Below are 144,179 nucleotides of genomic sequence, written 5' to 3'. Positions count from 1 at the left end.
AGTGTGTGTGTGAAAGTGAGAGAGAGAGAGAGAGAGAGAGAGAGAGAGAGAGAGAGAGAGAGAGAGAGAGAGAGAGAGAGAGAGAGAGAGAGAGAGAGAGAGAGAGAGAGAGAGAGAGAGAGAGCCAAGCAATGAACTGTATATAGTGAATAATAATCCAGTTTGAAACTGGTTGCATTACCATGGCTTCTTGCATTAGGAATTGTAGTTTTGTGAAGGGGCTGAAGATTTGTCATGATGAAGCCTATGCTACAGATTTAAATTGCTTTGAAACTACTGCTAAATAGGAATACTTCCCCCTTCCCAGTTGTGTGAAAATCCTGAGCTTTCCGTGGTTCTTTAATTTCAATTTCAATACAGAGGCAAATTTCCCAGAGTGCAGCCAGCATGAAAGTGGACATGCCTAAAATATGATGCAGTCAGGCCTATTTCAGTAAGTCTGTAGTGCAAATTACGGGGGGGGGGGGAGGTTTCCCTCCCCCAAACATGGAATCCATTTTTGATAGTAGACATTTTTTCCACTAATCAAACTTAACATAGTGCCAAACATTTGCTGCTGTGCTGCTTTTGGGTTAGAAAAGGGAAGAAACTAAAGGACTGCTTTTCAAACTCTGTTACTGTTTTATTTTATTTTTTTAATCGAGGCTATAAATGGAAGAGAGATCCTAATGGGTTTCAGATAGTAGTATTTTAAAGAATTAAAACAGATATTTCTGAACAAAAAGTGCCAAAATACACTTTGTTTTGTTTTGTTTCATGTTTACCAGAATGCCTGTTAACAAAGAAAGAAAACATAGTTTTATGTTTAGTGAAGAAGGAGTGCAGTGTTAGAGGCAAAGATTTTAGAAAGTGATTTTTAAGGCACCTGAGAAAAGACATAATCTGCTAGGCTAGTTTTAGGCAGAGGTTGTTTTTCCAATTGATGGATTCACATGCTTGTTCATTGCTGTAGATCAGCTTTTTCCAACTGTGGATCCATTGCAAATTCCCAACTAGTATGGTATATGGCCATAGCAGTGAGAAATTTTGGGAATTGTAGTACAACATATCTGGAAGAGACCAGGTTAGGTGCGGCTGCTGTGTAAAATAAGCTGATTGGTTGCGGTAGGATAATCGTCAGGAATACAGGTGGAATGGTATAGAAAATAGTTTGGATGTAGAAACTGAGGGGACAGTTCTGTAGACTTGAGTATTTTGGAAGTCTATAAACTATGAACTCATGCAGGAATCTGGGCTAGGGTGGGTGGGTGGGTGGGTGGGTGGAGAAGTAAGAAAAATAAGTTGTTCCTCAAAATCAGGGTGCTATTGTAGATTAAGGAAGCTTTAGTCCAGGGCTGTTCAGTCTTAAAAACTTGAAGACTTGGTACAGTTCAACTTCCAGAATTCCTTAGCCAGCCATGCTGCTGTGGAATTCTAGGAATTGAAGTCCACAGATCTTCAAGTTGCCAAGATTGGACAACCCTGCTTGAGTCCATGTGTGTCTGGAGAGCACCACGTTAAGGAAATCTGGTCAAAATACGTAACAAATTTGAAGTGTTTATTTATTCCTTTGCTGAATATAGAAAACAGAGGTTATCTGATTATTAAAATATATTATTTTGGATAGACATGTGACTTATAACTTGCTGTGGCTGGTACCCATGTAAAATTCTGGTGTTAATGACCATATACATTTTTTTCTTCTATTTTCCCCCTTTGGAAAAGAGAGCTTATTTTCCATGAACACTGTGTGTAGGTACATTGCTAGTTCGAGCATGTTTTTTGTATCTTGTGTAATGAACAGAGGCTTCAGAAACATGATAGAAGCCATCATCCCTTCCTCTTAAATCCTGTATTGAGTGCAGGTAGAAAACACAGATTAAAAAAAACAAACCTCAACTATCCAAAATAAAATTAAATGTATTTATAAAAAAAAATAGTTGCATGCTGAAGGCCATGGAAGTCAAATGTTTAGTATTTTTTTAAAAAGTGGCAGTGCCTTTCGTTTTTGTATTTACCATTTATTGCTCAATGCAACTGTTTTATAATAAGCAATTATATGATAGTTTCAGAAAATGCAAACTATTTCATTACATAGAAATGTGTGTTCTATTTTTTTCCTTGTTCTCATTACAAGAGTGTGTAAGCTGGATACCTCTGCCTGCTCTGCCAGAGATAACTTTTACTATGCGGTTATCATGTATGAAATTTATATTGGTGCTTCTCTTTCTAGTGATTTATGACCATTGTTGAATGGGGAAAAACAAATTTATGTAACATAATTTAGGGTGTGAGGGTAAGGGGATGAATTCTAGTTTTTATGCTGCTTTGAAATTTATTTGAAGGATACTAGTTGACGAGGAAAAATCTGGTAATGCAGTGGGTGAAGCATTTTCCTACTTACTCTCTGCACTGTGATAACTTTCTGTACTGCAACCCAAAGCAATTCAGCATTATGAAGGGTCTTGGCTATGATTCACAACAGAGAAATATACTGTAGGCCAGAAGTCTTCAAACTTGGCAACTTTAAGACTTGTGGACTTCAACTCCCAGAATTCTCTAGCTGGAGAATTCTGTCTGGAGAATTCTGGGAGTTGAAGTCCACAAATCTTAAAGTTGCCAAATATGGGGACTCCTGCTGTAGGCCTTAGTACTTGTCCTACGGCTAATTATTACATTTAGAAAAGAGCCTGATAATATGCTGATTGTTGCTTTGTCAACAATCAGCATGTACTCATTCTCATGATCATTGTTAAATTCCCAATTATTGAAGCCCCATGTGAATTAGCCAGGATAACATTTTAGGCCTTTCCAACTCAGCACCCAAAATATCTAGTCACTCATTATTATTTAATGAGATTTAAAGATCAGTCATCAACATTCAATTTTGGCTGTTTGGATAAACACACTTTATTGAGGCTAGTAGCTTGGTTTAAAAAGGAATGTATTTCTGTTTTGTAGCATGTAATTCCAAATGTTATCTCTAATTTAGTGTTTCTCAACCTTGGCAACTTAAAGATGTGCTGACTTCAACTCTGTTAGCTATGCTGGGAGTTGAAGTCCAAACATCTTCAAGTTGCCATGGTTGAGAAACATTGATGTAATCTAATGGCTCTTTAAAGCACACAAAGGCTTTGGAGCCTCACACAAGAAGAGATTTGTGGGCGTCCACATAGAGCTCCATAAACAAACAGCTGATTGAGACCATCATGTTTGTGCTGGAATCCTATAGAGAGTAGGATTAATTGGAGGAGTTAGCATTCAGTAAGGCAAATGTCCCATCCATAGATAACAAGACCCTGTGTTCATTTTGTGTGGTAGACTCAGAGGCATCTGCAAGTGTCTGTCACCAGGGGATGGGTAATATAAGCAACATTGTCCCAATGGAAGCTCCACTTCTTTGGGAGATGCCTTGTGAAGTTGCAAGCATGTAAGAAAGGGGTAGAGCTTACCTTGAGCTGCTGCTTTTGTCCCGCTGATTTTTAATCTTGCAAATTACTCTGGACAAGCTTGGGTATTCAGACTCAAGAAAATTACAACCCCCCTGCCATTAGGCAGCCTCTTTATATTCTCTCTAGACACTGAGCTTTGGCAGTGCCTTTTCCTCTTGTCTAAGATGAGGCGAAGAAATAAAAATATCAAAGAAAAGCAAATCTTTCTTTGTGCCGTTTGCTGCTCCTTTTGGGCAACTGGAACCTTTTCCAGTTTGAAACCAAGATTCAACCCTATTTTCCTTGTCTTTTCTTGGGAGCAGGCAGAAGAATGTTTCTTGCTGACCAGCTCTATTCCCTGAACAAAGAAATGTTTTGATGGGAGACATACAACTTTGTAGGTGTTTCCTTGTCTGTGGCTGCAGAATTATGCTCTGATTTAGCCCTAGAACCCAGGGCCCACCCAGGGTCAGGTTTCTTCTCCTGGGTTTCAGCCAGCTAAACTAGAAGTTCTGAATGTTCTTGTTTCCCCTTCCTCATCTCACTTGGGAACACACAAAATGGGACCTAAGGACACGTATCCTGTCTCATTAGGTGTTGGTTTCAGGGGTGTTGCATCCTCTGTTTTCACGAAACGAGATGGGGGAGAGAAACAAAGAGATGTTCAGAAGAGTAGCAGGTCCACCTTTCTTGTAGCATGTAGTGAATACAGTTCCCTTCCTGCCCCTCCCATCAAGGGTTTTCTGGATGTGCCTGATTCTAAAAAGTAGAAAGAGTAGATCTTGTAGAAAGTATAATTTGCACACAGCTATGATAACACTAAAGTTGATTTTATACAAGTCATCAAAGTTTGCAAAGTGAGTTTTATTTTTTGTATTCCTTTAATCTTTACTTAAAAGGTGAATGTGTATTCCTCTGGGAGGAATTGCAAGAAAACAGGAATGTTAATAAATGTTTAAAAATAAAACAGAATACTTCCTCCCTTATTAATATATAACCCTTATGTATTTATGCCTACTGTAAGCAAATGAAACAGCTTGGATTTCCATTTTGTTGCATGCCTGCTATCGGCAAAAATGAAAAAAAGAGCCTTCTATTGTACATGCATGCATTTTAGTCTTGATCTCTTTCTTTCTGTTTTATTTTATTTTATTTTGGTTAGGGGGAAGCGTGTATTTCCCCTGCATAAAGTTAGTGCACAAAGAAATATTTTTGCCTAGTTAATGTTGCCAAGCAATGCATATTTTTAAAAGAAATTTGTCATATATGGAAATAGCATGTTTGTTTACATGTATCAGCTTCCTGATTAATCAGAAGAAGAAGGAGGGGCAGGGAAAAAGTCTAATGTTTGGGGAATGCTGTAATTTCTTTGCAAGTGTACAGTTTTCAATTTGTTGTTATTACTGGTGAAACACCCTTGTGATTTCAACTTGCTACAATATATATTTATTACTCGTTCTCCTTCCATGTAACTAGGAATCATGCCTATGTTTCATATCAACGTTATATTGAAAGTGAAGGGAGATGATTAATACAAGATTTTGTAACATTGGGGAGTGTTGCCTCTTTATTTGGTGTGTTTGGATCAAGGAGAACTCTTTTTCCTCTGAAAGGAGAGAAAAACAGGCCATCTTAACTGTGAATTAATTTCAGCAATGACTAATTCAGCATTCTGCAATGTTGCAGAGCAGGATTGAATTGACGGAGTAAATATTTAAAAAAAATATTTGCTCAAGACCTCCTTTACCAACCTACCCCCAGCATTCTGTATAAAACAAGAGTTTACGAGGGCATTTCTGGACCTTATTTCAGTTTCTTGGGCAGCTAATGGCACACAGGCATGTGTGGCTCCATTCACACATTGCCTTGTTTCTCAATCTCAGCAACTTTAAGATATTCTGACATCAGAGGGGGTATTCAGCAGGTTCTGACCAGTTCTGGAGACCCGATAGCAGAAATTTTGAGTAGTTCAGAGAGCTGGTAAATACCACCTCTGACTGGCCCCGTCTCCATCTATTCTCTGCTTCGCAAGTCCCAGCTGATCAGGAGGAAATTGGGATTTTGCAGTATCCTTCCCCTGCCATGCCCATAGAACCGGTAGTAAAAAAAATTGAATCCCACCACTGGTGTGGACTTCCGCTGAGGCGAATTTTGAAGTTGAAGGCCGCACATCTTGAAGTGGCTGAGGTTGAGAAAAGCTGCCTTGAAGGCACGGATAGTTCTTCAGAGTAGGCCCGGTTCATGTATCTTCCGTTCATATCCTTTGTAAGGACAAACAACTTACAAAAGAGGACATGTGGCTGGTCTGATCTGGATTTAGCACAATACAGCATAGGAATCCAGTTTTTGAAAATTCATAAAGCCATGATTTCTTGCATTGGGCCACAACTTCCAGCATTTTGAGGTCCTCACCAGGTTGGCGAGGCATGTTAAAGGCCACATTTTAAAAAAAACACAACGCATTGTATTCTCTCAAGTCTCCTTCACTTAGTTGGCCCAAGCAGACTCTGTGAGTTGAAAAAATTAGATGCTTATGAAGATGGTTTTTTGTACTCTTTTATACATGTAATATTGTTGAGCTGCTGGGGGTTTGCAGGGGTTCAGAAGAAACACTAGCTAAGATTCTGTGCAGTTTGGAGAACCCCCAAATCCCACTCCTGGCTGGCCCCTCCCACCTCTCCCAGGAGTCCCCACGTGGCCTGTTTTAAATGCAGGTAAGTGCAGGGTGCGTGTGGAAGCCCAAGGAGGCCAAAAAACGGGCCTACCGGAAGTTCAGGAATGCAAAAAATGGGCCCATTTCCGGTCTCCAGAGGACCTCCGGAGCCTGGGGAGGACAAAAATTCCCCCCCACACACACACCATGGTGCGGGAGGCCAACTAGGCCATGCCCATCATGATCATGCCCACCCAGCAACCGGGCAGAGAACTCGTTGCTAAAATGTTCGAAGCCCATCCCTGTACAAGTTGATCCAGTTGTAGCTACAGTTTTCGTTAAGTTGATGATGATTTAGTTTATGGTTTACTCATCTGCACATAATGCAGACCAAATGAAGAGGGAGTCAGACTATTTTCCAAGGGGTTCCACCACAAAACCACGCTCGACTAAACCGTGTCTGACTAAACTGCATAGCTGACGTCATCAACAGGGCGACAACAGCGTGGGGACAGAAGCACGCTGTAAACCCTAAACCTAAAATTAACACCTAAACCTAACCCCCCTAATCCTAAACCTAACCCTTAACCTAACCCTAAACCTAATCCTAACCCTTAACCTAACCCTAAACCTAACGCTAACCCTTAACCTAACCCTAACCCTTAACCTAACCCTAAACCTAACCCTTACCTTAAGTTGAATCGGCTTGCTTTCAAAGCGCTATTTAAAGCGCCCTTCTTTCTCCGCGCTGGCTGTTGTCGCCCTGTTGATGACATCAGCGACGCGGTTTAATCGGGCGCGGCTTAGTCGAGCGCGGTTTTGACAGGTCACGTTTCCAAGGCACCTGAGGGTAGAACAAGAAGCAATGGGTGGAAACCCATTCTCAAGGAGAGAAGCAACTTGGAACTGAGGAGAAATTTCCTGACAGTTAGAATAATTAATCAGTGGAACAGCTTGCCTCCAGAAGTTGTGAATGCCCCAACACTGGAAGTCTTTAAGAAGATGTTGGATATCCATTTGTCTGGAACGGTATAGGGTTTCCTGCCTAGGCAGGGGGTTGGACTAGAAGACCTCCAAGGTCCCTTCCAACTCTGCTATTGCATTGTAAATGTACTGGGGACATGGACCACAGACACTTTTTAAATAACCCAGTTATGAAAATTGTCTGCAAACTCAGACTCCAGATTCCAAATCCATATTTTCATTGAATCAGAATAATGACTCTTAGGTATGCTGACACCCTATATTTATGTATTTATATATTCCGCAGATTTAGATAGCCATAAATACAAATGATTCATTTACACATTTAAATATGTGGATGAATCATTTATCTGGAAATAAAAATGGAGCAAATTATTCCAAACTTGATGAAAGAGCTTGCCATAGTCAGAACCGCCTTAATAATTAATTCGATAAATTAAAATATTGGAGAGGCACAATCATTTTCATATCAAGTTGCTCTCCCTTTCTATATTTCATGTATGTTCTTGTACAACATGGTTCTGGATATATTTAGTTAAGCAATTCCATAATGTTTACATTTGCACTTTTCCAGTTACATCAGAGGCATTGCTATTGTGCCACTAAAAGGGAGATGCAAAGACCACCTTTAGAAAGTACGGATGTCGTGGTAAACGTTATTTAGTAAATCTGCCCACATAAATTATGTAAACTGAATATATAAGATGAAGACCCTCCCCTGATTTAATCAAGGAACACAGTCAGAATCAAAATCCAGCATATCCTACAGCAGTGTTTCTCAACCTTGACAACTTGAAGATGTCCGGACTTCAACTCCCAGAATTCCCCAGCCAGCAAATGCTGGCTGGGGAATTCTGGGAGTTGAAGTCCGGACATCTTCAAGTTGCCAAGGTTGAGAAACACTGTCCTATAGACAACTTTGTGCCTGTTTGTTTTTTTCTCCTTTGCTGCTCTTCTCACCAAGACACAACTCTGGTTGGCTTGTAAACATTAAAAGCCAATAAAACCTTGAAGCAATAAATAATCATAATTGTAAAACTTAACAATTAAAAGTTGGGGAGGAAAGGAACAGAATGCATCTTAATCCATCAATCTGTCCCCTCCAGCATAATGCACCCCCGTTGGAACCCCAAGCCAACTGGCAGAACCAAGTCTTCAGGCCCTTATAGAAGGTGAGAAGGAAGGATGCGGATCTCACCTCAAGGGGGCACAATGTTCCAAAGGGCAGGAACCACAGTAGAAAAGGCTCTTCTCTTGGACCCTGCCAACCCAAATTTCTTGACCGACAGGGTCCACAGCATACCCATCTGCCAGCACGGGTTGGGGGAGGGGCAATCCTATTGGGGTGAGACAGTTCCTCAGATTGTATGGGTCCATGCCATGAAGGCTTTAAAGGTGATAACAAACATCTTAAGTTGTACCCAGAAACAAATGGGCAATCAGTGCAGCTCAAGGGAACAGTGTTGTAATATGGGCCATCCTAAGGGCCCCAAGAACTTCGCACGCTGCCACATTCAGGATTTCTTCTTAATACTTTTTAAGGGTAACTATGTAGAATGCATTGCAGAAGTCCAAGCATGACATGATCATGGCTTGAGTGATTGAGCTCAGGGACTCAAGAAAGATACCCACACAAGGCTATGCAAAGGCTCTGCCAGCCAATTTAACTGGATTTCTCTTTAAAAACATTGCTAATGCTGAGAAATTTCTGTTAGAAGTTGTCCTTTTCTCAACATGCTATGAGAAGAAGGCCTTGCAAATTTGTTCTGTTACACCGTATACCTAGACAAGATGCATAACATCTTTAAGCGTTCTCACATCCAATGAGTTGTTTCAACACATTAGCACTTAGATATACCAAAAGATACCACTCCAGCTTTGGTGGGTCTTCAGGTGCAAAACTCAACTACATCAACAACACACCTGACACATCTGGTTTAGAGGAAGCTGCTCTACAGATGGAGAGAAGTCACAGTCATTATGGACAAAGACCACAGTTTCTACTGGATTGCACCTGAAGCAAGAGGTGGGAATTGGGAATCTATTCCTTCTTCAAAATTTCATAGCAGAGGTAAGCAAAGATGCTGAGCCATGATTAGTTCAAGGTATTTCACCACTATTAACTTATATGACCTACATAGCACCACTCAACCATATTTGAGGTGTCCCAAAGATGCTTTTTTCAAGAGGCATCGGGACTTTCTGGTTTTTCTTTGAAGATGTTTTGCTTCCCATCCAAGAAGCTTCTTCAGCTCTGACTGGATGGTGGGGAATAAATGATTTATACTCCTTACCCAAGAAGTAAGGAGTATACTCCTGAGTAGAAGTATAAATCCTTCCATTCCCCACCTGTCAGAGCTGAAGAAGCTTCTTGGATGAGAAGTGAAACATCTTCAAAGAAAAACCAGAAAGTCCCGTTGCCTCTTTGGAATTTGGAATTTAATAAAATTTGTATGCCGCCCACTCCCATTGGGACTCTGGGCGGCTCACAACAAGACAAAGAAACATTTAAAATTTAAAATTAGAAAATACAACATTAAAATGCCACATCATCCATTCCATCTAAGCGGGGCTGGATATCAATCAACAGCCCCAGGCCTGCCGGAACAGCCAGGTCTTGACGGCTTTACGGAAGGCCGGGAGAGTGGTAAGGGTCCGGATCTCTGCAGGTAGATCATTCCATAGGGCTGGCGCAGAAACAGAGAAGGCCCTTCCCCGGGGAGTCGCCAGCCGGCATTGTCCGGTTGACGGCACCCGGAGGAGGCCCAACCTGTGCGATCTTGTTGGTTGTTGGGAGGTAAGTGGCAGGAGGCGGTCTCTCAGGTAGCCAGGTCCTAAACCATGTAGGGCTTTAAAAGTAACGACTAGCACCTTGAAACGTGTCCGGAGACCAATGGGGAGCCAATGCAACTCGCGGAGGATAGGTGTAACATGGGTGTATCTAGATACACCCCATATCGCTCACGCGGCTGCGTTCTGGACCCACTGTAGTCTTCGAACACTCTTCAGGGGCAGCCCCATGTAGAGCGCGTTACAGTAATGGAAAAAAAGCACCTTTAGGATAACCATGACTTGGATGACTGAGAATCTCCATAGACATACTTGAAGTGATAGATACATACTCTGCCTTCATTATGATATTTTGGAGGAATTACTAGAAAATACTTAAGTTTATAATAGGAAAATGTTTTGTATGTTGCACATGAGGATAGATATAATTATAGTTTTACCTATCCTGTTTTATTTTTGTCAATGTATGACTCTTCTATGTGTAACGAATTTGACACCTTGGTTCTTCGCATAGGTCCCAATTATGTATCTTAAAAAACTTGCTACATGATAAACAAAATGCAAACACAAGCTTTGTTAAATAACAGCCAGTTGGGTATGAAGCCTGAGCATAATGAAAAATTTAGACCATGTTTAATTTTATGATTGGTAGCTGCTTCATTTGTTCATTTGGGTGGTGGTTTATGTAATTTGATTTATAGCTAAACATGACAGCATCTTCTGTTTCTTAAAAGGACATTTATTTAGTGGCTTCTTCCTTACTAAACTCAACCAGGCCTCCAATCATATCACAACAGGACACATATCTAAACTCCCACTGAATCCAGCAATATCTTTATTAAAATCTTTTTTGCTCTTCTGACTTGCCCCGGTATCTTTCCGAGGGGTCTAGCAAATATATTAATTTGTATCTGAGCAGGTGTGCTTGGAAGGTGCATCTCTTTGACTTTTAGTATGATAACAAATATTAATTATACCTGCTCCTTGGGATTATACCATATCTCTATTCTGCAGACTTTTCCCCCGTGCAACTCTTCTTCAGATTATTAGACCATTTGAGTATTAAAGATTTTGGCATGTCTGTGCTTCTGCAAATGCCACATTAGAAAATGAAGTTGCACAGTTTATAAACAACATGCTAAACTATAATCCTTTTATTCTAACTGAGCTATTCCAGGTTCAGATGATGATTTAATCATATTAAAATCAACAATCCTAGTTAATTCCCCTTGTTATTTGAAAACAGTGAACTGGTGTATATTCTCACAGCTTAATCGTCTCTTGGAAACTTCCTCTTTAGATAGAATCACCAAAGGCATTGTGAATACTTCAGAAAAATAATTAATGAGGAGCAGGACACTTATTTGCTACATTCTAGGCAGGCCAGACAAGAACCGAAAACCATGAATTCTATTGCTACCTTTATGTAAGGTTGCAGTAATAGAATTTGCAAGTCAAAGCACTTCCTCCCTTCTCTGCCTTTATTTTCTAGAGAACTGGAGAAGGTTCTTTTTGAGTTGCTTTCTCCACTCCCATTCCCCCATTCCCATTTCATTTATTTCCTTATGCTTTTTGCTGTATTTATTTATTTTTCTTTCCCTTTCCCTTCTCTGCTTACTACATATTAATTTGTGTTAGTTTTTACCAACTTGTTTAAATGTTTTTATAAAAATCATTTTTTTAATAAAAGGAAGTTGCATTTAATTAATCAAACAAGCTAAGTTTATTACAGTAGTCAATACATGCCTCACAATCTACCCGTCACATTCAGCATAACTCTGGAAGAAATTTTGGAAGACACCCCGCCCCCCACCCCCCAAGGAGGCCTAACTAAGATTGAGAAGGGATTGTCTGACATACAGAAAAATTACACATTTACAAGAAACAGATAATGTGTATGGTGATGTAGGAGAAGAAGTGACAGAATCTGGGGGCGGTGTTAAAAGAGGAATTGGCCTAGAATCTCTTTGTAGCTACAAGCAGACAATGTCCAACCCTCCTTGAATTCTGTTCATTCTTACAGGTAGTCCTCAACTTACAGCAATTCATTTAGTAACCATTCAAAGTTACAAGGGACCATTTTTCATGACCATTGCAGCATGGTCATATGATCAGAATTTGAACTCTTGGCAACCAGATCATATTTATGACGATTGCAATATCTCAGGGTGGTGTGATCACCTTTTCTGACCTTCTGACAAGCAAAGTCAATGGGGAAGCCAGATTCATTTAACAACGGTGTTACTAACCGTAGTTACTCACTTAACTATGGCAAGCAAAGTCGTAAAAACTCTTTTTTTAAAATGAGCTAACCTTTATTGTTATTTTGATGACTCGCTTAAGAACTGTCTTGCTTAACAACAGAAATGTGGGGATTGTGGTCGCAGGTTGAGGACTACCTGCATTTAACTCAACAGAGAGAAGATGCTAACTACTAGTTGAGAAGGTTCCTGTGTATAGGCACAAATACCAATAAATCAATTGAATTGGATCTTCCTGTGTGGACCTGATCTTTTACACCCAACAGTGATATCATAATTGAAAGGACCTGTGTGAAAAAATTAAGGGATTACCCTCTTCCTCTGAGTTTCTGCTTAAAATCCTCCTTTGGGTAAATCTCCCCTGAGGTCAAAGAATGTTGTGGTGCATCTTTTTTCAGAATCGAATGGATAAACATTATGCACCTTTGAGAAAATCCAGCCCATCTAAAAGAGATAGCCATGATTGTATGTCCCCGTGATGCCTCTTAACACTCCCCCTTTTCCGGGAAGCATCTGAAATGAAAGCTAAATGGGGGATAACTGAAACATTTGCTCCTCTTTGAGTCCTTTGTTTGGGGGAGAGGGAAGAGGCTCCCTTTATTTGCTTGCTTCCTGGGAAGGTGTTTTAGCTACCGAATTTTTCAGACTATAAGACGCACTTGTGTATAAGACACACCAAGATTTCGAAGAGGTAGGTAAGAAAAAAAAGTTTTTGTCTTCCCTCAGCCCCCAGCAGCACTCTGCAGGCTTCAGCAGGGCTGGAGGAAGGCAAAAACGCCCCCGTTTTTCACCAAAACGAGGCCATTTTTCCCTTCCCCTGGCCTTGTTGAAGCCTGCAGAGTACTGCTGGGGGGTAGGGGAAGGCAAAAACACCCCCGTTTTGGTGAAAAACAGCCCGGTTTTCACCCATTTTTCACAAAAATGGAATCCAGGGGCAGAGCTTCAGGAGGCCAAAAATGGCTTTATTCTGTGCATAAGACGCACCAACATTTCCAGGCTCTTTTAGGGGGGAGAAATGTGCATCTTATACTCTGAAAAATACGGTATATTTATGTCCTACCTGTCAATGACTACTTCAGCTTCAATCCCAATAATACAAGAGCAAACAATAGATGCAAACTCAAGGTAAACCACTCCAAACTCGATTGCAGAAAATACGACTTCAGCGACAGCGTGGTCAATGCCTGGAATGCGCTACCTGACTCTGTTGTTACATCCCTGAACCCCCTTAATTTTAACCTAAGACTGTCTACCGTTGACCTCACTCCTTTCCTAAGAGGTCTCCGTGTATAAGCGCACCAGCGTGCCTACCGTCCCTGTCCTTCTGTCTCCATTTATCCATACCCATTTACTGTGTTCATATTTATGTTTATACTTATACCTGTTATCCTTTACATGTTTGACAAACTGACTAACTAAAATAAATAAATAAAATGTGTGCGGGTGGTGTCAATATTCAGCCAGCAGAGGGCAGTCCAGTCAAGTAGCCCGGCTGAGCGTGACTAAGGGCTTGGATGGTACTTGCAGAAGGAAAAAGAAGGGACTGGCCCATGATGTTTTCCCACCAAGGCAGCTTGCCAGGATAATAAAGGGAACCATTCATAAGCAGCCTTTAGACAAGCCATCATTGTTCTGTACTGAGAACGATGGGTGGCTGCCGGAATAACTGAGGCGGAGACGGAATAAAGGCTAACAAGTTTATTCCTTATAGCGGTAACAAGCTAACAGGACAACCTGCTCGGAGACAGGCAACAGGTGAGGCAGTGGTGGGTTTCAAAAAATTTTGGAACCTCTTCTGTAGGTGTGGCTTGCTTTCCGGGTCCACTGGTGGAACCTCTTCTAACCGGTTCGGTAGATTTGACGAACCGGTTCTACCGAATAGGTGCGAACTGGTAGGAACCCACCTCTGAGGTGAGGCTTCCATCTGACGGCTCCCTTTTATACTCCGAGCTGTCAGATGGCTAGCCAATCAGCTGTCGGCTTTCTCCCGCCAATACACGAACGTGGTGAGCATGCTCAGAACGGGACAATCACGATTTTCTATTAGGTTGCTTGAAAAACAGAATACATTCCAAGAACCCTGGTTCAATAATGCCTTCCTTTGAGACTAATCAAAACAGTTTGAAAAGTGTGTAAGGACATTCAGAATATTTTATAAGGTAAGATGGTCCATAAAAAGGAGAAGATGTAAAAATAGACTGGGCTTGCAGAGATCGATGCAGTTCGGGGGGGGGGGGGAGGCACGGCAGGACCCAAACCCCCTTTTGAAAGCAGGCAATGCAGAGATCCTGCTGAGGGTGAAGGCCCAGATCTCGGACTTGTCAGAGAATCAGATAAAGAGAATGATGACAGACGTTCTGTCAACAAAGTTTGTATTTGAATATTCTGTATGATGATCACTGACCCAAATTGCAAACAACGATAAGTGAGGGCAAGCTGGCTGTGACATGTGTCACCCCCATTGATCACCAGGGTTAAGTCAGCTGATCTGGCTGGCGATGTGGGTGTTTCCCTTCCTCCCTCCCTACTCCGCGGATGTCCCTCCCAAAGCAGTGCGCTCGATGGAAGAGGACGACCATTCCAGAAAAATGGAGTGTAGTGATCTTCAATCAAGGATATAGGATAGCTGCAAAGTTAGCAACTTTGGGTGATCTCTACATTAAACAAAAATACAATTTTTATAGGTAGTCCTTGGCTTACAACTATAATGGAGCCTGAAATTTATGTTGTAAGGGTGGCTCAGTGGCTAAGAAGCTGAGCTTGTCAATCAGAAAGATCAGCAGTTAGGCAGTTTGAATCCCTAGTGCCATGTAACGGAGTGAGCTCCCGTTCCTTGTCCCAGCTTCTGCCAACCTAGCAGTTCGAAAGCATATAAAAATGCAAGTAGAAAAATAGGTGGGAAGGTAACAGTGTTCTGTGCACCTTTGGTGTTTAGTCATGCCGGCCACATGACCACGGAGACGTCTTCGGACAGTGCTGGCTCTTCAGCTTTGAAACAGAGATGAACACCGCCCCCTAGAGTCGGGAATGTCAAACACATATGTGCGAACGGAACCTTTACCTTTATGGTCATAAGTCAAGGCACCCACATAACCGGACCCAATTTTATGCCATTCTTAAACAAATCAATGTATTCTTATGGGCATTTTTGATCATCATAAATCATGGTCACATGACCAGGGAATGGTGCAACTGGCTGTGAAGTTGAACCAATTGTCAATTATCCCAAATTCAGTCAGGTGACTATGGGTGTGTGTGCACTTATCCAAAGTTTAGAATCAGGTTGCAAGTAGATTTGGGGGTGGGGGTGGGGTGTCTGTCATAATTTCAAATGGACACTAATTGACCAGTCATTGAGCGAGGACTACCTGTATTATACATATTACCATACATAATATACACGTAGTCCTCAACTTACAACAGTTCTCTTAATGACCATTCAAAGTTACAACAGCACTGAAAAAAGTGAACTATGACCATTTTTCACAGTTACGACATTTCCACCATCCCCATGGTCATGTGATCAAAATTCAGATGCTTGGCAACTGGTTCATATTTATGACTGTTGCTATGCCCCAAGATCATATCATTAACTTTTGCAACTTTCTGACAAGCAAAGTCAGTGGGGAAGTCAGATTCACTTAACAACCAGATTGCTCATTTATCAACTGCAGTGATTCACTTACCAACTGAGGCAAGAAAGGTCGTAAAATGGGGGGGGGAGAATTAACAAATATCTCACTTTACGACAGAAAATGAGGGCTCAATTGTGGTCGTAAGTTGAGGACTATCTGTAGTTTATTATATCACTGGGATGGAATCCTCACATTTTCCTACCAATTGAGATTTGAAGAACAAGATTAAATGTGAGGCATCCTTGACTTCGTAATGGCCCCCACATAGTGCCACTGCTGGAAGAGAGTATCCATGGCCCAGATTTGGGAGACAGCTAATTTCAGAAACACTGTCAAAGTAAATTGTGACCATGACTGATAAAACTGAACTGGCTGGGTTTGTATAACAAGTTAAATCACAAATCATGTTTTGCAAACCTCAGTAATAGGCTTTTTACACTCTGATAAGCCACCCATTTTTCAACTACTGGGGTTTTTTTTAGTGGACACAATAGGGGAACCCAGCCTCTGTTTCAGCTACAGAGATCTCTTTGAAGCTCAGCCCTGGAAAGGAAATGCATATTTTCAGTAAACATAATCATCTATTTTTAAAGCCACTGAGATATCTATACACTCAGAGGCTTGAATTTTATATCCTTTTGTTAATAGCAGATTGCAATTATTCCAATTGTTGGTTCAGATGTTAAGATTTCATTGGGAGGGAGATCAGAATGACAGCATCTCTTCTCAGTTATAATTATACTTCCAAAATCAAAAGCTACTTTAAAAAGCTGACGTTTCCTAAGTTATTTCAGTGTTATTTCCTTTTCCCAATGTTGTCCCAGATTTGAGAAGTTAATGTTAAACCTTCACTTGAGTTGCAAAACTGAGATAAAGAGAAACCTGGAAAATTTGACCTAAAATCAATGAAAGGTTACGCTTCCCCAGGAGCAGCCTCCTTCCCTGTCACGCTAAGGGTGTGTTTTGCAGCTTTGCACAATTACCATTTTTTTTGCACTATTAAGACGCACCTGGCCATAAGACTAGGTTTAGAGGAGGAAAACAAGGCAAAAATATGAATATGGAGCATCGTCTCACTGTGAATATGAAGCGCTGAATATGGAACAGCAGTGTAGGGAGGGCAGGAGGCGGAGCCTGAGAGGACCACAGATAGGTGTCCTCTCATGTGCCAGCTCTGCCTATTGACTCCTGCACTGCAGAAAAGAGACAGAAGAGGCGGGCAATGACAAAGACAGAAGAGTAGTTTTCAGCACTGTAAAAGGACCCCACCGCTATGGCCCGGCTGCTATTCACCAAAGGACTGGCACTGGTCCAGTGGTGGTATGCTACTGGTTCACACCAGTTTGGGTGAACCGGTAGTGGCAGTGGCATGAGGCTCCGCCCACCCACCCTGACATCATCAAGGATTTTCTGCGCATGCATGCGCCCTCCTGTTACCAAACCAGTAGTGAAGAAAGTAGCATACCATCTGTGCACCCGTCCACCATTGGGGAGGTAATACACTTCACAGTGTGTGACACCATGTTCACTCCATAAGATGAATAGAAGTCTCTACCCACTTTTCGGGGGAGGAGAAAGTGCATCTTATGGAGCGAAAAATACAGTAACTTGGCATGAGAAGACTTTTTGGCTGAACAATTTTTGTTAAGGCAAGACATGTCCACCTTTGAAAGACACCAATAATTACTGGATGGGATCCACCCAGAGTTTGTTGGCTACATAAGTATTTTAAATAAATAAATATTGATATCTTTCAGACAGAGAGGCTGTGGTAGGTGCAAACTGATCATTGCCTAAGCATTTGTGGAAATGGTCAGGGGTTCATGTCCATCGGATAAATGGTGCTCTTGGGTTTGCTGCAAAAAAACTAGCAGAGAACTATCCTTCTGGAAATTATCCACGGTGGAAGATTAGGTGCTGTACTTTGTGCCTCAATGCTCTACTTTGCTGGAAAGGTAGGCAGCATATAAGCCATTCTCCTTGCCAGTTTGGGCAGCTATTGGGGTCCTTTTGAGGTCAGTTCCTGCCTGAAACATTGATTTGTCTCTCTAGACCACTCAAATTGCAGTCAGATGTTCATCAGATCCTCAGCTGGTGAGATCAGAAGGTTTGTGACGCTGGAGCCAGGAGCTTTCCAAGTAACAGTTTGCTGGGTAGGCAAAAGCGTCAGTGCGCTTACGAAAGAGCAAAGGGGGTGGGGTGTATCTGGCGAATACACACCCAGCAAAAAGATCAAGGGAACCTCTTGAGTGGTTGAGAAAACCAAGCTGACCCTTGTTCCACTTCTAAACTAGCTTCTCTTCCAGACAGGCTGATGTAACTCTTCCTAAACTCCAGAGCTGACATAAAGAAATAAAAGAGCAAAAGCTCATGAGTATACAGTAATTAACCTTTTCACAGCAAGCTAATGCTATAGAATAAAACAGAAAGAAAAAGGGCCCTGGGCTAAACATCAATTTGATAGCCTAAATTAGATGTGTCAAACTCTATTTCATTGAGGGCCGCATCAGGGTTGTGCTTGACCTGGGTGGGGTGGGGTGGATAGGAGGGCGTGGATAGCTCAACGTCCATTTTTGGCTGCAAGAGACCCTCCTGAGCTCCATTTATTTCTAAGCCGGCCTCGAGGGCCAGATCTAAGCACCCCATGGGCTGGATCCGGCCCGCAGGCCTTGAGTTTGATACAGAGGTGGTATTCAGCAGGTTCTGACCAGTTCTGGAGAACCAGTAGTGGAACTGTTGAGTAGTTTGGATAACCAGAAAATACCACCTCTGACTGGCCCCACCCCGTCTCTGCCTCCCGAGTCCCAGCTGATCAGGAGGAAATGGGGATTTTGCAGTAACCTTCCCCTGCCACACCCACCAAGCCATGCCACGCCCACCAAGGCAGCCCACAGAACCAGTAGTAAAAAAAATTGAATCCCACCACTGGTTTGAAACCCCGACCTAAATATTCTTAGCCCCTAACTGAAGATAGCATGGGCTCTTCAGACTTCCACAGATGGAGAACATATCTCAGATCCAAATATCAGCAACATGAGAATTTCTGCTTCCACAATACATACCGAAGTGAATACTTCATATATCAAATCATAGCACTGAAAATAATTTAGGCGAGAGAGTTCGACCCCACCCCACCCCCATTCAGTGCAGGAATTCAAATTCAAGCATCTCAAACAGAAGAACTGTGTAACTTGTCCTTCAACACATCCTATGACATTAATCATCTCTCGCTGGTGGTTCCATTAGCAGAAGCAGAAGCTTTTCTCTTTGTCAGGAAAATACTCCAAGGATATTTCTTGGAGTATATAGATACCTGTTCTGACCCCCTCCTCCGTCCAGTAACGAAAGCCGAGACAAGCTTAACTGGAATGTACTTTCATAGCAAGAAACCAAAACCTCGGTGGCTGAAAGCCAAGCATAACAAACAGATAAGGACCTTGCCAGCAACTCAGACAAACCTTGGCAGCAATCCAGCCTGCCAAGTTAATTACAACAGTTCTCTTTAGTCAATGCGTTGACTTCTGCAAGAGGAGTGTGTGCACAAGCAGTCTTTTTTATAGTCTGGAGAGGAGCCTAATGACCACCAGCTGAGCGCAATTACTTCCTGTACTTGCATAACTGTTCCTGACACCTATTAGCTCTTCGATTCTGGGCATCCAGGAACAACTCACTGCTGGCTTCTGGATCACTCTCTCTTGTCTCCTCCCCACTGATCCAAGGCTCAGGCGCCACCTGGTGGCCAACCAGTCTCTCTGCGCCCTGCTCGGAGTCGGAACCCTGTCCAGGGTCCTCCACATCCTCCAGAGCCGACTCATAGGGCCCCTCGCTGTCGGAGTCTGGTGTCAGCTCCAACGGCTCCTGCTGGGCCACAACAGATACCCAAATGGCTAGCATGGCTATTATGAGAAGCATGTAGAAGATTAGAGTAATCCAGAGTGAAAGTCCATAGTCAACCATGAAAGCTCATTGGGTGAACCTCAATCCAATCAAAACAGGATCATTACGGTGGGGAAACATTGGAAGGGCAATCCTCTGAAATCCTGGAAGAATGGCAGAACATAAATCTAGTGAAAAATATTATTTGCTCCATACTGAATTATGGATGACAACGTGCTTTATGGTTGCAGATCAGCAAATGAGAGGCACAGGGCTGCTTTCATCCTGAAATCTGCTTGAATGCAAAATCTCACATTCACCAGATAACCCAAAAGAGGAGGCAGGTTGCATTTCCAGCCTTTGCAGACATTCATAATGAGGTCCTGAAGCAACTCAGATTAAAATTTATGAACTAGTTATGACATGTCATTGATGTTCCTCTTCCCTTTTTAAGCTCTAATAAGAGTGTCAGAGAAGGAACATCTGCAGAAAATTAAGAGCTGCTGTGCTGGAAATGGAGCTAATGCATTTATCAAGGTCAGTTTCTACTTTAAATTCATCCTTTTTCGAAAGCTGTTTGCCCTGGTGAAAAAAGTATTTGGAGGAACCAATTGGGTAATATGCTATATAGCAGCAGCCCCCCAACCAGGGACCGGTTCTGTGGTGGCGAGTTTTTATGTGGACTGGCGGGGGGGGGGGAAACAGGGACAGGTTTTGTGTGCTGCCTACATCCTGCACATGCCCAGATGCAGTTTAGCTTGCTTACGTGGCCTGGTTCCTGGCAGGTTGTGGACCAGTACCAGTCTGCAGACCAGGGATTGGGGAGTCCTGCTATAAAATTTGGCGTGTTCCCCCCTCCAAGCATAGAAAGATTAATGATAATGGAGCAATTTCAATGACTAAAATGGCACCGAAGATAAAGAGTTAATCTCACCTTACATCAGTGTTCCATTTCCACACACCCTATACAAACACACACCTCCCCACTCCCTCCCCATGGCTGATTCTTTGGTTATACAGGTGGTCCTTGATTTACAACCACAACTGAGCCCAAAATTTCTGTGGCCAAGCCTGACAGTTTTTGAGTTTTGCCCGGTTTTACAAACTTTCTTGCCACAGTTGTTAAGTGAATCTCTGCACTTGTTAGATTAGCAACCTGGTTGTTAAGTGAATCCGGCTTCCCCATTGACTTTGCTTGTTAGAAGATCGCAAAAGATGATCACATGACACCAGGACACTGCAACCGTCATAAATACATGCCAGTTGCCAAGCATCTAAAATTTTAATCACATGACCACGGGATATGCTGTAATGGTCAAAAGTGTGAAAAATAATCAGCAGTCACTTTTTTTCAATGCCGTCGTAACTTTGAGCGGTCACAAAATGAATGGCTGTAACTCAAGGATTGCCTGTATTGAGGTTTTTTTCCCTGCCAGGAGTCACCGAGTGTGAGTTGGGTGGTCATATATATTTTCTTAAATGAAAAAATAAACAAACCATAAGACTGTTACAATGCTCAAGGCAGGGAGATCCTAAGCATCATTCGGATACCAATGGCTGGAATCATCTGCTACAAAAACATGGGCTCCTGCCAGAATTAAAGGTCAACATTTGAGTTCATGTCTGGATTCAATAAAGCTGAACAAAGAAGGTGAGAGGTGTAATTTCAAGAGTATTAGGTAGCTCAGCAAAGCCAGGCTGTCTTGTTTGAGGAGATTAATATTGACACTGCTTTGGAGTTTTTAAAGTGCAGCATTTTGCTGCTTTTGAAAACTGGGAAGCAGTCCTCCCAAACAAACGAAAAGAAAGGGAGAACGTGAATTTGCTCACTTCAAGTAAAATGGAAAAGTAACAGGGACAGAGTTGGAAGGGACCTTGGAGGTCATCTAATCTCGTGATGGCTAACCTTTGGCACGCGTGCTAGAGGTAGCACGCAGAGTCCTCTCTGTGGGCATGTGCACCATTGCCAGCTGCTCTTCTCGTTTCCTGCCAGCTGTTCTTCAGCTGCCTGGAAAAGGACCCAAAATCCAGCCAAAAAACAGGGCATTTGGGGGCTGTTTTCACAGTGTTTTTCGAGCCATTTTTACATGCTGGCCAACTGGTCTTTATGGGCACCAGAGTTCTGGAAAATGGCCAAAAAATCCAGGCTGTTTCTGGGCTGTTTTTTTGGGCCAGAAAATGGCTGAAAACAGCCTGAAAAAAAGTCTGAAACCCCACCCCAAATGGCCTGAAAATGGTCCAAAAACTGCAAAAAACAGCCAAAAAATAGGCATGCATCCATCAGCCAGCTGGTCTTCGGGCTTTTGGTGCTCCAGTGACACAAATGCTCGTGTGTTCCAGTTGGGGCACTTGGTGCTCAAAAGGTTCGCCATCACTGATCTAGTGATCAGGTTGACTCAGCCTTCCATCCTTCCGAGGTAGGTAAAATGAGGACCCAGATTGTGGGGGCAATATGCCCACTCTGTAAACCGCTTAGAGAGGGCTGAAAGCCCTATGAAGTGGTATATAAGTCTAATTGCTATTGCTATTGCTATCTAGTCCAACCCCCTGCTCACCTAGGAAATCTGTACTAGGGATTTGAACCACCAAACTGCTGACCTTTGTGATTGACAAGCTCAGTGTCTTAGCCACTGAGCCACAAGACCATTCTGTTTTGAAAATACAAGTGCTGTGCCCCGCTCCTGCAAATCCATTGCATTAGGAGAACTCAGGCATTGCATTTTGAGGGAAAAGATCTTTTGTGGAATGGATTTACATTGACCCAAGAAGCAAGGTGGAGAAATCCTAAAAGCCCAACCTCATCATATGATCTGGGAATAAACTTGTGATAATCTCTTTATTCACCTAATTCCCACCAGTGTGTGGCAGAGAATTTCCTGCTGTTGTAAAGTGGAAGATTTCTTCTAACTTGTACCTGCACGTCAGAGTAGGGTTCAGCTGCCTCCAAAGCTGAATCGAGGGATATAAAAGCAATTTTCAAATAGTTTGAATTATGTTGTTATTTATTTGTCACAGTATGACTGTGGGTTCTTTTCAGTGGTGGGTTTCAAAAATTTTTAGAACCTCTTCTGTAGATGTGTCCTGCTTTGTGGGAGTGGCTTGCTGGCCATGTGACTGGGTGGGAGTGACTTGCCGGCTGTGTGACCAGGTGGGAATGGCTAACTTGTAAAATGTGGTGAAATTCACTTAACAACGCTCTTGCTTAGCAACCAAAATGTTGGCTCAGAAACTCTGGCATTTGAAGCACGCAAGTCTTAAAGCTATTAAGTTACAAGACCCTCGCACCCCTAACCCTTTAGAAAAAAAACCCAGGGGTGTTCAAACTTGACAGCTTTAAGACTTGTGGACTTCAACTCCCAGAATTCCTCCTCTCGATCTTCATCTTGATGATGTGCAGATGGGCGGGGGGAGGGAGCTGGAACCAGTTCTAAATGGCACTGTAGATTTGTGGAACCTCTTCTATACAATAGGTTAGAACTGGCAGGAACCCACCCCTTGTTCTTTTACAACTCTATGCATGCACCATTAAATAGGACAATGGTTTCACAGACAATGTGTCAACTCGCAAAGCTTCCCTTGCTTGCTTGCGAGTTGCCATAGGAAAGGGGGGATGGGAAATCGATTAAACGGCACTGCAGCAAAGGACAGATGCACATTCCAGACTTATCTGTCTCAAGGCTCTATCCCAGGGTTAACTGAAGCAGCTGGAGGGAATGATCTCTACAACCTGAGAAATTGCCCCATTGTCAAATGTGATTGATGATACACTCTGGGGGGGAGGGGGAAACAGGGTCATGATTGGAGCTGTAAATTACATGGGGTCAGAGCTGGCTTTACTTGGGAACGTGTAGACATGAAGTTCCTAATAAATAACTGGATTTCTTTTGAAGCTTGGCTTGAGGCTGATGATTTCATTAGGGCATCAGTAGGAACCCTGACACAATGGTTTGACAGAGATAGAGGAGTCTTTTTTGGTGGGAGGGGTTGTTTCCTTTACTACATTCATCTATATTTTCAAAACCATGTCCAGCAGTGTCCAAGCTTTCCATCTTTTACTCTTCTGTAGCTCTTTCTCTCTCTACATGGTTCTTCCTAGCAAAGCTGCCCCCATTTCTTCTTTTCCTTCTCTCTCTGTGAGAGGGAGGGAGGAGGGGAACTGGCTGAGTCCAGTGTGGCTTCAGGCCTTTGGCACTTGTCTCTCTGCTAGGATCTTGTGTGGAGCACCTCCCTCTTGGCCTTCCCCAAATGCTCCAGGTATCTGATTGCAGGCCTCTCTCCACCCCTATCTGTCCTGGGTTTGGGGTGAAGCATGCCTGGGTCTTCACTGCCGAAGGAAGCCTCAAGCTGATGTCTTCACCCTCTGAGAGTGGGAATCTCCACTAAACCCTCAGCATAGAGCCGGCAGTCTGTCGCTTTGGTTTCTCCAAAGGGACTTTTTACCTGCATGCCTCAAAAGTAGCACAGGCTCAAACACGTCTCTCTATACCTGGGGTCTCCTGTTAAGTCCTTGACTTATATCCGAGCGGCTAGCAACAGCCAAGCAGCGTCCTGATTGGCTAAGACACGGCTTGGCTTTGCGCGGGCCGCTAGGGGTGCTCCTATTGGCCTCCCTGCTTGACAACTCCATATAAATAGCTGTCAATCTAGGTCAAGAAGCGAGAGTTTGCTTAGTCTGAGGAGATCATAATTTTTTTCTCTCTCTCCCTTCTCGCTCCCTCTCACGCCTCACAAACAGCACTATGGCATCTCTGTCTCCCTTTGCTCCGTTCGGAACCGCCGGCAAATCATGGGCTGGGTTCCTGGAATGGTTTGAATGTTTTCTTATTGCTTCAAAAAACCATAATTTGCCACCAGACCAAAAATGCAGCTTCTTTTTGAGCTGCTGCAGCCCGGCAATATTCGCCTCAGCCAGAGCCCTGCCTCTCCATTGCTGGTGTACAAGCTTAGTTGGGAGACTCTGATGACCAAGTTCCGGAACCACTATGCTCCAACACCCTCTCTGATCGCCCGCCACTACGCATTCAGACAATGCGTCCAAAAAGACTCCGAGACTGTAAGTCAATTTTTTCAGTCTCTCCGGATGGCAGCGATCCAGTGTGAGTTCATCGATCTCGATGACTCACTTGTGGAACAATTTGTTTGCGGTGTCAAAGACCCCCACCTGAAATGCCGGTTGTTGGCATGGGCGGAGATCACCTTGCAGCAAGCTGTGGATGAGGCCAGAACCGCAGAGCTCTCTGAACAGTCCACGGCTGACATGCAGCGGCTCCAACTGCCTTCGCCAACCACCCGCGCCTGCCTCATTGACAAACTCATCCCCCTTGTCGAACCGGAGAAGGACCATATTGACCAGTTGAGGGCCCAGCCCAGGCGCCTGCCGCCTGAGCCGAACAGCTCTGCTACCTCTGTCTGCCTGGGCTGTGGGGGCAAACACGCTCAGTCTGTTTGCCCATTCAAGGCCACGGTCTGCCGGAGATGTGGGAAAAAGGGCCACCTGGCACAAGTCTGCCGCGCCACATTACCAGCACCCTTTCAGCAGTCACCTGCCCAGCAACTACCAGTTGGCCCCCCGGCACAGCCGCACCACCAATAAGACCGAACTTAACATCTCCAATCTTGGCAACTTTAAGCCTGGAGGACTTCAACTCCCAGAATTCCCCAGGATTCCCCAGGAATTGAAGTTGAAGTCTGCCAAGCTTAAAGTTGCCAAGGTTAGAGACCCCTGCTCTATACTACTTCTTCCTTGCTCTCCTTTGGGGCTCAAACCAGCAACCTCCCCCAGCAATTGAGGAGGACAGCCCTGGCTAGCAGCTAAGTCAACCCATCAGCCCTTGGGAAAGGACATATCCCAAAGGGGAGTTCCCACTCCCATGTTACCAATAAAGGAGAATATTTGTAGCTCAGGGTTCAAATGGTGCTCTCTGAGCTTGCAGACATTTCATTACCCAAACAAGGTAAAATTGTCCGTGCTAGTAAGGAGTGGAGTTTGCTCTTAGTTTATATCCTAGTGCCTTGTCCAGTCAGTGTTAATCAAAGAACCTCTAAGACCATCCTTACCAACACTGACAGGACAAGTCACTAGAATATAAACTGTGAGCAAAACCTATTTCTTACTAGTACTGATGATGTTACCTAGTTTGGGTACTCAAAACATCTGCAAATAAACCAGCAAACCCAGCAAGCACCAAGGACCAGAGGTGGTATTTAGCAGGTTCTGACCAGTTCTGGAGAACCGGTAGCAGAAATTTTAAGTAGTTTGGAGAACCGGTAAATACCACCTCTGGCTTGCCCCACCCCAATCTATTCTCTGTCTCCCGAGTCCCAGCTGATCGGGAGGGAATGGAGATTTTGCAGTAACCTTCCACACTGCAGTAACCTTCAGTAACCTTTCCCTGCCACGCCCACCAAGCCATGCCATGCCCACCAAGCCATGCCACGCCCACCAAGCCATGCCATGCCCACCAAGCCATGTCACGCCCACGAAACCACGCCCATAGAACAGGTAGTAAAAAAAATGAATCCCACCACTGCCAAGGACCCTTCACTCCCCATGTTGCCTTCTCTGCTTCTGCTGACCCACACTACCACAGGGCACCACCACACCAGCCTGGCCATAAAACCATGTGCCACGGTATTTAGCAAGTAAAAAAGAGCACTGCATTCACAAATCACACAGGGGACTATCTCCAAAAGTGATCAACGCTGCATTTTAATACTATAAATAGGCCAGAATTTGGAGGGAGAGACAACAGCAAATTGCATATGATTTACATACATGTACCTATACATATTTGGATAAACACGTACTTATGAACATACATAGGTGTAATAGTAAAGGCAGTAAGGACCAGAGAGAAAGAGTTCACAAAAATTATAAATAGGATTCACTGAGCCAAAGGATCTCAATACATTAAGGCCACAAAGAGAACAAGCCACTTGGAATTTCCTTTCTTCCAGGGAAAGGAATGGAAATTGACTTCTTTGCATCCCTCATGCACTTCCAAACTAGGCAAGAGAGGAAGCAGTGCTATTAAGGATGCATCCAGGTACCAGTTAAAAGGTATGTCGGAAGGATTGCATTGTAAGAAACGAGAGAGAACGAGGGAGAGAGAGAGAGAGAGAGAGGCTGGATGTAGCTATTTCCTCTTCCTGTTTTAAGCACAGATGCAACGACTTGCTTCTCCTGCAACTTCACAGTGCAATTTTACCTTTGAGACATTACAGTGCAATTTGTAAAATAACCTAGAGGGACGTAGTGTACAAATCAGAGACGTTTAGGCTCAAAACTTTACTTAAGCCAGGAAGTTGCTTTGAATCTCCCAAACAATAAAATTGTTGGGGGGATCCAGATGTGCTTCTTGAAGGAAAGACAAGACCTGGCAAACGAAGAACATTTTTGCAAATCTCTACATGTTTCTGTGACTGAGCCATAAGAAAATTAAACAGAGCCTTTGTTGGACGAATCCAAAGCATCTGCCTAGTCCAAGGGTGGGCAACCTTTTTTTTAAAAAAAAAAGCCTGGAAATTATGCTGTAGTGTCCTTCTGTCACTGGGGACCACAGGGAATTTGGTTGATGGTGTTGTGGCCTCACCAGTATCTATAGTGGTGGATTTTCTTTTCACGATTTGGAGGAATTGGCAATTTAAAAAGGAAATCCTTACAGCATCCATTTTGGCTTGTAAAGATCTCTCCAAAACAGGGACATTGGCTGGATCAGCAGAATTTGAAAGGATGCAAGAGGTACTTTAAACCTGTGCATTTGCCTCAAAAAACCCCAACAGCCAATTCTGTCCCCACCACCCAAAAAACCCTTAAATATTGGCTCTGCCAATGCTGCAAAATTCTGTCCATGACCTCAGCAGTATCCACAGTTTGGGGGGTGACAAAATCTGCAAGATCCTTGCCATTTTGTATGTGAATGCACCAATCCATATACAAAAGTGACAATATTTGGGTTGTGATACTACATCTGCCATGGTGCGGTTTTTGACCTACACCGCCTCCATCCTTGCTTCCCAATGTTGCTAATCAAAAGAGCCCATCAAGCAAAATGGGAAGCAGGCAACGCCTCACTCTTGTTTCAACCAGGTCCTGCTAACAAGGCAGCTTTGCCCAGTGGATAAAGTGAAATGAGCATCTCCCATAAAGGAGTGGGCCTGATCCCATCTTTCTCTAATTAGAGTGGTTATAAAACTTCCTTCAATGTGTTTTCAATTCAGAAGGCAATTATTGAGATCAGTTCCAGTAAGCGGCTTTTTGTGACATTCCAGTTACACAAGAGGGGAAAAAGGAGCTTGACCTACTTTGGGCCCCACAAAACGTATTTGTAGAAACCAGGGTTGCTGTGCTCCCATGTGAACCTTCCCCAAGCTCTCATCTGCTGAGGACTTTACGGTGAAGGAAGGAAATGACCAAAACCAGAATTACTTATTTATTTCAGAAATGGGCAACTTTTGCTGGCCAATATTACCGTATATTTAAGACTGTGATGGGGCTTAGGAGCAAAAAACGAGTGTGGTTATATATCATGGAAGAGTATGGAGATGGGGGTGGTGTTACAGCAATATGCCTATTTTAGGGCTTGTATAGCAGTTTTTATGTATCCTGTATCAAATTGCAAGAGATTTTGTCTTCATGTTTAACCAACATGGCCAGGGAGCTCTAAGTCATAAACAAGAAATCAGGTGCCTGCAACTGTAGGTTGCCGATCCTGGGTTTAGGAAGAAGCCTAAAACTGAAATGTGGAAATGAAATAATGCCCACTTCCCTAGAAGGCATTTGTTAGAAAGGCATCATTGGCTGTAGTTTCTGCATGCTATAAATATGCTTGCAAAACTGGGAATCCTGCCATGGATCCAACAGAAACCCATTTAAGAATTGCATGTTGAAGTCTGTTCCAGGACCATTTGAATTAATGCAGCAAAGAAATACTTGCAAACTAAACAATGGATGATGACATCCCCCCAAAACCCAAAGGGGAGCCTGAACAAAACATCTGGAAACAAGGAACTCTGTGCCATACACACCTCCTTTTCTCCTACTATAACTGAGCAAATTATTACATTGTCTAAGAACATGGAATTCTGGATGTTGATTTCGTAAGCCTGAATTCGGCTGAGCATTTTGGCATTTTCATGGGCTGAATTGAGGCAGACCCTTCAAAGTCCTTCACACAAACAACCAGAACCCACCGGAGCTGCGCAGACTGTCCGCTTCATGATCTAAATGTCTGATTTACCCTCCCGATGATGGGAACTTGCCAAGGGCCACAGGATGAGAGAGAGCAGTTGCCAACTCTGCCAAGGAAATAGACTCTATCATATTACCTAGTACCCAGGAGGGGATCAGGAAGGCAAAACTCTGGATTTTTCCAGAGATCCTTGGGTTGTTTTTTTCTCCACATAATTTTAACTTACAAAATCACTTCTGAACAGCAAAAAGACAAATAGAAAAACTCAAGACAAATAAGGAATTGGCTGCTAAAGCCTCCCAATATCCTTTATTCTTTATAAGCCTCCCAATATCCTTTATTCCATATTTGTCGGAAAACGGATTCTGTTCAAAATGTTCCTGTCCAGGCCCGTTTTAGCAAAGATGCAGAATCCCAGGCAGTGGAGGTGGTCTGAAATTGGCCAAGTTGTTTTAAACAATGTAAGGCTGACATCCAAGAAGTAACTTAAATCGTTCTTACTTGAATGCAAGTCCTGAAAATAGTGCAGTATAGAATATGCGGTAGTGTCCATAGTATAGTCACAACCAGAGGTGGGTTCCTACCAGTTCGCACCTATTCGGTAGAACCGGTTCGTCAAATCTACCGAACCGGTTAGAAGAAGTTCCACCAGTGGACCCGGAAAGCAGGCCACACCTACAGAAGAGGTTCCAAAAATTTTTGAAACCCACTCACTGGTCCTTGGATATGATTATTCTACACTATCATGCTCATATTTATAAAACTCAGTGCCTCTGTGAAAGGTAAGGATGACTACTGCATTTGTGGTGCAATCAGAACATTGCGTGTGTTGAAGTTGTCTTAACGCAAACCAAAGATGCCTTTTAAAAAACAAGTTTACGTCATATTCTTATGCATGCCAGTGCTGTGTGAGAGGTAATTTAAGGTGGTTCTGACAAGTGTCGTCGGCATCTTCATATCCGGTCACATGGGCGGCAAGCCACTCCCATCCGGTCACATGGGCGGCAAGCCACTCCCATCCGGTCACATGGGTGGCAAGCCACTCCCACAAAGGCGGCCACACCCGCAGAGTAGGTTCGAACAATTTTTGAAACCTACCACTGGGACTCTCAACCTATATTGAACATAAATTATGTGGCAAACGTTTACTATAGTTTACTAAAATAGAACATCCCAATCAATTTCATATAAGGGAAAAATACGTTTCAATCCTATAAAAATGTGATCAGTCCTGGATTCCTGAGGGCAGCTCATCCTCCAAATGAGTTGAATGGCTTCCAAATGAGTTGAAACTACAATTCCCAGAATTCCTGGGAACATAGACCCAGTTTATGCAGGAGGGCTGGGTTTGTACATTGTTCAGCTCCCATCACCTCAAAAGGAATTCCGTTTTTTATCTGGTCCCATTAGTGAAATGAATGCCAGGCAAACTATGACTTATTTTTTCTCTTCAGTGTCAGAGTTTTTGCCAAATCTAAGCAACTCCTGTCCAGGAAAAGCAGTTGATATCCAGTTTCCTGCATTATGATGAGATTAATACAAGTAGCTCAAGATTTTAGACCCCGCGTCTTTCAGAACAAAAGTTATAAAAAAAATTATATTAGCATTATAACTATTATATATAAGTATTAGATCAATGATGAACACAAAGAAGGGCCATAATTTCCATTTCATCAATGGAAATTGATAGAAGGAATTTGACTTCTACTTGCCTGGGATTGGAGAGCAAAGTCATCCACCTGAGGAAAATGTGGCCACTTTCATTTGCAAGAAGAAAAGAGATTGTGAAAGTGAAGAATTGGGCTAGCTGCAACTGAAATACAAAATGGAGGGCCGAGGAAGTGGTGGTACAAGTTGCTCTGAAAGAGGGATCTCCAACCTTGGCAGCTTTAAGCCTGGAGGACTTCAACTCTCAGAATTCCCCAGCCAGCTTTGCTGGCTGGGGAATTCTGAGAGTTGAAGTCCTCCAGGCTTAAAGTTGCCAAGGTTGGAGATCCCTGCTCTGAAACAAGGAACAGGAATGAACGACTGAACAAATGAATGAATGCCTAATCATATGGGAAGGAAGTAACACCCTCTCTTTAACATCTAGAATATGAAAAAGCCTCTAATTCCTGTCTTTCTTGGCCTTGGAAAAAAGGATGGAAAAATTTGCTGGACATTAGGGCAAAGGGTTTCTCTGTCTCAGTGAGGATAAGTCCTTCAAGCACTTCAGATGACTTTGACAAGAACAACCTGACTTAAGCCCACACAAAAACACACAGCCACTGCATGACATTGGCCTTAAAACAGTCACATAACATAGATTGAGAAAATATTTCCAGGACCTTTATGCTCCAATCACACAAGGAACCGTATGAACAAAGAAACTACATGTTGGAACTTGCCACCAACACAGTAAAACTTCAGAAATGTTAAAGTGACTGTTACTTTTCCAAAAGGAGAAGGAGCATCACAAACAGCAGAAGATTCAACATCAATGCTAGAGAAGACAGTCCAGGAAGGAAAATCGATGGCATGTTTTTAGCTACGGATGAGTGCCAAAAATTCTTCACGCGTCTTTGGGTCTTCTCTGAATACTCCAAGCATGGTGCTGGTTACAGTCTTACTGTTCATTTTCTGAACCCCTCGCATCACCATACACATGTGCCTGCAGAAGGGAAAGACAGAGAAAAAAAGTCCAGTGGAAATATTTTTGCTGGGGGAAAAAACAGCCTGTCTCTTTCTGCTCCAAAAAACAGCAGAAGTAGAATAGAAAGCTTTAGCTGTAGAATTGAAATCCAACCTGATCTTGATTTCAGTATAATAGCTTGCGAATTAGTTTTTTAAAAGATCAAATCTTCAATATTTTCACTCTCATGTACGCTTTTATTCATGATTAAGCCATGGCATTCACTGAGGTGATGAAACTATATATTCTCCATTAGGGGAGATGATATAGATCGGGGGTGTCAAACTCAAGGCCCAAGGGCCAGATCCAGCCTGCAGGGTCCTTAGATGTGGCCCATGGGGCTGCCCTGGAAACAGCAAAGGACCAGCCTGCGGTGCCTCTGCCAGCAAAAAACCCCAAAGCTCTGTTTTCACTGCAGAGGGCTGCAGGAGGCTGTTGCAGCCAAAAATGGGGCCGGAGGAGGCTGCATGCACCCCACTCCCCAGAGCTCCATTTTCATTGGCAGAAGGCCAGCAAAACAAGCTAAAAGTAAAATGAAAGGAAAGGTGAAATGTTTCCCCTTTTGCATTTGAGCATCTGAGAAGGGACAGAAAAGGAGAAAGGGAAAGAGGAAGACAAAGACAAAGAAGGGAAGAGAGCAAGGAAGGAAAAATAAGGAAGGAAGGGAAGGAAGAAGAAAGGAGAATGAAGAGGGAAGGAAAAAGAAGAAAAGAAATGAATGAATGAATGAAGGAAGGAAGGAAGGAAGGAAGGAAGGAAGGAAGGAAGGAAGGAAGATTATAATGAGAGAGAGGGAAGGTCTGAGGGAAGTCCTGCCTCAGCACTTGGCCACCACAGTGACCCTCGACAGGAGTGACATCGAGCTGGCCACGTCCACTTGCCCACACCCACCCTGGCCCCCTGAGGTCAAACACCTAATGCAGCCCTCAATGAAATCGAGTTTGACACCCCTGAGATAGATAGATGATAGATAGATAATAGGTAGATAGGTGGATAGGTGGATAGATACGTAATTATATGCAGTTCTCCATTTATGCCAACAATTGAGACCAACATTTCAGTTGCTAAGCAAGACAATTGTGAGGTTTGCCCCTTTTTACAAGCTTTCTTGTCATAATTGTTAATTGAATCAATGTAGCTGTAAAGTTAGTGACACATCTGTTAAGTGAATCGGGCTCCCCATTGACTTTGCTTGTCAGAAGTTTACAATAGGTGATCACATGACCCCCCAGGACATCACAACTGTCATAAATACATGCCAGTTGCCAAGCTTCTAAATTTTGATCACATGACTGGAGGGGATGCTGCAACAGTCATTAAACAAATGGTTGCTAAGTCGAGGACCACCTGTATGGAAACTGAACACAGAAAACCCACCCTCTCCCTCTCTCTATTCCTTCTTCCCCCTCTCTCTCCCCTCCCTCTCTCCCTCTCTCTATTCCTCCCCCTCCCTCCCTCCCCCTCCCTCTCTCTCCATTCCTCCCCCTCTCTCCCCCTCCCATCTCCCTCTCTCTATTCCTCCCCCCTCTCTCCCTCCCTCTCTCCCCCCTCTCTCTCCCCCCTCTCTCCCTCCCTCTCTTCCCCCTCTCTCTCCCTTCCTCTCTCCCCTCCCTCTCTCTCCATTCCTCCCCCTCTCTCCCCCTCCCATCTCCCTCTCTCTATTCCTCCCTCATCCTCTCTCCCCCCTCTCTCCCCCCTCTCCCCCTCCCTCTCTCTCCCTCCCTCCCTCTCTCTCCCTCTCCCATCTCCCTCTCTCTATTCCTCCTTTCCCCTCTCCCTCCCTCTCTCCCCCTCTCTCTCCCTTCCTCCCTCCCTCTCCCTCCTCCTTCCCTCTCTCCCTCTCTCTATTCTTTCCTCCCCCTCTCTCCCTTCCTCTTTCTCCCTCCCTCTCTCCATCCCTCCCCCTCCCATCTCCCCCTCTCTCTATTCCTCCCTCACCCTCTCTCCCTCCCTCTCTCCCACCTCTTTCTCCCTTCCTCTCTCCCCCTCTCTCCCTCTCCCATCTCCCTCTCTCTATTCTGCCCTCCCCCCTCTCCCTCCCTCTCTCCCTTCCTCTCTCCCCCTCCCTCCCCCTTCCCTCTCTCCCTCTCTCTATTCCTCCCTCCTCCTCTCTCTTCCTTCCTCTCTCCCCCTCCCTCTCTCGCCCTCCCATCTACCTCTCTCTATTCCTCCCTCCCCCTCTCTCCCTCCCTCCCCCTCTCTCTCCCTTCCTCTCTCCCCCTCCCTCTCTCCCTCCCTCCCCCTCTCTCTTCCCCTCCCGCTCGTTTCTTACCATACAGTCCTTCTCTCCCTCCCCTCCCTTCAATTCCCTGACTCTTTGGACACAGTACAAATTTTGCGTCAACTTACGTTGCCTCAATCACCACCCCAACTCCAGCAGGCTGCAAGGCTTCTGTGATGGCAACAGCAATTTGTTTTGTAAGGCGCTCCTGAACTGCAATGAAAAGGGGGGGGGGAGAGAGAAAAATGAATATCCTGTTCAGGAGAGAATTTCTTAAAGCCACAACTCATTAAAAATTAAAAATCGTCAGTTTTAATCATATTTTCATGGGCCACAAAGTCAACTGGTGAAGAAAGTGCTGGAAGTCTGCTTAATGGAAGGAAGCCTGTCAAGAGTCCAGAGAAGAATCAACTCTTTCCCACTTACTCCTTTTAAAAGCAGGTGCTGACCTCGGTATACGGAATACCACAGCCCAGATGGTCCTCGACTTACAACTGGAACAGGATTTGCAATCATAGACCATCGTTGTCAGGTGACCATGGGACACTGCAACCAGTTATAAAGATGAACCAGTTGCCAAGCAACCGAAATGTGGTCACGTGATTGGGTGGATGGTGGTGGCACATCTTACAACAGCCAGGGAGTGCTTTACCAGCCATAAAGCATCTGTTCCAGGTCTGTCATAACGTCAAACAGTTGTTAAGCAACTACCTACATCTGGAGACAGCCCCCTCCCCCCCCCCAAAGTAAAGCAGAAAAAATCCTGGTGGATGCAACACCACCTTGTGGTGAAAGGTTGGGCAACAGATTTGTCAAATCCATTCAGGTCTCTCCATCAATATTTACTCTGCTTGTATAATTATACATTATACATTAATTATACATTATATATTATGAAATGAGGGGAATATATTTATTGGCTGGCCGTATTATCAAGTCAAAATATATATTTCTGTAGATAATGTATATTTATAAATTGTTCCATGTAGAAATTTAGCTTATTTAGAAGCTAGGATAGAATGCTTCTCACTGATGAACATGCAGATATCCTGCATGGCTCTTATTCTCTTTGGTATTGTTTGCTGTCCAAAGTAACTTCCTGAGATGAGTAGCTGAATGAATGAATGAACGAATGAATGAACAAATTCCATGACTACGGAACTTCCTGTGTAGTGGGATATACTGTACCGGTAATAAATTGTTGACAGCACAAATCAATGCCTTCTTTTTTTAATTGCCACAGCTGATTAATAGCCCTTTGATATTGCATGGCAAATTCTATTAGAATGGCAAAACATACATTTCATTAGGTGAGGAACAAAAGATTGTCACTTGCCTTGTAATCGTCTACTGTATATTTCCACAATCCTAGAAGGAAAAAAAATAAATTCTATTAAGATTACTCTGGAAACAAATTAATGATAAGCCTAGGACAGTACTTCCAAATATTTTCCTTTATTACCCAAAACCACATTTAGTGAACTTTGAGGACCAGTTGTAGATCCTTTCTTTCAGCACTGTTGGAACTTCAAATGGATACCGTACGAATGGTTGTGATTAGATGACATTCTGTATTATAAAAACAGTATCACTGGGTGATCTTTATGTCATTTGTACAAATTACTATTGGCAATTTCATCAATTTTCTTAATAGAAATATCTGGGAAGTTTTTTGAATATATTTTAGCATTCACAGCAATCTTTAAGTCAATTTAAAAGTGTCTCTTGTGATGGGTATGGATTTGTGTATCATTACCCAAAGGGGAAAGAAACACATTTATACTCAATTTTAGGTAACTTATCAACATTTTGAGTTAGCGAATGCCTGGTCTTCAACAGTGCATTTTAACACAGAGATGTAATCCTCCACTTTTCTAACATCTTTTTTCATTGCTGTATCACTTCCTGGGATTTGCAGGGTTTAGCAACACAGGATGAGCCCCCCTACTCTGCTCTATTATACTGTTCAGTAGATGTTCTGGCCCTGTAGTTTTGAAATGTACTTCTTAAGATGGAAATCTCTGAAAGGCCACCAATTCAGCCTCTTTGATCCGCCAGAATCCAGCCTGCATTTGCCTGTTGGCAACCAGGCACAGAAAGATCCTGGGGTCACCCAAAAAACAGGAGGATATGAAAATAAACAATACTTTTCATTGTTACAGTTTAAACAAATGGAACGGGCAAGATGCTGTTGTTTTATGTTGATGTTCACTCTTCTTTTCAAGACCTGCAAACTACACTATCGTTGTCATGAGAAATTTTAGCACTAGTAATAAAGTATCCTGAGATAGAACGGCAGAACTGGCCATATAAGTCTCAACGCAGGGTGTGACACTCCCAGACATAAGCCTGATTCTTGTAATAGAAGAATTAAAGTCATGCTTCAGGTCACCTGTGAAATACAGTAGATGCAATTGGCTTTCTTGATCTGGGAGATTATGTTTGGCCAACAGCCATAATAAGAAGTGCTCCTTAGTGGGTTAGCCAAGTTTGCTTCCAGAGCAATCTCTTCTAGCTTACTTGCCCATCTAGCAAAACAAGGCTATCAAAGTACAGTTCTTAACAACTAAGTGTGGGGAAACAACTGCTTTGCTCTAGGTTTCCAGTAGGCTTCAGTTGCTTGGTGGTAGAAACTTCTCAGAATAATTCTGCCCTGCTTTCTACAGCTCTTTAGATGTTAGTAAGATACCTATTATGGATATCATGGCTCCCTCCAATCTTCCCTTCTCTTGAGCTAACTATACTCGACGCTTCCAAAAATTCCCATAAGCTTTTCTTATAAGCTTTTCTTATCATCTTAGTTGCTGTCCTCTGGACACATTGGTTTATCAATATCCTTTCTAAAATACAGTGTCCAGAACTGAATACAATATTCTAGAGGCAAACTTACCAATACCGAATAGATAAAAATAATAATTTCTCTTCTCTTCATCTTGATATTATTTGTGTTGACGTAGCCTAGTGTTGCTTCTGCTTCTTTCGCAGCTGGGTCATGCTATTAGCTGGTGTAATGCTTATGATCTGCGAAGTTACTCAGATGCCTTTCACATGTATGTCAGCTCAATAAAATCCCTACCCATTTATTTTATGCCCTGGATTAATGAAGCGCTTAACTTTTGTTCCTGTTGAAATACTACAGGACCTCAATACCTACAGTATGTGCACTTCCTTCACACGCAGTGTCACTTTCTGGTCTATTCTTATTCTATAACTTATACTCTTCAACTCTTGTATTTCATTCTTGAGTTTCATCTCCGCAAGAAAAAGCACATTCTTCCAAAAAGCTGTTGATGCATAATCATTAATAACAATTAACGAAATCTGAAAAGTGACAAAATCGGGGTGGCCCTCTGTCTAACTTTATACAAGACAGTCCTCAATATATAAGAAAAGTTAACAAAAATGCCTATCAATGGGTCACAACCCCTAGCCTGAAGACTGAGCACAAGGTGCAAAATTATTTCAATACTGTTTTTCTCAGTTTGGTTAGATATATTGCTAATGAAATCAAAGCAAAGGTTTCTAAATGCAAATTGTACACAAATCTTATCTTCTCTGTCTAGAGATAAAGTTTCTACCTTTTTGGCAATAGAATAAGTACAAACTTTCTTTATATGCAAACGTCTAGCCTCCTCCACTGATACAAGATAAGAAGCAGCTCCTCACAGAGATTCAACTTGCTTTACCATTAACTTCAGTAATGCATTGATTTGTAAGCAGGGAAAGGAAACAATGCTTGCCGTGATTCACAGACAGAAAGAAAATCATCGGATGTGAATGACAAATCAACATGGAACTCCTTACTCGGCTGCTACAATTTAGAGGTAATTTGGGGGGCACCCTAGCAATACTAATCCATTGATTTGTCCTGCCAAAGCTATCCAAAACAAAAGGCTGGTAACAGATTTCAAATAAATCTCCCCAGATGAAAAACAAATTAAGATGGATGAGGCACCATGTAATATTTTCAACATTTACTAATGCAGGCAGATAAAGGACGCCAATTATTACACAAGCAGCCCTTGTGTAAGTCAATAGATGTGAGGCAAGCGAGTCACAAATGTCAGAGTGCCAGAAGGTTTCCATTGATGCAAGAAGCAGCAGATCTTCAACAGATCCCATGGTCAACATTCAGGTGGTTGGCCACAAGCAGGTATTTACAATGGTTGCAACATTCTGGGGTCACATGATCGCCACTTCCAACCCTCCCAGGGGCTACCAACAAGCAAAGCCCATGGGATTAGCTGGATTTGTTTAACAACTGTGTGATTTGCTTAACAGTGGCAAAATAAAACAGTTGTAAAATCAGGTGCCACTCACTTAAAACCTTATTGCTTAATGAGGCAGCCTGGCTGGATCAGCCAATATAGTCCAAGTTCATCTTAACAATATGGTGATAAATGTAGCTCATTCTTTCTATACTATATCATGGTCATACGTTGAGGACGTATTCATTTAGGTTTAGGTTTAGGTTTTATTCAACTTGTATGCCGCCCTATTCCCGAGGGACTCAGGGCGGCTAACAAAACCAAAGGGAAGGGGGACAATACAAAAGGGAAGGCAGGCATTTAGGGAAGACATTTAGTGAAGCGGCAGTAAGTGCTTGCTTTTTGCAGCATCTATTATGTCCAGAACTTGTTATTCGAGAGTCAAAAACTGTCACCCTCAAGGAATCTGTCTTGAACATTAAATCAGGGTTCAAAATAGATGGGATGATGAGATGGTCATGGGGAGATATCTGTTTTTCTTATTAATGAAAAATGTGTGTGTGTGTGTACAAGGATAGGGGAAAATAAGATCGATTAGCCTCTTTTAGAATGGCTAAAAGAGTCCAGGGAGAAAAAGGAATCTGAGATTGTCCTTAAATCTGCCGCTTTTTCTTCTTTCTTATAAGAGGAGATGGAAGATGCACAACCAGCAAAAAGGAACTGCAATATCCCTTGCCAGGTTTCTTGCAATTGTACGGTAGCAAATGGGTGGATCATCCCTGGATCACCCACCTAGGTATACAAACTGCTCACTCCACAATGGTGGATCTGCAACTTGTCTCTAAGACACGCACCCAGTTGGAGTTGTGATTAAGAAGTTGGACTACGAGCAAAGAGACCAAATTGTAGTTTACTTTCAGCCACAAAACCTCACTGTGTGACCTTGAACCAATCACTCCATCTCAACCCAACTATCATAGTTATGGAAAGAAAATAGGTCTTGTAGTTAAGTACATTAGGAAAGTTAATTTTCCAATAAAATGGCCATTCTTCCGATTAAAATGTAGTTTTTGCCTCCAAGCTACTGGGTATGTGATATTTATGAGACAGATAAATACTTCCAAAAAACTGAATCATAACTGCTTATGCTTGCATAGTTCTTGATCCCTGCAGGATACCATGAAGCACATATGGTCAAATTTAACTGAGATGATTAAAACAGAAGGTCATTGTAGAGAGGAAACAAATTTCATCAGACTAAACTGTGAATGGAGGATTTAGTATTTAAAAAATGCCTTCCATGCTTATCATCTGGATGCTAAGAAACATGATCTTGTACTCTTCTGTAAGAATTATCTTATTTTTACTCTCATGCTAAACCTGACCACCTACTTTTATAAACAATTTCTCTGTCTAAACAGAGAAGCTAAAATCATCTCTGAAATGCCCAAGAATTTCTGTAATTCAGTGTTATCAGCATTGGACTAGGTAGTATGAATTGGCATAAAGTAGTTTCTTATTTTTATAAACTGATAAACAACCACGGAGAATGTTTTTAATTAGAACTTTTCCTGCTTGAGTTAATCATGGCATATTTAGCAAGGAGGTGAAGAAGTCATGGTTAGTTTATTTTAGATATCTGGACCAATTCAGCTGGGCTGTGGGGTCCTTAGTGCTCTCTGAGCTTGGTGGCTTCCTTGCAGATGTTTCATTACCAAACTAGCCAAAGCTAGAGCTGATTTACCCCAGACAAAGTTAAACATCAGAGCTTGGATTGACAGGCTAAAGCTCTATTTCTACCATTTCCAAGGCTTTAAACAAGTCACTCTCCGAATAATTTTCATAAAGCTCTGGTACCTCAAATGTGAACCCCCTCTGATATGAAATCATTGTAATTGGTCCAAAATCACTCAGTTGATTGTATGTATAAGGCGAACTCACAGCCTCAACTTTCTAGCCTGAGGTCTTCAACCACTGCATCAAACTGACTCTTTAATGGTTATTACTTAGATAATTTCTATTTACTGGCTGGGCTATGACCAGGGGTGTCAAACTCAAGGCCCAGGGGCCAGATCTGGCTCACAGGGTGCTTAGCTCTGGCCCGTGGAGCCGCCCTGAAACAGCAAAGGACCGGCCCGCGGTGAAAATGTAGCTCAGAAGGATTGCAGGTGGCCTTCTCTAGCTCCGTTTTTCCTGGCAGAGATTTGCAGGAGGCCGTTGCATCCAAAGATGGAGCTCGGGAGCCTGTTTTCGCTGGCAGAGCACTTGGGCCACCACAGGCGCCCTCGACACAAGTGATGTTGAGCTGGCCACGCCCACCTTTCCCCACCAAACACCCCCCCCCCGAGGTCAAACACAACCCTGATGTGGCCCTCAATGAAATCAGGTTTGACACCCCTGATCTAGACAGATATTGTATATAGATAGATTCCCATTGGCCTGAAGACACATCAGTATCACGTAGCATATTGGAGGCATTTTGTAAAATTAAATGGAACCAAGGCCCATTTTGGCAAGGAGTTTAAGAATGAAATTATTCTTATTTACCTCTCTTCACCTCCCACCCCTCCCCAGGCTTCTTCCTCAACTAGGTGCTAATCAAGGATTTTCTGCCTCTCCTCCTAAAGCTTCTCTCCGTGGTGAGGAGATTCCTCCTCTCCAGGATAAAACAGCAATGGACCCACCTGCAGTTTATTTCCAATCTTGGGAATCAAACATGAGGCTTGGGTTTTCCCACGTGAGGCCTTAAAAGATACTGGCCCTCGATTCACAATTCTAATAGAGCTGAAATCTAAAATCCCCAAAATTACATCTCTTTACCCAAAACCCAATTTGATTTGGGGTTTTTTTAACATCTGTGTCGATCATCTTCAGCCATTGATGGTCCAAAACACCAAACCTCCTCACTCTCTTTTAGATTATAACCCTTCCCCCTCTCTTCTGGTGAGACCACCTTACTGGAACCTAAAGAACAACCGAGTTAAATTGCTCAACATTTTGCATATAGTTGAATCTGGGAATCATTTCCCTTATCTCTACTCTTTATCTCTACCTCTGTCTCTGTATCTTTATCTCCTTCAAGTCAGTTTAGACTCCTGGTGACTATATGAGCAAAATCATACCCTTTTCCTGGCAACATCATTGGAATTGAATTGTTGTTGTCATTACCTTTATCATTGGGTTAAAAAAAATGGCTCTCCCAAAATCACCCAGCTGGCTTTGTGCCTAAGGCAAGATTAGAACTCACCACCTCCTGCTGCTCTAACCTAGTGCTTTTAACCATGCCAACCATGCCCGGTGCTTTTAACCATGCCATGCTAGTTTTACTTTGGTTACCTGCAGTTAAATAACTCACATTTTTTAAGCATTTGTTTCTCTTACCTTGCAAGCTTGCTGAGCCCAAGGACTTGTTTGTTGGGAAGGTAACCTATATGCACCTAGACAGAAGGAGAAACAAGTCATTAAACAAAGCTCAGGGCTTACTGACCTGGGAGATTCATGCATGTGCACCCATGCCATGTCACGCATGACCCAGAAAGTGACTTTATCAAAATTGGTGAGTGAGTGGAGCAAACATGCATGCCGTTGCATAAGTTTTAAAAGGTCAAGGATAAAGAGAAATCCAACATGCTTGTGAACTCACTTCCCACTTTTTCCTTTCTTTCCTGTAAAGAATAGAAGATGAAATCAGAAATCTTTTACAGTTTAGTATTTATTAAGCTTATTGAAAAAAACCAAGAATGGCTACGTAAGTCTGAGAAAGTATGGAAAGATTTCCTAACTTGATATCAATTTGTTGAAAATCTGTTAAATCAGAAATAAGTGGGACACATTACTATTCACTTCCTATCAAATGAGGCACATCTGAGCTTGTAGCCCAGGAAAAGATGTTTTCTTTAGTAGTTCAGTATATTTATGGACATGTTAGCAAATCTGATAAAGACAGGATGCAAAGATGGGCAATGCAGAAGGCAAACAATCTCAGAAACAGCAAATGAAGCAAAGAGATGGCTCAAGGCAGAATTGGGCAGCTTCTGACCTTAAAGCTACCTGCAACTTTTGGCCTCTGTTTAGACTTCTAACAAGAACAATCTGTTCCACTGTTCAGCAACCAAGGGGAAAAAAGATGACTTAAATAAGAGAGAAAGAAGAGTATGCCCAAAAGAGGAAAATGGGTGGCCTTATCCATTTTTGGTTGTGGCCCTAATATTTGTTCTGATCTAGGCTTTCCCAAAAAACATGAGGCAGAGTCTTGGTCTCGACAAAACCTCTTTTATTAAACGAATGTGAATTCCTCTCATTCACATTCAGCAAGGCCTGGCAAACAGTCTTTCAAAGAAATATTTCTGACTACGGACCTTATCTATCTTGGAAAGCTGCCATGAAAATATTTTTCAAATGAGGTGCTGTGCAAGGAAAGACTAGGGACAGAGTCTCTGAGATTCACGGACAGATCTTCACACTCCTGAAATGAATCTAACAACCAAATGAATGGATTATTTCCTGCAAAAGCCCATTCCCCTTTCGCTCCTCTTTTATTTCCTGCGGGGGGGGCAATCACCTTCCACCTGTGACTTTATTCCCAAGTCTACCCTGATTTCTGAGTTGTTCTTTTCTTCTGGGAACTCTGCACACGCACCCACTGGGAACAGGCTCTAGCTGTTCCTCTGCCTCACCGCTGTCTAGTTCCGTAGGCACCTGATCACTGCCAGACAGCCTTGGCCCCGTCTCTGCATCTGGCGCAGAGCTCTTGTCCGAGCTTTCCCCAACCTCCAGGATTGGTCCATGCTCTTCCCCAACCTCCTCACTGTCCTGACTCTGCTGCCAGCTCTGCTGGCTGCTGGTGGGGCACAACAATACTATTGCTTTTGCCCTATCTGCTATATGATGTGGCCCTTTGATTCTGCAGCCCTGGATAACAAATGATGCTCGCTAATAGCTTAGGGCCAAGGCTGATGATTCCCTCCACCTGGCTACAAAGGATTTCAGTTTGCTCAAAACACTGGTCATATATAAGAATAAAGATTCATGGATATCTACAGCTACAATTAACTGTCCAGGAATTAGGGAGCAACAGAGCAATTTTGGCTGGTTTTAAGTCAGGGGCAAAAGGTCATATTGCTCCAATTTTCCCATATCTAATACCCTGCAAGTTTGAGAGACTAACTCCCATTTTCTAGGTTTCTCATGGCTAATAGGAAATCTTAGGGCTAAAAAACTGAAGACATTTGGGCTTGGTATATGTTTTCCATTCTACCCAGTGAAGAGTATAACAATTTTGATCTATTTAACACAAGAATAAAACTAGAATCCTGATTAAACTTATTTCTATAGCTTCTTTGCAGGCTGGGTCTGGGAAAAATGATGTTGAAAGGGTTAATCTCAGACCATGATACACTTCTCTAATCCATGGCTCTTCATGTCCAGGGTCTGAACTCCCCAAATTACTAAGGAATTTGGGAATTGAAGCCCCAATTAAAGAGCACCAGTATAAAATCACTGTGTAGACTCCATAGAAATTACTAGTTGGTTTAGCAAAAACAAGGGCAAAGGCTCTCTAATTAGCTGGTAAGTATTAAAAATTAAACATCAACATTATACATACATACATACATACATACATACACAGTAAAAATATTGGGCTTTCTGTCTGGATGGTCTCTTGTGACGAGCCGATGGACAGAGAATGGAAGCAGTTAGCTTCCTCCCATAATTGGGGCATACCAGGGGTTGTGACACTATATATATATATATATATATATATATATATATATATATATATATATATATATATATATATATATATATATATATATATATATATATATATATATGTGTGTGTGTGTGTGTGTGTGTGTGTGTGTGTGTGTGTGTGTGTGTGTGTGTGTGTGTTTGTGTGTTTTTTATTTGTGGTGATAAATAAATAAAGGGAGACTAGTATAGATCTATTTCAAACTATTTAGCTCTCATCAGCTAGCCATACCCTGACTGGGATTTGAAAATCTAATATATATATATATATATATATATATATATATATATATATATATATATATATATATATATATATATATATATATATATATATATATATATATATATATATATATATATAGCGCTCATATATATATGAGATATATATATATATATGAGAGCCATATCGTATTTAGAATGTAGAAAAGTAGATATTGTTACATTTCATCTAATGAGGGAGGGAAAGTGAAGAGAAAGTGTTTCAGAATTCAGTTTTGTGGCCATTCAATTTAAAGAATGTAAGAAACACAGCCAAGTTTTTTTTTCATAGATTCTATAATTTTTCCTGCATGATAACCAACATGCAACCCAAGGACACCATGAATCATTTTTCTAAGCAACTTTGAGCAACTCAAATTCAAAATTCCTCTAAATTTTTGGGACATCAAAAAGAATTTTGGAAAAGGGCCTTTAGGCTAGGAAAGAATTTTCTTCCCAGACCTCAAAATTTACTGGCTGGTTTAGCAGATCAGAGGAAGCAGCTGTTTAATGAGTATAGTAAAGAATGGATCCTAAAGAGGAGAAAAGCATGAAAGCAAGTTCCAACACAAACACAGAGAATGACCTTCTCAACCCAAATATGCCAGAAGATACAATGTTGAGCCATTGCGCCAAGTCATACTAGCCCAAGGAAAACCATTGATTAGAAATCTGGCCTATAAATCATGTGTATTTCTTTTAAGTTGACTACCAGTGAGACTGCCTTTGTGAACCTAAAAAAGAGAAATAAGATGCTGAGAAATCAGTTACTTGAGGAGTTGGCATAGAAGGTTGGCATTGTCTGTCTCATAAGAATTATTTGGAACAATACCAGGAATATCTGATTTTCTGGAAAGAACAGACTATGTGAAAATAATATGTGAACAATAAATTTTAAGTCTAACACTAAAAGTCTAGGATTTTAAGACCGATATCTCACTCAGAAGACTAAGAGTAACATAGCATAACTTATTCCATTTGAAAGAAAAGGAAACAAATCATCACACAATAAGATAATTAAGAAGTAATTATATATATATATACACACACACACACATACACACAAATATACACACACAGACACACACAAACACACACATACAGTAGGAGCATGATGGTTCAACAGTTAAGAAGCTTGTCGGCTGGAAAGCTGTCAGCTCAGATTCAAGACACAAGGTAACAAGGTGAGCTCCCATTACTCCTGCCCACCTAGCAGTTCAAAAGCATGCAAATGCGAGTAGATAAATAGGTACCACTTCGGTGGGAAGATAACAGTGTTCCATGACCATGGAAGCGTCTTCAAACAACATTGGCTGCCTTGGATAAGAAATGAAGATGAGCACCATTCCCTAGAATCAGACATGACTGGACAGAAGAAACCTTTACCTTAATATACTGGTACATTAGTATCCACAGATACTAGTCGTTTTGAAGATCTTTAAATTCAGAATCTGAATTTTAAGTGTATTGCCACTTTTTCTCTCTCAGGGCAAGCCTATGGAATATCTGCCTGTTAATGGCACAATATACAATGACTCATCTGCGCTTTCTATATTATATGCTTCATTTAATGTGTTCACAAATGTTTCTCATTGTTTTTATTTAAGAAGGGAAAAATGCCATTCACAGAATTTAATTTTCTCTACAGAGGAAAACTGGGAGAGAGCAATATATGCTAAAGATCTTATGAAATACAATGCAACAGAGAAAGGGAAACATCAGTTCAAGTCATTGATGAATGTCTTGTGATCTAGGACTATGTGGCCTTCAAAAGTCCCTTTGCAACCAGCCTTCAAAGTTTTCTAACTCTTAACTTTTCAGCTTGACTCCTGATACCTAAATGGACACATGGAACTCCCCAGTAATCTCCCTTCGAAATATCAATCAGTTCCAACCCTGTTTAGCTTTGCTGGAGCAAAGTCAGTACAGGAGTTACTCTTTGTTGAAATCCTTTCTGATTATAATTATAAAGAACTGAAACATGGTTTCCTGACATTTATAAGGTTGGAAATCCATCAAAACTATAGAGGAAGCTGTAAGATAAGCCAAGCATAATTTTTAAAATCGAAGACAATCTCCAACACCCTCTTCCAAAAAGCCTGACCCATCATTCTTCCACCCAAGGTGGCCTTTGCCCATTTAACAACTAGCTTCTCCTGGCTTAAAGCTACATATTTTTAAACAGTATTTTTAGTAATAAGTAGGGAAGGGACTCTGAGTCAATTCGATCAGACAGTATCAGCATTCAGAATTCTGCATAGCTAGGCTACGTGGATATGAAAAGGTTCCCCTGTGAAAGGAATGGAGAGGAGAAATAGGGAAAGTAAAGGTAAGTAGCAAAATTGTTCTTACTGTGCTACGATTAGGCCAAGGGCATTTTCAAATGGGTCTCTTGTGACCCAGAAGAAGTCAAAGCTTATGTCTGTGATGATAAAAATTTAATGTACAGATCTCTGCCCGCAAGGTGTGCCCGCCAGGGGTATTACACGAAGGGCTTTGAAATGAAATGTCAAAAACTATTAGGAGAGAAATCCTGGCTGGTGCAGGGTGATCGAAGCAAGAAGAAAACTGACAGCGCTCTTGCTAAAGAAAGGTGAACATTGTGCTTGGAGGGTTTTCTGTGGAGGTTAGATGGCCTTGACCCCAGCGCTCATTCACTAAAAGCCTGTAGAGTCCAACAAGCAAGTTGGAGTCTGACTTCAATCCATCCTTGCTTCTCTTTTGTCAACTTCCTGAAACTTCAGGTCTTCATAAACACCTGAACCTGTAAACCTTTTTAAACCTGAATTAAATTAAAATGAACACATCATTATATCCAAAACGCATAAAAGCAATACATTCAGAGGTGGTATTCAGCCGGTTCTCTCCGGTTCGGGCGAACCAGTAGCGGCGGCTGCAGGAGGATCCTCCCACCTGCTCCGACGTAATGTGCGAGCACTGCACATGTGCAGAAGGTGGTGTGCTTGTGCAGACGAGGCCCATGAGCTCACATTTGTGAACCGATAGGGAAGGTAAGTGATACCACCTCTGAATACGTTTACTGTTATTTCTTCTTTTCAGGAAATTTTAGGACAGCCCCTAGCACAGTATAACGTAATGTAACATGACATAATATAACATGACATAATATAACAATAACATGACATCTCTTATATAACTTAATATATAACATAACATAGCACATAACATTATTCTGCACCAGATAAGATTCAGTTTGCATGTTTGAAAGGGCTCCCTTCTAATAATATACTCAGGTACAGACTTGAGTCTGACATCGATTACATTTTTCTTTCCCCCTTCCTTTTATTCCAGCTTCTCTAACAAAGATTAATTCTAAAGCTTTCATTCCACAACATTTCCTGTGTACATAAATACATACTGTTAGGAATATAATCTAACGGTTGGGTTGGCAATATATAAATCATGTAACAATGCTATATCTGTTTCTTTAAATCATGCTGTAAAATGTGATTGGTTGCTGTTTTCCTCAATCAGCCATAAGAGAGAGCCAGAAAGACTGTTAGCTCTCTGTTCCTTAAATGCTGGGCTGATTTGGAAGCTGGCTGTTAGAAAGTGCCGTGAGCTATTGTAAGTTTTGCAACTGCTAGCAAACTTTGAGTACTGAACTGATTATGATACTGGATTATGTTATTTGGATTACCCCTTAACTGAAAGACATTGATGACTGACTGTCTTATCCGTGTATGACTTGGACTATTTGATGGACTCTGATACCTCTATTTCCATGAAAGTAAAAGCCTATTTAAACTACAGTGTCTCTGTATGCTGGTTTGTGTGTTCTCCAACACAACTCCCACAATGCTTCTCTGAACACACTCGCTCTCCCAATGGGGAGCTTACCTAACACATACTGATCTAATAATTTTAGTAGTAAACAACATTATGCAAAATACAGGGGGGAAAACCAAGAAGTTGTAAGAAAAAGAAGCTAAAGCAAGAAGAAAAGAGGAAAGGAAATCTAATTTATATCAGATCATTCACCACACCTCTAGCCTCATATTTCCAGACTTACAAAACATCCTTGTTTCCATCACACTCCATACCCATAGATAGTAATCCTCATTCAGCAACCATTTGAAGTTATGCCAGTGCTGAACAAGGAGATTTATGACTGCTCCTTGTAGTTGTGGCTATTGTAACATCCCTGCGTTCATGTGCTTATGATTCAGGCACTTGACAACCAATTCACAATTATGATGGTCTCAAGTCATCTGATCGATTTCTGTGACCTTCACTGCAGGCTTAACAAGCAAAATCAACAGGGAAGACAACAGAAGGTACAAATTGTGATCATGTAAACTCAGTGACTGCATGGGATTCACCTAATCCCCAAATTTACCCAAAGCATAACTGCAGTTGTAAGTCAGTGTGGACACATGACACTGCGCTTAACAACCTTGTCACTTAGTGTGGAGTTGCTGGTCCTAATTACTATTGTTAAGCAAGGACTATCCATATTTCCTTTTGTTCTTTATAATTCTCACTTTGCTCTTATTCAGGTTCTCATCAGATCCATCCAACTACACTCTTTTCTATCCTCTCAGCAAATACACACACACACACACACACCTCTGTTTTGTGATCAAATTCATTCAATGTGTTTTTGTATTTGTATTCAATCCATATTCATTCAGCACTCATTTATTTATTGCACTATCACTTCTTATTTTGTTATACAAACACACCTCTTAACTAAGTCTCTCCCACATCACTGGACTTACTTTTCAAGAATTGCTGGCCAGTGTTGATGGTGACCAATCACAAGAATTTTTGCCTGCTCTGGATAGGGTTGCAATCTCCCTGAAAGTCCAGGCACACAATTGGGCTGCTTGTCAACCCTATATTTCCTCTGAGTTCTCAGATAAGTGTGGTGGTGAGAGGCATTTAATTTACCAGCTTTGCCTCCGCTTTAATAGGCCTCTATAATCCAAGCTGGTTACCTCCTGAATAGTTTACATTACCATAATGCACCTTTGTGTGAAATATACTTCAGAAGGATACTTGGAAGTTAGGCAGTGCCATCGTAAGTATCAAGATGGGTGGGAAGAAGGAGCAAATGACAATAGATGCATAATGATTCCAAGGAAATGCTGCAAATTATCTAATCAACAAAAGAGAATATTTGTAGCTCAGCTTTGAACTGTAGGGTCCTTGGTCCTCTCTGAGACTGGCTGTTCTCATGCAGGTGCTTTATTACCATACTAGGCAATCAGTGTTAGAAGGAAGCGGGGGGTTTGCTTTGCTCTCATTTTATATACTAGAGCAGAGGTCACCAACCTTTCGGACCTCAGGGACCACTAAATTCATAATTTTAAATCCCACAGACCACTAATATGAATTAGTGACGGGATGGGGTCCTTCAAGCACTTAGCTTGGCCACCTGTTAGCAGAGAGAAGCACCCAGGGTCAACCCAAGCTTTGCTGTCCATTACAGCTAGGAATCTCAAATACAGCCAAGAATGAACATTTGTCTTGTAGACAGCCTGGGCGCTAGATTGGCCCCCTGCAAACTCTGTCTCTCGAGGAGCCTGGCTGAAGTTTGGTGCGCTGCTCACTGAAGTGCCTGGACTCCCAGGGAGGGAGGGAAGGACTGGAGCTATTAAACAGGAAGCCAAGCTAAATGCCTGAAAGACCCCATCCTGTCAGCGAGCAGGATTAATTGCTCAGGCGGGCTGTATCCAATCCAGGGACCGTAATTTGAGGATTCCTGATTTAGTGCAATATAAAAAATGAAAAAATGCAAAGATTTTTCTGTGGACTACCAAAATTTTCTCACGGACCACCAGTGGTGACCACTGTACTAGAGCAGCTACTAGTATATAAAATAAGAGCAAATCACACTCTCTACTAGCACTGATGATGCTACCTAGTTTGTTAATGAAACATCTGCAAAAAAAAAAAACCAACCAAGTTCAGAGAGCACCAAGGACCCCGCTTATGTAATCAAATAAATAATGGTCACAAATATATCAGGTCAGCATTTGCACAATGGCATCATTGAACACATTTCAGCAGCAGCAGCAGCATGCCTGATGGCCTGGTTTCTATGGAGTGTCTCTTCCTGGAAGAAAATAAAATCATCCTGGCTCAATTTCAAAATACTTCTTTTAACATTTCCCATGTCACTAACTGGGAGTTGTACTCATCCACTAAGGGTGAGCTGGAATCATCTAACACTAAGACCTGAGTTGTACCAGATTCAATGCCCAATGAATTATCACCCCATTGTTTAGTCTTTCATAACCTCTGATGTCTGTGAAATACAACCTGAAAACTCACTTTCATAAGCTGGTATTTACTTGCTTAAGCACACATTACACCATGTACTAAAAGCTGCTTTAATATCATGATGTAAAGTTTTACTGTAACATTCATTTTGCTACATGATTCATATGTTTGCTTATTTTAACTAAAAGTATTACAGGCAAATTGAAATTGTAAATGATTATAGGCTCATTTTGCTAGGAACATGCAAGCCAAAATTTGAAAAAATAAAAAAATCATTCATCCATTTTAAGTTATTCCTACCATATGCAGCTCCCATTCCCATTTTAATCAGCTCAATAAAAGTAATGTTCTATCAGTTTGGAATTATTTTTTATGGCCAATGTACTTTTCTTTATTAAGAAAATAAATATGATTAGAATTGGCACTATTTTAGTGCCACAACACAATGTGATTCTTCCAGATTCAATTCTACTTTATTTTATTTTTACTTGTTGAAAGAACACAAGAAACCCAGCATTGTAAATCTTCCCACTTCCACTGAATAGACAGGCAGACAGTTAAGTGAGAAGTTGAATGAGAAGAGCAGATATTGAGATAAAGCAAAGATGAGTGTAGCTATTAGCACTGAGTAATGATCTATAAAATGACTGTTCCAGAGGAGCAAACAAAGTGACATCAATTTTTTTAACTAATTCATTCAGCCTTTGTTCTCAACAGCTGTGCTTCCCCCTTCTTTGAGTCACAGGATACAATCAAAATAACCAAAACACTCAATCTGCACTTATGACACAAAAACCCAGACACAATAAATGGACATATCTATTACATATCCATTCGTGGCTGTAAGCGGACTCTCTATTTATTAAACTGGGTAGCATACATGCTTAAAACATTTTGCTGCCTGAATGGAGTAGTAAATAATCCTTTGACGTCACCTCAGTCAAGGTACAGAGCTTTGACAACTGATTAGGGTATTTGGAGAGATGATGCACTAAATGCCAAGAACACCTGCTCCTTTATGAAATAAGGTTATTTATTTCATGTAAGTATAAATGAAACATATTTAAAAATTGAAGAGCAGCAAATAAATTATGGACTGGGTTGCCTATTCACAACTCCTCAAAAGCTGCACTTTGAAACTCTATCTTGTGATGTTAACAGTTGGGCTTCTTTTGCACACGTATGCAACATGTATTTCCTTTAAACACATTTTTGATGATTTTCAAAAGTTTGTCCCACATAGTTTTGCAAATCAAGCATTTAACAATGATTGGCTTATTGATTCTACTGGTACTTTATAGCAGAGAAAAGGAAATTAAAAGTTTACCTTTCCGATAAATGGAACCAGGTGATGTTCACACATTGAAAACATATCAATATCCTTCACAATCACCATCTCATCATGATCTTCATCAAATATGGCATCATTGAGTACATCTGAAATCAAGACAGGCATATGCAACTATTACTTGTCATTTTCCTTCTACATTATTTTATTTGAATGTGTAGGCTATACCATTATCCAAACATGGATTTCAAAGAGGTGTACATTCAATATGGGAAATGAACAAAATTAAAAACATAAAGTGCAAATTCATCATCCAAATTACAATGTTACATTACTGAGAACCAACATTCTCAGGGCAGTTTTGAAGTGTTACTTAAACATTCTTACCCCCAACAATAATTTAAAGCTGCTTTGAAGCTCCTTCCTTCACAGTGACACTTGAACAACAGTGACACAATATCTTGCACCGTTTAATTGTTCTTCCATTTTTTTCTTTTTGTTATTAAAAAACCTAATACCAGTGATACAAGATGGTTTGTTCTTTTACACATAGAATACCTAGACATTGTCTTAACCATAAATTTAACTATGTTTCATTCATTTCCACTTCCTTGGACCATTCTTTAAAATTCTACCACCTCCAAATTGTGATAGGACATACACAAATATACACAGTTTTACAGTCTTGCTTAAATTTGTAAACCTTTTTGAATATTCAACATTTCTGCATCAATATGACCACAAATATGTAGCTTTGGATCTTTTTCCTTAATAAATAAATGAACAAACGTTATGTTTAATGACTCATTGGCTTACATGGTTCTGTTTATCCAGTTTCAAGACTTTTGTGGAGAACAGGTCATAGGTATAAAGAAACACTGGAAATCGAAAAGGCACGAATGTTTAAGAAACACCGTATGTATCCAATAGAATAAATTTCCCATTTTATATTTCCATTTGTTTTTAAGGGCAAAACTTTATGATGATACATATCCTATGAATTCTGTAGCAGAAATATTTCTCAAACTGGCACAGGATTTACTCTTTGAACTTGCAGCTTTTGTTCCCAAATTCTGAAATGTCTAGACTTAATTTATAGAAGCCAAACTGGCCCTGGAGTTAGTCAAACCATGTGCAAAGAAAACCAATTAACCACAATTTAAGGTTAAGTTATAACGAAGGAGTTCATATGAAATTCATCCAAACCAGAGGTGGGTTCCGGCAGGCACTACTGCTGGTTCGCTCGTGGGTACGTTGCATGCACATGCACAGTGCAATGAAAATTGTTCTGTGCATGCGCAGAAGTGAAAAGTAAGATGATGACACCTATGGTGCTGCCCGGAGAACCAGTTCGGAGGCATGGCAGGCCTGGGGCACTGCCAGTTCCAGCGGCCCAGGCTGCCAAACCACTACCAGATCAGCTGAACCGGTCCAAACTGGTAGGAATCCACCACTGGTCCAAACTAATAACTTCATGGCTTAGTATGTGAACCCAGACATAAGACATGGATTGTCAAGTTTGGAACTCAACTTTGCAAGGATCTTGTTGACTATAATGTAAAGATTTCTCTGTATCCATTCTTCTCTATTAAAAATTTGAACAATCATAGCCTATCTCACAAGTATATTATGGAAACTGACACAACAGCAATCTGGAAACCTAGTTAATATGGTAGTCATAACATAAAATGTTTCCTATAATTTGTTATATTACCAGTTTATTCATCCAAAGCAGTTGGGATAAAAAAGAAAAAGGAATAGAAAGGAAGACTATAAATAAAAATGTAACTTGATCTCATGTTGCCTTTTTTTTTCACACTTCTCGATATTTTTAAGAATTGATCTGAATAAAGACAAGGGATTTGATGCCATGAAAAGTTTCCTTCTCATCTTCAGGTGACCAAAAAGCTAATATATAAACAAAATCAACATCCATGCCAGCCACTTTTCCTTTTCTGGCTTCTGCTGAGATATATCCCTTCCAGTTATGAACACAAACACATATACCAATGAACTGCCCTTTAGGCCAGGCGAGATATGCTATCAGGGGTGGTTTTAATTTCCTGTGTGCTGCCAGATAGACGCAGGTATCCCTGACAACCAGAGTTTAGAGGCATACAACTGTTTTGTTACGTACTGTCCATCATTGGCAAGGTCTTAAGGAAGCCAGGCATGTAAACAGGGGACGAGGGCAGGGGGGAGAGGAAAGATAAAATATTATTCCAACAAAGAGGCTCAAAAGAGCAGCTGTGACTCAGTTGGCTTTTCAGCACTTCCCTTCCCATAAGTCATTTGCCTCCAGCAAAACCTCTGTGTATTAACAAGTTCTCCTCCAAAGTTCAGCCCAGGCAACAGATTGTGAGGCAACCACTAATCTCAGGAGAGATGCCAATCCAAGTCATGGGTTGCATGCAACCTAGCAATAATCTGGTTTTTCGGGATAAAAAATAATCTAGTTCAGGATATGCATCTATTATTCCAATAACACGTGCATGGAGGAATTATCTAGATTAGCTCACTCAACACCCCCCCCAAGCAGCTCTACTAATTTTTAGATTTGCTTCCCAGAATAATGCAATCTGTATTCACCTATTTATTCCCATTGCAATGGCTTGTTTCTAGGTTTTTGTAAATGCCTTTTTCAACTATGAGGAAAGGACAACATTGTCAATGCAATGGACTCTTTAGGCATGCCAAAGGCTTTGTTTCAAGAATGAGGCTGCTATGGAACAGTTTCATAGATTTTAGGTAATAAAACATTTTGCCCCTAAATATTTAGGGGCAAAATGTTTTATTACCTAACACGTATGAAACTTTTCAGGTTTGACTCCTGGTTGATTACATCCAGGCAGTTTTCTTGTCTATGCTGGCTGGATGATTATGGAAACTGACATTCACCACATATGCAGGTAGGGGGAAGGCTGATATAGAGGATCACATATGCTACAACTATACAACACTTTCCTGACCGTTAATCCCACTGAATTCAATTAGCTTTACACTTGTGAGTAGAAGTCAACAGAACCAGTTCCACTAACCATTGCTATGAGTCTCTGTACCAAATTTTAAAAGGAACTGACATTCATCTACTGTATATTGTAAAAAAAAGGCAGTAAAAATATTTCAAATCACCCAGAATATTTGATCTGTTGATCTAAATGTCAGCATTTGCCACTTCAAAAAATGATATCGGATCCTGCTTGTGTGGCATAGGTAGTTAAGATATTCATAATGAGCTTTTTCTAAGGCAGGGGTGTCAAACTCGCAGTGTCACAGTGGTGTCACATGACATATAATGACTTTTCCCCCTTCACTAAACCGTGCGTGGGCGTGGCCAGCAAGTGACGCATCTGGCCTGTGAGCCATGAGTTTGACAAACCTGTTTTAAGGAGATCCATATCAACTCACTACTTACTTGCAAACTTCTCTATCTTTGAGCTAGTCATTCTATCTCCAACCTCAAAACAACATTGAATCAAAGAATTAAAACTCCAGATGAATCAGACTTCCATGAATTTATCTATCCTCATTTCAAAGCCCTCCAAACTAGCAACCATCTCCACATCTTTTGGTAATAAATTCCATAGTAATGAGTTTGAGAGTTAGAGAGCCCCAAAGAACCCTTGGTCCTTTGATTTAAGGGAAGAAGAAAAATTTCTCTCCATTGTCATTTTCCAAGCTAAAGAATTACAGACATTCCACCTTTTTTTACAAGGTGTTTCAATCCTTTGAGGTGCTCTTCTTCACTTGTTCCATGTTCTTTTTCAAATCTGTAAACAGAATTGTACGTGGGACTCCAAATGCACCTTCTCAAACTTATAAAAGGACATTACAATGTTGGCATTTTTATTTTCAATTCCTTTCCTAATAATCCTCAGCACAAAAATGCCCTTTCACAACTGTTGTAACTACATCATCACCTTCCTAGTATTATGAACAATAATTCCTAGCTTACTGCTTATCCCTAAATCAAGATCATGTATGAACAAATTAAAAAGCAGTGGTCCAAGCACACAGCTTTCAGGCAATTCACTACATATTTCCCACAAAATTGCCCATTTATGCATTGCTTTCTATTTTAATGAGATTGCAATCCACAGAAAGACAAATACTCTCTCATCCCACAACTATTTTATATATTCAAGATCCTTGAGGAAGAACTTAATGAACAGAAAATCCAAGTTTATATGATCAATGGGATCTCCTCCATCCAGGTGCCAGCTGACACACTCTCTCTCTCTCAAAAAAAGAAATTATTTCGCAGAATCAAGCTGACTTTCCTTCAGGAAGATTTGTGTCTCTATATGATTACTTAATTTTTGTTTGCCATTTCTACCAATATTATATGAACAGATGTTGGTCTAAGAAGATGGCCACTTTGTATATTGTTGCTACTGTCATTAAAGAAATTTGGCTTCATCTTACATAAATTTAAGATTGACCAAATTATCACAGATTCAGTTTTTTGCCTTTAATTGCTACATTTACAATTTATTTTACAATCCAAATTTATAATTTATTTCGCAGGAGATTTATTTATGCCTATGTCTAAGTCTGATAGATAAGGAGAAGAATTTGCCTATCTGACAAAATAGGTGTCACATCTAGGCCAATGGGTTACTCCCAAACCACAAAAATAAAACTTTTTTCAAGAGTCGCAAGTCCTTGCCTGAGTGTTTAATCCACATTTAAATCTTTGTAGGGACACAATCTCTTTTAACCCATAACTAAAGGGATGTGGAATCTCCACACCCAATAATCATATCAGGTGTCTGTCCTTTTGAGTTGAAAGGTTCTGAAGTTGCTGGTGGTGGAACATGGTTGCTTGTAGTCAAGGGAAGTGATGCTGGATAAAAGCAAGAAGCACAGCAAGCAAGAAAGAGAGAAAAGATAAAACCTAAATGAAGGGAAACACAGACTGCGTCAGAGATAAGAGAGCCTGTTGCTATAGAAACTATTTGCATGGCTTTAATGTCACTTGGGCAACCTCTCAAAAGCACCGCCAATTTGATACTCAAAAGGCAGGTCAACAAAATAGAGAAGATATATTTAATGGTCTCTGAGCAACTGAGAATTTACTTCATTCCTAGAATAAACAGAATCATGAGCCTTTTAAAGCACAGAGAAGCCTGAAGTATATTAAAGGCTAACAAATTTATTTCAATGCTCAGGAACTAAAGCATTAAAGTGCCACAAAACTCTTGACTGTCAGAATCAGCCACACAATTAACAGGCTAAGATGATCACTTTAGGCACCAAATGCTGGGCAGTTGACAACAGCTCAAGTCTTTCTTTCTTATCATTGGATAAGGCATCATCTGTAGCTACCAATACTTTTTACTGGAGGAGAACAGAGGAAGGATTGCCTGATATCTTACTGTCCATCTTTTGTCTTTATTTCTGTCTGTGATATATACATAGGGCCTAAGGTTAAAGCTGTAATAGGCATTCACTTGTACCTGCTTTGTTGTCACCATTAGTACACCTTTTTAAGAGGGCTATACTGTTTAACAATGCATCATTATTATTATTATGCAATTGTATCACAGCGGCCAGTTGTTTCGCCAGATTTGGCATTGGTTACTAGTCGGGCCCGACCCAGGGGCCTAGGACGTCGTAACGTATTTTCTTAATATGCGTGCAGATCCAAGCAGTGCGGCTTTTTGCATTTGACTGATGGTGATTTTGTCAATTTTTAACTGTTTTAAATGTAATTCCAGTGCTTTTGGAATAGCACCCAGTGTGCCAATTACCACTGGAATTACTACTGCTGGTTTGGGCCATAGTCGTTGAATTTCGATTTTTAAGTCCTGGTATTTTGCTATTTTTTCATGTTCCTTCTCGGCGACCCTGCTATCACCTGGTATTGCGATGTCTATGATTGTGACCTTATTTTTCTTAACCAGTGTGATGTCTGGTGTATTATGCGCCAGTATTTTGTCGGTTTCTATACGGAAATCCCACAAGATCTTGACCATCTGATTTTCGGTGACTTTTTCAGGCTGATGTTCCCACCAGTTTGTTGCTGTTTTAATATTATAATTTTTGCACAAATTCCAATGGATCATTTGTGCTACTGAATTGTGCCGCAATTTATAATCAGTCTGTGCAATTTTTTTACAGCAGCTGAGTATGCGATCAACAGTTTCATCAGCTTCTTTGCAAAGTCTGCATTTGGCATCATCAGAGGATTTTCCGATTTTGGCCTTAATGGCATTTGTGCGGATAGCTTGTTCTTGCGCAGCCAGGATTAGTGACTCTGTTTTTTTCTTTAATGTACCTGTTGTTAACCGTAACCAAGTTTGTTCACTGTCCACTTTATCTTTTATTTTTTCCAGAAATTGGCCATGCAGTGCTTTGTTCTGCCAACTCTCCATTCTTGATTTTATCACATCTTTTCTGTATTCTTGTTTCGTCTGTTGGGCCTTCAGTAGTTTTTTGTTCTTTACTTCGATTAATAGATGTTCTATTATTATCTAATATTATCCATTATATATTATTTATTACTACTACTACTACTACTACTACTACTACTACTACTACTACTGCATGGTTAATCTTTGGTGAGATTCACAGCCTTTGGGTTAGGGTTAGGGTTAGGACCTAGGAACTGTTAAGGTAACGTCGAAGGATATAAGCTGTTCCAAGTAGGGTGGTTTTTTGTAGAATCAGAATGTTCAAGTCTGATAAATTTAAATTTTCCAAATAGCGAGGTAGCCCTTTAGGTACTGCTCCAAGGGCTCCAATTACAATTGGGACAACACACGATTTCTTTTTCCACAGTCGCTCAATCTCAATTTGCAAGTTCAGGTATTTTGTGATTTTTTCTTGCTGTTTATCTTCAATTCATGTATCTCCAGGTATTGCAATGTCAATGAACCATACTTTTTTCTTTTCAACTATTGTTATGTCAGGTGTGTTGACCTTATGGCCAAGTGCCTGTCAGTCTGAATTCTTCAGTAAAACTTCGATGAGTTCTGAGCGGCTGTTTGCAGCGATCAGAATGTCATCAAAGTAGGGGACAACGCCAGGGAGCCCATTGAGCAAGCGCTCCATGAGACTCTGGAAGATCCCTGGGGCAACAGAGACACTGAATTGGAGGCAGCGACAACAAAAAGCCCCACGGTGGGTGACAATAGTCTGGGCCGCTACCGCAGCGTCATCCACCGGGAGCTGCTGATAGGCCTGTGCCATATCCAGTTTGGCAAAGATGCAGCCCCGCCCCAAAGAATGGAGCAGATGCTGCACCACAGGGACTGGATAGGGGTTTGCCTGGTGGCCGAGGTTGATGGTGGATTTGTAGTTGGCGCAATCCTAATGGACCCATCGGCCTTGACGGGGACCACTATGGGGGTCTTCCATCTAGAGTGGTCGACGGGCTCCAGGATGCCCTGCGCCAACAATTTATCCAGCTCTGCATCTACCTTCGGCCTCAAGGCAAAAGGCACCCTGCGAGCCTTAAGCCTAATAGAAGCAACCTGGGGGTCTAGATTAAGGGAAATGAGGGTTCCCTTGTATTCCCCCAGCTTACCATTGAAGACGTCTGCATATTCGGTGATGACGTCTCCAATGCATTAGACACTAGATGCACCCCCTCAACAGATAACCCCAGGGCAGGGAACCAGTCCAACCCCCATAAAGCAGGCAGAGGCTTTTCAACAATCAGAACAGGGAGGGGCTCATGAAAGGTCCCATAGTCCACCCAGATGGAATAGCAGCCCAGGGTGGGAATTAGAGTCCCCTGGCTGGGCACAGCTGTGCGAAGGAGGACCACGACAGCAGGGAGTGGGACGATCCGGAGTCGACCTCTATCAGGCAGGGCTTTCTTTCTAAGAGCAGGGACACGGAAATCTTCCTGGAATCAGCCATCACTTTGCTGACTGATTCCGAGGAGCCCTCTGGAAGGGACAAAGTGAAGTAATCTTTGCCCCGCCGCTGTGGTCGGCGGTCCTGCTGGCGGCATGGCTGCGCCGGTGGGCCCACTAGTGGGTACTGGGCAGGTGGCTGCTGGAAGGGTGCTGGCAAGGTGGCACGGCAGACCTGCGCTAGGTGGCCCTTTTTCCCGCATCTGCGGCAGACCGAAGCCTTGAATGGGCAAACGGACCTGGCATGTTTGCCCCCACAGCCCAGGCAGATAGAGGTGGCAGAGCTGGCTGGCAGAGGTGGCAGGCCCTGGGCTGGGCCCTCAAAAGGTCAATGTGGTCATCCTCTGGCTCGTCCAAAGGGACAAGTTCGTCTGAGGCAGGCACGGGCAGGAGGAGGAGGCATTTGGAGCTGCTGTATGTCAGCCGTGGACTGTTCGGAGAGCTCTGCGGCTCTGGCCTCGTCCACGGCTTTCTGCAAGGTAATCTCCGCCAGTGCTAGCAAACGGCGCTTCAGGCGAGGGTCTTTTATGCCGCAGACAAATTGCTCCACCAGTGTGTTACACTGGATCGCCGCCGTACAAAGAGACTGGAGGAATTGACTCACAGTCTCAGATTCTTTTTGAACACATTATCTGAATGCGTATCGGCGAGCGATCCATGAGGGCGTTGGAGCGTAGTGGTTGCGAAGCTTGGTCATCAAGGTCCCCCAATTGAGCTGGTACACTGGCAATGGAGAGGCCAGGACTCTGGCTGAGGCGAACATCGCCGGGCCGCAACAGCTCAAGAAAAAACTGCATTTCTCTTCAGGCGGCAAGTTGTGATTCTTGGAAGCAATAAGGTAACATTTGAACCATTCCAGGAATCCGGCCCATGATTCGCCGGCGGTTCCAAACGGAGCAAAGGGAGGCAGAGATGCCATAATGCTGTTTTGTGAGGCGAGAGAGGCAGCGAGAAGGGAGGGAAAAAATATTCGTTCTTCTGCGATCTCCTCGGCTAAACAGTCTCTTGCTTTAACCTAGATGGCTGTTCAGCTAGACCGCCGAAATCCCATCCTTGTCGCCAGTTTAGAAGTCCGGACGAAGGACAAGGCAGGAGGCAGTCTGAGGTAACAACAGCTCTTTATTCTAGGTAACAGCTCGGTAAAACTATGTACATAGGCAGTTCAGCACCTTCCCTGCTTGACAGCTATTTATACGGAGCTGTCAAGCAGGGAAACCAATAGGCGCACCCCTAGCGGCCCACGCTTAGCCAAGCCACGTCTTAACCAATCAGGACGTGGCTTGGCTGTTGCTAGCCACTAGGTCGTAAGTCGAGGACTTAACAAATATTCAACAAACATCTTGCATTTTCCACAGTATTCTAACATCCAGAAGAGTGCTTACTATTTATATCAACAATAAGGAATGCGGTTTCAAAAAGAAGCAATTTTTGAAATACAAAATTTTCAGAGATAACATAGGATCCATAAGTGACTTGGTATCAAAATTATTTCTTCATTGCAATTGAATAAACATGGAAACTAAATAAAACAAAATACTATGTGACAACAAGTCCAAGTTGCCACACCTGTGAAAACAGTATTTCTAAGAGTGACAAATAAAGAGCAACAAAATTTGGCTCTGTAATCACAATCTTTAATTGTCAGATACATCCCTGCCATTTTTAATGATGCAGAATGGAGGAAGGATCACCTGGTATCCTACTTTCCATCTCTATTGTGTTATTGATATGTACATAAAATGGTTAAGGCTGGAAAAACCTAAAGCCACTCCCTTTGAGTTTTTCCCTGCTAATTGCAGTCTTACTAGAAAGTTCTGTGCATTTTGGTAGAGGTGAAAATGTACATTATTGTCCATTTTTCATGTCTGTCTGCCTTTGCCTGCTTTTCATCCCATTTTGCCAATTAACTGGGGATTTTTTAAATGTTTATTGCTGTTTAATAAATACAAACCAACCAATATATTTGCTGATTGAATGGAATGGCTCTGCTTCTTTGCTCTAATCCGGATGCATGGTATGAATGGGAATGTGCTGGGTGGAAACTAAATAGGAAATTACCCACAGTAATTTTCCAACACTAACAAGGTCTGCAAACGCATATTGTCTCTTCTCGCCCAAGTGGAATCAATTGTTTGGAAAATATCTAGTAATTTCGTCACCAACAGCAATGAAAAAAAAGGGGTATAATTTAACGCATACTATGTTACTGAGGAAAATTCAGACTGAAAGCAGGGGAGGGGTGGAACCTTAGCTTAATTTTTCCACTTTTAAAATGGATTCAGACCAAGCAGTTTTAAAACTATGCAAAACATTTAACACAAGAACAGCCATTAAACAAGAGAGAATGGCAGCCTTGCAAAGTTTATAAACCAATGTACTGTACTGAAAACAGCCTGCCCCTCATATAATGACTGCAGCCCGTAGATTCTTTAGATCAGAGGTGTCAAACTCAATTTCATTAAGGGTCGCATCAGGGTTGTGTTTGACCTTGGGGGGGGCAGGGGGTGTGTGGCAGGGTGGGCATGGCCAGCTCGAAGTCACTCGTGTTGGGGGTGCCTATGGTGGCCCGAGCGCTCTGCCAGCGAAAACAGGCTCCCAAGCTCCGTTTTTGGTTGCAACAGCCTTCTGCAACCCTCTACCAGCAAAAACTGAGCTCGGGGTAGAGAGATATGTACATGGCCCTCACGTGCTCCATTTTCACTGGTAGAGGAACCGTGGGCAGGTCCATCACTGTTTCCAGGGTGGCCCCATGGGCCAGATCTAAGTACCACGCGGGCCGGATGCACTGCATGGGCCTTGAGTTTAACACCCCTGCTTTAGATTTAGAAAGTTCTGAAGGTAGGAGATACAGAGGGCAAAGATCAATGACATATCAAAGAATGAGTGGGAGGCCAGGCAGAGTTGCTCAGCTTAATAGGTCACTAGTAATTTTTCTGAAGAGACAACAGCTCAATGGAGGAGATAGGCAGAGCTTTGAAAAGTCCCCATTATAAGAGATTAGTTGGATGCTCATGGGAGAAAATTGCTGGATAAGATCCAAATTTAATATAATAAACCAACTCTCAACATGAACTTTAAAAAAAAACTTAAAAGAAAAGGTTCCTTCTAGACCAGAGCACGGTAAACTGGTAAGCCCCAGTCTCCACTTCTCTGAATTTGCAATCTGAAGATGGACAATCCTTGCAAATGCATCTCTCTTGCTCTCCTCTTGAGTTTCAAGAACAAATATGATCTCTTTACACTCTTGTACTGCTACAAGGCCCACTTTGGATTTAATAATCGTCTCTTCACAAATAGACATGGGACCCAGGGAAGAAGGTTGTTGTCACAACTGATGGAGTTAAGTGAAAGGATAACACAAAGGTTTGTACTGAGGTTGATGACATTTTATATGTTCAGAAAAGATTTGGAGTTAATAAAGCTTAACCGTTGTATAGTGCTTTTCCATGTTCAAAGTATTTCCCTTGTTGGGCAGTTATAATATTGCAATAACACTACAAGGTAAGTTAATACAATTGATACCGACTGAGATTGAAATAGCATGCCAGGAAGGAGACTTGCCTGAAGCTGTTTAGCTGCTAGATTCACACCACTAGACTCAGCTAATGTGAACTTATTGTTCACTATGTTAACTTGTGTAGTGTGTTATGTGAACTCAGCCAGCAAACTCTGTCCAGCTGCCTTTTCCCTAAACCTCATCTCCATCCAGGTTCATTAAATACTTTATCATCTCTACCAGAGGACATCTACTCTTTCTCCATAGCCTAAGATTTTTTCTCAATGGAAAATGTGTGTGTGTGTTTAAAAAAATGCTTGGTGTATTAATAGAGAGGAGCTGAATTACTTCTATGAATGAGATACTTTATTATACAAGTAATTATTATGAAACAATTATAATTGCATTCATTCAGTTCAAATAATTTTTGTTTCCTAGTTCTATCATTTTGGAGGGGATGAGAGAAATACATACACATAACATTCATGCACATACATATATGAAATGCAAGTATGTCATACATTCTTCCCAAAATTACTGAATAATATATGTATACAGTTCAAGTATATTTTGATCATATATTTTTAATGCAATGAATTAGAAGTATGCAAAGAGCTGGAACATCCTATTTTAGCAAAACAATGTAGAAAGGTTTTTAAAATGTTAGATATGTGTCTCTGGTCTTAAAATTCATTTAACACAACAAAATATTGGGTTTTTAAAATTCTGTTGAACACCTCAAAGGATTTTTAAAGACTGACTGACAACTTCAGTATGTTGGAAATGTAAATGGTGGAGGAGATATTGATACATATTTTGGAAATAGTTGTCCTGTTTTGGAGTAATACATGGAAATAAGTTAATATGAACTTGGAAAAAGAAATAAGGATGAAAGATGTTAATGTCATGTTAACATATAATTATCAAAAATGTGGGATTTAATTATGTATAAAGAACTCTGGCTTTATTGTATATGGACTGTCACTCAAAAAGTGGCTTTACCTTCAACCCAAAATCATGGAATTCTTCATCTGGTTTCTTAAAATTTTCCTGACTTTAGCAAATCTTTCCCAAGTTGGTATCCACCAGATTGTAATTCCTATTTTCCTTATTCTGGCTGGGATGACAGTTTATTAAACACACATGAAGGTATCACATGGGAATATTGCAGTGATGGGTTACAAATTTTTTTAGAACCTCTTCTGTAGGTGTGGCCTGCTTTGTGGGAGTGGCTTGCTGGCCATGTGACTGGATGGGAGTGGCTTGCTGGCCATGTGACCGGGTGGGAGTGGCTTGCTGGCCATGTGACTGGGTGGGTGTGGCCAACTTGTAAAATGTGGTGAAACTCACTTAACAATGCTCTTGCTTAGCAACCAAAATGTTGGCTCAGAAACTCTGGCATTTAAAGCATACAAGTCTTAAAGCTGTCAAGTTACAAGACCCTTGCACCCCTAGCCCTTTAGAAAAAAAAACCCAGGGGTGTTCAAACTTGACAGCTTTAAGACTTGTGGACTTCAACTCCCAGAATTCTTCCTCTCGCTCTTCATCTTGATTATGTGTGGATGGGCAGGGGGAGAGAGCTGGAACCGCTTCTAAACAGCACTGTAGATTTGTGGAACCTCTTCTATAGAAGAGGTTAGAATTGGCAGGAACCCACCCCTGGAATATTGGCTCTAAGGAAGTGATGCCCATAGTCACTTCATTCTGCCTCAGGATCGCCAATTTATTTATTTATTTTATTAAATTTATGATGGTCAGCCACTCCAATAGATTCCCATATTTAACTTCATATTATTGCTATAGTGCTGGGGTGTCAAACTCGATTTCATTGAGGGCCACATCAGGGTTGACCTTGGGGAGCCATGTGGGCATGGCCAAATTCACATCACTCATGTTGGCGGTGCCTGTGGTGGCCCAGGCGGGGCTGGGGGGATCCATTGTTTCCAGCGGAGGAAGGCGAGACCAGGGAGAGCACCAAACTCTTGTCCTCCAGAGGAGCTTCACCATCCCTCTCAGGCCATACGGTGACCCCTGGACGGTTACCCACTGCCCTAGAAAGTAGAGGGCAAGCAAGTTTGTTTTGCTAGTACTCTGCCAGCGAAAATGGAGCTTGGGAGGAAATTGGAAATTGCCCCTCATGAGCTCCGTTTTCGGTTCCGACAGCCTCCTGCAGTACTCTTCCAACGAAAACAGCTGCCACTTGGTTGTAACCCAAGCACCTGGTCAGCATGGGCTGGGCTGAGACACCGCAGGTCAGTCCTTTGCTGTTTCCAGAATGGCCCTGCAGGCCAGATTTAAGCACCGGATTCGCCCCCCCTTTACATTTGGTACCCCTGCTATAGTGCTTGAATAAAAACTTAAGTCATCCTAAATGCTGAAAAAAAATGCAGTGCTACATAAGACACACTACTGTAGCAGCTACTGCATATGAACTTTAAAGAAAATGGAATGGAGACCATCCTTCCAGGCCTGTTGAACTGCAACTCCCACAATTCCTGTGAACCAAATCTCAATGGCTGAATGTGATGGAGGCTGTAGTCCAGTGACCCTGGACTGCAGAAAGGGAAAAGCTATCTTCACATTGTTCCTACAAAGCAAAGCTAGAAGTCGGCTACATAAAGATGCAATGGGGAAAGTTTCATCTAAATGATTTCAACCTAGTAAACCTGCACAGCTTTGCATAAACATCTTGCTCATTTTATGTCTGCAACAGCTTCTGATCACAGGAACTGCTGGACAGAAACTGGCCACCCCATTCTTGTTTTATTGAGATGCCAATTACATGGGAGTTAAAAATATTCAGACATGCTTTTCTATGGAAAAACACCATACACCAATAATAATCAGTGGCATAAAGTCCATGTTTAATCTAGGACAATCAATCTTGAAATGGATACATCGATTGCAATCTTTTACGTAGAGTTAATGTTATGTTATTTCCCACAAAGATTGTGAACATGACTAAGACAGAGATAAAGCCAAGGAAAAGTCTTTGACTTTGTGATTTTCCAGCCCTTCTTATCACTATGCACTGCAATTAATCAGTGGTGAAATACTGCAGGTTGTGAACTTTCCTTTAGCGTTTCTGCCTCAAAACTGTTGGTTAAGTGAGAGGGAGCCTGATCTTGTCAACCTAATAGAATAAATCAATGTTAAATCAACTTTAAGATGTGTAGACTTCAACTCCCAGAATTCCCCAGCATACTGGCTAGGGAATTCTGAGAGTTGAAGTCTACACATCATAAAGTTGCTAAAGCTGAGAAAAACTAGAATAGATGACAAGTAGATTCCTTTTCCTAGGCCTGGATATATTGTAACTATTAGACTGATGGAAATTTTAGCTCAGAACATAAATGTCTTGCCTCTGGTCACATAGAAAAGAGTTTGAGACCTAGTGTCTGTTCATTAAATATGTAAAGTCTTATTTGCTAAAGTAGGAGGACTATTGTTTCATTCTCAAGAAGGCAGTTTGGTGGAGTGATTAAACTATTAGCCTAAGACCAAAGTGATGCAGATTCAGGTTGACCCCCACTCATGGAAACTCACTGGCTGGCTGAGTTGAGTAAGAATTGGCCCAACCTACCTTAATCAGGTTTCTGTTGTGCAGAAAAAATAGGAATACATCAGACATTGACATCCCTACAGGAAAGACAGCATCTAAATCTAGACTGAAATTTAAATCCAAGTGATGTGAGAGAAAGGGAAATAATTAGGGTACTGGTAATTGGAGATGCTAATGGATGCTTTTCTACAGCTGACATTCCTTCTGTTGTACTGGATTATGACTTCTATCATCTCACTATATTTGAAAGCATTAATGCTATTTTTGTAAAGTATCCAGTATTATGAATGCTTTGGCTATGTTCGTACTAGGCAGTAAGCTATGTTTTTTGTTTAAACATGTTTAATGTTTATTAGGCAAAGCATTGTTTATTTATAGGAACGCGGTGGCTCAGTGACTAAGACGCTGAACTTGTCAATCAGAAAGATGGGCAGTTTGAAACCCTAGTGCTGCGTAACAGATGAAGCTCCCGTTATTTGTCCCAGTGTCTGTCAACCTAGCAGTTCGAAAGCACATAAAGAATGCAAGTAGAAAAATAGGAACCACCTTTGGTGGGAAGATAACAGCATTCCGTGCACCTTCGGCATTTAGTCATGCCGGCCACATGACCACGGAGACGTCTTTGGATATCGGTGGCTCTTTGGCTTTGAAACAGAGATGAGCACCGCCCCCTAGAGTCGGGAACGACTAGCACATATGTGCAAGGGAAACCTTTACCGTTTATCTTTACCTAGTTTATTTATTAGATTTTTATCCCACCTTTATTGCTTCATAAGTAACTCAAGGTGGCAAACATATATAATATTGCTTCCCCCTATGCAACATGCTAACCACTGAACAATGCTTTGCACATCACAGGGACTCAGATCATTCAGTACTAAGTCATAAACAAGCAAATGACACTTGGGACTAAGGCAAAGGTGCAACCCAGCCCTTCAGTACTGCTGTATTGGTCAGGATTATGAAAAGCAGAGGCAGCCGTATTATTTATGATGCAACTGAGGGAAAGGATCCTGCTGGTACTCCACCCTTGTTGTTGGTAAGAGTTAATATTAACATCTAGTGACTACATGGGCAGATCCATGCAGTTTTCTTGGCAAGATTTTCAGAAAGGATTTGCCATGCGAAAGTCCCGATATTTCTTAATTTCCCAGTCTAGGGCTCAGAGCAAGTAACCAGCCCAAAATCACTCAGCTGGCTTCTCAGAAGATGAGAACTCTAGCTTGTCTGCCAGCTCTTAATCCACCACCTTTGACTATCATTTATGAAGCAATTGGGCGAAAGCATTCTGCTGGCATGGCCCCACCTCTTTCAGCTTTGAAAAAAGACTACAAAAAAGTTAACATCTAGATTGAAAGGAATACTTTTTCTTTTAAGTCAGGTGATTTCACTGGCAGGAAGCTGGGTGCACCAGCCTCCAACAAGCCTTTGTCTACCCCAAACTTTGATTCTCACTTCTCTCACATCCATTATGTCCCATAGACAAGTGTAGGCATTAGCTAGCTGCCTTGCAAGTAAAGTTGTTAAACTTCTTAACACTCTGTATACCTTAAATGTAAGCAGGGCTCCAGAAACTGTGATCATTGATTTGAACCCCACTGTAACCACCAGCTCATCCTGAGTATCTGCAATAACTGGCCTACCTCACAGGACTGTTGTGAAGATTCCCTATTTCACTTATAAAACCACGGATCGCGTCCCACCTGTAATGGTCTCCTGATAGCCTTTGGTGAAGTACTGCATGGCCGTGGCCGCCCTCCAGGGCGTCTTGAGCAGCCCCTGGCGCTGCGGGTCCTCGCCCAAGGCCCGCAGGATGGTGGTGTAAGCGGCGGCCAAGCCGGGCAAGTTCATTTCGTTGTCCTCTTCGCTGCGGGTCCGCTCTTCCTTCCAGCTCTCTAAGGGATGCCCGCCAGCCGCGCTCTTCCAGCTACGGGACGGCGCTTCTCCCGAGCGACTCCGCTGAAGGGCCGGCTGCTTCTCGGCCAGCGCGTACCCATTGCAGCTGGCGGTTCGCAGGGGCTGATCCAGCGCGGCCGGCGGCTTCTTTTTCTCCATCTGGTCAAGGCGTGCGCCCAGCCCTGGAGAGCCGGTGCTGCTCGAGAGATTCCCGGGCTAAGCTGGAAAGGGAGCAGAGGCCAGATGCGGACAGGAGTTGAAAGGGGGGGTCGGGCACTCACTCCCAAGAAACTATTCGAGCAATAGGGAGGCGTGAGAGAGGTTGGTGTGGGAAGGGGCGTTTCCTGGCAGCACGTGCGCCCAGCCTGGAGCCAAAGGAAACGTCTGGCGGCCTCACTCGCGCGGGTCCCTGGCCGAAGTGGGAACCGATAAGACAAGTTTTTTTTAGAAAAAACACGTATCTAAATGCACCGACCTCCGTGTCTGCCGCGCTGTCCGCGGCCAAAAGGCTTCCTGCCACCTCTGACAAGCAGGGAAATGGGGAGGAAAAGGCCGCCGGCGCCGCACCGAGACCCTCGCGATGCGCTCTGGCTCCTTCTTTGCAGGCGGCGCGCCTCACTTTATACATCGCCTGGTTTCGGTCCCGGGCACGGCGCGCCTCTTCCATTGGGCACCTCTGTCCGTGCGTCACCCCGCCCGGCAGCCTCTCAGAGGCTCGTGCGCCGGAAGCCGCAGGCGGCGGAAAGCTGGACGAGGAGCGCTTCTCTCTGTGGCGAGAACTCGCCGGTGGCCGGGAGAAGGAGACGCCCAGTTCTCACAGCCGCCGCTGCCGCCGGCCGAAGAGGGGGGGGGGGCTGTGGCAGACGGTTGTCAGAGCTGCTTTAAATTGGCCGGGTTATAGGAAAGCGTGACCGTCGAGCACTTTCCCTTCTGGGAAAGTACTTAAATGATTACTCAACCCTTGGGACCGTGTTGTGATGTGACAACACTGGCCCCGACCATTTTGTGAAGAGAAGAACAAGGGGAGACATAGCAATAGCAGTAGACTTATATACCGCTTCATAGGGCTTTCAGCCCTCTCTAAGCGGTTTACAGAGAGTCAGCATATTGCCCCCAACAATCTGGGTCCTCATTTTACCCACCTCGGAAGGATGGAAGGCTGAGTCAACCCTGAGCCGGTGGGATTTGAACCGCTGAACTGCTGATCTAGCAGTAGCCTGCAGTGCTGCATTTAACCACTGAGCCACCTTGGCTCTTTATGGTAGCAGTGTTTCAATAGTTGAGGGGCTGCCACAGAGACGAGGGGGGTCAAGATATTTCCCAAAGCACCTGTAAGCCAGACAAGGAATAATGGATGGAAACTGAACAAGGAGAGATTCAACCTGGAAATAAGGAGAGTTTTTCTGACAGTGACAACAATCAATCAATGGAACAGAAGTTGCCTTTGGAAATTGTGGGAACTTCATCACTGGAAGCTTTTCAAGAAGAGATTGGACTGCCATTTGTTGGCAATGATGTAGGGTCTCCTGCTTGGGCAGGGGGGTTGGACTAGATGACCTACAAGGTCCCTTCCAACTCTGTTAATCTGTAATTGTGGTTGTGGTTTAGCAGGGTGGGTAAATGGAAGCATTAGTTATGCCACCTCATACACTGGCATAATTTTGTCTTTACTCTTTTGGTTGCTGCCACAGGTCGCTTGAGGATTCCTTCATCCTATCTTATCGTTTTTCTCCTATGCGGCTGTAAAGATGTCACACATTGTATACCTATAATGTATATTGCAAACACTATATGCTGGTATCATTCTATTTATTCATTTTTGGGCCCTTCTGACCATTAATCCTGTTCTTAACCTTAGCTTCTCTCTACTCAAGTTTGGAGCCAACTGCGGATTGAATGAGCATCCCTCTGTATATATAATTTTTAAATAAGTTACAACAGAAAAGAACTTCATAGAACCCTCAATTGTTCTCCCAGTTGACAAAGAGAGAGGAGAGAGGAAGAGAGAGGGAGGGGGGAGGGAGAGAGAGTTTCCAAAATCTTACCACGAAAACTGCAGGGATTTGTCTACGTAGTTGTCAGGAGTCAAAATTGAATGGAAGGGACCCAACATTTGGTTTTTTTTTAAAGTGCCTTAGCTGAACCTTAACCTGACAATTGCCGCTTAATTGCATTTTTTTTGTAAGAAGTTGCATTTACACTTTCAGTTGAGGTGTCCCTTCAGTCTAATTACAGATAGAAAGAAATGCATGTGTAATGTGTACCTGAGATATATTTATTTACCTATATTAGAATAATGAACATACTTTTAAAAATTATTTTATTTGTAAAATAGCTCTAGGTAAATACATAAATACTTATGAATTTATTTTTGGGGGGAGAAAAGTTCTCTCAGCTAAGGATAGTATGTCAATTACTATTCTACTTTTATCACATACTCTTTCCTGATGTTTCAGGCCTGAAATGCGCACCCAAATTTCATTCTGTGAGAATGCAGGTAGTCCTTGACTTATGACTGGATGCTTAGCAACCATTTGAAATTACAACAGACTCCCCAAAATGGACTTACAACCTGATTCAATGTTCCAATGTCCTTTCTCCCCTCTATCATCACATGACTGCATTTTGGGTCCTTAGGGTTCAATTTGCACAGCCTTGTGCAGTGTGACTGCAATTTGTGAAATTTTTGCTGGAAACTGGCATTTACTTCCAATTTTATTTGCTTAACAATTGCTGCAAAAAGGTCATAAAATCAGCGTGGTCACCTGGTAACCTGCTTTACGACTGTCACGACTTACAACCAAAATTGTGGGCTCAAATATGGTCATGTCAAGGACGATCTGTATATATGCCTTGACTAAAAACTTGGAATAGAATGGAATGTGAATTCCACCTGAATGGAAATGTGACTACTCACACTAAAGTTCATTATAAGCCAAGCAAATCCTACTAAATCCTAATCTCTTACATCAATATTTCTCAATTTTAGCAACTTTAAGATACTGGCTGGGGAATCCTGAGAATTGAAATCCTTTAAATTGCTGGTGCTTGGGAACACTAATGTACATATCCTATGTTCTGTGAAGACCATTGGAAAAATACCATTGCAAATTATCATCATAATCATCAATAATTAACTTGCCTTAGAAGTATGTTAGCTTCATCTGAATGAAATCTAATAATGTTTACTACCTGTTGACATCCTTGGAACTCAAGTTACTTCTCCATTGGTCATTTCAATTTTGATGGAATTTAAAGACCTTTATTTCTTCTGCTTCTGAGATGACTTAGTTTTTTGCATACAGAATAACAGAGTTGGAAGTGACCTTGGATATCTACTCCAGCCCCCTGCTGGAGATCCTATATTATTCCAGACAAATCATTGTCCAATTTCTTCTTAAAATCCTCCAGTGTTTGAACACCCACAACTTCTGAAGGGAAGCCATTCCACTGATTAATTATTCTCACTGACAAGGAAATTTCTTTTTAAATCTTGGTTGTATTTCTCTTTGATAAATTTCAATCTGTTACTTCTTGTCTTCACCTCAGATGCTTAGTCTCCCTCTTTGTGACAGCTTCTCAAATATGTCACAAATCATGCCACCTCTAGTTCTCCTCTTTGTCCATTCTTCAGTACTGGCTTTTCACCAGTTAGTGCCAATATGGTGTATCTAAATAAATTTCTACTTTGAGAGAACAGAATGCCTTGGAGTTCAATTTGTGATGGATGCATTATTTGGAACCTGCTACATTGTATCTGATCACATTATCAGAATTATAATCATCATATCTCTCAGAAACAATAATCACCAATTCAGATAGCTGTTAAAATAGCAAAAAGTTCATAGAGAGCATAAGACAATGAGTGGGAAATATTCAAAATGATACTAACTTCTATGATCAAAGGAACAAGAACAACTCCGCACAATTGGGCTTATATCCTATTTGTGGGCTTGCCATAAATGTCTAATTGGCCATCGTAGCAAATAGGAGTCATTGGATCATCTGTGGATAATAGTTTAATCCAATGTAGAACACTTTCTGTGGCATTGGGGGGCGGGATGGATGGTGGGTGGGAAGGTTCAAAAAAGTTGAATTGGTGATTATGGCTGGAAGATCAATGCCTCACCACTTTGGAACATGCATATACAAAAATACTGAACTTCAATCACACTGCCGCAATCCCTATCTTGCCTTTTTTTAAATTTCCCCTACAAATGCCACTAAATACTTTCTCACTACTTAATTTTGAAATCTTTTTTTCAGTGTTATGTGTAACAGAACATCGCAACTGAATCTTCATTTTGATGCATGACTGGATTGTTTTTCACAGAAGCATCATACAAACCTAAAAGAAATAATGACACCTTGAAAAGCAACAGTAGAGGATCCTTCTCTCTCTAGCTCCTGCCCATCAATCATGGTCAGCATTATGGGCTGCCACATGGAAGAGCTGAAATTGTAGGCTGTCAAAAAGGCAGAGTCAATGAAATGTCACAAATGCATATGAGTGCCCAAGGCTGGTGAGGAAATGAGTCACTAATAGAATTTAAAAAGAAAAAAGAAAATAGCAGCAACTGGCCAGCTTGAGATTCAGGGAAGTTTGTAATCATTCTGCAGCTGAAGTTAATGGTGCTGCAAAGGAATAACAGCTAAGAGAGAAAAAAGAATAAAATAATAAGAGCTAGGAATTAAATTGTACATAGAGCTAAGAATCAGACTGTGCATAGTCAAGTTAACAGTCAGAATACCATTGGCTGGCTAAATTATTTATGCAGGGAAGAAACAATAGTAATAATGATAACAATGATCACAGTAACAAGCTGTTTGATGTCCTACTACCAATGCTCTAAGCCAGAGAGAAACTATATATTTATCTGCTGCCAGCCCTCCATCCCCAACCCCCAAACTCCCCATTTAAAACTCAGTACTGCTGCTATCATATTTTTTCCTAGGGGAAAAAAGCAAAGTAGACTTTAAAAACAACAACATAGTTGGCATGTTCTAGATGTAAGGGCAAGGATATCAGAGATAGTAGTCCTCGACTTATAATTAGGCCCCAAATTTCCATTATTAAGCAAGCCAATTGTTAATTGAGTTTTGCCCCCTTCGCTTACCTTTCTTGCCACAGTTGTTAAGTGAACCACTGCAGTTGTTACGCTAGTAACATGGTTGTTAAGTGAATCTGAGTTCCCCATTGACTTTGCTGGTCAGAAGGTAGCAAAAGGTGATCACATGACTCCAGGATACCACAACATAACCAATCAATCATGATATTGCCTGTTTCATTCTCCAATCCATGAATGAGTCAGGCTGAAATCCCCTTCAGTTGTATTGCTATTAAAGTACTGCTCCTTCTCCTTAATCTCACACCAGTGGTGGGTTTCAAAATTTTTTAGAACCTCTTCTGTAGGTATGGCCTGCTTTGTGGGAGTGGCTTGCCGGCCATGTGACCGTGTGGGGGTGGCTTGCCAGCTATGTGACTGGGTGGGCGTGGCCAACTTGTAAAATGTGGTGAAACTCACTTAACAACGCTCTTGCTTAGCAACCAAAATGTTGGCTCAGAAACTCTGGCATTTGAAGCACGCAAGTCTTAAAGCTGTGAAGTTACAAGACCCTTGCACCCCTAACCCTTTAGAAAAAAAAACTCCAGGGGTGTTCAAACTTGACAGCTTTAAGACTTGTGGACTTCAACTCCCAGAATTCCTCCTCTCGCTCTTCATCTTGATGATGTGCAGATGGGCAGGGGGAGGAAGCTGGAACCAGTTCTAAACGGCACTGTAGATTTGTGGAACCTCTTCTATAGAAGAGGGTAGAACTGGCAGAACCCACCCCGTCTCACACTATACTAAAATAGCTTCAAGACTGGCAAGCCTTGTCATCTAGAGAAGTCAAGTGACTGAAAATGATTAGAAATAGGATGCAGGGGTGGGATTCTACTGGTTCAGACCGGTTCTGGTGAATCAGTAGCTCCGAAGGTCAGCTGGGAGCAAACCGGTTCGCTCCCATGAGTAAATGGGCCAGCCCGCCCGCCCCTGTGCTTTACCTACCTTTATCTTCTCAGCTGAGTCGCACGGCAGACTGGATTGCTGCGCCTCAGCTGCTTTCCTTCCCAAGCAGCAATCCAGAAGGTAAGTCTTCTCTGCACGGGCTTAGCGAACCAGTTGTTATACCGGTAGGATCCCATCCCTGAATAGGAGGCAATAGAAGCAGATTAGGAAATGTCAATGTGGACAACAATTTTCATGCCAGTAGAGTTTTCTACTAACTCAGGGATGTCAGGATGTCCCACATTAATATGTGAACTACAAAGCTTTCAGCCAGAGATTCAAAGGGACATCTCTGATAAGCAACTTTTAATGCAGATACTAGGGAAGTCCTTAATCATGAAGAAAAGCAGCCACATTGATTTCTGGAATTCAAGGCCTCCATAGAGCAGTCCCCAAGTTAAAATTTTGCATTACTTTCTTCTGCCTTCCTGTCATGAGAGATTGACAGGTTCATTTGTCAGTGGGAGAAGGGGTTGTCACCTGGGCATTGTTATTGTAAGGGACTGGTCTGTTCTCTAGTCCTCTGTTTCTAACTTTGCCAGCACTTGCTCAATAATGGGAAAGTCAATAAGAATTGCAGCTAGATTTCCTCTGAGAAGTATATGTATAGGATTCTAAATTACCTCATTTTTAAAATTAAGCATGTTCTCTTTCTGTCCTCCTCTCACAATGCAGAGAAAGAATGTTCTACAGCAGGAACTGTTGTAGAAATAATTAATATTGTCCTCGCCCATGATTCTTGTTAGTGATAACATACAATAGCAAAATCCAGTCTGTTCTTCGAAGTTAAAAGGTGTTTGATTACTTTTACCCTTTTTATTTCCATCTTCCCCAAATCAAAACTGACTTCTCTCAGCTGTTTTCCTGTTTTCATAATTGTATTTTCTGTAGTCACAGCTAGTAGTATACTAGCTACAAATTTAGAAACAAATTTGATAGGGGCCCTAGTAAATCTTCCAGCCAAATATCAGTACCTCTATGACTAATTCAGTAAATATGCAGCATTTATTATTCCCGGGTCATTTACTGAGGTATGGGTTCGCTAAGAATTTTGATATCAATCCTAGATATGTATTTAATTCATTTGTTTATTAGTTTTATCCTACATTTATTGTTTTGTAAGTCAAGGCAGCAAATATACTTAACACTTCTTTGTTCACGTATTTTCCTCACAATAACAACCCTGTGAGGTGCATTGGGCTGGGAGAGAGTGGCCCCAAATCACCCAGCAGACCTTCATGCCTCTGGAAATCATAATCTCCTGGTTTCTAGGCCAGCATCTTAACCACCATATCAACCCAGTGTACTACACTGCACCACACTTTTCCTTTTAACTATGTCATTTCAAATTGTGACTTTGACTGCATTATACATTTCTTTATTGATTTATGGGAAACTTGGCATATTGTGATGTAATAGATTTTTGACCTTGGGTTCTGAGTAGTGGCTGCTTTAAGGTCAAATATTGCTGAACCTTGTTTAATCAATAGACAGAAGGCTCCAGTCCCCAAATATTGAACTTTTCCAAACATTGAGCTTTGCTTTATTTTGAACTTTCCCTCTCCCTCATGTCCTGCCCTCCCCATTCCGGGAATCGTAAGGGCTACAACTGCTTCTAGCATTCTCAGCCAGCATTGGTCAATAATATCTTTCTCCATGGCCAAATTTCTTCTATAATGTTTATCCAAGGAAAAGGTCATTATCTAAAGTTAAAGACTTTTGTTTCTAGATCCAGTGTATCTTATTGCTTCAAGGAAGGAAAATTCTTGATGATCAAATGCTATTCAGAGGGAGTCCATCACGACAGAAACCCAATATTTTTACTGTTGCCTTTGTTATATTTGTGTTTTTTATTTGTGCTGATAAATAAATAAAGGGAGACTAGTATAGATCTATTTCAAGCTATTTAGCTCTCATCAGCTAGCCATACCCTTACTGGGATTCGAACCTGTGCTGTATTGTGACGAGCCGATTGACAGATGATGGAAGCAGTTAGCTTCCTCCCATAATTGGGGCTTACCAGGGGTTGTGACACTAAATATATACCTTCTTCCCTGGCTTCAGCCATTAAGGAGGAGACCTGTGGCATAATGGCTAAGATGTTTGCCTAAGATGCAATACAGCACAGGTTCGAATCCCAGTAAGGGTATGGCTAGCTGATGAGAGCTAAATAGCTTGAAATAGATCTATACTAGTCTCCCTTTATTTATTTATCAGCACAAATAACACACACACACACACACACACACATATATATATACACACACACACACACACATACATACATACAGATACACACACACACACATATATGCATGCCTGCTTTTCCATTTATGGATCAATGCAGCTATGTTCATGCATTTCCTTATTTGTTTATATTTGGACATATTATTTTGGTATTGATGAAGTGATTTATACTTCAATACAGTTTATAACAAATGCCTAGATTACTTCAGTCCAGCAAAAATTGCTGTTAGATATTATTGATTAGGTGAAAGTGATGTTCCACAAGATTGGAACCTTTCAGTATTAAAAAATATGACTAAGGTGTTAAGTCAGGAAGAAAAAGGGATGTTAATTTCCATCTACCTTTAAAGCCTATCTAGATTGGCAGAACTACTAATTAAGGCTCAGACAGAAATCCATATTCCCACTTATGCTAAAGGTAGTATCTTACACCAGCGTGATGTAGTGGTTTAGATGTTGGCCTAGAAACCAGCAGACTGTCTATTCTAGTTCTTCTTTAGGCACGAAAACTGGCTGGGTGACATTGGGCCAATCACCAGACAATTGTGAGTTCTAGTCCTCCCTCAGGCATAAAAGCTGGCTGGCTGGGTGATTTTGGGCCAGTCACTCTCTCTCAGCCTAAGCCACCTCAAAGAGTTGTTTTTGTGGGGAGAAAGGAGAATATGTATATTCATGACCTTGAGTTACTTATAAAGTAACAAAAGCAGGATAATATAATAAATCTTTTTACATGTATACTACTCATTATTCATTTGCCCCAATATGCATCTCCCATTTTAATGATGCAAAGTATAAACAAAATATTCCCAAACTACTTCTTAAAAGGAACTCATAAAGCTATATTGGTTGCGGTTCATGTGTCAGTTGAAAACTGCCTTCTGTTGAGTTGAAGCACTGATTAATACATGTACTCCACCTTGACTTGGTTGTGGCTGTCCAATACTTAAGGGAATCTTTCCAGTTCCTGCTTGAGAAATCCAAAAATGCTTTTCTCATACATGAAGATATGTTGCTGAACTCTTTTACTGCAGGCTATTCGCTCTGTATTTCTATTTGGTTAAATTCAAGCCTTCCCAATTAATTTTATTTAAAAGATTTATATGTCCACCTAACCTTAAGAAGCCCTGGGAAGTTTACAACCATATAACCAATAAATAAAACAAGAAAATAAACAAAACCCTGTACCATAATTGTGGTTCATATGAAACTCTTGATTTGAGAGCATTGCACATTCCCATGTGACATTTTCACTCTTTCAAGCACACGGACTACTGAATTCCCATGTTTTCCACTCTGTGCAGCCCATCTGATGTTTTTTCCAGTCAGTTCTAGCATAGCTGAAATTATAAAAATGGATGCTCTACAGGCTTGGTGACCAACTATTTCCACATCAGTGGTGGGTTTCAAAAATTGTTCAAACCTACTCTGTGGGTGTGGCCTCCTTTGTGGGAGTGGCTTGCCACCCATGTGACTGGATGGGAGTGGCTTGCCGCCCATGTGACCAGATATGAAGATGCCGACGACATTTGTCAGAACCATCTTAAATTACCTCACACACAGCACTGGCATGCATAAGAATATGATGTAAACTTGTTTTTTAAAAGGCATCTTTGGTTTGCATTAAAACAACTTCAACACACGCAATGTTCTGATTGCACCACAAATGCAATAGTCATCCTTACCTTTCTCAGAGGCACTGAGTTTTATAAATATGAGCATGATAGTGTAGAATAATCATGTCCAATCCACATTGATAAACTTTTTTGCCTCATTCTATCTTGTTGCTTGAACTTGTAGATTTCAGACAATCTTATTTAAGATTTAGATGGCCCAAATCTTAAACAATGAGATTCACAATCTTGTCATTAAATCCCATGTTAACCCTTCGTCATTTTCTATACCTATACCTATTCATATTTCTTTTTTTAAAACTTGCCAAGAATGAGGGTTGTTATGTGTTTAAGTAGTGAGTAAGTACTGAAATCTTGCCTGGGCCCAGTCACTGAACTGTTTTTATACTATTCTTTGGGTCAGGTGGAGGGAACAGCTGGCATTCTCAATGTATTCTCAGCATTCTCAGGTGGCTAGAAGTAAAGGCAATTATATGGCTGGTTTAAAAGGTTTTAGAGGAATTTGGGGATTTCAAAGTTTTTGCAACTGTTTTCTCAGTGTGAGAAGGGATACCACCTGAGTACTTTTTCAGTGACAATTATTCTGGGGAAAAATGACTACCTTGTTCCTGACCTCAAAAATGACTATGGTACAATTACTTCTAGCAATGTAGGAAAAAGAAATAAATTACATAAACTAGCATCTTAGTTTTCTGGAGCAGTTGCAATGCAAGTAGTCCTTGTTCACCAACTGCCTTAATGACCATTTGAAGTTGGAACAGTATAAAAAAAATTGCATGCAATCCCTTACATTTATGCCAGTGTCCCTGTTGCATGGTTGCCATTTGGACACTTCACAATTTGCACACATTTACAACCGGCAGTGTCCCCACAGACACGTGACTGCCATTTTTGTTCTTCCCAACTGGCTTGTGACAAGCAGAGTTAATGAATATAGAAATACAATCGTAACTTGTCATCATGGGATGTTTTCCTTAATGACTGCGCTCACCTACCTAACAACTAAATGGAAAGTGATATTTTAAGTCCATTGCAGCCACTGCACTTATTGAAAAGTGATTTTCAACAAAAAAGCTTCTTGCTTTATTTAAAATCACCAGTAACATAAAAATAAAACATTGTAAGATGTGGAGAACAATGGCATAATAGTCTGAGCCTGGGATTTTTTGTCTTACTACACAGAACTAAAGGATACCTTTTAATGCCCAGGGACTAGGATCCTCCCCTGAACTGGGCTTTGATTTAGCTTCTAGAAAACAATGCTGGTTGGGAGTGAAATGTGAATTATAAGGCAGATATCAGTCTGGCAGAAGTCTGAACCAAGGTAACTAAAATCCATTCTTTATGGATTTTTCTAGAATGGAAGTTGAATGACACAAACCATTGGTGGTTTTAACTTGAATGGCAAGGAAATAATGAGCTGGCTCCATTATTAAGTTCAGTTGACAACGAGGCAGAAAAAATATCAGTCCTTGTTGTATGCTGGGCACGGAGAAAAGAAATTGGAACTGGAAGTTAGGACACATTTCAACTCCCGAGTCGCATGTCTCCTCCTCTCCATAGTCCATTCTGCCTTCTCTTGCTTTAGTATCCGATAAAGCACTACCCACACGTGGTGTCTGAAGGAGCAATTTAGAGAATACCTGGCTTTAGATCACAAACATACATCAGTTGGAACCCATTCTACAGTCACAACGGTAACACCTTGAGACCTATAAAGGCAAATTAGGTTACTATCTATCCTACACAATGTAGATAAGCTACAACTTCAGCCATATGGCCATCAGGGATGTGCTTGCACAGGAACAGAATGTTTCAACTTGCTCGAGTATTGCTGAACCTCCATTCCTAAATCCACGTATTCTGCATATCTTCACAGCCATGTTTCCACAAATGTCCTTTTCTTGAATGTTCAAAACAGAAGTACATTTCCTTAGGGGAACAGTCTTCATCCATCTGTTGGAAAAGTTTTAATACTACAGGCTAATGTCAGCAAGTAAAGTATTTGTTTAACTCCGCTTATATGCAAACGCTGACAGTTTTGCGAAGGTAGACTGGTCAAATGCTTTAGATTTTTTAGCAGAGCCCACATCCTCTTCTGAGTTTTGCTCTTGGCCTTCTTGCTCTTTATTGTTAGTGTTCTCTGGGCGCTTTCGCTTTTTCCCTTCAGATGGATCACTGGTTTCTCTACCTTTCGCTTTCTCCGTCCAAGCCTTATGTTAATGGAAACAAAAGCAGAACAGTAAAACTTCTACGATCGCTATTAAATAATAATATTGTCATTAATTAATGTAACTTCCCCATAAATATTAAGCTCCTATATACACTATATTGCCAAAAGTATTCGCTCACCTGCCTTTACTCACATATGAACTTACTGTAAGTGACATCCCATTCCTAATCCATAGGGTTCAATATGACGTTAATCCACCCTTTGCAGCTATAACAGCTTCAACTCTTCTGGGAAGGCTGTCCACAAGATTCAGGAGTGTGTTTATGGGAATTTTTGACCATTCTTCCAGAAGCGCATTTGTGAGATCACACAGATGTTGGATGAGTTTACGTGGCCTACCACTTCGTGGCTGAGTTGCTGTAGTTCCCAAACACTTCCACATTCTTATAAATACAGCTGATAGTTGACTGTGGAATATTTAGGAGCGAGGAAATTTCACGACTGGATTTGTTGCACAGGTGGCATCCTATCACAGCTCCATGCTGGATTTCACTGAGCTCCTGAGAGCGACCCATTCTTTCACAAATGTTTGTAAAAACAGTCTGCATGCCTAGGTACTTGATTTTATACACCTGTGGCATGGAAGTGATTGAAACACCTGATTCTGATTATTTGGATGGGTGAGCGAATACTTTTGGCAATATAGTGTATGTGCATAGTGGAGACTATAATTTTGAAGGTCCTTCATGGATCACTGCCTTGTTGTGGCAAAGGGCTTGAGCAGCTCAAAGATGTTATGAGCTAAGCTGTGCACAGGGCCACCTAAGATAGACAAGTCATAGTGGAGGCGTCTGACAATATGTGGTCCACTGGCAAACTATTTCAGTATCCTTGGCAAGAAAACCACATGGATAGTATCAGAAGGTGAGTGGAAGATAGGATAGCTGGCGTATTATGATCCATAAGATCGCAAAGAGTCGGACAAGACTTAGTGATTGAACAAAAATAATAATTTTGAAGACGCTAGCAATGAAACTATACTGGAATTTGTCAGTTTTGAATCTTCACAAGGGTGACAAAATTATAATTTCTCAGAAATCAGGTATAGAAAGAATAAGACCATGCGGCTGAATGATCTGGCACTAAACAATGGCACAAAACGCACATTTTCATTGCAACATGTTTAAGTACTTCAGCTGAGTGTGATTTCAAAGTTAGTACTAAAGTAATGTCCTGTTTCCCTGAAAATAAGACCCTACTGGAAAATAAGCTCTAGCATGATTTTTCAGGATGCTTGTAATATAATCCCTACCCTAAAAATAAGCTCCAGTTAAGGTTGTCAGCCAGACAGATGCATTTAGTACCATATCCCCCCCAAATAAGACCTAACTGGAAAATAAGCCCTAATGTGTCTTTTGGAGGAAAAATTAACATAAGACCTGGTCTTATTTTCAGGGAAACATGGGTATTAGAAATAATCAGATCCAATCTTCATTCAGCTATAAATCTCAATGAATTATTTTGGCCAATCACTTTCTTTGCTGAATTTCTACATAGGATCATTGCATTATTGCAATGGGCAAGAAGAAAATTTTTTTGGGAGAAAAGGCAAGATAATGTATGAAATGGATTATTAGTCAAACATGCATCCAGAGGAGGAACTCCACACATTATCTCTGCAAAAAAAGAAAAGGAAAAAAAAAGGACTACATTCTACTTCTTGCTTTTTAATTGTAAAATTGGGTGACTTCCAGAAAAGTGAAAAAAAATAATTCACGCAGTCTTCAACTTACAACCACAATTGGGACCAGAATTTCTGTTCATAAGCAAGGTAATAAATACGTCGTGCCTGATTTTATGATTTTTTTTTTGCCACAATTGTTAAGCCAATAACTGCAGTTTTCAAATGAAGCATGCAGTCATTAAATGAATCTGACTTCCTCACTGACTTTGCTTGTTGGAAGCTGGCTGGGAAAGTCGCAAAGAGAAATTGTGTGAACCCGGGATCATGCAACTATCATAAATACATGCTAGCTGCCAACACCCGAATTCTGATCATGTGTCTGTGAGGATGCTACAACAGTTGTTAAGTGTGAGGAGCAGTCATAAGTCACTTCTTCCAGTAATATCGTAACTTTGAACAGTTGTTAAATGAATGGTTGTAAGTTGAGGACTACCTGTATGTTTTTATATGGTAAGCAAAGGCATAATCCTCCAAAAGAAGATTCCATTACCGTCCTTTCCTCAGCAGATAGACCTCTGTATCGGACCATTCCTTCTTTTATTATTTCTGTTTCTTCAAAATGAGGATTATCTGATAAAATACTGCTTCTGTTCTCTTCTAGCCACATCTGGAACCCAGTCTTTGGCCTAAATACGGTATAGATGAGAACAAGATTTTGAAATAAAACCTTTATGTTACCTGTGAACACTTTTATTCCCAAAAGGCAGAGTCATCTCACAATAGCAACATGAGACTCTTTGGCACACTGACCTTTTATTATCTTTGTTCTCAGTCACAGTTTGAAGTTCAGATGATACAGTGTCATTTTTGTCCTCTCTATCTTCTCTGGCTTTCTTTTCAGTAGTAAGTGCTCGGGGTTGGAAAAATGCAGTTGCTGCAGGCTGAGCAAAGAAATATATATGCTTCACTAATTCATTGTAAAATGGCTGCTTTATATATATCACATTTCATACTTAGAGAAGCTCTAATTTTGGTAAGCATCCACTTAACTCCTAAGGGAAAATATTTTTGCAATAATTCTTTACTCAATAGTTTTGGAAGCAGTAATATTAATTACAATGGCAGGAGATAGTGAGATAAAGAAATACATAAAGATTTAAGCAGTGCAGCTAACTATGATTTAAATGGAAAGTAAGCATGTTAACTGAATTCTAATTTAATTTAAAATAAAGCAAATGTAATTTTTGCTCTGTGTCCACCCATTTTTTTGATTGCCAACTGTTTAGAGTGCAGCTTCTGTAAAGCGTCTAGGACTAAAAAAAAATAGATGAAGTTTACTTCTCAATAGCCTTCAGATGAGAAATGTAGTAGTTTTTTATCTGTTGTATACCACCTTTATTATTTTACATATAACTCAAGGTGGCAAACACATCCAACACAACTTCCTCTTCCTATTGTTCCCTGTGAGGTGGATCGGGCTGAGAGTATGACTGGCCCAAAGTCACCCAGTTGACTATGGTGGGACAAGAATTCAGTCTCTCGCTTTCTAGCCTGGTGCCCCCCCCCCCCCACATTAGACCAAACTGGCTCTAGTAAATATAAACAGTATATAAGCAGTAGTCGAAAAGCAAAAAATGTATGCTATTAAAAATGTTTACATCAGTGGTGAGTTCCAGATCCCGTCGCAACCGGTACGCTGCGCTGGGCATCCACCTCGGACACGTGCGTTGCGCATGCAGGTGCACCTACCACCCTGCGATGCTCCAGCTGCTCCGCAGAGATCACACAGGCGCCATACACTGTGCGTGAGTGTGAAAATGGACCAGTTGGCTTAAAAGCAGGTAAGTGGGCCCACCAAAACACCGTTCCGGTACGGTGGCCGCAGCTCCCAGAACCCACCACTGGTTTGCATATACTTAGAGTAATCCAAGTATGTAATATAAGGTATATCACTAGTATTCTTTTATGTGCTCTAAACAAAGTTAAAATTATTAAACATCATGTCTGAGCCATTTCCAGCTGTACTATACAAATCGTCTATTTCACTCTCTTGACAACTTTTCTTATTCAGCCACTGTATGACAGGAAAAGAAAGGGGAGGGGGGGGGGACACCTTGGCCATCTTATAAACATTTCCTGAGTGGCCATCAAGAGGAAATTTCCTTTTACTGCTTAAATACTACGACCATCTATTTTCAACTTGATAAGAGAAACAAAAAGGGAGGCCTCAATTTGATACCAGCCCCACCTTTTCCAATCTTTTTTCCTGCCAATCAGTCTTTGGATAGTCCTTCTGTTTTCATTACATTCCTAAGATCTGCTACACTCAATAACAATACCTTTGCCAAACTGTGTTTCCACAAAATAAGATAAAGGTCCAATCCATCACCTGCTTTGACTTGGGTTTGGGAATCAATGGTTTGATGATTTGACTCTTCTTGTTTGGAGCTCCTTGACCATTCACTGTGGGATTTTTCTTAGGCAGCCTTGTCAGGTTGTCCAGAATGTTAGGCGAGTGAACAAATGCATCTTTTTGGCTACTGGATACCTATAGCAGCAAGAGATTTAAGAACACATTTTTCCTCTGCAGGACTTCAACAATATCTTACTTAAAAAGTAAAGTAAATTAAAGCCACCAGTTCTCACCTTAAAAGGATTTACTCGTATTGAATTGCTAGATGCAGTGACAGCTTTCATTAATGAAAGGGGGAGGAAAGGGGGGGGGGGAGACAAGAGAAAAAGAATATCAGTACAAATCTTTCCAAACACTTAAAATGCTGCATGTGTATTAAGAAATTATACTGAACAATTTTTATTTTGTAAGAATTAAGCAGGACTGTTCATATAGCCCTTCCTCTAATCTTTAAGACATGAACAGAAACTTTTCTCTAGATGTTAATTTAGCATTCTGACAATTTCAGCTTAAGAAAAGATATTTCCAGATAAAATCTAGCATCGGTTCTTCTGTCTCCCTTCACAATTGCTGCTTCTCCAGTAGATCGTGGTGCTCAGGTCTTTTCCATGGTTCCCATCTAATCAAAGTGCTTCCTTTTGAATGGTTGTGAGTTAGAGTCCATGGATGTTCCCAAGTGAGTTGATATCATATCCTCATACAGAAGATGTTTGAATTATGCCCAGGCATTAACATTTATGCTTTATGATTGCTTAGTTTATTTTATTTCCCTTTTTTAATTGTGTTGTAAATCTTGATACATTACTTCATATCAAATGATATAAGTACATTTTTTTTACATTCTATTAATCAGATAACTTGAAAATTGGAAATTAAAGGGAAAAAGTAGATATATAAAGATAAAGCTAAAATTTAAGCTAACAATGTTATGAGCATTAAAATTATTTGGCTTTTTCATTTAAATATATTGGAAAGGAAAAAATAAAAAATGAACACACTGTGACTTGCATTAAGCTATTTGTTAGTGGTAGTACTCGTTTTACAACCATTCATTCGAAGCTACAGCACTGAAGAAAATGACTTACGACTGTTTTTTTACATTGACAACTACTGCAGCATCCCCATGGTCACATGATCAAAATCTGAGTACTTTGCAACTGGCAGGTATTCAAGACAGTTGCATTGTTCCCAGGGTCATGTGATCACTGCTTGCAATCTTCCCAGTTGGCTTCTGACAAGCAAAGTCAGTGGGGAAAGCCAGAGTTGCTTAATGACCACGCGATTCACTTAACAACAGTAATGATTTGCTTAACAACTGTGGCAAAAAGGTGGTAAAATGAGGTGCAATTGGGTTAATAACTGCCTTAGCAATGGAAATGTTAGGCTCAATTATGGTCGTAAGGCAAGGACTACCTATAAAGGTTTTAATCTTAACTTAAATTACTTAATATGTCTCTGTTGCCCTGGTGTGTGTGTGTATGTGTGTGTGTGTGTGTGTGTGTGAGAGAGAGAGAGAGAGAGAGAATATGTGATACACATAACACACAATAAAAGGAAAAAATGAACAAAGAATTTTTAAAAAAAGAACTATGACTTTTTCCTTTTTATACAATCTGCTGATTTGTAATATTTGTACAATTTACTTTACTTTTTGTATCACTAAATACTATGGTCTCTCAACAATTTACATAATCTTATTACAATGTTACAAGGATAAACTTGGTTCTAATGAGGGGCATAAGATTATGCTAAAAGCCACCAAACTAGCATTCTTTTGCATGATAAAAAGTGTTCTGGATAAAAAGTCCCTGGGAGAGGGCAGCCCTTGATTTGTGAAACTGAACTGATGCATCACAGTTCAACAGTAAACTATACAACAGCAACATTGGAAGTAATAGAGCTCTCTATTAATTAGGCAGCAAGATTTCAATGGAGGAACTATTGAAGAAAAATGTGAATGGTGTATAAACGTTTCCAATTTGTTTCACCAGCTTAAAAGATGTTCATGAGAAGGAAAGCATTTAACAAACTGTGTAGGAGTATGGTTGCATAGCTGAAATCTAATATTTGGACAAATGTTTAACAATTAAGGGGTTTTTCCTTGCTTAAAATAAATTCAGTTTGACTCACCAGACTTCGAAGCAGATGCATTTCCATGTAGCGTGGGAGAGCCTTCAGAAGAATTAAAGTAGAGGAAATATTAATATTCCAGTGGAAATACTTAAAACATTCTCCATTTTAATGGAGTATGACTATATGTGGTAAATATTGAAGCAGAAAGGATGTACAATAGGGCTACAAATGCACTAGCATTTTTGAACTTCTCACTCCACTCTTACCCACTCCTCCTCCTAGCATTTTTACTACAGGTGCAGGGTCTGCTTTTTGGATCAACAAGCACCATCTTGTGTGATCAAACCCAGCATCCAGATCTAAGTGGGCATTTTTCATGTCTGCATTTATTGTATCTTGATTCAGCCTTCCATGTGGGGGCTTCCCTACTCCCCATAACTAGTCATAAACATTTTCACTCTCCTCTTCCAGTGTCATCACTGTGCTTCCTAAGGGGCCCTCCTTTAGCTTGGGAGCCTGAGAAGCTCCCAACTTCTCACAAATTTCCCATCTCTGTTCCATAGGGTGATCCTTCTCTCAAGGGACTACCCAGTCTTTAGAGTCTGAATGTATAGCCATGTAGCCTTCTGCTTTAATATTCATGGATGCTTGCTGAGCTTACTAGATTTTGCCTCCTGAAGGACATTCACTTTTTCCTCATCCTCGTCATGGGTCTCCTTATTTTGCTGGCGTTGAATGTTTTTTTCTCGAACATGACTCCATTCGGTGGGGCTGTTACTGTACCTGCATAGAGAGAAACCAAGCCAGCCAATGACTTCTATTCCTTTGCTTAAACTATCAAGAAAAGGGCAACTGCCAAACTGCCATGCATCCCCTACAACAGGGATGGCTAACCTTTTTCTCCTCACGTGCCGAAATCGCATGCATGTGCACAACAGAATGCTTGCCCACACCTATGATGCAATACATCCCACTCCCCTGCGCATGTGCGCATGTCCCCCCCGCCCCTGCCCTCCGTGCATGCATGTGACCCCCTGTGCCCCATTTTGAAGGCCTCCCTGAAGCCTCCTAGAACCAAAAAATGGGGTGTGGAGGGATCACACTCCCAACGCCCCCCCCACGTATGCACGACCACCTCCCCCTGTGCATGCACACACATCTCCTGCATGCACAGCAGACCTACAAATCAGCTGGCCGGCGGGAGGTGCATGCGCATGCACGGGGGAGCTGAGCTGGGCAAGGTCTTGTGTGCCTGCAGAGAGAGCTCTGTGTGCCATAGATTCACCATTATACAGACTATCCTGGTCCTCATGGAATCAATTTTTTACTTTTCGGAAAACTGAAAATGTGATAATCTGTGATACTGCCCAGAAGAGTCACTTTATTACAAGCTACAGTACTTTGTTTCCTTCAATGGCAATAACCACAGTGGGTTTGTCCAGAGCCTTTCTCCTTTCTTAATTTCATCTGTCCATTTCTTCCATTCTGCTTACAAAGTTTCCTCTTTCCATTTGCCTACAGGCCTTTAAAAGGGCCGGATTGCTGATTTCCCCCATTCTGTCTCCAGCACAGTTGCACAAGGGCATTGCCTTGGGTTGAAAGTACGCTACTGAATCCAGATCTTGGGTTTTTTATATTACACAGGAAGTTCTCAACTTACGACTATTGGAATGAGGCTTTCTGTTGCTAAGCATGGTGGTTGTTAAGAGAGTTGCACCCAATTTTATGAACTTTCTGCCACAGTTGTTAAGAAAATCATTGTGATTGCTAAGTGAATCAGGCAGCTGTTAAGCAAATGCTGCTTCCCCCACTGATTTTGCTTCTTGGAAGCTCACTGGGAAGGTTTCAGATGGGGACCATGTGACCCTGGAATTCCACAACCATTGTAAATAATGCCCCTTGCCAAGTTCCTAAATTTTGATCACATGACCATGGGGATGCTAAGGGCGAGGACCAACTAGTTGTAAGTCACTTTTTTCAGCACTATTGTAACTGAAGTCACTAAATGAATGGTTGTAAGTCGAGCACTATCTGCAATTGAGAGCCTTTGTATAGTTAATCTGACCCAATAGGACGACTGAAACATTTTCCTCCACAGAGACCTAAGAAAGCACCTGCCTAACTTCAAACACAAAAGAAATTATAACCATTTGCTATGTATTTGTGTCCCCTTTCAGAGTTCACTTTTACCCAGCATTCAGGTGGTTTCTAAAATCCGGCTGCTGCTTCTCTTCTTCCTCTTCCTCCTCAGCATATTCTTCAGCAGATGCCAGCTCTGAGACCTTCTCAGCAGCAAGTTCACTGAGTTTCTGGGCAAGAATTAGCCTCCGCGAGCGAGACGCATATTTGATAGCTAAGCTTGTGGCATTTTGTGTCATGAGTTCAGCAAGCTCCATACAGCGAAATTCACGTTCCAGAGTGCAAGATAACTATTTTTAAAGCAAGGGGGGGAAAAGTTTTAACATTTATCAGAGAAATATTTGTTTGGGGGGAGGGGAGAGAAAGAGGATAAAAAATGTTCTCTAAGAGAATAGAATATTCAGTTCTCATTCATTCTTTACTAGACAGAAATTCAAGGAATCCTAATACATCCATGATAGAACAGAATGAGTCTCAACTACTTTCTTATAAAGCCATTTCGTTGCTGTGAAAATAACTCCAATTATGATGCAACAGTTAAAGTGAGCAATCTCAGGAAAACTGCATATGAAACGCCCCCTGAAGAAAAACTATACTTAGAGAGACAAAGAACATCCATTATTGTATAGTAGTTTTTTTAATTTAAAAAATAGTGAGTTCAAGAGATCCATGTATCTCTTCTGCTTTTCAAACATCTATTTCATGATGAGCCTTGTTTCCAGTTAGCTATAATATAGTGTGGGTAAGGACTAAACTCTTTCACCTGTCTAATAATTAACCTGCACAGCACATAAAAGCCTGAATAAATAGAAATATGGGCTGAGGAAAATTATCTTAAGGGACTTTCTCTTTCACAGGTTCCTCTCCAAAAATGGTCTCTCCTTTACATTTCAAGGAAGTTGAAACAGGCTTATCTTGAAAAACAAATGGGTTTGGCCAGGATAGGCCATTTTTATTAGGATCCTGGAAAGTACAGATAAGTGTTAAATTCTCAGCCTTCACCCCATAGTTACAAGAATACTCAGGCTTCCTGGGGCTATTTATAAAACATGGTAGGATAACCACACAATTCATTAATTAATTTCATTCTAGGTTGGCACTAAGAGCCTGGGCTTTGAACATAAATTGCTGGTCAAGGCGACTCATTTCCTGAGCCTGGTTTTCCTTTATCTCTGGATCTGGCCTTTTGCTTCCCAAAGCTCTTGCTATTTCTGACACAAATGCTTAGGCCCATTCATCTCCTCTAGTTTAAGTTTCTCCTGCCTTAGAGCCTCTCCTTATCTGCGCCTTGCTGCCAGCTTTATGCCAGTGCTTTGGTTCCTCTCTTGCAGCAGCAACTCAAATTATCTAGGGCCAAGGGAGGAAAGCAAGCAATGCAGCAGTATCATGACACAAAACTCACAAAGAGATGCACATTTCATCTTTTAGGTGTTATTTCAATTTGCACTTGCAATATTTTTTTCTGTCGACTGGCAAATGTCTACTTATTGTCCAGGATGACAATCTAAATGTCTAGGGAGATTCTCAGTCATCCAGGTCATGGTTGAGGGCTTTTTCAAGAGGCAACTGGAGGGCTAAAGGGCTTTTTCAAGAGGCAACTGGACAAGAAAGTCCAGTTTCCTCTTGAAAAAGTACCTTTGGGATTGAATTGAATTGAATAGGTTTATTTATAGGCCGCCCTTTTCCCTGAGGGGACTCAGGGCGGCTAACAACTTATAGGGAGGGGGGTACAGACAGTAACATATAACATAACACGTAATTAAAAGTAAACAACATTCATCCAACATTCGGGTGGGGGCGGATCAAATCTTTACCCCCAGGCCTGGCAGGATAGCCAGTTCTTGAGGGCTGCGCGGAAGGTCTGAAGGGTGGTGAGGGTACGAATCTCCACGGGGAGCTCGTTCCAGAGGGTCGGAGCTGCCACTGAAAAGGCCCTCCTCCGCGTAGTAGCCAGCCGGCACTGGCTGGCAGATGGCACTCGGAGGAGGCCTAATCTATGAGATCTAATCGGTCTCGAGGAGGTAATCGGCAGGAGGCGGTCTCCCAAGTACCCAGATCCACTACCATGGAGGGCTTTATAGGTGGCAAGAAGCACCTTGAAGCGCACACGGAGATCAACAGGTAGCCAGCGCAGCTCGCGGAGGATAGGTGTTATGTGGGTGAACCGAGGTGCACCCACAATCACTCTCGCGGCCGCATTCTGGACTAGCTGAAGTCGCCGGATGCTCTTCAAGGGCAGCCCCATGTAGAGCACGTTGCAGTATTCCAGCCTAGAGGTCACGAGGGCGCGAGTGACTGTTGTGAGTGCCTCCCGATTCAGGTAGGGTCGCAACTGGCGCACCAGGCGAACCTGGGCGAATGCCCCCCTGGTCACAGCCGACAGGTGTGATCAAAGGTCAGCTGTGGGTCCAGGAGGACTCCCAAGTTGCGAACCCTGTCTGAGGGGTGTAAAATTTGGCCCCCCAGCCTGAGAGATGGAACGCTAGCCAAATTGTTGGGAGGGAAACACAACAGCCACTCGGTCTTTTCCGGGTTGAGTACAAGCTTGTTAGCCCGCATCCAGTCTCTAACGGCCTCAAGACCCTGGTTCATCACGTCCACCGCTTCATTGAGTTGGCACGGGGCGGACAGATACAGCTGTGTATCGTCCGCATATTGATGGTATCTTATCCCGTGCCTCCGAATGATCTCGCCCAGCGGTTTCATGTAGATGTTAAATAGTACGGGGGACAGGACCGACCCCTGCGGCACCCCATATGTTAGGGGCCTCGTGGTCGATCTCTGTCCCCCGACCAACACCGACTGCGACCTGTCCGAGAGGTAGGAGGAGAACCACTGCAAAACAGTGCCTCCCACCCCCACCTCCCGCAGTCGTCGCAGAAGGATACCATGGTCGATGGTATCGAAAGCCGCCGAGAGGTCAAGAAGAACCAGGATGGAGGGATGGCCTCCATCCCTGGCTCTCCAGAGATCATTGGTCAATGCGACCAAAGCGGTTTCTGTGCTGTAACCAGGTCTGAAGCCGGACTGGAAGGGATGACGACTATCTAACTTACACTGAACATTACAGTACAGTAGAACCTCTGGTCACGACCATAATTTGTTCCATAACTTTGGTCGCAACCCGATTTGGTCATGACCTGAACCTAATTTTGGAAATTTGGCGCTTACAAAAAAAATGGCACAGAAGGGGAAATCGGCTGCAAAAACAATTTTTTTGTGGTAGATTTTTTTGGTCAGAACCAGATTTGGTCGTGGTCAGAAACGTTTGTGACCAGAGGTTCTACTGTATCTACATTAACAAGTTACATATTACCTAGTTTTGTGCTTTAAACATTCCTCATCCATTTCAGAGTTAATAAAAGACAACAACTAATCACATGAAACAAATGGTTGTGTGGAACAGACAATTAAAGTACAAAGAAAAAAATAGGATCTTTTATTTAAGCAATATAATAATCAACCGTCTAAGAAATTTTTACTCTGATAAATTTGAAATAATTGTCCCCAATGTGATGCCCTTCTAATGTTTCACCATAACTCCTGTATCAGCTTGGTGGGCTGAGGCTTAATAGAAGCTGATATCTAGTACAACTGGAAGGCATGAGATCGAAGAAGGCAGATTTATAACTTTATCCACTTACTGCAAACATTTTCATCAGGAGATTCTGCTGCTCTTGGACTGCCTGGCCTTTCACACTTTCATCATATTCATATCCATTTTGGGATAAATAGTCTGAATAGTTGTGGAACAAGACTGAGCGCCAGAATTGCTCCTACGACATGCAGAGAAAGAAAAGAAAAACATAGTTCATAACAACTATTTTATCATGGCTGCAAGATACATACTGTAATATAAAATTTGGTACTAAACAAGGACAAGTTTATAAATTACTCTGAAATTGTGATGATTAAAATTCCAAAGGACTGGAAATAGGCAAACAAAATAGACCACATTAACTAGAATTTGAATTAATTTGAAAATGTAAAGGAAACTTTATAAATTCAAAATAATGTAGAGCAAAGCATCCTTTCAATGATGCATGCACTTAAATACATAGCATCAAAAGCTTTGTTCTTAACTATTTTGAGAGATTATTCATTTTCACCTCCTCTTAGCAATTTAATGGGTTTATATGCCGCCCAATCCTGAGGGACTCAGGGCGGCTTCCAAATACGAATGAAATAAAATAACACACAGGGGGAGAATACAAACAATACAAACAATATTAAAAACACAACATACATCCGGTTTAATTGGGGGTTGAAACTGATTTGAATCAGCAACCCCAGGCCTGCCGGAACAGCCAGGTCTTGGTGGCTTTTTGGAAGGCCGCAAAGGTGGGAAGGGTCCGGATCTCTATTGGTAGCTCGTTCCAGAGAGCCGGTGCAGCTACAGAAAAGGCTCTCCCCCGAGTAGTCGCCAGTCGACATTGTCCGGCCAATGGCACCCGGAGGAGGCCTAACCTGTGAGTTCTTATCGGACGTTGGGAGGTGTGTAGCTTTCAAGATTTCAGTGGGTGGCATCCATTTGCTTCCAACTGTAACTTTACAATTTTAACGTTTAAAACCTTGCTTGTTTGCTTTATTGGGGAGAAGGGGAACAGCTGAGAAATTAATACATAATGAACACTATATGTTTTGTGTAAATACCACAGAATGCATACTATCTTCCCAAAGCAGAGACATACATATAGAAATAGGGATACTGTTTCTATATGGTGTGTGTGTGTGTGTAGATACTCCTCAACTTACTATCACAATTGAGCCCAAAATTTATGTTGTTAAATAAGAAATTTGTTAAGTGAGTTTTGCTCCATTTTACGTCTTTTCTTGCAGCATTTGTTAAGTAAATCACTACAGTTATTAAATTAGTACCGCAGCTGTTAACCGAGTCTGGTTTCCCCACTGGCTTGTCAGAAGGTTGCAAAGGGGATGACCTGACTCTGGGACACAGCAACCATCATGTGAGTCAGCTGTCAAGCATCTGAATGTAAATCATGTGACCATATGGTTGTAAGTACGAAGAATTGTCATATCACTTTTTTAAAAGTGCAATTTTACTTCAAACAGTCACTAAACAAACTGCTGTGAGTCCAGGACTACATATATGGAATTGCAACAAAATTGTACAAATGATCTTAATTTAATAGGTGACAATCATTTAATGGGGATTATCTACATGCATAATATTTAGTACATACTTAATGGGAATGTAAGATAAATTTACTGGATATCTTATATGCAGGGTGGAACTTGCAACCCCTTATTAGGTTTTTCAGAATAGATATAAAACTAAATTATAAATTCTGATTACTCACCTCCATTTGACCCTTCTCTGTTGCAGTTTGACAAAAAGGGAGCTTAAATGGAAGCACTGATACCGCAGGACGGGGAAGCGTAGCTGGAAAACGCGCTCCTTTACAAAGAATGCATCTATTCAAGAAAAACACAGAATCAAAAGTGCAATCCTGTTCTCCTTCAGACTCACCATAGCATAAGCAAGTTGTTTACACATTCAGCAGTATACATGTCAAGAAAAGGAAGTTTGCATTTTTCTCAATTTTTTAAAATATCAGGCTAAAAATTAACACGTTTTAGAGAAAAAAACCTAAAGTTTTCTCTAAGCTTTGAATATCTAAATACTTCATTTGGCATTTAAAGGAGATTTCTCTAAAAATAGCAGAATTATTCCTTTGTCACTTTAATTCATTTAATATAAGAAGCCATGTTGTTTTATAATTACCTAGTAGAGCTTTTAGTAAAGTGTAAGACACGAAAAGATTCCTCATACAGAGGGCATAATAATGTCACAGTCATCTTAATCATGCACTGGCCTAATTATATGCTGCCATTTTAGGCAAATCAGTGAGTAACTTAAATCAACTTCTTTACAAGGCTGAGCCAAAATAAAACTTTGCTTTATCAACATGCCAAATTCTCTGAAGTGCATCAAATGAGACTAGAAGCTTGTGAGGATAAATGCGGTTACAGTGTTTAAAAATCCATTTCTTATATCCACAACTCTACTACTGCCATTCTACTAATTATATTTCATTGTCTAATGTTTTGAAATATATTACATTAGGAATTAGAGGAATGAAGCCAAATAAATATTATAAAGTAAATGCATCATTCTGATTCAATTATTTTATTAAAAATATTAGCCGAAAAGTGTTTTCACAATCTAAACATCTAACCTCATCAGCCATTCTTTTAAAACCAAGCCTTCAATCAAGGTAACACTTTTGTAGACATCGTTTTTTAACTGTGTTTAAATTATGTTTTCTGTCTTCATTTATCTTGGATGAGTCAGAGGGGGAAAAAAGCCACAATGACTTTCATTCATATTCATCTTCCCAGGCTGACATGTTCTGAGGCTTTAATGAATTTCCTAGAAAAGAGTTACTTGAAAGGGGAATTGGAGAAACACAATATTTTGTGCATATGGCATGCTAGTTCGCCTCTTTCTAGTAAAAAAAAAAACCAACAACCTGGAAGACAGGCCCTAGTTTAAATGAAATAAGGCAGTGGGAAGCTGACAAAAGAGGATGATTGAGAAAATGACCTTTCAACAGATGTTTGAATATTTCTGTGTTGAGCACTGTTCTAAAGAACAACAGGGACTATTTTATTATTTTTGTACCTGAGCTGCTGAGGGTTTTCATGAATGCCAACAATCCAGTAATGGTCTGACTTCCCTTTACAGTGCTCCCTTGTATTACAGACTGGGGTCCAAATATTACCATGCTTTCGGTTCAGCATTCGCACAATACCCTCAGAATCCACATAACAAGGAGTACCTAGTCATTCATTAGAAAAGCACATTGTTTTGTTTTGACAATCAGTTCTCTTTGAAACATCTGCATAGATTCATGAATGAATATGACGTTAAATTTTACATATCATCATCATTTATATTAAAAAGAACAAAACATCTGTAGCTATCTTTGGCAATAGCTCCCTCTTCTGGTAACCCAAAGTAAAAATCCATGGACATTCAGTGCAGTCCGCCCATTTCCTTTTCCCTCTTTCCTCTTAGATATTAATAGCATTGTTTTAACATCGATAATGGTTGCATAATTTTTAGTCAACTAAGCATGTGATGTCTTCCATTCCTGATGTCTGGGTTGAGGACTACAAATGTACAAAGGATTTGATCACATTCATCTTCCTTCACTATTATTCCACTAATGAAATAATAAATTAGGATTTAACTATGTCTTAAATGAACCATCTTACCTTCTGCTGAAAATCCTACCCATGCTAAATAGGATTTCCTGGAAAGAGGAAGAGATTCACCATGTAAAATTTGTCTTTTCTTTTTCCCAAGTTCTAGAAGCTGAATTCCAAGACACTGATCCCCTTCAAATCCAGTGCCTACAAGTAAGGGTGGGGTGGGAGAGCACAGTGTTAATTCTAACTAAAAGAAGTCACACTGAAAAGTTGTGGAGAAGTATAAAGAAAGGAAGGGAGTTAGCTGTGCAGATGCAAATTCCTCTTTGTGCTACTGAATGATTGTGATGGATTTCTATTCACTGAGTAATTTTAAACATTGTCAATATGACTATAATTTGGGAATATTGGGATTATTTTAGGAACATAAAATTATATTCATGAAGTGAGGTCTAAAATATTTGCCCAAATGAAATAATAATAATTCATTCTACTTTTACAGAAATCACCGAGAGATATAGAATGTTTGCTATGTTTTGAATCCTTAAGTTCTACCTTTACCAATATTGCATCTTTAAAAAAAAATAAAAACAAAACAATAGAAAACTAGAGTGAATCATGGCTGAATGACAGAATTATAGAATAGTATAAATCTTTATTACGGTCAAAGACCAGCAATACATGTTACTTTTTACAATAAGTTAAAAAGTACTGACATTAAAATATAATTTAAAAGTATTGACGTTAAAAGTGGATAATAACATATTTGTTCTCAAATTGTTCGGGTCACTCCCCGGTTTACCTGGGTGAAAAGCCGATAAGTATGGGAGTAAATACAATGTACATGGTTACATGCTCAATATCTCCACCCAGAAGGAAGGAAAGCAGCAACACAGCATAAAGTCTCCTGGTTTTACATTACTGCTACAGGAAGACTGAACTAATTAACAACTGATTTTACTTAATTTTTTTTTTAGCCCAAGATTTCCTAAATGCAAGCACTAGAACTAGGTGGCAATTCTAGTTTTGGATAAAAGTAGCAGAAAGTGACGGATGCAGTTCTTAGATACTAAAGACAGCTTCGCCATGGGTTTAAAATTTCAATTCTATGCGGAAATGGGGTGACTTAATAAATTCAAAGCTATAATGGCATGGTCTTTAAAAAAATTAAAGAGGGAATTATGTAGAATGACCAAATGTTTGAAGTGCTCATTTGAACATCAAACTTCTTCTATGGTCAACATTTTTGGAAATTCCTGGTCTTGGAAAACACTGTGCTTCCACCAGCCACATTCCTTCCCCAATTGTACAAGGACACCTGAAAGATATTTGAATAATCAACATTTTAAACAACTAAACAACAAAATGAATAATACAGTAAGCACCTTTATGAAAGACCACCAGCAGCTGCTCTCCATGTCCTGCCATCGACACCACAGGTCCAGGGAAACTGAAAATCTCTTTCTGAAGTCCGCCAATGGTGAACACACGAAGCAGAAGAGAACTGGTGGCGCATGCAGCCCAGCCCTGCCCCAAACAAACAGCTTCAATGTCTTCATCCTGCAGCATATCAACAGTCCATTCCTTATTAGCATCCCAGGAGTTGAAATGGATGCAATGTAGCTTGCTAAAGATGAAAGAGGGAAATGAATGTAAGTAAAATATGAATATGGGGATGTCCAGATACACACCTCTGGCTTTGCATTTTTGAGCATTATAAAACAAAATGCTTGTTGATTACACTGATGCTTTTGAATTAATATTAAGTAGCTCCAATTTGGAGATCTGCAGTTATCAGTTTCACTTTTTCTTCATTCTCCGTGTGATTTTTAAAAAAAGGAAAACATGAAGCAAATAGAACAGAACAGTGCTCTAAAGTGCACTGATCCCATCCTCATTACTCTCACTCCTTTGTGAGTTCATGGAATACAAATGTTAGTTTTATTGGCTACAATTCACAATTAAGTTTTGGTTTTTTTACCTTGCTAGTTCCTCTGTGCTCTCACAGGCCAATAAAATAGCTTCACTGGAAAGGTCTGCCATTGTGTGATTCAAATTATTTGGCAAATGCATTGCATGATGTATGGCGGTATCATGGAATTCGACATCAATAGCATTGTCTTGTTCATCATTATAGCAGCGAATAATACCCAGAGAGTTCCACATCTATAAGGGGGACATTAAGGCTTGTTAAGAAGATAGAAATATTTCTGCAAGGTTGACTTTAGATCTGCCATATGTATATACATACATACTGTATGTATGTATGTATGTACGTATGTATGTGTATGTGTGTCATATACACATGCCATATGATAACACACAGCTCATTCATAATCTCTGGATATGTTCAATCAGTAAGTGAAGTTTGAGATGGAGGGAATGAGGGATGACAGTACCATCAGTGGAGGACTATAAACCAAGATGGATGCATTATATTAATTGCAACATGAATTTGCCATTGAAGTAAACTCAGAATAGGCAAGTAGCAAAACACAGCATCAACATCTGAGAGATAAACTAAATTCCTAACTTCTGAAACAAATTGCCATTCTCTCTGGAAGCAGCAGCAATAGATTCTAACCCTAACCTTATCTAAATATACTTAAAATACATTTCTCTTTTCTTCCTACTTATGAATAAATTTATATTATTTTAGTCATAGTCAGAAATTCAAAGACACCTACCTCTATTTTTGAAAGGGGTTTTTCACTTTACTTTATTCAAAGCTTTAAAACTAGACTGCACAAAAAGTACAGTCAGAAATGTTATGGGGACCAATTGATGATACTTATCCTGTTTTTATAGGAGCTTATAGTCAATAACTATACTTATAATAGTTAGTTACTACCAGTACATAGTTATAGGTATGATGAAATGAACTTGCTTTTGAAGTTTTTTGTGACAATTGCAGCCCTTTATCAATTTAGGCTGATAAAGCTTAACAGTTTGAAGGTGATCCCAACACCACCCACATGTTAATAGCCATTCAGTTTTGTACTACATAAAACTGCTTATGTAGACTATTTAGAAGCTTCTTCTTCTTCTTCATCATCATCATCATTATTACAACTGCTGTTTTTATTACTTTATTTAAATGCATATGCTGCCTTATTCCTATCAGTTCTGGGCTGTTCTTACAAGTTATTAAAAATATTAATAATCTTATTGTTTAAAAGATTGGCTAATGAAGCAATTTAAAACCTGAAATTAACCATGAAGCGGTGAGTGAGATGTGCTGGGGTAGAACCAGACTGGAATGGCTTTTGCCGAGGAGTTGGCAATGGCCCATTGTAGACCGGCCTCTGGTCAGATAGCAATGGTTGAACTGGGAAATTGTCCAAATCATCCTCTCCTTCCTCCTTATCAAGGGCAGAATTAGCTTTCAGCAATCCAGTATCTACAAAAGGCAGATAGATCATATCAAGACATTTTATAGCATCTTCATAATGCTGGCAGCCAAACTGACAACATTACATTATCATAGATTTATATTCATGGTTCGCAAGAGGTGGCAACTAATGTAGCAATAGCATTCAACTAGAGGAGATAATATGAATATAATGTGTTTTCTTTTTTTGATGATTATAGATTTATAGTTGCTCCAACATTCAGCCCCACCTTCTGCTCCAAAACTCCTACTTTGGGAAATTCTAACCTAGAGAGTTCTCATCATCTTCTATTATTGCGCCTCGGTTTCTGGGACGTCCCGATGCCATCTTAAAGTCATCTTCATCTTCATCATTTGTTGCTGCCTTAGTGCCCCAGTCATCCTCATTGAAATCCCTATTCAGAAAGTCCTCTTTGTCATCCTCATCAAAAAGATCATCGTAGCTTTTGATAGAAGAATTAGGTGCCTGAAGTCAGGATGTAACAGTTAATAAATATATGTATACCAAATGAGCAAACATTTCTAAAAAGGAAATTACCTTCCAGTCAATAAATGTCAGATTCATATGATTAGGTTCATAATCACGAGGTTAATTTTAAAATAAACCCAAGGAAACTTCCAGTTTACATTACCTTGTGGATTGATTTCTTCCTTTCTACATCACAGACATTTTCAAGTAGTCCAAGATTGCCTTCTGTATCTGTATAAGCAAGCTGGCCACCTTTGGGATGCCATGCCAGACCACAGACAGTGTAACCTTTTTCATGTTTCACCCTAAAAAAGGTAATAATAAAAGATGCATCTGAAATCATTCTGACAGGAAAACGTTTGCTAAGCAGCTACTCAGGCCTTATGATCTTATTCGTACATCATGCTAAACCAAAACCAAACAATTAACTTTATCCTACTTGATCAAGCCATGTGAATGCAGAAAGTCTCAAAATTTGCCAGTTTTGATTTTATGGTGTAGGTTATCCAAACCTTTTATGTCATACATTAGTAGCTCCCATCAGTTTTCTTTCTCTTTGCAAAAACCCATCTTTGTAAGAGATACTGAAACCATCTGGTACCTTTCCAGGCATTCTTGGGTTTCCACTTTCCAAATGACCATATAGCCACCGATACTTCCAGCTGCCAAATATTGTCCACATGGAGACCAGGCCACAACATTTAATGGCTAACATGAAAAAAAGAAAGAAAATAAGTCTTTTATTATAACTTCTGTGGCTTTGACTAAGATTGTGTTTGATGTATCCATCCTTTGAGCAGTGTGTGAAATATGTTTTAGGGGTCTTTTGTTGTTATTAATTTGTTAGTATCATGTTTTGGAGGAAGACAGAGAGATGAAGGGAAGGGACTGAAAAAGTCAAGGCAACAAACTTATATCTGGACAGAAAACCTCTAGCAATGGCAGAGTTGTGTTGGTGCCCACATCCCAGAAATTCATTGTAGCAGTGCATCATAGTGGGTTGAGCTATGATGAGAGTTTGGATTGCTCAACACAAGTTAGTCACAGGATTGTGCAGAAGCAAGAAGCAACCAGCTGTGGCAGCCTGGAGTCTTAGGAAAATTAGTTTAGGGATGCTGGACACTAGAGGGGACTGAAAGCCAAGAACCATGTGCAGGATCCAAACTGGAAGCCACAGAGTCCATCCTATAGCCTGGACAGCCCACTCCTGAAACTACTAATGGCGGTGAGATAGGAGCCTCAGCATACTGAGCCAGTGGAGGCCAGCTTGGAAGCCTATCATTTAACCATAGTAAAACATGGGCTGAATTGTCTGATTTCAGCCATGTCAAAAGGTAAGTTCTATTTGGATATGTGGATAATAGAGGGAGATAATTGTTTGTTTGTTTTTACTGTCTGTATCCATATGAAACTTTGAAATTAGAATTGGATGAGTAGGCAAGCAGGGACTTCTTTTTTCCACTCAGCCAGAAGCCTAGTAAATTTATTTAATTTTTCATTCAGTCTTGGACAGCCAAGACTGAATAAAAGAGAACCTGTTTTTGGCATTGCTCTTTGGTAAGGATAGGTGTGTTGAAGTAGTTTGCCAGCCTCTGGATAGTCTTTGCCAAAAACAGAGTTGGCAGCTGTAAAGATGTGCAAGTGATAGTCTGAAGTTAGTGAGGGGGTGGGATGTTCTAATAAAGGAAGTTAGCAAGTGCTAGAGGAAGAACTCAAAGTCTTAACACTATTATTGAGTTTTAGTATAGATGGTGGTATGATTGTGAACTATGGGTGAGATTGTAAGCAGCAGGATGTGGGGACTAGCAGGAGATGAAAGCAAGCACAATGCTGGTTATAATAGGCCAGGACAGATATGCTAATGGGTGCCATGTGGACTGTTCTAGATTAAAGGAAATCAATAATATGGAGTCAATCTCCACTTCCATCTTATTGACCTAATCCTGGATTCTGGTCATTAGACTGTTGGTGACCTTGGGTTTATTGTTGGTAAACCTTCAAATCATGTATAATAAGATTGTGCTCATTCACAAACAGCTAATGAACATGCAGACCTGGCATGTATAACTGAGATTTAGCTGGCCAAGGAGGGCAGGCATACCAGCTTCTTAGTGATCTGCCCAATTGGGCTTTGGATCTTAGATCTGGTAGCTCCCTAATAATCACCTATTTATAAATATACACAGTCAATGTTAGGAGGAAAGCACGCTTCTATAACAGGCAGAACAACTGTTGCTATTGCAATATTTTACACAGCTCATAAAACAAAGGACGTTTAACCTCTGATTACTACTATTGATCATAGGTCTCTGCTTTTACTCTGACATACATACATACATACATACATACATACATACATACATACATACATACATACGCCAAATATCAAACAGATTTCCCATTTGGCACCAAACTCTTTCGCAAACAGACTGATTCACTAACAATCAATCAATCAGCTTGAGAAAATATGGTTTTCTCTTCCCTGATACCAAGCAAACATTACTTAGGACAAGAGCAGATTAAAAAGCAGCTACCTAAAAGGATACCAACCTGTGTGATAAAATTATCTGATAGGTCCAGCTCATGAGCCCATGTTTCTCTTCTATATAGTTTGATTGTTTTTTCTACTGGAATGGCTAGTAGCTATTTAGGGAGAAAAAAGTGTTATTAAGATGGACCTGGTTTTTAAATGCTATTTTAAATAAGTTCTATCCTGGTTTTGTTTACAAAACAAACTCATTCAAACTAAAGACGTGCTCTGCACACATCTGGGTAAGCTATAATGGGACTGGTTTTTAGGTTAGTGTGATTTGTGAACATAGATATCGGACATGTCCAATACATTTTATAAATAAATAAATAGTTAAATATCTTGGTTTCAACTCAAGAAACTATGGAACACATTTGAACCACCTAGAAATATAAAATAGAGTTAGAAGGGACTTTGGAAGTCTTCTAGTCCAACCCCCTGCTCGAGCAAGAGACCCTACATCATTTCAGACAAATGGTTGTCCATTTTGAAAGGCTTCAGTGAAGGAGCACCCACAACCTCTGAAGGCAAGCTGTTCCATTGATGGATTGCTCTCACTGTTAGGAAATTTCTCCTTAGTTCTAGTTTGCTTCTCTCCTTAGTTAGTTTCCAACTATTGTTTCTTGTCTTGCCTACTGGTGCTTTGGAAAACAGTTTGATGGTCTTGTTTTTGCAGGAGCCCCTTAAATATTGGAACAGTGCTATCATATCCTTCCTAGTTCTTCATTAGACATACCAAATCTCAAGAGATAATAAATGTCAAGCAATCACAGATGTCACACTGAGTTAGAATAGAGCAGGATTTTAAAAGTTCTAATAAATGTCCTATTTCAACCAAACAACTGCATGATATAACATACCAAGCATCAGCAACTTAATTTATCAAGCCTACTTTAATGAGAATCATCTAGCCCATTCTAGTTCAACCACCGATATGACTACAGTTAGCCTAGATGAGAAATTTTGGGATTTTCACCAAAATTATTAAGACTTCGCTTTCCCTCAATCCTCACAATCCAGGGCAACCGTGATATGCAGACACGTTTGCCTTGGGCTCCTCTGCATGCTCACTTCTTTTCCAGAACGGACTGCTGAAACACTTTTCTAAATGCAGCCTAAATACAATGGGCTTTGCAGGGAAATGCTGCTATTAGCTTCATAGTGTCATTCCTGAGATATTCATTATTAGATACAACTCTCATCTCCTCTGATATATTTTTTGTTTCCGCTTGCTTTATCCAGGTGAATATTTCTTGTTCTTCTGTTCTTTATGACTTTTTCAAAAATGAATTGAATTTTCCTTCTAACTCCTCCCTCCACTACTGCTAGTTTTTCTCTCTTCTCACAACGCTTCCTGCAAGTGAACAAAGTTCTCAGAAAATGGGCAAGAAAGCCTGCAACTTTCAGGATCTTGAGATTTCTTGGCATAAAGAACAGGAAGGGCATCTTTCCTCCCCATAGTTTCTCCCATTATTATTTTCCTTGATTCTTGAAAAGCAGCAAAGAGGAATTGAGGCAATGGGTAACCTGGACTTCCAGTGTCTTTTCACTTTTTTTTGCTACTCTGCAGATAGCTTTCACAAGCAAGGAAACCAATAATTTGGTGTTGCCATCTACCCACCTATGTAAATCAGCATGTTTGCATAGAAGCCCACAGAAGCTTCCATATAAAACAGAAGTGTCACCCAAATTATGACATGTTTCATCAGTACCGTTTCTTGCAGACCTTTCTGCATGCCTGTGTGCACCCAGGCATGCACATACACTAAAACAACAATAGACAGGCGACTTATTACCTTTCCTATTTTCGGTTGCCAGGCCAGTCTACATAGAGATTTTGCATTTATCACATCATTACATTTTTGCAGCAGCGGCCAGCTTATTTCACAATTCTGGAAGTAAAATAAGATAACGGTCATTAATTAGTTTGATATAAACCTTTCTGAAATATAAAATACTTTGCAAGTTGTAAGAAGTAGGTGTAGGGTCATCCTTATCAGCAGCCATATTTATTTTTTATTTTTTTTAGCATAGAATACTTACTCTGCCATTCCTGGAACATTAGAGATTTAGGACCATCCAGACACAAAAGTCCTTAGATAGTTTTAATAAGTTTATCAATCTAATTCAGGTGTGACAGCCCTGATTTTCAGTCACTTGCTTTAAAAGGAGTTCCTCTTCCAATGTAAATAACAAAATTAATTACTGCTTCTCACATTATGATTTTCTTTCTATATCCTGGGGTTTCTTAAATTATTAAGTGTTCTCCACTGACAAGCCAAGTAACAACATGCATTTTCCGTAAAAAGAGCTGGACTATCACAATCTATTTTCAAGACAAAACATTCCTAAATGTAGTATTTAACTCACTATATATGTTAATATTTGTGTTCCAAGCCTCATTGAATCCAAAAAGGTTTATTCCAAATTGCTAAAAGAATTATAGTCTGCAAGTTTAGTTCCACATGGATATTCCAATCTTGCATTAGGATCAAGATTTAAAATGGGAAACAGAAAGTATTATTTACCTGTTCTGAAATTTTCCACACTCTGACAGATCCATCACAGCTAGCCGATGCCTGAAAAAGGAATATTTTTAAAGATAATAGCACCTGGCATTACTTATGGCTTAGTATTTACATTTAAAATGGCAGAGTTCAGTATTATGTCACTATAAGAAACCACATCTTTGCTGACATACTTTTCCTGAAACATCCCACTCTGGAGAATGCTTTAAGCCGAAAGGAAAGGCAGGATGTAATTTTAATACATAAATTACTATTTATTAATTAATTCACCTGACTGGGATTTCCTTATCTATAGAAAGCAGCTGGGTGAAATCTGAAACAGGTATTCAAGAACCTTTATTATTCTATTCTAGAAAAGGAATACAGTAAGTAAATACAACATATTGTAAATGCTGGTAGTAAAAACTCTAAAAACTGGGTACTTTTAAGCAATCACGTAGTCCAACAAATATACCTTTTCACCTATTTCTGCTATCTATGTATTTGTGATGAAATATATTTTAAAAAAGTGAATCCCCAAGAGCGTGAGGGGTGCATTCCAGAGAAGCAAGTGGCAACTCAGCCCTAAGACAGCTGTCCCTAATGGTTCACAGAGTATACTATAGATCAGGGGTCCCCAACCCTCAGGTTGTGGCCCACTACCGGGCCTTGAGTCATTCGGAAATGGGCCATGGAAGTGGTGGGCGTGGGTGCCCGCGCACACACCCATTGTGCGAGTGGCAGGAGCGAGTGTCTGTTGCTCCTGCAAATGGAGCTGTGCATGTGCGTTTGCCTGCCGCTCGCACGGAACCAACCCCTCTCACGCTTCACCCCCCTCCCCCATCAGTCTGCCAAGCTAGAAAGGTTGGGGAATTCTGCTGTAGATGCAAATAGCATTCCTAAGTCTGCCAAGGTTTTGTCTATAAGTGTGAAAACAATAAAGAAATCAGCTTGGAAGATGTGTCACTTTTGTTTTGTGTCTGACAGTATTTTTATTTATACAAGATACAAATGATACCTTGGTACAATAATATCTCCATCTAAGTATGAACCACAACCCCTTCAAATCTATATTAATATTTCTTAGGTAAAAGATAATTGTTACATCACTTTTAACAGTATAATTCTACAGAAATGTATTCATCCATACAGGTTCACATATCATCCACAAATTTGATTTTGACCTGATACTACTTTGATTTATTATTTAATCTTTTTTGGGCATAGCCTTAACAAAGACAAATAAATAAATAAGTTCCTTTCATTAAGTAAATATGAGATTAACTCATAAGGCGTAAGTTAATAAATTGGTATGCGCAAATTCTTGCAACAGAATCTGTAAATGGAATGTTGCGTTGGAGAAATACGACAATGCAAAATCATAGAATTATAGAATATGTTATTAAAAATCAATTAAAAGAAAGTCTATAGGACATACCAGATAGGTATCAGTTGGATCTAATGACACACTCAGAACAGGTGCATCATGTCCTCGAAATGTCTTTTGTTGGCTGTTGTCAGTTACATCCACTATTTTCACCAGAAAATCACTAGAGATCGTTATAATAAAAAAAAAAAAACAAGAGTATTTTTAAATTGAATACACAGGCACTGTACCACCATTCTAAACAGTATTTTAACTACCTTTTTAGAGTCATTCTTGGGCACACCTAGGGACACACACATACATATATGTTTTAGCAAAGCACTCTGTAGAAGTAAAATCTCGCACATTATTTATTCTAAATTTTTTGGTGTGTCTGCCTTTGAATCATTTTTAACTTCTGGCAACTGGCTGACTAGATCCTGCAGTTTTCTTGGCAAGGTTTTTCAGGTGTGATTTGCCACTGTTTGTTTCCCAGGGCTGAGAGAAAGTGATGGGCTAAGGGTCACCAAAGTGGCTTCGTGCCGAAAGTGGAAACAAAATTCACTCTCCCGATTGCTAGTCTGATCCCTTAACCATTACATCAAACAGGTTTAATTTTAAAATTAAACCATGTTAATCATTGATTAAAATAAACAATTACTTAAAGAAAATTCTATCACAAACACACTTTATTCATAAGAAATCAAAAAACCTGAACTAACCCTGAAACAATTTCCATAAATAAAACCATACAACCCATTTATAACAGCAAGAACTAAAGAGAATGGCTGTGGCAGTTTAAAACCAACTTTCTGAAACTTATTAATCTCCCATACTATTGTCTTGCTTATGTGAAATATTCAACATCAAAATTCCCTTTTACATATTCAGGTAACTACAAATCACAGTAAGAGTGCAAAAATAATTCCTTATGAGCAAGACAGCTTTTCACATCCCACAAAACAGATGACTAGTGTAAACTGCTGATATGTCTCTATAAAATGTTAAAAATCTGAGGCAACCTCTCTGTCCTAAAGCTTCCAGATATTGTTGGGCTGCAAATTCCATTGTTCTGGTCTGCCGCTGAGTTCTTGACTTATAAAGTGGAAAATGTAAAATCACACATCTGGAGGAGAGCATCTATAGGAAGTATGAGTTAAATTCTGTCCCAGAAGATCAATGAGCAGAACATACAAAGTTGTTTGCACAGAATGCTTATGTTTTAGTTAAAAGAATACTTCTTTCCCAAGGAAAAGTAATCCATAGCTGAAACTGTTTGGGTACTTTCTTTTCAACTCCCAAATATATTTACCTAGATCCAACAGCTACTTTGCTCCCATCAGCATTGAAAACAACATGGTTTGCATTTGTGGTAAAACGGGTCAAGATACCATCTGGAAGACCTTCTGGGAACGTATGGATTTGGACAGTGTTGTTAGATACTGCAGTAATCAATCTCCCATTCTACAAATAAAGCAGTATTGGGATTATAGACTAGTCTATCCTTCATTGCCTTGGACAGAATAATATTTCATGTAATTTGACAGGTACAAAAGGAAAGTTCGGGGGGGGGGGGGCTCCAGTGATTTCTCTCCAACTGCTTTTTTCAAATATTAAAGACACTGATTACACCAAGCAACTGTAGGTGGACTTATATGTACGTACATGCATTGAGATAAAAATAAGAAATCCAATCTCATTTCTGTCTCAGGATATTCATGCAGACTGGAGAGATCTCTGCCAAGCTAAACCTTGTATTTAACTACTGCCTTAGTCTATTATTTTTACCTAAAAATGCTATTCTCAAGTTTAGCCAATTATTTTCTATACACAGCTCCAAAGCTGAAAACTATAGGACAATATTTGAGGTGCAGAATCAGTAGATTTATTTATTTATTTGTCTTGTATGCCGCCCACTCCCGAAGGACTCCGGGCGGCTCACAAAAGACAAGGGAAAGGGGGAAAACGAGACAAAGACAACATATTAAAAACAAAACCAACATTCACAATTTCCGTGGAGGTAAATGCTTCTCAGCCCCCCCCCCCCCCAGCCTGCTGGAACAGCCAGGACTTGGTGGCTTTGCGGAAGGCCGGGAGGGTAGTAAGGTTTCAGTTTCAGTTTTTCACTTTATTTGTATGCCGCCCTTTTCCCTGAGGGGACTCAGGGCGGCTCACAACTTCGGGGGGGGGGGGGTGTCCGGATCTCAACAGGGAGCTCGTTCCAGAGGGCCGGAGCTGCAACAGAGAAGGCTCTCCCCCGGGGAGTCGCCAGCCGACATTGGCTGGCAGATGGAATCCGGAGGAGACCTAATCTGTGCGATCTAATTGGTCTGAGAGAGGTAATCGGCAGGAGGCGGTCTCTCAGGTACCCAGGTACCCAGTAGATATTATTAAGGCTCACATATTTACTTAAGATTATGTTTTAAAACAAGAATCAGCTACCACTTTGCAGTGCAGGCATGTATGATTTCGCCCAATATCACATGTTCTTCACAAAATCAAAAAAGTTTCAAAAGTCAGATATTTTGCCTATTATAGAATATTTCAGAAATTTTGGTGGTTTAATTTAATTTTTTCTTTTTAAACATCCTTTTTAATGGGTTTTTTAAAAAACCAGGATGACCAAGATTGATGGTTTGGTTTACAAATTATAATGATTCATGTATGTGTATGCAAATATAAAGTTAAGGAACAAACATGAAAACAGTGTATTCTGAAAATATGTGGATGAATGGCAAGAAAGAACTGACTCCATACTCATATTTGAAAAACTAGGACTATAACTACTGAGCAAGCTCAATAGTGAACAAAGTCTTGGGAGAAAACTGCAAAACTGTGGTGAAGGAAAAAAATAGAAGACTGATTGCATTCATAATATTAAAAGCAATTAGATAAATATGTAGCACATTAATCATACATAAACATACAAAAATAACCAGACTTTAAATTTGACTTAGTCTTTGGGACTGAGTCTTCCAAAGGATGTGGGGTCAATACATTTTAATTTGGGGGTTTATTTTAAGGGTGGAAATAGAAGCTTTAGGTTTTGCAGAGGTTTAAAGCTGATGCAACATCTGTTAAATTTCCCTATGTCTACAGTAACAGATGATAACTTCAAAACATTCAACCCATATCAACAGGACAAAAAAGAAAATGCAGTTTCCACTTGTGATATAAAACTTGGATGTCTTATAGAAAGCATTAGATTTGCTTTGTCATGCCATATTCACCAGGGGGCAGACTTCATCCAATACTGAATAATGTACGCAAATTCTCTTAGGAATTTTGATCTAGACACCAACAGAAAGCCAAACTTAAAGCTTAGAGATACAGAATAATTCAGGGGAAAACTGTAATTTGTATACATTTGACTTTTTGCATTTGAGCAAGAAGCTTAATATTTTTTTTAAAAATGCAGACGTTTCTATTATCACTTCACAATAAAATGTAGGTGGTAACACAAATAAAGTAATTAAATTCCATTCAATGAATAAATAAATTTATCTATTCTATGGAATCCCCACAATTAAGCATTTGAGGTACATGGGATCAGAAAAATAGAAAGGGATGGAGAATTTATTTCATTTTATAAGAGTTTACAAAAATCTGTGAATGTGATAATTCTGTTCTTAGATGAACAGCTTGACTTGTTTTCAAACCCAATTTAATAACCTGTTTTTATGAACTCAAGACCAGAATCATATACCTACGAGAAATTGAAAATTAACACTAAATTACCTCCCAAGTTTTAGATGCAATGATTTTCAATCTGAGCCAGGTGATATTTATCGTTTTGATCATTTTGGAAGTATTTCAGTTTCAAAATAACCCTTCTGAATTAAAAATGCTATATTCGGAATTCAAAACCCCTCTAAAATAAAGAAAGCAACTTTTTACATGAAAAATAGGATTAGTTCACCATTATATACAAGTCTCTTCAATGGCTTGGTTCACCCTTCATATAAACATGTGTTTTGTTTGGATTTTGTTTTGTTTCAGGAGTACCTTGAGAGCAAATGAGTAGGCTTTTTCGCCTACATTAATGGACTTTGGATCATCATCATCCAGGCTTTCCCAAAATCTTACATCTCCATCACTGCCGCAAGTTACAATACAACTAAAGAAACAAAATAAAAATACAGGGATACAGTAATAATATGCATAACTATTTCATACACACACATATTCAGATCTCATTAAAATCTATTGTAACAAAAGATACATTATCCAAAGGTATTTTTTTCTTTAAATAATCTTTAAAGAATAAATAATGATACAAGCAAAGATGCTGGTCTCAAGCAATGGCATTTATAGGATTGATGTTTCCTAAGTAATTCCCCAGGTTAATTAATCTCAGGTATACATATACATATTAAACTCCTACTGTTTTCCTTGCTTTTGTCTTCCTGTCTTAAGGGAATCTGATCAATCTGATTTCTAAACCAGTTTATGACTTACCACAATGTGCAAACCTAGCTACGGTAATTATATATATGCAAACCCACAATGATTCATTTAAGGATGACAACTGAGAGTACTGGAATCACATCCCTAAGCAGTGTGATCACACAATGCCACACTTTACAACCATATTGCTTAGTGACAGCAATTAGGGTCCCAGATGCCATTGCTAACAATCTATATATATATTGAATTATTTTGGTTATTTATTTTAATTAGTATATTGACTAATAACTTTGGCATGACTTACATGGTGGGGTGGGAGGGGTGTTAAAATTAATCACTTTGAAAAGAGACTAATAAACTTTATAATGTGTTGTCATGATTCCAACACTAGTTTCTCTTAATTCCTTTGCTGCTTATTATTCGGTCAGAAACACATTTCAAAAATATTTGTATATTTCTGAATTAAATCACTAGATAAGCATAGATAAGTTTCAATCACTCACCTTCCAGTGTCATTGAAACAGACATCTGTCTGGCCTTCCGTATGTCCATATCTCATTGGTTTTTGTGAGGACATTTTCTCCTTCAATAAAAACTCTGAATCTAGCAGCAATAGAACACAAATAAATAAATAAAAATAAATGAAATAAAATAACTACAAAATATAATGCAGGCCTCTCCTAGCGAAGAATGATCTATAGGATCCTTTTTTAGATTAGTTTAGTTTACTTTATTGTCATTGGACATGGGACAATGAAATTAAATGCCATCTTCAGTGTACATTACTATAAAAATAAAAAAAACAGATTCTTTACTTTCTATATAATTGAAATTGAAAACCCGATATTGCACTATACCATAGAATTTAAAATGGGTTCTGCCCTGGGATAGCAGTTGTTTTTCAGCCTATTTGTCCTTGTTTTTATTGTCCTGTACTGTCTGCCGGATGGTAATAGTTAAAAAAAAAAAGGTGCCCAGGATGAGATGGATCTTTAAGAATGTTTTGAACTTTCCTAAGGCAGCGGGAGCTATAAAGGTCTTCCAAAGAGAGGAGAGGGCAACCAATGATCCTCTCTGGGCAATGACGTTGACCCTCTGGAGTGCTGTCCTATCTGCCACTGTGCAATTGGCAAACCCTACACAGATGCAGTAAGTTAAAATACTTCCTATGGTGCAGCAGTAGAAGATCACCAGGAGTTTTTCATTCAGTTCTTGTTTCCTGAGAAGTCTCAGGTGGTATAATCTCTGCTGGGCCCTTTTGACCAGTGCTGCAATATGAGTGCCACAGGTCAGGTCCTCTTTTATGATAACACCCAGAAACTTAAAACTGGCCACTTGCTCCGCTTGGTCTCCACTGATGAGCAAGGGCTGGATGTCTGATCTATTCCTCCTACAGTCCACTATAAGCTTCTTTTACTGATGGGGGTCATGCAATCCAGAATTGTATCAATTATACGATCATTAGGGTTGCAATTTCAGGATCAGCAATCCTAAAGGTTATATTTTATTTCAAACTTTTTCAACCAGATGCCCTTTCAAGTGCACTTCATGACCTCTCTGAAACCATGCTGGATTAGGATGATGGGACTTGTCGTCAAATGCACCAAGAGAGGGAAAGGCTGCCCACAGCTAATAGAACACGCTTTATTCCCTTCCCCGTTGAGGTCACCCGAGAAACGGCGGGAGGACCGTCCCTCACCGGGTCCTAAGGACGCGCGTGGGAATAGGTACCGGGTGCGGAGGGAGGACGCTCGTTCCCCAAGCACAGCCCCAAAGAGCGGCTCACAGCAGCCCCTCACCGGCAAAGCTACGCCACCCCGCCGCCCTCACTCACCCGCCGTCCTTCGAGCTTTCCCGCGCTTCGCTTCCGAGTGACGTCATCAGCGCCAGAGCCAGGGCTGTGCTTTTTCTTGGCCTTCTCATTGGGCTGTTGCGCTTTCCGTCCCACGCTCGGTCCCGCCTCCAGCCCCATCTCCCCACCCCGGGAAGCCGGCTGGATCCTGTCAGGGAGGCCGCGTGGGGATGGGGGGTGGCTGGGCTGCGTCTGCGCCTTCATAACCGCCTGGAAGGCGGAGAGGAAAAGCTGCGCCTCTGGGCAGCGCGGCTGAAGGACGGACTGACGGCGGCAAGGGTGGGGTTAGAAGGAGGGCGGTCAAGTCGCCGGCGTCCTTCTTTAGCCCCCTTCGTCCTGGAAATCGTAGGGGTTGCTGCTCCGTTCCCTCTGCCGCCCTCCTTCTCCTTCCCTGTCCTGTCCCGTTGTTTTAAAGCTTCTTTTGGGACACAGATTTTAGGGGGTGGGTGGGAGAGAGAGAGAGAAAACACGCTCCTGTTTTGCAAGAACAGCAGCTTTCTTGGCCATGGTCCTCTTTTCCCTTTTACTGTCCGTCCCCCCGTCTCCATATATCGAGACTTCTGCAGCTTTTCCAGACCTTCTTCCCCGTCCCACCCCCAGCCTTCTTTCCTTTGCAGTTTAATTGTAACCATATGTAAACTAACTAGAAATAACTTTCCATGTATCCTAAAGGGATTCCCTCCCAAAAGAATGGATTTCCAATGGCAGCTATTGCTTCTCTTTCTTAACTTCCCTCCACCTTCAGCCACTTTTTCCTAGCATACTTTGCTTTTCAGTTTCCTCTATTTCTTTATTTTCTCAACCTTCCTCCTCCAATTTGCTTTCTTTCCCTCCCTGCCGCCCTCCCTCTCCCCCCTCTCACACACCCACACACCAACAGAAGATTTGAAGATCCTCCCCTTCAGTTCAGACATCTTCCCTTCTCTCCTCCTTTCTCATCCTTGGACCCCCTTAGCCCCAATCCTTCCTCCTCCAGCTGTGCTGTTGCTCCGTCATCCTTTGTGTCTGATGGCGAGTCGTGGTGCCTGTCAGTGCCACGATATTTGGACAAGGTTTCTCTTTCTTCCCTGCTTTTTGGCATCCCTTCAAAATGTTTCTTGGGTGAGCAGCAGGTGAGCATGTACATCCATGGGGAAAGAAGGCGGGGTGGGAGATGGAAAGAACTGGCATCTGTTCGTTCTGACAAAGTTATCCCTCTCCAGTAAACTCAACTTTTATTAGGGACCACGATGTTGGTGAAATGTTTCTTTAAAAATCCTGGGGAGAAAAACTGAATTTGAGATAGATAGATATCCATTGTTGGTGGCTGGCGGAAAAGGAGCAAACAGAAAATTAGTTTCAGTGTTAATTTCATAGCCACAGCCATCATTTCAGCAGCATAATTTAAAAAAAAAACAGTTAAAGGAAATAAAGTTGTTTTAAAAGTTTCTTTTAAAATTCTGGAGGGGCATATTATAAAATGTTCATAACCTATGGCAAACAGCTAGGTTGCTGATTGTTTGAAGTGCAAGATTTCATGGAAAATATTTACTGTGTTTAGTTCGGCATTTGCATCATGGTGATTGCATCCACCTTCTAAGTTTAACCAAGGAATGGTAGGTCTTAAGGTTAGAAGATGTCATCTTTAGAACAAGCACCTGTTTTGTTTTAAAGAGCTTTGACTTGCCTACTTGTAGTTCTAAAAAGTTAGAAATTTATTTCTCTTCATCATCTGACAGTTCTTTCTCAATATGTTTTTAAAGTTACATGGAAATGTCAGTTAGACTAATTGAAATTGACAATATTCCAAAAGCGATTTGTTCATGTTTTCATCCTGAGCCTGCTGCTTTTAGAATAAAAACTAAAAGTTGGAGCAATCGTATGGCGTGTGAATTCTTGTTTCTGCCCACTTATATTGTGAAGTTAGTTTGGCTCTTACTGACTGTTAGCTGACAAAATATATAAATAGTTTTGGATAGCTTATTTGGCCATGTTTACACTACATAGGAAAATATTTTTGGTCTCATGCTGTGCTTTGTTAATCAGGCAGATCGTTTTGTGGATACATAGAGAAAATTATTTTTTTTAAAGGTCAGTGCCTATTTTCTTCCTAGAAAAACAGGTATTATTTTAACTGGTTTTAATTAGAATATGTTCTAATTATTTAATCACCAAATATCTAATCAAATATTTTGGTACAATGTCATGTTCTTACATGCATTAAATCATGACATTATACCAAAATATCTGAACATAATTAACTCTTGGTTTGTTTTAGAAAATGTTCTGAATGCTCTTTGCATTTTCTCTGCCATTTAATATATATTTAGAATATCTGGGGCTTTAGGAGAATTGTGAGAAATGACTTTTGATGATCTTAATCCTTTTTGAATTAAGCTGAGAATATTTCTCTAAGTGGAACCATTCTAGGAGGCCTGAGAGCAGTTAAAGTAGACAATTTCCTGTCAGCCTGTTCTCTTTATGCATTCCACTCTTATTGGGGTTTTTTAAGGGGGGTTGGACACTGTTCTGCTGTTTGATTTTGCAAGTCCTTTAGCTTGACACAACTGTCTCTTCTCTCATATCAGTTGCCTCATGGATTTTCAGGACCAAACATCAAGATAATTTACTGATTTTAGCTCCCACTGGAGCTAAACTGATCCCAACCTTATTGGGAAGTTTTTCTCGTAAAAACTTCTGCTATATACATGATCTTACCCAGCTCTCATTCATTTAGGAAAGGTTGAAATATGAGACATTCATAATTACCGGTAATTGTGTTCCTTATCAACAAGCTGTTTTGGATTTTTCTTCTCTGAATGCAAAATGTATTTGGCAAGTCCAATCCAGGATTGGAGAGGGAGTAAACTCTGAAGTGATATAATATCCTCTTTTTCTTATGTAAAGTTCCCTGCAGAATGGCTAACTGTAGTATTTTTCAAGTGAATAATAATATCCTTTCATTTTCAGTCAATATATTTGTAAAATGATGCAGAAATGCTTTATGTGGTCCAGATAATATGCGAAAAGCCATTATGCGAAAAGCCATTACGCAACTTCTGTTCTAGTCAAAATTTGGTATCAAAAAAGAGATTATGTGCACTTGAAAAGAATTAGGACATGGCTTCTAGCAATATTCTGTCTTCCTGATTTAATGTAGGAAAAGATCAGTCAAATATCTTGTGTGTTCTCCCTTCAGGATAAAATCTATATCAAGCTTTAAGTGAAGTTAAAGTGAATGCATCAATTTCCATACTCTCTTTCAGATTAGATATGACATTATAGTCAGAGGCAATCATGTGTCGAGGAACAATGGCTAAAACTCTTCAGTGATTTTCATGCTATGATGACTCTTCTTGTAGCCAAAAATCATATGACTCAAAAGAATTCTTTGCTCTATTGTTTCTGTGAGAGCTAGCTTCACATTTAAATGTTTTTCAAGTGCAGTTACAAATGGAAGACACAAACCTCCTTTTTACTGAGATGACCTGTATCACCTCTGCTAATTTTCTGTTAAAATAAAGCAGATGCCATATCTTGACTTACCAAATGGCTCATTCCATTAATACTGCCCTCCAGGTGAAAATATATTTAATAACTAGACTGCCATTTACTTTAATTTGTTTTGTTGACATTAGCTGATATGAAGTTATGTGTATTTAGTTTAAATACATGTCTATATGTTATAAAGCGGAGAGGGTGACACTGATGATAAGGAGAAGAAGAATGAAATACAGATTTTAGTAAATCTATATGAATAAAATTTATGTGAAGACTTCTTTTTAATTGGATTTGTGTTTTTTTTTGTCATCAGATTATCAAAATGTAATTGGCCTTTATGTTGATAAAGTTATAGACCCAATTTGTGCTAATAGTATTTTGTAGTCACATGCATAAGATTGTTTAACTCTGTATTGTAAATTTAGGTATTGCTTTAAATCTATCATTAAGTTCAGCCTGGTGCTTGTTAATGTAACATTTAATCAAAATTCCTTTTGTCTTGCTCAATCACTGACTGAGTGATCATATATAAACCCTAAAGGGATAAATAGGGAATCTCTGGGTGACAATATTATGATTGGTAAAGACATAAAATGATAATAGATTAATTAAACAGAGGGTAGGAGTGACAGCTTTGTTCTTTTATCATCTCAATTAGTTTATTAAAAGAAGATTATTAGGACTGAGAGAGTGTGGAATGTAGAAAGGAAAATTATCTATACAATTGGAATCACAGATTTCTTTTTTCCCAGAGTAAGAAAACAAGCTTGTCAATATTTTAGAAAAACAGTGGGTTCAAAAGACACTCTTTTTCTTAAAACTTCGACAAGCTTATTTCTTACTCTGGGAAAAAAAAAACTGTGATTTTAATTATGTAAATAATTTTTAAAATTCCTCTAAAAACCAAAAGAGGTGTTCTTGAACTCTGTAATACTGCATTACCTTTTAAATAATGAATGAATTTGTGTGATTTCCCCCCAAATAAATCTAATGATTTCATTGCAGTTAGGGCGAGATAAGAAATAAATATACCAATTACTCTTAATAATTAAATGTTAATATATTAAATAAAACCATGACATAATCTTCCAGCTTTATAAAATATATCAAACTTTGTATGTCAGTAACATACATTTTACAGACACTCCAAGCTCTATAGCTTTACTACTATATACCATATGAGCAGAAATGCCTGAAACATATAAATCTTTCTAGGAGAAGCCAAAAAGAGCCAAGGTGGCGCAGTGGTTAAATGCAGCACTGCAGGCTACTGCTAGATCAGCAGGTCAGCGGTTCAAATCTCACCGGCTCAGGGTTGACTCAGCCTTCCATCCTTCCGAGGTGGGTAAAATGAGGACCCAGATTGTTGGGGGCAATATGCTGACTCTCTGTAAACTGCTTAGAGAGGCCTGAAAGGCCTATGAAGCGGTATATAAGTCTACTGCTATTGCTAAACCCAAATTAATGCTTAGATTAATTCTTGCAATTTTCTTGGCAAGATTTTGGAAATGGTTTGCCATTGCCTTCTTAGAGCTGAGAAAGGAGAGTGACTGACCTAAAGCCACCTTCATGGCTTCATGCCTAAGGTGGAAATAGAACTCATGGTCTCCCAGATTTTATCCTGGTGCCTTAACCACTACATCTATGTTATTATTACCATCACTATTGCATTTTATTTTCACCAAAGGAAAGTACAAAAAATATTGACAAGTTTGATTTAACAAGGATTTTAATTGATTAAACATTTTGTAGAATAAACAGATACGAAAATATGAAAAAAAACACCTTTATTTCAAAGTAATGTTCCTTTACATGAATAATACTTTTAAGAATACTGTATTGCTGTCGATTCACAAGAAAAGGAAGGTGAAAGCCAATTCATAAGCTTGGTAATATTCAAACGCCTAAATTTGATTGCCATACCATTGTCATTTTTTTTTAGTTGTGAGTATCTTCTAAAATAGTGACAACTCCCTGAGAGATCACAGCTTACCTTTTGTGAATCATTGAAATTATATAAGAGCATTAATAGTTGAGACAGGATGCTTGTATTTCTTTTGCTTTAAGGTTTCTCTTACCCCCCCCCCCCGCCCAAATTGAGGTGTTTGGTTTCAATACGTCTGCAGTAGTATAGGTAATGCAGTCCAAAGCTTTATTCAAAGCATCCCTCCTACCAAGAAAAAGATATTATAAAGTTAAGTATGATTGTGAAACACAATAACTGGGGGGGGGGGGTGAGTCTCTCTGTTCTAACTCTGAATAGCTTAGTATTTTGGAACTAGATTGTTTTAAGTTTAAAAGGGGGAAAAGGGGTACATATCAGAAGTCGAAAGAGGTCCAGTCATATAGGGAGAGTATTGACAGGTAATCTAATACTATAATTGTAGAAAATGAAAGCCTCAACTAAGCTGATTTAGCAAAGGATGTTAAGAAATACAAAAAGAGCATCTTGGTACTTGTTCAAAATAACTGGAAAAGAAACAGTACGCCAGCTAATGAATGAAGGTAATAGATGATGAGAAATAGCAAAGAAGATGTAGCAATACTGAACTTCTGTTCTGATATGTTTTTTTTTAAATATATGTACTACCAGCAAGTTATGAAGAGCAAGATAAAGGGACATGATTGAAGTTTGAGAGTGATAGAACCATGGTCAAATAATAGTTCTTTAATGTGAGAATTTAAATCTCTAGGACTAAGTTAATTACATTCCAGGAAACTGAGGGAACCAATTCTTTGTTGAGCTGAATCTTAGGAAGACTACCAGTTACTATCTAGACCAACCTATCCCACAGGACTGCTGTTTTGAGGATAGAAATTAGGAAAGCCGCACCATGTACTCCATCTTAATCTTGAAGAATCTGATGATAGCTACGATAAGAGGCTTTCAAAGGATATTTAAAATATTGAGTAGGGCACAATACGGTTAACCAGGAGATTTGTAAGAAGACATCAGGCACAAATGAAACTGCTCCTATGCTAAATTACACTACTGATCAACATGCCGAATCCATTCAAATTCCTTGGTTCATATCTATTCTACTTGGTGCCCCTGCAGCTTCAAATGTGCTTCAAGGGGTTGGGATGAGCCTCAAATGGATTTGAAAAGAACTCGGGACAAGTGTACATGTCTTGTTTTCTTGACTTTGGCTTTTTATACACTTTTTCTTTACACATATTCCATCTATAGCAGGGGTTCCCAACCTTTTCTATACCCCCGCACTCCTAGAGCACTTTTGACATATTTTCGCACCCCTTACAAAAGTAAATAATTATGTGCATATAATTATGCATATACACTATAATTTTGAAACTTCCAAACCCAAGTTTCTGCACTCACTAGAATATTGTCTCACACCGCCGGTTGGAAACCCCTGATCTACAGAGTTTCCATATCTTGCAAACTGTGAGGAATATTCTGATTTTTCAGGCAAGAGTGTAGCTTCTTCCATTGTGGTTTTCTTCCTGTGGATTTAGTAATGTCATAATAAACTTACATTTAAAGATGCTTTTTAAAACTGCAATCTTCGTAAAGTGGCCTAGCTGATCCAGATTCTATTATGATGCACTTCAAAAAATATTGTGTCCCTAAATTTTCTTTTGAAAACATAATACACAAAAGAATAAGGCAAAGAAAGGCATGAACTGTGCATGAATTATACCTTGAGGGAGTCTTACTTTAGGTAATGTCATTTCTTTCCTCTGCGGTTCCTTAAAAGCATTTCCATATGTCAGGATTTTATAAAATTGCTTTTAGTGAAACAAGTTATTTTTATAATCCTTTTCAGGACATAAAGCCTAGGTGCTTCAGATGCCTTAGGGGATACGCTTCTAAAAACTCATTTTGAAAATCAAATGACTAAAATACCCGCTCTGTGACATATTTTAATTAGTTTCTGTTTTAAAAATGACCTGAAAGTGTCAGCAGCGCAGAATAGCATCTCTTAACATCATGCTTGTGTGAACTTGTATTGTAAGAAGTGTTAGATGAATTTTTGACTATCTTTTATTTGTTGACCTACTTTATCTCTCATTTGGGTTTTCGTTTGGGTTTTTCTTTTTGGTGTTGAATGGTTTTTCAAGCTTGAATGTGGCATTTGTCCAAAGGCAAGCAAAGAATGTGGGGAAATGGTCTTTTCCCAAGAATGGAAGTTAAATTAATCTATAGTTTGTTTGTCTTAACTTGATAATGGAGGAAGCTCTGGAATGCTAATTAGATTTGAATTCCATTAGATGTGATTCAGAACATCATCACTCACAGATCCATTTATCTGAAAGCCCTAAAAGATGAGTAGTGACTCCAAGGATCTACTGATGTTTTATTAAGGAATTAAAATAGTGGCTATGAATGCTTCAAACAAGAAATCTTAAACTCTAATTTTTACCATTCCATAGAGATGGGATCTATCAATTAGTATGCTGTCCATATGAGCAAAATTTTGTTTCCATTTGGGCAGCTTCTCTGCATGTATATTCCCCCATCAAATTAAAAATGGAGCTTCCTGTTTCTAGTTCTTAAATCCTTCAAAACAAAGATGAACACTGGTATTACAGCTGAGTGTTCAGAAAAGTCTGATATTCAGAGACTTTGTGCATATACTGTATAAGTATTTCCTAGAGTAATCATTACTGAATGTGAAATGTACTGTACTGCAAGTCTCAATTCATAGATTATTGAGGGAAATTAAATTTTTTATATTAGTCTGAACGCTAATATAATTTGGAGGGGGGGGAACCCTGAAATCAAAGGCATAACTTTGGGGAAAACAATATTAAAATGGTCTAAATTGAACTGCTGCCTGCTTTCTCTGGCACACATATTGTCTTCAGTACTGTTATGACTGTAAGAGATGAATGAAATTGGAGAATAAGCAAATAATGGTTAAGGAAAATTATTTCTGGTACACATTTGAATTTAATTGACCAAGTTCAATCTTAGTTGTCCTACTGGTAGTTCTCAACTTACAATCATTCGTTGAATGACAGTTCAAAGTTACAACACTGAAAAAAGTGACTTATGACAGTTCAGCAATGGAAAATTTGGGCTCAACTGTGATCATAAATCAAGGACTGCCTCTATTAAACTTTTACTCTATGTAGTTTTTCCTTGTCTACAGAATCCCTCACACACTGCTAGATTCACACACAACATTGCAGCTGCCGTAGTTGTTCACTTTGAAGCTGTCCTTCAAAATCTCTCCCCAAATTTCCTTTTCTTTGAAGTAAATTGAAGCTTAGGGTAGGATAGGCTACCAGATTTTCCTTATGTTGGGCTAGAATATTCCTTGGAATAGAGCTATAATCTGGCTGCAATGTGTATACTTGTAATGTCCTATCAGTGTACAGGAAACAGGATCGTCTGCTCGGTCTCGTAAACATTTTGATAAGTGATTAATGATGAATTTAACTAAGCATAGGTAAGAGCTCATGTTCAATCCTGTACCATGATGATAAAGGGTGGTGAAGCATTCTCACCCTTATTCCATCATCAGACTGTTGTCCAGTTGCTAATATCCTGTTGCAGAGGGAATAAGGAGCATTTACTGTCTGCCTGTTTAAGGATGTTGTACAATTCTTTCCCAATAAAGTTGCTCAGATTCACCAGAGTCTTGATTCCACATCAGTGAGGTTTGAAATGGTGACTGCATCAGTGAGGTTTGAAATGGTGACTGCTCAACATCTTATATTACTTGGAATTCATTCTAGCTTATAGACTTGATGAAACAAATAAAAGACTTGGGGCATGAGCTCGGCTATCTATAGATCCATGCCTTTCCTGGCTTTTTCAGATAGCCAGAGCAGAAGAGAATAGTTGTGAACAGGAGATTCATAACTGTTCTTCGGTGGATGAAGTTATCCCAGTTGCCTATAATAAGACATTAATGTGCCCCTTCTGAAGGGGGCTCCCCTGGACCCCAAAATCTGGGCGATTATTGTCTAGTCCCCAATATTGCTATTCCAATTAAGGTGGTTGAAAAAGAAGTTATGTCTCCAATTGTAGAATCCTTGAGGAGAAGAAGCTTGTTGGTATCCATTTTAATTAAGTATATGCCAGGCTAGGTATTGGACTGAAATAACAGTAATCACTCTAGTAGAAAAGATTTGTCACAACCTGGGTGACAGGAATGCATTTGATCCTTTCAGTGACCTTTGGTGTCATTGACAAGGCTGAGTAGTTTGAGGGTTGGTGCCACTATTTCACAATGATTTTCCTCCTAAGTGAGTAATTACAATCAGTGGTAGTGGAGGAGAAAAGTTGGTTCTGTGGATTTTTTTTTTTTTTTAAATATAGTTTTTATTAAACATTACCTTTAAAAAACAGAAAAACACAATGGTTCTGTGGATTTTTGATTCTCTCACTCCTGTTGCTTAGCATCTCTGTGAGGCTGCTGGATAAATTTTACATCAGTCTGTGTTGAGGTACTATCTCTATGTTTATGATACCCAATTATATCACTGAGCCAGAGATGCTGTTGAGGTCTTTGTTAGTGGCTGGAGGCTAAATGGGATGAAAGAAGTTGAGGCTTTATTCAAACAAGAAGGGCTTACTGTTTGTTCAGAGATCATCTGGTTTTTTTTATCTACTTTGTTGATTACTGTAGGTAGGGTACCACTTGCCCTACAAGGGGAGGTCTATCACTTGGTTTTTCTCACAGCTTTCTCATAGTTTTGTGATAACTGCTTGATGGACAGATGGTGAAGGTATGCAAGATGGCTTTTAGTCAGACAGATAGACAGACAGACACACGTACTTGTGTGTGTGTAAACATACATATACATACATGCATACATGCATACATATATAGAGGGGGGAGGGAGAGGGAGAGAGAGAATTGCAATATACTATACTTAGCTGTAATCTCTGCACTGTATTTTGCATTCTGATAGCGAGAGCTGTTACTGCTAAGTTACACCAATATTTCAGGCTTTGTTCTAGTTGCCAGTAAGCCTCTGAGTTACTGACAATAGAGTGTTGGGTTCAATATTCAGAATGTTGGGTTAACCCTTAAAATTCTAAATGTGTTGGCTCACATTTAGAGGTACTGCCAAGACCATCTTCTTCTTGGTAAAATTGACCCATGACGTATACTCATTCCATGTCACAATATTGTGGGTCCCCCACTCCACATGAAATAAATTCACCAGTGGCCTAGAGATTGTTTGATGATGCCCTTCCCCAATGAAATAGCCTGTTCTCCCAAAACATGACATCAGTGACAATCCTGACTTCATTCCAGAATGGAGTCAGATTATTCTGAGTGGTTAAAAGTTCGCACTGTTTTTTTAATCTTTGTTATGTCCTTTTTATTCTTATAAACAGTGTTAAAAGTCTAATTACGTAGAAATGTGAGAAATAAATATGTTGAATACTTTCTTTTCCATTTTCATAGGTATAGCCTCAGAACACATGAGGAGTGCTTTCTGTGAAGAATTTGGGCAACGTTAGTTCTGGAATCTTTATGAAGCATTTAACTTTAAAGCATGGCAGAAAATAAAGAAAGGAAACCTAAAAATGCAGATGTGAGACCCAAAACCAGCCGGAGTAGAAGTGCAGACAGAAAGGACGGATACGTATGGAGTGGAAAGAAGCTTTCCTGGACAAAAAAGAGTGAGAACAGTTCTAATGCCGAAATGGCAAACGCCTCAGGAATACCTACATTAAGCCTAAGGAACCAGGAGAGAAAACAGAGCTGTTCTTCAGCTGAGATGGAGTTGGAACATGTATGTGGTCACAGGTTCCTAAGCCGTTCTTTTAAACAGAAATTGCAGGATGCGATGGGACAATGTTTTCCCATAAAGAGTTGCAACACTCGGCATTCTTCAGGGCTGTCACCAAAGAGGAAAATACATATCAGTGAGCTTATGCTGGACAAATGCCCTTTCCCACCACGATCTGAGCTAGCATTCCGATGGCACTTAATCAAGCAGCACACTGCCCCTGTAAGACAAAAATCTGAAAGCTGGCTAAGTGTGGGTTCATCCAAAGGTGAAAGGAAAGATGAAGACCTGAGAGAGATTGATGGGGCAGATGAGCCAGACTCCGATGTATTGCAGGAAAGTAACGTTATTGACTCCTATCCATGTGATCCTCAAGAGGAATCTGCCATGGGTGGCAAGCAGCTAAAGAGCAGCAGAGAGGAAAGTGACATGGACTCTGATGATGAAGTAGTGACACTCTGCACCAGCTCCAGGAAGAGAAACAAACCACGGTGGGAAATAGAGGATGACCTTTTGCAGCTGCAGATGCCACTCAGATATCACACCCAGATTGATTATGTTCATTGTCTGGTTCCTGACCTCCTTCAGATCAATAATAACCCATGTTACTGGGGAGTGATGGATAAATACGCTGCAGAAGCACTTTTAGATGGAAAGCCAGAAGGGACGTTTTTATTACGTGATTCTGCCCAGGAAGATTACTTATTTTCCGTTAGTTTCAGGCGTTATAGTCGTTCTCTTCATGCCAGGATCGAACAGTGGAATCACAACTTCAGCTTTGATGCTCATGATCCATGCGTCTTCCATTCTCGTGACATTACTGGGCTTTTAGAACATTATAAAGATCCAAGCTCTTGTATGTTCTTTGAGCCACTTCTCTCGACTCCCTTACACAGAACTTTCCCTTTTTCCCTTCAACATCTATGCAGGACAGTTATTTGTAATTCTACAACGTACGATGGCATAAATGCACTTCCTGTTCCTCCATCTGTAAAGCTGTATTTGAAAGAATATCATTATAAATCAAAAGTAAGAGTCCTCAGGATTGATGTACCAGATCAACATGCCTAGAAAGACATTCTGGAAATTATTTATAATTATTCTGGGAGATTTTGTTTTTATTTCTCTTTCTTATTAATAAAAGTTTCATGCAAAAATATCTACAGATCATATTTAACTTTGCCTGAGCCTTATGTCCAAATAGATTTTTACTTCTTGCCCCAATGAACAGGTTTCTGTAAAAAAACACAAAATTGGTACTAATATTCTATAAAGTTTTGTGGAATTTCAAGGAAGCTATTTTTAAGTTTTCATTCAAGCTTAACTTTTTAGATACGAAGCTAAGTCAAGATTAAATTTGACTTACCTTTTATAAACTAATTTATATGCACTACAGGCATGCTTGAAAAACTGAATATAGTAGTTCTTCCAGAATTGCCAATTTGTATGTTTTTTTTAAATTATCCTGTCCTTGCTATAAAAAAATAAAATTAATAAGATTGTGATGCTCCTACCATTCTGGGTACTGGTGGTTTTAAATTTCATATAGGTTGCTTAAATTTTGAGATTAAATGTCATAACCATATGCTTTTTGTCAGAACATGATTTGGAGTTTTTATCATTTTTAATAAATGTTGACTATATATGTCTAATTTTCTGGGCATCTTACTAAGAATCCTAAAACTATTGAGAAGTTTCTTAAAAGATTTTGATATGAAGTTAGTACATGTTTTAAAAAGAACTATGTGTTGAAGCACAAGTAGATGCTGGTACCACAAACTAATAGTCATAAATGTTAAATGAAATGCATGAAAATAGTCTGATGGGTGTTTATCTAACTACGTCAGATCATACTCTCCTGTCCTACACTCTTATGTCGGGGGGCTTTGGATCTTTTTCTCAGTCTGCTGACTGTCCTTTGGTGCTATTTGTTTATTTGTTTTGCGATTTAACTATTACATAGGCAATTTCTAAGGGCAACTATGGCTAGGAAAGCAATAGTAGCAATAGTTAGACTTATATACCGCTTCATAGGGCTTTCAGTCCTCTCTAAGTGGTTTACAGAGTCAGCATATTGCCCCCAACAACAATCCGGGTCCTCATTTTACCTACCTCGGAAGGATGGAAGGCTGAGTCAACCTTGAGCCTAGTGGGATTTGAACAGCCGAACTGCTGAACTGCAGTCAGCTGAAGTAGCCTGCAGTGCTGCATTTAACCACTGCGCCACCTCGGCTCCTAATTAACTATTAACTATCCATGTTCCTCTTCACTTAAAACGTATTCTCTTGGAATATCCAATTCTCTACGTGACATTTAAAGTGAAGAAAAAAGATTTCACAGAGGCCAGTAGAAGTATAGAGAATCAATAGAATCAATGAGAATAGAGCTGGAAGGGACCTTGGAGGTCTTCTCGTCCAACCCTCTGCTCAAGCAGGACACCCTATACCCGTGATGGCGAACCTATGGCACGCATGCCAGAGGTGGCACGCAGAGCCTTCTATGTGGGTACATGCGCCATCGCCAGCTGCTCTTCTGATTTTTGGCAGCTGGTCTTCGCAGGCACCAGAGCTCTAGAAAACTGCCCCCAAAAATGGCAATGACCTTTTTTCGGGCTGTTTTTGAGGCTTTTGCGGGACATTCGTGGCCTGAAAATGGTCTGAAAACAGCCCAAAAATGGCCCTAAAAATGGCCACAAAACAGGCATGCGCATGCCAGCCAGCTGGTCTTTGAGTTTCAGGTGCTCCGGTGTGCATGCACACGTGTTATAGTTTGGCACTCTGTGCCGAAAAGGTTCGCCATCACTGCCTTATACCATTTCAAATAATGGCTCTCCAGTCTTTTCTTAAAAACCGCCTTCTGTACTTACATACTCAGTGTAATTATATATAAGAATACATACATATACTGAGAATCTCCACAGACATATAGATGCAGATGGAGATGTGGAGGAGAGGATGGTGCAGTATAATGGCAGTTATAATTACAACAATGGTAGGAAAAGGAAAAAGATTTGTAGTTCATTATCAAGCGAGATACTGTGAGACTAGAAAGATTAGGTAATGTACTTTGGGACGGGAAGATAAATGAAACTCTTTTTAAAAAGAACAACGCTTCCATGGCATATGGATGTTGTTTGGAGTGAATCTCATGAGTGTGCTTACATTGTTATTGCTTCTGAAACTGCTTCCCAAAGTTCTGAAACAAGAAGTGGCAAAATTATTCTTCTAAATCTGTCTCATGTCCACAAAATCATACATTCATGCCTAGAATTCCAAAGCCAAGAGTTAACTCTTGGTAGGCTTGAAAAAAGGGAAGGGAGAAAAGATCCAGGGATATCCTGCTAAAGATGAGATGGATAAAAACCTGCCCTTGGAATCTGGGCATCTTCAAAACCAGTTCATGCATTCATGAGCTTTTTGTTGTTGTTGTTGTTGTTTTAAATGATGTTTGGAATATATACAATAATCCATGAAGCTGAGCCTGGATCAATGGATGGGGTGCCATAAAAATATTGTTCACACCTAGCAACCACATATATTTTCTCTACAACAATCTCTCCCAAGCCTGGTCTTCCGACAGAGCATCTGTTGCCACTGTAACTGAGTTCATCCACCTTCCTTTTTTGCAGTTGTGGTTTGGGGTCCAAAGTACGTCACAGTTCCCCAAACCCCTTTCAATATAGTGTTCAAGAATTAACACTGACTGCAGGTGAAAGAATTCCCTTTGTTTGTTTGTTAAACTTGGCATACCCATATGTAAATTGCTACCTACTGAATACAGATTTGTTTCCATGTGTCTGGGCCACCATGTTTTTAATGCCTTTCAGCACTCTGCTTGTTTCCTTACCTTATCCCTAAATAAGGCAGTTCCCTTATGCACACTCAGGCACACAACCTATCTACTTTTCAAATTGTTGCCATTCCTTTCTTACCATGCCACTCCGGTGTTTACCAAGCACATACTTTGGTTACTCCTGTCATGCAGGCTAGTGTTGTTATTGCAGATGATCACAATCTGCAGTAGAATGGAGAGAAGAGTGTCCTTAAGATAAAGGTTAGAACAATGCTACCCTCCCCTTTCAGACATCAATCTCTTGGTGGGAGGAGGCACAAATTGAACTAGATATACAATTTATCTGCATCCTCAAGGATAGCACTGTGTCACCCTAGGATTAAAAGTAACTGGGTTTTTCCACAATTTTAAAACTCAAGGTTACAAATATCTGATTCTATTTTAGCAATACTATTTCATTTCATTTAGAAACTGAAATTATTCTTGATTTCTTAATCAGATTCTATTTCTTTTTTGTTTGGTCCCCATATTGCTATTAGATCTTATGCTTCCTTATTTATTGAACAGTGATTCTTCAGACACTGTTGCAAAGCATTTCTTTGGAAGAATTTGCAAAGCCCTATAAATGGCACCAATCCTTGAAAATGTCATTAATATCACTTTTCTGTTTAGGTACATATGAGTTATTAACAAAATAAAAGGGATTTTATATAAAAAAACTACCAGGATTTATCATGTGTTATAAAGCAGCTACAGAAAAATAAAAATATAATGTAAACATTTTTGAAATATATATTTACTGAGATCTGCTACTCAGATCTGTGTTGTTGTTGTTGTTTTGCCTTGAATGATGTATCAATTGAGGCAATATGTATAGCTACATAGACTATGAAATAGCAATAGCAATAGCAGTAGACTTATATACCGCTTCATAGGGCTTTCAGCCCTCTCTAAGCGGTTTACAGAGAGTCAGCATATTGCCCCCAACAATCCGGGTCCTTATTTTACCCACCTCGGAAGGATGGAAGGCTGAGTCAACCCTGAGCCGGTGAGATTTGAACCGCTGAACTGCTGATCTAGCAGTAGCCTGCAGTGCTGCATTTAACCACTGCGCCACCTCGGCTCCTTGCAAATGCATGCAATATATTCATGGTGAAGACATAATCTGAAGGTCAAAAGGTTTGCATGGAAGACATTGATGTGGACAGGTAATAAGACGTATCCTTAGGAAAAATTACTAGACTTTCAATCAGGAGCCAAAGGTGGGACCTGATGAACATGACTGGAAGGAGGAAAACCAGCAAAATAAATACAATTCAGGCCATCTCGACCCGTAGAGGTTGTCCATAAGGATATTATGGTTGATGGTATCAAAAGCAACTGATAAATCAAGTGGAGCAAGGATGGATGTACTACCCCAATTGTGTTCTTGCTATATATCATATAACAGGCAACCAATGCAGTTTCCATCATGTATCCAGGACTGAAACATAATAGAAAGGGGGTTCTGATAATCTGCTTCATCCAGGACCTGCTGAAGCTGTTGCATACCACTTTTTAAATGAAAATTATCCAGTATGGTTGAGTCTAACAGTGCTCTTGAGGAAGGTGTGTGTGTGAATCAACACCTCTAGACGAAACAGAAAAATGATCCATAAGGAACAGTTCATCACTGCTATAATCCAGCCACATATCACCTAAGAGGCCTTTGGCAGCCAGGAAGGACATGAATCTAGTAAGCAGGTGGTTGAGCTTATAGTCATAAGGGCTCTGTCTGTTTCCTAAAGCCCAACAGGTTCAGACTCGTATGCGCCGCCCAGAGTGGCTCTATGAGGAAGATGGGTGGTTTCTAAATATGATATCTAAAAATAAATAAATTAATATGTCTAGGTCCTGGGCTGCAGCTACCAATTATAAAGATGATGTTGGGGAGAGGGATCAGGGATCATTTGTAATTTCAGTGTAAATAGCAGCAAATTAAAAACAATGAATGTATAAGCAAGGTATGGAATTCACTTCTGTGGAATATAATAATGGACACCAGCTTGGATAGCTTTAAGAAGATGTTAGATAGATTCAAGTATAATGCAGCTGGAATGCAATGATTAGACAGCAGCATTGCTTGGTTCATCAGGATGAGTATAAGATCAAAAGCAGCAACCCACCCCTGGTTCAGACATATTTTGCTTTCTTGTGCCTTACTGAATACATCTCGAATGGCTGGATTTTTTCCACACATTAAATTGTATATCATATTTCCCAAAATTGCAGTGGCTGGGTTCATAACAATGGTCTAAACAAAAGCCAAATATATTACATTCTGGCTTAGCGCTATTTGTGAACATAATAAGTATAATTTTACATGGTGCAGGTATGCCACTTTAAAGTGGCATACCTCTTTAAAAACATTTCCCTACTTTCCATTGAGGAAAAAAAAATCATTCTTGCAGGATGCACTCATAGCAGATTTCACTGTACAGCTGACATGCTATTAAATAATTGAAAACTGGAAGAGGAAGTCTAGAAAAATACATCCTGGAATGAAGGGAGAAGAACGAAGAAAACGAAGGAGGTTAAGGAAGCTTTTAGTCTGTCCTTTGGCCAAGTATATTGATGGTCTGGTCATCAGGACTCTGCTCTTTCCAGGATATAATGCTAATGGGAAGTGAATGGCTTTTAGTTAAGCTTTCTGGTGTCTTAGAAACAAAGCCAAGCATTATCTATTAAATAAAGAGAAATAAGTTTTTCCCTTAACCCTTTTAAGCAAACTAAATGTGAGGAAGGCTCAGAATATAATTCTTGTCACCATATATTAGAGAAATGGCTGAGATGTCCCCTGCCTTTTAAACATTTTACTAGAGACAACATTAACCAGCCTCTATTATTTATTCATGGTGCAGCCATTAAGATGATAAATCAAATTATCAGCTTCCTGTCTCACTTCAGTTTTAATCATTTTTTATAGCTGGCATAATACAAAGACAGTTTCCTTCCTTTGGAACAGAAGACCTTTGATCATCTATTTATTAGGAATCCACATTTCCTTTCCATTTTTATGTCTCCTTTTGTTATTTCTGTGTCAGTTCCAGCTGTAATCAAAACCCAATAAGGAACCTGAACACTGATTAACTGAAGAAAAATTACCTTTGATATTAATGGGCTTCATGATCTTTAGGTTATATAATTGGATTATGGCAATGTGCTCTAGATGGGGATACCCTTGACAAGTATTTGGAAGCTACAACTAGTACAGAACGCAGCGGTATAGGCAGTTTTAAAGGCCCCTAGGGTGCCATATGTGACACTATTGTTACGTGAACTTCACTGGTTGCCATTTTGCTTCCAGGTCCAATTCAAGATGTTGGTCATTATTTTTAAAGCCCTTTAGGTATTTGAGGAACTGTCTCACTCCAATGAGACTAGCCCACCCCACTCATTCCAGCAGACAAGGTCTACTCCATATCCCATTAGCAGAACAATTTTGGCCAGTAGGGTCTGGGAGAAGAGCCTTTTCTGCTGGGCTCCTGCTATTATGTATTGAATGTATATAGTTGTGTTAACTGTGCTAAAGTGAAACTAACCTTTAGATGACCCTAAATGTTAACTGTGCTAAAGTGAAACTAACCTTTAGATCAGTGTTTCTCAACCTTGGCAACTTGAAGATGTCCGGACTTCAACTGCCAGAATTGCGAATGCTGGCTGGGAAATTCTGGGAGTTGAAGTCCGGACATCTTCAAGTTGCCAAGGTTGAGAAACACTGCTTTAGATGACCGCCAACTGTTTTGGAGGGAAACGTAGAATGTGGGTGGGCTTTTTCTAGATCTATGATTGGTGGGCCTAGAGTATAAATCACAGGCATTTGCCCGCAGTTCTCCAGTTCCATTTTGAGTCAATAAAAAGCTGTTGTAGCTATGCTGGTCTGGTTCTTGCCTACTGAAGCTCACTACACAATACCTGCCCTATGGAATATTTTCCTGTAGGAGGTCCAGCACCATGCTGGCTTTCCAGGAAAGCAAAAAAGCTTGAGTTTGCCACTTGGCTTGGTGCCCTGATGGGGGCCTACTACATTGGGGATGACTGACCAGGAGAGAAGAGCCCTATTCCCATCTCTTAAGTATTCATTATTTCAAGATAATAACCTTCAAATTATGCCTGGTTGGTTTTTAGGTTTTTAGCTTTTCTATTCAGCTTTTCTAATTTTAATTGTTTTCTAGTCTTTTAATGTTTTTATTATATTTTAAGCTGCCCAAAGGGACGTGATGGCTTAGTGGCTAATATTCTGAGCTTGTCATCAGAAAGGTCGGCAGTTCAGTGGTTTGAATCCCTAGCGCCACATAATGGAATGAGCTCTCATTACTTGGCCCAGCTTCTGCCAACCTAGCAGTTCGAAAGCATGTAAAAAATGCAAGGAGAAAAATAGGAACCACCTTTGGTGGGAAGGTAACAGTGTTCCATGCGCCTTTGGCATTTAGTCATGCCAGCCACATGACCACAGAAACGTCTTTTGGCAGTGCTGGCTCTTTGGCTTTGAAATGGAGATGAGCACCACCCCCTATGGTTGGGAACAGCTAGCATATATGTGCAATGGGAAACTTTACCTTCACCTTTAATTTTAAGGTGCCCAGAGTCCAGCTGTATCAGTGAGATGGCCAGCATAGAAATTTACTGAATAAATAAATAATACTAATAAACTAACTCATTTAGTCAGTGCAGAAATATGTGCCTGGCAGTGAAGATATTTAACTTCTGTGATTCTATGTGAACAGCAACATAAAATTAAAGCATGGTACAGAAGCAGGGTTGCAGTGAGATTTGCTGTTTGTCTTGCTGTTCTCTTTACAAAACATTTCAGCAACACTTAAACAGCTGCTTATAGTGCACACAAATTTCTTTCCAGGCATAATTTGAAAGGTAATTTCTTGAAGTAATAAATAATTAGAGATTTGGTTCATTGAAGGAACATTTTTTCTGGAGTGATACAATCTTTCCAAAGCTCTGGGGATTTATCATCTGGGGATTTTCTCTTGCTCAGGCTTTGTGGAACATGGTACCAGACCAGGCTTTGTGGAACATGGTACATTTCATATGAAATGGCCTCCCCAGCTAAGTTCTCTAGATCAGAGGCTCCCAATCTTTCCAACTTGGAGGCCCAGCCCAGAGCAGGGAGACGGGTGGTGCACAGGTGGTTGTGTGAGCAACAAGTCCATGCGTCCTCCACTCACGGGAATGAAGCTTTGTGCATGAGTGGAGGGTGCTTGGGCTTGCACATGAAGCTCTGCTTGCTTGAGTGGGGAGCATTTGTGCATGCGCATGAAACTCCACATGTAAGTGCTGGAACATGAACCTCCATTCATGGGAATGGAGTTTTGCACGAGAACATGAGCGTCCTCCATTCAAGTGTCCTCCACTTACATGAGCTTTTCCACCACTCCTGTGAGTGGAGGTTCTCACTTGCATGCACTTGTTTGAAACAGCCCGCTGCCCAATAGTGGGCTGCAGCCTGGGGGTTGGGGACCCCTGCTCTAGATCCAACTTTGATATACTGAATTTCTGGCAGACCTAGTGATGTTTTTGTAATTTGCTCATGTTTTATCATCTTTGCACAGTTGGCTTCCAAGTTCCATTTGATGTTGTTTTATATTGCTTCTCTGTTATATTTATTATTTTCCCAACTCTTATTGTATTTGTTATTTAACCTATATGCTTCCTTGGGAGCATTTTGCTCCAGGAGATTTATGAACTGAGTATTTTTAAAATGATAAATGTTGAGCTGAAAGATTAATATACCTTTGGCTCCACTTTTATTTTTAATCTTTGTATCTTTCTTTGTTAAAGACCTCAGAGCCATAAACTTGGGTCATTCCGAATGTGTGTAAGAAAGAGAGCTTCCAAGCAGTCTGCTGAATTGTGAGCATTTGGGGACAGATAAAAGTGCACAGCTTAACTACAGAATTAGGTATCATAAAATGTGAAGACAGCTACCAGCTCAGATGGTCTTAAAAAGGGATTAAAGAAAAAGAAGTATATCGATAACTAAATTCCTTGGGCTACCAGAGGAAAGCTGCAGATGTCAAGATCACTAATATCACTAGGCATACAATTGTGTATCTTCTGACCCATCCAATGTGATTATCAGTTTTGCAGATGATACTGGGTTTTATTACAGGAGGTGACAAATTAGCATACAGGGAGGAGGTCCAGAAGTTATCCATATGGTGCTCAGAAAAAAACTTGCACTTAAATATGAGGAAGACCAAGGAGATGGTGCTTTACTTCCAGAAGAAGGTAGTAGAAGAAGGTAGTAGAACCAAGAATAGCAATAGCAATAGCAATAGCAGTAGACTTATATACCGCTTCATAGGCCTTTCAGGCCTCTCTAAGCGGTTTACAGAGAGTCAGCATATTGCCCCCAACAATCTGGGTCCTCATTTTACCCACCTCGGAAGGATGGAAGGCTGAGTCAACCCTGAGCCGGTGAGATTTGAACCGCTGACCTGCTGATCTAGCAGTAGCCTGCAGTGCTGCATTTAACCACTGCGCCACCTTGAAGAACCAGTCCCACTTTACATCAATGGGGGTTGTGTGAAGAGGGCCTCCTCTTTCAAATTCCTGGGAGTCCATCTTAGTGAAGATCTCACCTGGAAAAGTATTACGATCCAGGTGATCAAGAAGGCTCAACGGAGACTCCATTTCCTCAGGATCTCACAGAAAAACAAGGTGGAACAATGACTGATGAACTCCTTCTACCGGTCTATGATAGAAAGCATCCTCACATATTGCATTGCGGTAGGGTATGCTGGCTTGACAGCCACTGATAGAAAGACATTACAAAGGGTGATGAATACAGCACAAAATATCATGGGCTGTCCCCTGACCTCACTGGATGAATTTGCTAGGACTGGATGTCTTAACAGGGTGAGGAAAATCCTTAGGGATGATTCACACCCTTGTCAGCACTTCTTTACTCTCCTACCATCGGGCAGGAGATACAGAAGCATAAGCCAGTCAAATGAACAGGCTGAAAAATAGCTTCTATCTGTGGGCTGTCAGACTTCTGAATGCGGCATGACACCATAACTATTTAGCATGATAGACTTGCCGGGCCAGCAAAACGTACAACATGTCTACACTGGTGCAATATAATATAATGTTACGTTATGCACATATATGAATATAGGATTGTGTGTCTGTTAGTATGATCTATTGGGTTAGAGTTTTTTTTCTTTCTTTCACTTACGAGATATTGAGATGTATTTTGTGTTTGCCCGGGGGGGGGGGGGGGGCTGCACTAAGGGAGGCTCATCCAATCTAATTGTACACATGTTGTGCATTGACAATGAAGGTTTGAATTTGAATTCAATTGAATAGACCAGATTGCAGCAATGAAATACAGAAAAATTTGATTCCTTGTGATTGTCATGTGGCCATCCAAAGTTTTGCAACATAAATCTGGTAACCCTCTACCTGCGTCTACATTACAGAAGCAATATAATTTGCCAGATGGTGTAGAAGAGGCTTCTTTCACTTCCTTTCTGGGCTTCCCATGTGGGCTGATTTGCACACTGGGTGAAGAGTATGCAGGACTAGGATCAGAGGTGGGTTCCTACTGGTTTTGACTGGTTCAGCCGAGTAGGTAGTAACTCAGCCTGCCACATCCCCAAACTGGTTCTCTCAGTGGTGCAGTAGGCGGCGCCATCTTTTTTTTTGCTTCTGCGCATGCGCAGAAGCATTTTTTAGTACTGCGCATGTACATGCACTCACAGCGCGTCCCTGAGTGAACCGGCAGTAGCAGCAGCCGGAACCCACCCCTGACTAGAATAGTCTTTGAGGTTCCTTATACAGTGTCACCTATGATTCTTTGACAGAAGAATTAGCCACCAAAACCAGGCCATCTAGCTGCACAATTTACACCCTTCCCCCCCAAAAAACCCTCACAATTGTTTTTGTACCAAGAGGAACAACCTAAACTGAAGAATTTACTGCACAAAGGCCAGGAAAAATTTGTGATGGGGCAGCGAGATCAACTCTCTTGTTTTGTACATATGAGATATCTAGATCAACAGACCTGACAATCCAATGGGCTGTCACCTGACTTGACAATAACAACTTTTGAGGTTTGCTTTTGAAGAAAATAACATTGCTTGAGGCTCTGAGCTTGTTTTGAAACAGTAGCAGGGTCTGGCCTCTCCCTCTTCTGAGAGGTAAACAAGCTGCCCAGGGAAGAGATGAAGCTGTCACGTATTCTGAAGCATATCATGACATTTTGGCAGATCCAGGAACTAGACGTCTGCCCCAAGGGGATACGAGTGACCCATCCCACCTTTAGAGAGCCAAATCATGTAGAAAGATATTGTTGGCAGTTGTACAGTATGTTGTTTCCCATTCTCCTGATATGAAAAACACAATTTATTCTACCATTCTTCTCTACAGTTTAAACAACAACAAGACCTTCAACTATGCTCTAAATCAATGTTTCTCAAGCTCAGAAACTTTTAAGATATTACTAGATTGGCAGGAAAATCATTTTTGTTTTGTTTTGTTGGCAATATGCTCCCATGAAAATGAAATACATGGACAGATTTCTCTCCATACCCTTTTCATAATACCTAAAAGTTTGAAACACTAACAGCACAGGTAGTCCTCCACTTACGGCCGGTCACTTAGCAACCATTTGAAATTACACAGATGGGCAAAACTCATTTAACAAATGTCTCACCTAGCAACATAAATTCTGGACTTGATTGTGGTCTTAAGTCAAGGATGTTGTGGTCTGCTGGTAGCCTGCGGAGCTGGTAGCAGAGTCGGACAGTGAAGAGGTTGGGGAGGAATATGGGCCAGTCCTGGAGTCTGGGTAGGGCTCGGACGGGGGGTTTGAGTCTGAGGCTGAGAGGAGGCTGTGGCCATCTGGTAGTTATGTGCTACCTCCGGAGCCTCCAGAGTCTGACATCAGCGAGACAGAAGAACAGTGTGAGCCTGTTCCCACTGTGCGCATGCGCAGAGCTTCCAGAAGGCAAGAACAATTAAGAAAAAAGGGGCGACTCAGGAGTAAGGCTTGGAGATGACTGGCCCCTCCCATAAGACATAAAAGAGGAGCAAACAGATGTGAGCCTTTGCAGGAAGCAATTTTGTTCATTCTGGTCAGTTCAAACTCTAAGAAACTCAGTTTGACTCTGTGCTCCGTTTGACCTTGCAAAACTAATTGGCAATGAAGTCTTTGGCAATGTCTCAAGGGAGATAAAGGTGCCTATTATCAGCCTTACCCTGAAAGACTGTGGCGGATTTCTGTCGGACTCTTCACAGACTTTTTGTGAATCATTACAGGCTGTGAATAAATTATGTTTATTCACAGCCGTTTAAATAAAAAGAGGGGTTTTGGGACTAATCGTGTGGTTTTTACTGTCTCAGGAAGCCTAGGTCAAAACAGAGGACTACCTATATAGAAGGCACGATTGTATAAATTTGGGCTGCTATCAATGCTCCAGCCTAAATTTTTTATACATAGGCATAATTACTAAAAATGACCGTGTTCTGCAGCCATCTTTCAAAAGAAACTAAACCTAGATAAATCACCGACCAATCAAAGGTGCCTTCTGCTTTCAGAACTGAGGGCATTCCGTGAGTTTATTAGCTTTCATTTGGAAACCATTTACTAACAAATGAATTTCCAGTGATGTACAATTCCCCCTCCTCACCTGAACCGGCTAGCAAGGGAAAAAATGTTGATAAAGCAGCCATACTGTGCCTTGTCAGAGACAGGCAGCCTACAAGTCTCAGAAATTAATGAATATATTGATATTTAGGAACACAATCCCCTTGCGTTAGTTCCATGCTGCTGTTACTGCTGTTATCTATGGAGCCCCATTGATTTTTTTTCACTCGCCTGCAGCTTGTTGGATCAACTTGTCAGGGTTTCAATATCATTGCGGGGGGGGGGAGAAACAATCTTTCCCCCTCACAACAAGCTTTCCGTCCTACTCCCTGCCTCTCCTTCAAAAAAATAATAATGAACTATTTAATGCCCAAGAGACCATTTCAAATTATCTAGCACAATGAGGGGGCACCCGTGGACTCACTGACGGTTGTACCCTTGTTTGATCTTCTGCTAAATGTGATACTGTGATCGACTGACAGCTAGGATTCCAGAAATGTCTTTTATGCCATTTTCTCTTTGCAGGGGATTTGTTAACAGCACACCAAAATATGGCATATCAATTATTATTATTATTATTATACAAGCCGAGGTGGCGCAGTGGTTAGAGTGCAGTACTGCAGGGGACTACATCTGACTGCTAACTGCAGTTCAGCAGTTCAAATCTCACTGGCTCAAGGTTGACTCAGCCTTCCATCCTTCCGAGATGGGTAAATGAGGACCCAGGTTGTTGGGGGGCGATATGCTGAGTCTGTAAACTGCTTAGAGAGGGCACTATGAAGCGGTATATAAGTCTAAGTGCTATTGCTATTAACCTACCAGCTAAGCCAATCACCGCTTCTTATTTAGAAACAAAAGTGGATTAGGCTATTTCCAGCAGCACTAAAACTTTTTAATACAACTTACAACAACTTCATTTAGTGATTGTTCAAAGTTACAATGACATTGAAAAAGTATCATCATAACGTGACTTTTTAATGACCGTTTTCGCACTAACAACTGTTGCAACATCCCCGTGGTAACATGATCAAAATTCAGATGCTTGGCTACTGACTTATATTTATGATGGTTACAGCATTCCGGGGTCATGGGATTCCCTTTTGCGACCTTCTGCCAAGCAAAGTCAATGGGGAAGCCAAGTTCATTTAACAATCGTGTCACTAACTTAGTTGCAGTGATTTATTTAACAACGGTGGCAAGAAAGGTCATAAAATGGGGCAGAATTCATCGGACAACTGTCTCGTTTAACAACAGAAATTGTGGGTTCAATTCAGAAGAGGTATTCAGCCGGTTCTCTCTAGTTCAGGTGAGCTCGTAGCGCGGCTTCAGGAAGCTCCACCCACCTGCCACAATGTAATGCGTGAGCACTGCACATGTGCAGAAGGTAGTGCACATGTGCAGAAGAAGCACGTGAATTCACATTTGCGAACCAGTAGGGAAGGTAAGTGAATCCCACCACTGGTTCAATTGTGGTTGTAAGTCAAGGACTTTCAGTATAGTATCGTTTCTCAGATATACTGGAAAAATCCATGAAAATTTGTAGTGGGTTGGAGAGGGAGGGGGATTTAGTCATATTTTTCCTGGCCTTTCTTTCCTTCTTTCCCTGTGTCTACGCACACATTCTCTCAAAGATGACTTCCCCCTTTTCTGGATAAGTAACTTATTTGGGATATTTGTTTCTGTGATGAATGCAGCTTCACTGTGATGAATGGAGTACAGCGTTAACCTTCGGTCTTTCTATAGTCTATTTATTTATTATACACTTATTCTTCCCTCCCTCAAAGGACAGCATTCATGTCACCTTGTAAAATACAGTCCCCACCCTTCGTTTAGACTCGACTGGCAGAAAGTCTGTCCCAAGCTATACTGCTAAGCCAGCTCTCTTAAACCTGTGTTGTTGTTTTTTATTCTTGTTGGATTACAGCTTCCATCTGCTGACAATGGACAGGAGAAACCAACTGAGATTATGGGTTTTAGGAATGCAGCACCGTAAGGAGCGCCCTGGATCTCCCGTCAAGTTCGACTATTGGATTGAACTGGGGACAGTGAAGTTTAAATCTCTACTCAGACATGAAACTCAGTGAATGATTTTGTGTTATTTAAGATAAAGCCTCTTTGTTTATGAAACTGCACACAAACTGCAGAGCCAGTTTACTCTAGGGCAGTGATGGCGAAACTTTTTTCCCTCGGGTGCCAAAAGCACGTGCCGATACCTATAATCCAATGCCCCCCGCAGGCCCCACCCCCCCACGCATGCACGTGTGATCCCCCTGCACTCTCCCCCACCCCCCGCACATGCATGCACCACCCCCATTTTGGTGCTAGCAGGCCTCCCTGAAGCCTCCTGGGACCAAAAACGGTGGTTGAGGGGGCGCACCGCATGTCTATGCTTCTCCCAGCAGAGACCCGAAAATCAACTGGTCAGCAGGAGGCACACGCGCATGTGCAGTGGAACTGACTGGGCGATGGCTCGCATGCTGGCAGAGATGGCTCCATGTGCTACCTGTGGCACAGGTTCGCCATCACGGGTCTAGTGGTTAAGGTACCAGGTTAGGAAGCAGGAGATGGTGAGTTCTAGTCCTTAGACATGAAAGCCGGCTGGGTCATTTGGGGCCCTTCACTAGAAGATTGTGAGTTCTAGTCCTGCCTTTAGCATGATAGGCACATGGGTAATTTTGGAGCATACTCTCTCTCAGCCTAAGTCATCTCATAGGGTTGTCGTTGTGAGGAAAATAAGAGAAGGAGTATTGCATATCCCAAAAGTGCTTTTTCAAGAGGCAACTGGACTTTCTCTTTTTTCCCTTGAAGACTTTTCGCTTCTCCTCCAAGAAGCTTCTTGAAGAAATGTTTTCAAGGAAAAACAAGGAAAATCCAGTTAGCTCTTGAAAGAGCTCCTTTGGGACAACCAAGACCTGGATGTCTGAGAATCTCCATAGACATGAACATTGTATGCGTTCGCTGCCTTGAGTTATTCATTACAATGATAAAGGCAAGATATAAATAAATAGATAAATAAAGATCATCTGAGAAGATTGCACACATTGCCATGAGATCAAACTTTCTCTGTTGCCACTTCAACTGTCTGGAATGTATTCCCAGCAGAGATCGGAGACGGACATCTTCATTAATTTATTCAAAAGTCCATAAAATACCTACCTTTGTACAGCTTAACTTCCATTTTAACTGACAGCTCTATATATATAAAACTGTAAAAGTTGGGGGAAAGTGGATAAAATATAATAAATAACAACATACGATATGTGATTTCAATATACATGTTTTGGAAGAAATGTCCTCCTGGGTTGAGTTCCAAGTGGGGAAAAAGACACTGGAAATGTGGAGGCTGCTTGGAAAAATGGTTTTAATGGTGAACAGGACCACATGGCTTGAGGTCCTGAACAGAAAAAAGGGATCACATGCTTCAGGATGTTGGGTGAAGAAGAAAAGAGACTGAGATCCTGAAAGTTCCTGGCTTTATGCCCTCTCTGGCCTTTAATCTTGATCTTGTATTCTGATTGGTTGTCAGACTCTCATGGGGCCATGCAGGGGCAACACTTTAGGTTGTGCTTTGAGTCCAAGTTTGGTTGAGTGTTGCTTCTTCCCAGGTGCCTTGTGGTGAGTTTCTGTAGAAGGCCAATCCTATCTTTGTTATGTAGAATAGGCTAGCTCAGGGCCCCTAATGGCCCATTGACAAAAGTGGGGGGCTACTAAGAGTGAGTCTGTTTCCTGCCTAAAAACATGTTTCTCCATTTCTGATCCAGGGAAATACAATATTCTGCCTTTTCAATATTTCCCAGGATATTTCATTTTTCTAGGAGAGGGGTGGGTGCTAACTTCCTACGCATGATTGCTATCTAGAGAATTCCAGTTATTTTATTGTCCCAGGGTTTATGGTAGGGCCTGATATTCTTTCTCATTTTTTAATCTTCTTTTATGTTACAAAATGCACATATGAGCAGAACATCAGGCATCAACTTTTCTCTCATATCTTTTTCCTTTCTCCTTTGCTTTCTATTATATCTGATGGAGAATGCCTGAGACTGGAAAACTTCCATGCTGGTTTGTCATCTTGAGTTGGCCTAATAAAAAAATGGCCTTGCTGTGGTTTTTATAGCATTGAGTGGCTGAACCTTAGCCTTAAGTCGGTGTTCAGCAGAAGAATGGGGCCTGCATTCATCATAAAAAGAGTGCAGTGAACAGAGAAGGATAATGGAGATGAATTTAACAGTACATCTGTCTCCTTTAGAGCCCTGAGGAAAAGATTGATGGCTTCAACTATACATTTGATTTCCTCAGATGTTGCCTAAAGCCACAGAAGCATTTCCAGTTTTCTTCTTTTATTCACAGAGTGGGAAAGCTACTTTTCCGGGCACTGCCTGATTCTAAAGCAGGGCAGGGGGCCAGTTCTATCCCTCCCGCCTTCCCCTTTAGCTAGCTAGCAGGCACTTGAGTGAGCTAATTTGGACCAACTGCCTACTCTTAAAACACTCCAACCTCTTGCAGATACTTGTAACAGGGGGGCTCATGTGCAGGAAGCCGGTAAGCTCCTTCTTTCAATTTATCACTGAAATGTCCATCAAACTCCCCAAGGGACACTAGCTGCTATTTTGCAAAGACTCTTTTCCAACTTCTCTTCACAGATGGGAAGAGGAACTGGTAGGCATTACATTAATAGCCCTGAGAATTGGAAGAATTAGAAGACTAATGAATCTGTTACCCTTATCAGAAGCAGCCTGAAGGGCAGGCGGGAAAATGGTGGGGGTGGAGATTTCAGCTATTTATATTATGCTACCAAAGGTGATAAGAATGAAAAACAGTTTTTTTTGGAGGGGGGGGGAGATTAACAATCTTCATTAGCAGTGCTTGTTATTAAAGCAATGTTTCTCAGCCCCTGCCACTTTAAAATGTGTGGACATAAACTCCCAGAATTCCCCTGCCAAAACATTTTATTAGGAATAAAAATAGAATAGAATAGAATAGAATAGAATAACAGAGTTGGAAGGGACCTTGGAGGTCTTCTAGTCCACCCCACTGCCTAGGCAGGAAACCCTATACCACTTCCGACAAATGGTTATCCAACATCTTCTTAAAAACTTCCAATGTTGGAGCATTTATAACTGGAGCCAAGTTGTTCCACTGATTAATTGTTCTAACTGTCAGCAAATTTCTCCTTAGTTCTAAATTGCTTCTCTCCTTGATTAGTTTCCACCCATTGCTTCTTGTTCTATCTTGAGGTGCTTTGGAGAATAGTTTGACTCCTTCTTTGTGGCAGGCCACATGATATTGGAACACTGTTATCATGTTTCCCCTAGTCCCTCTTTTCTATAAACAGGAAAATACCCAGTTCCTGCAACTGTTCTTCATATGAGATAGATTATGAAGATTATGCTAGAGAGATTATGAAATATAAGCACAATATAATTAGGGACACTGCTTGCAAAGGTAGCAGCATTTAGCTGACCTTGAATATCATGGAAATTACTGTAAAAGAATCCACCTCCCCCCACAAACAATAGTACTTGGTTGAGATAACTTAGAAATTCTAGAATTGTTGACTAGCATAGGACATCAAGAAAGTATTTCAGAAATAAGCAGTGGGAAATCACTCCCATAAGGCATCAAAAAGTGCCTGAATGGACCAAAACCTCCCACTAGTACCACCTTCTAGAAAATTATCAATTAACACTTCAATTTTTCATGAAGGCAGGATGACAGAAGGATATTTTTGCAATTAGTAGCTAATGACCAGTAAGGATGATCCTCAGTCTCGCTAGTGATGAAACCAATAGAATGAGTCAGGGAGAAAAGCCCCTCCCCTTTAGTGAATAATTGATCACAACACATGACTGATAGTTTCCACAATGCCACAATCAAGGTGTGGAGTATCTGTCTTCTCAATAATAAGCAACTTGTTCTTTGCCCAGACAACACCCTCAGGAGGGAAACTTGGCGAGCTCTACTAAGAGCATCACAACACCCAAAGTCACTAAGCTTCTGACAATAAACTCCTGACCAGCAACATAATCACAAATTCCCAGAGTCAGACAAATCTTTGCTGCCCTCCGATGGAGTGATAACCACCAATTTATCTCTGTGCTTTATTCTCGCCTACTATATATTTCAATATTGGTGTTGTTTTCATTGTCTTTTTAATTTTTTTCATGTTTTATTCACCATCCACAGTCACTTGGTGAAATGGATGATCATTCAAAATAAATACATTTAAATAGTTTTAAAAGCGTACTAGAGAAATTCCCAAAGCAGCATGCTTCAAATCTCTCATGCTATACAGAAATAATGAAAGATGCTAATTGGTCTCTTGCTGACCATGTTGGCTGGCAACTGAGTGGCACAGTAAGGCTAAATTAGATGTCTCTGAGTGACCAGATCCTGCAAGATTTGGATGGTCACCTAAAGCAGGGGTGTCAAACTCGTGTCGTCACTTCGTCACGTGATGTATCGCGACTTTTCCCCCTTGGTAAAACGGAGGTGGGTGGGCGTGGCCAGTGCATGACACATGTGGTCCGCGGGCTGTACGTTTGACACTCCTAACCTAAAGTATAGCAAATCCTTTCCCCATCATGACATAGATTTATACCCAACTACAGGTAGTCCTTGATTTATGACAGTAATTGAGCCCAAAATTTCTGTTGCTAAGTGAGGCAGCTGTTAAGTGAGTTTTGCCCTATTTTACAACTTATCTTACCACAGTTGTTAAGTAAATCACTGCATTTGTTAAATGAACAACACGGATGTTAGGCGAATCTGGCTTTCCCATTGACTTTGCTTGTCAGAAAATCGCAAAAGGCGGTCACATGTCCCTGGGACGTTGCAGCCGTCATAAATATGCGTCAGGTGCCAAGCGGTCAAATTTTTGATCACGTGACCATGGAGATGCTGCAAAGATCATATGTGTGAAAAATGGTCATACACAAGTCACTTTTTTCAGTGCTATTGTGGCTTTGCAGGGTCATTAAACAAACTGTTGTAAGTCAAGGACTACATGTAATCAGATATTTAATCCTATGCCTTCTTCCCAAAGTGAGGATCCACCTTAGAGCTACCAGAAGTTGATGGCAAACATCCTAAGAGCCGATGTAGGGCAGCCAAAAGAAAAACATAACTCTTTGCTGGTGTTTTGTGAAGGCCTAACATTGCGCAAC

At 40.6% G+C, this 144,179-nt stretch overlaps 3 protein-coding genes across 4 annotated transcripts; 1 reads left to right on the top strand and 2 right to left on the bottom strand.

Moving 5' to 3' along the window:
- Nucleotides 1-31,106: 31,106 nt before the first annotated feature.
- GCH1 (GTP cyclohydrolase 1) lies at nucleotides 31,107-68,849 on the bottom strand. The gene is made up of 6 exons (XM_087728292.1): nucleotides 68,076-68,849; nucleotides 51,489-51,598; nucleotides 41,282-41,337; nucleotides 35,029-35,060; nucleotides 33,821-33,905; nucleotides 31,107-31,450 (listed from the first exon to the last, which is right to left on the bottom strand). Exons 1-6 carry the CDS (start codon nucleotides 68,425-68,427, stop codon nucleotides 31,324-31,326), a joined length of 762 nt encoding a protein of 253 aa, XP_087584418.1. The 5' UTR covers nucleotides 68,428-68,849; the 3' UTR covers nucleotides 31,107-31,323.
- A 10,403-nt stretch (nucleotides 68,850-79,252) lies between these two features.
- WDHD1 (WD repeat and HMG-box DNA binding protein 1) lies at nucleotides 79,253-111,122 on the bottom strand. Its single transcript, XM_014054762.2, has 25 exons — nucleotides 111,028-111,122; nucleotides 110,123-110,234; nucleotides 107,430-107,581; nucleotides 106,190-106,301; nucleotides 104,773-104,823; nucleotides 104,041-104,136; nucleotides 102,265-102,357; nucleotides 100,316-100,422; nucleotides 99,878-100,019; nucleotides 99,513-99,711; nucleotides 99,070-99,254; nucleotides 97,836-98,020; nucleotides 97,240-97,481; nucleotides 95,921-96,058; nucleotides 95,325-95,481; nucleotides 94,000-94,114; nucleotides 92,323-92,454; nucleotides 88,730-88,968; nucleotides 87,201-87,322; nucleotides 86,597-86,638; nucleotides 84,700-84,743; nucleotides 84,443-84,601; nucleotides 82,864-82,994; nucleotides 82,604-82,739; nucleotides 79,253-80,409 (listed from the first exon to the last, which is right to left on the bottom strand). Exons 1-25 carry the CDS (start codon nucleotides 111,099-111,101, stop codon nucleotides 80,206-80,208), a joined length of 3,369 nt encoding a protein of 1,122 aa, XP_013910237.2. The 5' UTR covers nucleotides 111,102-111,122; the 3' UTR covers nucleotides 79,253-80,205.
- A 1,449-nt stretch (nucleotides 111,123-112,571) lies between these two features.
- SOCS4 (suppressor of cytokine signaling 4) lies at nucleotides 112,572-124,732 on the top strand. Of its 2 annotated transcripts, none has more exons than XM_087728265.1 (2): nucleotides 112,572-113,477; nucleotides 123,248-124,732. In XM_087728265.1, the coding sequence occupies exon 2, from the start codon at nucleotides 123,339-123,341 to the stop codon at nucleotides 124,644-124,646; it is 1,308 nt and encodes a 435-aa protein (XP_087584391.1). In that variant the 5' UTR covers nucleotides 112,572-113,477; nucleotides 123,248-123,338; the 3' UTR covers nucleotides 124,647-124,732. The 2 variants fall into 2 exon arrangements, with proteins under 2 accessions (XP_087584391.1, XP_013910236.2); XM_014054761.2 differs by having other exon boundaries at nucleotides 112,572-113,488.
- Nucleotides 124,733-144,179: the final 19,447 nt, after the last annotated feature.

The sequence above is a fragment of the Thamnophis sirtalis genome, unplaced genomic scaffold (genome assembly GCF_051295495.1).
Source record: "Thamnophis sirtalis isolate CommonGarterSnake01/CBP01778 unplaced genomic scaffold, rThaSir2_p1.2 scaffold_1, whole genome shotgun sequence".
Taxonomy (NCBI): domain Eukaryota; kingdom Metazoa; phylum Chordata; class Lepidosauria; order Squamata; family Natricidae; genus Thamnophis; species Thamnophis sirtalis.
This window is presented reverse-complemented; position numbering and strand designations above follow the sequence as displayed.

Coding starts and splice junctions, on each gene's coding strand:
- GCH1 (XM_087728292.1), bottom strand. CDS start 68,427: ATGGAGAAAAAGAAGCCGCCGGCCGCGCTGGATCAGCCCCTGCGAACC. Junction 51,599..68,075: donor CTATCAGGAGACCATTACAG/GTGGGACGCGAT, acceptor TCTTGATTTCAG/ATGTACTCAATGATGCCATA. Junction 41,338..51,488: donor TGGTTCCATTTATCGGAAAG/GTAAACTTTTAA, acceptor CCTTCTGTCTAG/GTGCATATAGGTTACCTTCC.
- WDHD1 (XM_014054762.2), bottom strand. CDS start 111,101: ATGTCCTCACAAAAACCAATGAGATATGGACATACGGAAGGCCAGACA. Junction 104,137..104,772: donor TGTGGAAAATTTCAGAACAG/GTAAATAATACT, acceptor TTTTACTTCCAG/AATTGTGAAATAAGCTGGCC. Junction 92,455..93,999: donor CAGAGAAGGGTCAAATGGAG/GTGAGTAATCAG, acceptor TGCATGTCGTAG/GAGCAATTCTGGCGCTCAGT.
- SOCS4 (XM_087728265.1), top strand. CDS start 123,339: ATGGCAGAAAATAAAGAAAGGAAACCTAAAAATGCAGATGTGAGACCC.